A 142487-nucleotide genomic window follows, 5' to 3' on the forward strand; every position below is an offset into this window, starting at 1 on the left:
GGTGGTGTTGGTCAGAAAGAAGCAGCCTTGATTTTTAATGTCTGGAGTCACCAAAGGCATGGGGCAGGTTCAGTTCACATCTCAAAGGAGTCTCCAAAGGGTCTCCTTTATTTTGCACCACATAAATCTATGGGCTCCATTCAGCTCTGCGGGGAAAAGACCTGCATTTTAGGGACAATGTTGCAGTGCAGGCAAAAGCTGCAACCAAGCAGTGGATGGATGACCCAGCTACCCAGAAGGATAAACACCCATCTATCACCCAGTGGTTTGAAGATCTCACCGCCCTTTCTTACAATCACTCCAGTTTCATTGCTGCACACACACACACACACACACACACACACACACACACACACACAACTACCTTGAGCAGCAGGATATAAATACCATAAATAAATACCATGAAGGAAATTCCTTGTTCTTTTGCAAAGCTTACAGATGGGCCTTGGGCCAGTCACTGTCTTTCAACTTAACCTTGCTCACAGGACTATTGTAAGGACAGAAGATGGGGGCAGGACTGCACATACTGCCTTGAGTGTCGGTTGCAAGGGTGGTATAACAAATAATAGCAAACAAAAACTGCTATGTGGCCCTGTACGCACATTTTCCACAATCCTGCCCTAGGATAAAACACTCAAGCCCATAGCCAGGGTCTCCCCTGTGATCCGTGTCACTGCTCTTAATAGAGCCCCACATTATTGTCTCATCTCTCAGGTGCTGGATGACATCCGCCCCAGTTTTTGCACTCCTGCAAAAGCAGTGAAAACAAGAGGATGCTGGAATCTTTTACTACCCTGTAGGTTGCTGCCACTACAGCACGGCTGCGCACGGTTGTTACGATGAGGGAGGCGCTATGCCTCTCTCGTGCCCACGTAAAGCGGCGAACTCTGTGTGACTGCATCTCAAAGCATAATCTCTTCTCTGCAGCCGTGAGTTTCAGAGAGCTGCTTCTCTCCCAGCTTCCTAACTTTTCTCAGTTCACAGCTAGTGGCTGCGTCCTGTTCCTAACCCACCCACTTAAAATGTTGCTTTTTCTGGCAGGGCTGGGTGGGACTGTTTTGCCTGGCACATTCTTTAGGCAAGTCTAGCTGGTCAAACCAGTTGGGCCCTGTACTGCTTGCCTCCTGGACTAATCCTAGTGCAGGATCACAAGACACACACACACACACACACACACAGAGAGAGAGAGAGAGAGAGAGAGAGAGAGAGAGAGAGAGAGAGAGAGAGAGAGAAAGCTGCTATACATAGCTGCCTCTACTAACTCTCTGGCACTGGTGCAAGCCGACGTCCAGCACCCCTTACAAACTTTTCTATTTCCTTGCTGAAATACCTTACTTGGCAACCTAGGAATGCCAATTGTTGACTGTTGGTATTGAGCCCCTAACCCATACCACCCAAACTTGCTATCAATGTGGAGCTGAAATATGAATTGAGGTCCACACTGTAGCCACAGCAGACATTAAAAGCCCATGACTTTCGCCAGAGAATCTCGTGAACTGTGCTTTGTTAAGGGTGCTGGATATTGTAGCTCTGTGAGAGGTAAACTACAGTTCCCAGGGTTATTTTGGGGGAGCCATTTGCTTTAAATGTGTGGTGTGGATGTGACTCCAATGTGAAGTTAAACGCATCAGGGCATCCAAATGCAGGGTTCTATCTATCTATCATCTATCTATTACAAATAACATCAGTTGGAGAGCAACTCAGATCAATGGAACCGGAACAGGCATGGAGGAGGGCCTTTAACCCTTTAACACCTTCAGAAGACAGAGGGTGCCAAACACCCCCCCCCCCAAGTTATCTCTCCTCCTCCTGCCAGTGTCCGAACTCAGTGGCTCCCCTGCTGTGGTCTAAAGCAACACCCCTCTTCCAAAGTTGATACTTGCTTTGGGTTGCTTCCAGACAACCTCTTTAATGAGCATTCATCCTGATTTGTTTCAAGAGAGATTAGTAGGCAGCCTTGCATCATCAAGCAAGTGTTGCATCACACTTTCCAGGGCATTTTCCCTTCCGTTCTGCAAAAAAAGAAAGAAAAGTAAGTTGTTTGGGAGAAATGAGTTTTTTTCACAAGAGCCCCAAATCAGCTAGAATTGGGCAGCTTGCTGGGATGTGATGGGATACCATTTGAAAATAGTGACTGGAAGCCCCTTTTGGTGGTCTTGGTGGGGGCAAATCCTCCAATTCATTGATATTTGCTTTGGGGTGCTTCCAGATAGTCACTGTTTTTGGGCAGGATTCTATCCTATACTGGCAAATTCAGGTTTTGATATTACAGTTTATTTGGGACTCCTGCGCAACAAAGTTGCTTCCCCCATAGATCAGGCTTCTTTGCAATAAGGAAAACGACAAAAAAAAGTGCCATGGAAAGTGTGAGATCGCAGTTGTTTTGACAGAATGTCATCCACTCTCCCCACATACAGGATAAATAGCCAACTGGTCATCTAATCTCCCTGCAAACAAATCAGGGTGAATTCTCAATACACAGGTTGTCTCGAAGCACCCTTAGTGATACAGGTGGACCATCCTTCAAAGGATGGGTTTTCTTCAGGGTTGTGTTAGCAGGGAAGGAAAGGGTCAAATTTGCTTTTTCGTATGCCTACTCTGATCCAGGTAATTCTCATGCACACGGAGCTGATAAAATTTGCCTTTTAAACAAACCTTACTACTTACTAATTTATTATTTTTACACTGCCCACCTGACTGGGTTTCTCCAACCACTCTAGGCAGCTTCCAACAAAAGATTAAAAATACATTAAAACATCAATCATTAAAAACTTCCCTAAACAGGGCTGCCTCAGATGTCTTCTAAACATCAGATAGTTGTTTATTTCTTTGACAACCGATGGAAGATGGAAGGGCGTTCCACAGGGCAGGCGCCATTACCGAGAAGGCCCTCTGCCTGGTTCTCTGTAACTTCACTTCTCACAGGGAGGGAACTGCCAGAAGGCCATTGGCGCTGGACCTCAGTGTCTGGGCTGAACGATGGGGGTGGAGATGCTCCATCAGGTATACAGAACCGAGGCCGTTTAGGGCTTTAAAGGTCAACACCAACACTTTGAATTGTGCTTGGAAACGTACTGGGAGCCAATGTAGGTCTTTCAAGACCAGTGTCATGTGGTCTCGGTGGCCGCTCCCAGTCACCAGTCTGGCTGCCGCATTCCGGATTACTTGTAGTTTCCAGGTCACCTTCAAAGGTAGCCCCATGTAGAGTGCGTTGCAGTAGTCCAAGCGGGAGATAACTAGAGCATGCACCACTCTGGCGAGACAGTTCCCGGGCAGGTAGGGTCTCAGCCTGCGTACCAGGTGGTAGACAGCTGCCCTGGACACAGAATTGACCTGTGCCTCCATGGACTGCTGTGAGTCCAAAATGACTCCCAGGCTGCGCACCTCCTTCAGGGGCACAGTTACCCCATTCAGGACCAGGGGGTCCTCCACACCTGCCCGCCTCCTGTCCCCCACAAACAGTACTTCTGTCTTGTCAGGATTCAACCTCAATCTGTTAGCCACCATCCATCCTCCAACTGCCTCCAGACAGAGAGGTAGAGCTGGGTATCACCCACATACTTATGAACACCCAGCCCAAACCCCCTGATGATCTCTCCCAGTGGCTTCATGTAGCATGGGGGAGAGGACAGAACCCTGAGGCACCCCACAAGTGAGAGCCTAGGGGTCTGAACACTCATCCCCCAACACCACTTTCTTGACATGGCCTAGGAGGAAGGAGTGAAACCACTGTATAAACAGTGCCCCCAGCTCCCAACCCCTCTAGACGGTCCAGAAGGATGTTATGGTCGATGGTATCAAAGGCTGCTGTTGCAAAGACACATTTTAAGGCCAGTGGAGTTTAGCCCCGTCATGTCACATCTTGATTGTAGCATGGGATCAGACCTGGCCTACATGAATTCATAGGTATATGTATTATCCCCGAGCATGTGAAAAATGCTTTCCCTTCAACAGAGAGTAACGAGGACCAGCTCTCTCTTCACCCCTGCCGATACATATCTGAGATTGCAGGCAGTAGGTTTTTGAGGGCAGCTGTGGAGCCTCAGCATCACTCGCATTGGGAACTTAGCACAAAGAGTGTATCATCTGTAGCGAATTCTTTTTAAAGTGAGACAAAACAAATGTATACCTCATTTTTTTATTTGCAAGGTTTATTGCCACAAAAAAGAGACCAAGATGACATGAACAAAAGTTCAATGAAGCAACCATATTAAAAGCCCATTTGAAGCATTCTGAGGATTGGTATCGGTGGCGTCACGGTGCAAATGACATATTTAAAAGTTCAGAATTCAAATGATTCAGCCTCATATTCCTTTCAGTCAGCATTCCAGGTTTATGGAACAATGCAGATCTCAGCCTCAGAGGACAACAGACACCAGGACAAGACAGCCTGACTTTAGCAGCAGAGTTCTGGGTACCATAAAAGGGCAGGGAATTCTTAGTTATTTAGTTTAGGTTTTTACCATCTTGGGGGCTTCCTGCCTCTGGCACCAAAGCATCTATAGAAACACACAAATAGGGATATAGATATATCTGGCAGTGGGCAAGTTCACATAGAGCTGTTTGACACTTGAGGGATGCATTACCTGGTATGAAAACACCTGGGATGTGGTCCCATTCTTTTTCTCTTGCCTGTATCCCCACCAAACAGAAGGCCCCATCGCTGAAAGAAGTGAGGACTGGAACATCACAGTAGTGGCCTCATGGAATTCACTTCCTCCTGAGGTGAGGAAATACTCTTCACTGTTGTTCCTCAGAAAACAATGTAAGGCTCTATACCAGGCACCCCCAAACTGCGGCCCTCCAGATGTTTTGGCCTAAAGCTCCCATGATCCCTAGCTAACAGGACCAGTGGTCGGGAAAGATGGGAATTGTAGTCCAAAACATCTGGAGGGCTGAAGTTTGGGGGTGCCTGCTCTATACCTTTCAGGAGGCTTTTTAGCAAGCCAGCAATTTCCTGAGAGCTGAGGGGAACACTTTTCTACCTGAATTGAAATAAGCACATACATTCCACGCTTGTACCTGATAAAAGTTTGCTTTTTAAGAGGGAGAATGAACTACTCGTAGAGGAGAGCGCCCCTGTGAGTCTGTGTTAAGTCATTTTTTCTGAGCATGTTTTCTGATTGGAAGGCCCAGAGCAGTGTCTTACACAGAGACACAACAGGCAACTTCCTCTAATTTTGTTGCATCTGTCCACAAGGGAGTACGCAGGCACCCCCAAACTTCGGCCCTCCAGATGTTTTGGACTACAATTCCCATCTTCCCTGACCACTGGTCCTGTTAGCTAGGGATCATGGGAGTTGTAGGCCAAAACATCTGGAGGGTCGCAGTTTGGGGATGCCTGGAGTACACCTTCTGATGCAGAGGTGCGGCAAAAATTTATTGTTCCAGCCTTGACTCCTTTCCATGAGAAGCTGATTTAAAGGCAAGGCCAGAGCAGTAAATCATACAGAGAGACAGCAGGCAACCTCCCCTGTGAATGGGTATTTCAGGCTTATAAAAAGTCCCTCATTATTTAATCATTATCGCTGCGGCAGTTGTTTCATGGCACACAGTTTGTGAATTACTACACTGAGCCAGTAAGCCATGGTGGGTTGGAACTTGGTTGTTAAGCCAGGGAGTTTGTGCTTATTATCATCCTTCTGAAGTTTTATTTTGTGCTATAATTTTTAAGTAAGATTTTTCTTCACTGTAAGTCAGTATGAGCTGAAGTCGTAAAAATTCCTCATTAATAAGCCTTCATCGTCTCTCCATTACAGAAAGAGGTTCCCTACACCAGACACTCTTTGAACCAACCATTTTTCAGTATAGGCGGTTCACACAATCTGCGTTGTGCTGCTGAGTTGGTAACGACTGGTTTCTCAGTGCTTACTCAGTAACAAAGCAGTATAAATGCAGGTGACCCTCATGTCTGCCGGTCCATCACTGAATGATTCTGAGAGGTGTGAACGCACATGCTATTTGGATTTTTTTCCCTGAAGGAAGTGGATGTTTATTTTTATTTACAGTATTTGAATACGTATTTGTAAATTACCCATTCATATAAAATATCACAGGATGAGATGAGACCTAAAAAACAATATAAAAACATGTCAAGCACTTAAATAAAAGCTGGTTTGCAAATGAACACCCCTAGCGATGAGAGCAGGGCTGGAATTACTGGTGGTGGGGAAGTTGGACTTGAACTCCACAACGCCCACCCTTTGATTTCCCTTTAATTTTATCTGAATCAAACACTCCCGTAGTTTTATAGAAGTGTAGGTAAGGGGGCTATCACAAAAAATACCCCTCCACCTCTTTTGTAATTCGAACGCTGGATTACAGGCTATCTAGATATTTTGGCACTTGAGTTAGAAAACACAAATGGCACCACCCAGCCAGTGTGGAATAAATCCTTGGCCATGTGTCCAATAAGCCTAGTAGTAGGGGCGGCCCTGCCTCTCATTGTCAACATCCGATATCGGAGTTGGAATCTGGACCTTCACGTCTCTTCTCGGGAACACCAACCTAGAATTTGGAGAGAATTCCTCGCTCTTCTTTCTCTCTTCCTCGCACCCTTCCACCCCGCTTTTTTCTCTTCTTCTTGGACTCGCTTCTGGGACATTTTGTTCCTGGCCTGCAATGCAACAGAAGCCCGTCTCAGCTGGGCTCTGCTCTTTTCTCCTCCTCCTCCTCCTGCTCTTTAGCTCCAAAGGGGAGCACCCGAAGAAAAGAGAAGGCTTCTGGTTTCTACAGGACACACAATACATGGTTTGTGGTGGAACCTCCTCCCTGATGGATTTGAAAGGAAGCGGGGCATGCAAGCAGTCCTTAGTAGCTTGGGCTACATTTGGAAAAGAGGGAGCAGCCAAGGGCTATCTGGAGAACGGGGTGTGTGTGTAATAGACCCAGCCCTCGAGGTGGACTTCCTGGCAGTTGGCCAGTGTTGCAGGGACACGTGGTGGGGGGTGAGGAAGTGGAGGGTGGGATGCAGAGACATGGAGACGGAGGGGGCAGTGTTAAGGTGGGTGAAGCAGTTGGCACTGGCCTCTTCCACCCCCTTGGCTCAGGCTCAGAGAGGCTGGCAGGGGAAGCTGCAAAACAAGTCGAGGGGGGTCGGATCGGAGACAAGGAGCATCTCTAAAAATAGGACACTTGGCAGAGCGTGTGAGGCAAACAAGGATTGATTTAAAGAGACACCAGAGCAGGCACGGGGCGTGGGAGACACCAGCCCTTTAAAACGGGGCCCAAAACACACACAACCCCCCACGTGGGGCAATGGGCAGAGCTAATCCCTCCTCTGGTCTACATGGGCCCATCTGTTCCCAAGGCATAAAAAGGGGCATTTTTATTGGAGGAAGAGTGGGAGACAGCAAGATGCTTGAAACTCCCCTGGGCGCTTGGATGAAACAGGAGGAAGTTCCCTGGGAAGTTCCCTGGGATGGGAGAGTGTGACCTAGTGGGTAGTGCGTGCGTGTGTGTGTGTGTGTGTGGACTCCAGGGCTCTATTCCAAGCTTGGATTGGTAACGTTGCACTTAGCTATGCATAATGGTGGGTGGTTTGGCAGACAAGGGGTACACAGTGTAACACCAAGATACTGGACATGGATTAGATTTCGGCTCCTCTTAATCACTTTGCTGTGGGTGTATTCTTCCCCAACCCTTCCACTGTGTTCCTATAAAGTGAGGGTTGTATATCCACATAGGGCTGCGTGGTTTGAATATGGCAACAGGTGATAGTAAATTGTTCCAGATTAAATAACGGGCTTATTATTTTAGCACCTGCAGGCTGGAAAGTAAGAACCTATCGCAAGGGTGGGAAATCCTCCTTCTATCAAGCCCCATTGGGATGTATTTGAGTGTGAGGCATAATCAGAAGAGACCCATTGAACTTAATGGGCATGTCTAACTAGGGTTGTCCTTTTTTTTTTTACTCTTTTATCTTTTGTAAACCACTTTGACTCTTTTTACAGCCAAGCGGTGTATAAATTTTTATGAAATAAGTAAATAACTGAGCTCCATTAGCCTACAAGGTTTAGTGAAGAAAATGAAGGGCGGCAATGGGCAAATCTGCCAATTTTCATTTCTCGCAATTTTTCATTTTTGCAGTCTTTAAGTTCAGTGCTCCCACATCAGGTTAGTTTTTTTAAAAAGTCTTCATGAAAATTCACTAGCATTTTATTATCCTAATATAATAATTTCTTAATATACACAGAGTGGCTGGGGAAATGATAAAATTATTATTGTTGTTATTATGTTGGGATGCAATTTTGCCTATTATACACATTATTGCAGAGCAGTTTTCCCCAATCGAATGCATTTTTGATATGTTGTTTTCACTGATCTATTCATTTTTACGCACGCTTCATCTTAGTCTGTGCCTTTTTGGTATACATAACTAGCAGGCACTGCAAAACGTGGAGAAGTGTATGGCTATTCTTGTGTTCATGTGTTCTTTGGGAAAGAGAGAGAATGAGGTAGGAGGTCCTCCTTTAAATGTGAGCTACGATAAGTTGATTTTCTCCCTATTCCCAGCGCCTGGCACTCCTGAGCTTCATTTAAGCCTGGGCGAGTCCAACGCAAAGGAGAGCAGCGCTCCTACGCTTTTAACAGTTGCGAAGGAAAGAGGAGCTTTTGCCAGGGGGTGGGAATAAGATGCAGCAGCTGATGTCCCCTGTTCTGAACAAGCATTTACAAGATGCCCGTTAATTATTTGAAGAGTGAAACTGTCTGGGAGCCAGGACTCCGTGTCAAGTGATTTTAAGATCCCGTCCCAACCAACTACTCCTGAACACCTTTTAAGCACTCTTTAATAGTGAAAGAGGGGTAGAAAGCAGCTCTTTCAGGCTTTGGCAATTAACTCCTACATAGGTGGATCCTAATCCTTATTAATAACTGGAAGCACAGACCCAGCAGGTGGTAGCTGTTCTGGGTTAACTAACACAGAGTACAGGAATGTGCTTATTTATACACAATGCTTGCTCTCTTCGTGTTCCATCCACAACAGACATGCTTCCTTGAGTGAAAATATGTTGAAGAAGCGGAGTGCCCCAAGGGATATTCTAGATCCAAATATTTAAGAGAGCATAGTCACTTAGAAAGGGAGCCACTGGATAATGTCTTTCCTTATGCAGTGTAGGTAATGTGGAGGCCTTTCCCCTAACCCAGGTGTAGGCAAACTCGGCCCTCCAGATGTTTTGGGACTACAACTCCCATGACCCCTAGCTAACAGGACCAGTGGTCAGGGATGATGGGAATTGTAGTCCCAAAACATCTGGAGGGCCGAGATTGCCTATGCCTTATGAGATCCTCTGTATTTGCTGGGCATGGGAAGGATCTCTGAGGAATAATGCTTTTGGGGGTGATGAAGCAAATCTCTCTATGCCTTGAACAGCCAAGCCCTTAAGAGGTAGCAATTCAACAGATGTATACTTGAGGAAAACTTCACCTGTTGAGCTTCTGCTTTCGAACCTCTCTCAACAGGCACAGCAAGGCAAGGGCCAGCTCTCACGGAGGGAACAGTTAGCAGCTGCCCTTGCAAAGATCCTCCGTTCACGACTTCCTCCCACCCGTGTGAGGCTTTGGCTGGTCACCGAGCCAGGGCTCTGGGTAAAGGCGACTTTTCCCAGTGAAGAGAACAAAAGATCTGATGCCAAGCGCTATGAAGGGGTGTGTGTGTGCGCAGGAGAGCGAGCGAAAAGACTTCTCAATGCCCTATTGTGCACCAGGGATGGCCTGCCAAGGCGTGGGGCTGGCAGGCTCGACAAACAGCAGCCCCCTTATCCTATTCTTTTCAGCTTAGGCCTGGGCCCTGGGGCTTTCCAGCGACTTGTCAAGGGGTCCTCCGCTGAGGGAAGGCCTCTCATGTGGTGGCGGGGGGGGGGAGGGAACCTTTCGAAAGGCAGGGTGGATGAGGAAGGGAATCTGGATAGGCCTCGCTGTGGGGATGGTTTCCATGACAATTTGGGGAAGAGGGTGGTGGTGTATGAGTCCAAAAGGAACTGGCTTTGAGCCTGGAAACGTGTTGGCACCAAGTGGCAAGCAGCCAGGAACAGCACACCAGAGCCGGATCTATTCCACCCCTCTTGCACCCTCGGGCTGCCCCAGGATCAAAGCTGATTGGGGGGGGGGGGAAGCCTCTTGGAGTGCTCACCTTGCTCCAATTTGGGAATGGGCGGATGGCGTGGGGTGGAAAGGGTTTTTTTTTGTGTGTGTGTGTGTGTGTGTGTGTGTGCGCGCGCACGCACACAGTGGTTGCTTAGTTCCTCAACCAGCTTCCTCCTGTGCCTGCCAGACTTTTAAGCCCAGGTGGGAGCGTTTGCCAGAGGTGGATGAAATCCTCCCTCACTTGAAACGTCCGGTTTTGCACGAGGGAGGAATTAACTCCTGCTGCAGCGGCCCAACTTGGGGGTCATAGAGTCACTCACCACTAAGCCAGAGGGGCTTGCCAACTGTACCAATCTCATAAGCTGTCAGCCTCCTGCAAGATTCAGGTCGCAAGGTTACAGATATTGTTGTGCATTTATTTGCTTATTATCGGTGTCAGAGTTAAATCGTTTTAAAAGCGGGCACCTGACCATATGGAACAACCTGTTTATACGTAACGGGGGTTTGATGGAGGAGCAGGGCCCTGCAACGAAATGTTGCGGCGTATCCCTGATGTGTGTATGTTACCACACCCAGAAGCTGAGGGACTTGAAAAATAATAGTATACAAGATGGCATTCCTGCTCTAACTTGGAGTCTTACTTGAGGTACTTTTTTGGAAATATGCCCAGGTGAAATTGGTCTGTATGCAAGTCTATGGCGTCTCCATGTAACTGGTTGCTGGGGAGGATGTTTGAGGGTGCAATTGAAGTAACCCCTCCTCTAGCCTGAAAAATCACATTGCAGGGCTTATAAAAGCTACTACCGGTATATTTCAACATAGACTTCTAACGTCCAGCAGGGTTATAGTAGTGAACTACACTGCAGGGGTGTTGTGTTTATTGTCTTTTTTTGCTGTATTTCTTCCATCAAAGCAGCTTACATGTGGTTCTGAGGCATTGACTAGGCCCAGCTTCAGCTAGGTGGGAGCATTCTGTGTCTTCAGACCATATATTACTCTTGTCAGCCCAGTCTGTAATATGGGGCTAAAAGCAATTAATTACAATGCAGAGGTGTGGGGCTGGAGTATTGTTTATGTTGTTTCATTGACATGTGCTTTGTTTTTTGTTTGCTGTTATTGATATTAAATTTTTGTACCTTTTTTTTAGAACTTACGATTTATGTAGAAATTGTTCAGCTTGGTTTTGTCCTTTTCAATATTTTATCTATCGTTTATGACTACTTTTGTTACGTTTGTAATTATGATTTTTTTTATGTTGTAAGCCACCTTGAGCACGATTTTAAATATACAAATAAAAATGATGCATGTACTGTATGTAAGTTGCTCTCAGTTTTCCCATTTTACAAACATGAGAAATAAGGCTGAGAGTTTGGAACTTTTCAAAGGTCCTACTCCAGATTCAGTGGTAGAGCTAGGCCTTGGTTAGGCTCTTCCAGGCCAAACCAGCTACTCACTTAGCAATATTGTTTATGTGACCTTACCACATTCCCTAAGCTGCAAATGTATTGTATGTCTTATCTGTTCCTGTGTAGTATGTAATTTATACCAATAATGTGTGCTTGGAGAACCTCTGACAGCTAAGCAGTACTCAAGCAGTATAGCTTAACAAAAGATGCTTGTGGACCTTGGCTTTCAAATTCTAAAGCCTTGTTGTCCAATTCAAAGTTTTTGCAGACTCTGTGACATCACAGCAGGTAAGCAAATGGCATTAAGAGAGCAGGCAGAAAGAACATAAAGGTTGAGTCAGCCACTGACTATAAAAACACTGCCACTGACTATAAAAACACTGCTACTACAGGCTCTAAATATTGTGTGAAAGAGCCCAAATTTAAATTTCAATCACTGGTTCTCAGCTGGGGACTCCTGTGAACCAACTAGGAACTCACAACCTATCTGTATTCTCACAAAACTATTGTTTGCAGAATTTTTTTTTTTGGGGGGGGGGCAGAACTTTGATTGTTGAACAGCTTTAAACTGAAGTATATGGCTATGGCTTAATCATAGAATCACAGAATTGCAGAGTTGGAAGGGACCACGAGGGTCACCTACCTGCAATGCTAGAATCCAGTTGCCCAACATTGCTCATTTAAGAATTGTAGGGCGTGAGAAAACCAGAGCAAGAGAGAAAGCAAGTACAGGCTCCTCTTCCTAGCAATTAAACATGTCAAGATAGACAATGAGAGAAAATCCTTGCTCTAGTCTCGAGCATTAATTTGCTTTTGGCAAGGGGGTTCCTGCCTCTTTTCCTGTGGTTTTAATACCTGCCTGGCACTGAGAAGTTCAACAGATCCAGCTTTTTCTTAGGAAAAGAGCACTTGTTGGAATTCCTCACCACCACGCAGCTGGTAAATGCATAGAAATCTTCATCAGAATATGCACTTCATATTACAAACAACAACAAAATCTATGCAAAGCCATCTAGTTTCTGTCTGCCACAACTGTGTGGGCAAGGATCATGTAATAGATCTTGAGAAATGCAAGCTGTTTACATGGTTCCACTTGATGTACTTAAGCGCCAACTAAAGGAACACACGGTTTGGAAGCTGTTATAATGCAGCTCAGCTGGTTGGAAAGCCACATCCAAACAGTTAACGAATCAGCGTCTGGTTGGGAGGAGTTACCTGGTCCTGAATTCAGTGACCTTCAACATACCCACTGATGGATGAACTTCTGAAAGATTGGGAGGGATTTTCTCACCCACTTGAATGTGACATAAAACTGTAAACATTTAGAAGACAGGATTAGAATTCAAACCGACCTCACTTTGGGCAGTAAATCATAAAGGGAAATTTATGGAAGTCAAAAGTGAAGTATACTGCAATATGTGGACATATTTTTCAAAGCCAAAATGTTGTTTTGACTACTATCCCCATCACCCCTGGCCATTGGCAATGCTGGCAGGTGCTGATGGGAGTTGTAGTCTAACAACATTAGGAGGGCCACAAGTCTAGACTAAAGACCCAGCCAATGACATCTTCAGGTAAAACTAATAATGAATTAGTGATATAAGGCAGCAACATGTCCCTGTTGCGAAAGGGACAGGTTGCCATTAACAGCGCTGTGTGCAGGATATGGGATACAACTGAAATGACTAAGAAATAAAGCTCACTTCTCTCGCAGTACCTTAAAAACGAGCTAGTCTATTATGGTATAAGCTTTAGGAGATTCAAGCCCACTTCACCGGATGCATGAACTGAATTCTTAAACGGCAACTCCATTCCTGTTAGTGCAGTTGCAAGACCTTGATTTCTGGTGGGCATCAAGTAGCGGGGATGCTGTGCCACCACAGCAGTCCTGCCCGACTGGTATTCTGTGTCTGCCATCCTAATTCTGCTGAAGGCGACCTCGCCACCAGCTTTCAGGAAGCGCCATAGCCCAGTGGTGGAATACGTGCTCTGAACGCGAAAGGTCCCAGATTCAACCCCTGGCATCTCAGGTAGATCTGGAGCCCTGGGAAGCTGCTGCCAGTCAGTGTCAACAGCTAGATGGAGTGGCAGTCTGACTTCAGATAAGGCAGCTTCCTCGGCTGCACTCATGCCGGGCTGAGGCTCTTACTATTGGCCAGTGGCTGTGAAGGCTGGGCAACTAAAGGACGACGGCAAGGTAACACTATTAGGGGGCCACGCCAGAAAGAAAACATAAGCCTTTGGTAACTGTTTGCATACTTCCCTAAACAACTCGACTGCGTGCCTGTAATCATGCCTTTTCTACTGCTGCATTTTACTGGCATTGGCAAGGAGCCCAGGCATGTGATGATAATACCAATGTGTTGAAGCCAAGTTTATGTGTACTATGTAAATTAACCTTCCCAAAAAATGTTTCAAAGGAGACTATTCTTCAGCAGGTCCCTACCTGCTACACCTCAGTATATCTACACAGAAAACAAGAGCCAGGGAGGTGTGGTGCTTTGAGTGATGGACTGTGGCTCAGTGCTAGAGCATCTGCCCCAGGTTCAATCCCCAACACCCCCAGGCCCAGCAGGGAGAGACCTATGCCTGCAACCCTGGAGAGCTGCTCTCAGTCAGAGATAGATGGAGCAATGGTCTGGTTCAGCTTCCTGTGACCCTATGACCCCCCAGGTTCAAATCCTCACAAAGTTCACTGGGGGACCTTACGCCAACAAGCACAATCTCTCGTTGTAATCTACCTCACAGGGTCGCTCTGTAGATAAAATTGTGGGTGTGGGTAAGAACTCTGCATGCTCCTTGGAGGAAAGCCTGGCTATAAATGGAATAAGTAAATCTATATTTATTTGTGGGACACTGATGCTCTGAAAAGGGAAAACAGCAAAACAAGACCCCGTCCTTTTCCCAACTGACACAAACTTTCTGGCCCAGTTGCCTAATGATAATTCCCATGTGCCATTCGCAAGCATGAGTCAGCCATATTGGATGTAAAAGGCTCAGTGTATTTAAAAGCTGCTTGGCTGGTCAAAATTTGACTGGGTGGCAACTTTCAGGATGGACTACTCGGCATTGTCAAGGTTTAACTGGAACAAACTGGAATATGATGCTAAGTTTTGATTGCCATACTTAAAGGAGGACACAGATGACGTGGAGAGAGATCTAGGGTGCTTCCAAGCAGGAAACTTATATTACAAGAGCTAAGATCATAATGATTTTATTTTTTCTGGGTGCACACTTGGTATGTTAGAGCACTTTTGGACTCTTCAGCATTTTGGGGTGGGATTCAGTCACAGACCAGCAAACTCAGGCTGGCAGTTAAAGCTGACCTGGAACTCTTGTGAAAGAAACCCTCTTGCCTGAAAGATTGGGCAATGAGGAAAGTGACAGGAAAAATGCACTGGAAAGTGTGGGATAACACATTCTCTAATCTATCCTCAAACAAATCAGGATGAGTGCTCATTAAATAGCTAACATTGTCTAATCTGTCTACAAACAAATCATGATGAATGGTCATTCAACAGGTTGTCTGGAAGTAACCTTAGTTTCCACAAACACTTGATGTTTCCTCCCCCTAATCATGGATATTCATTGCTATTCCACTCACACACGTGGCCAAACCATGACAGAATGTTACCTGGGTGGTATCAATTCGTCCTTCTCATTTGCTCCTTCCCTGCCCTCTGCTACTTTTTCCCATGCTGAACATGTTCACATGTATTTATGTACCTAGGCTTGCACACACTATATATATCTTTATCTATATATAGCTATCACAGGAAGTGCACAAAAGCAAATGTTACCTACCCTAGTTGTCAAACTTCACTGTGGACAAGAAGGAGGCTGGTGGTATTGTGGAGAACAATATCCATTTCCTTTTTTTAAAAAAAACAACAACAACTGAGGTTTGCATAAGAAGAAGAGGAGTTTGGATTTGATATCCTGCTTTATCACTACCCGAAGGAGTCTCAAAGTGGCTAACATTCTCCTTTCCCTTCCTCTCCCACAACAAACACTCTGTGAGGTGAGTGGGGCTGAGAGACTTCAAAGAAATGTGACTAGCCCAAGGTCACCCAGCAGCTGCGTGTGGAGGAGCGGAGACGCAAACCCGGTTCCCCAGATTACGAGTCTACGGCTCTTAACCCCTATACCACGCTGGTTCAAGAGCGATATTTACATGAATTATAGAAGACTTGACCAACACACAAGACGTAACCGACTCTGCTCTTACATAAATAAAATATATTATTCACTATTCATATCAAATAACTTAGAGTTCAACAGTAATAACTCAAAGTTCAATGGAGTAGGCAGAAGACCCAGTAGATCAGTTCATTCACAAACCAGTTCCTTCACGAGGTCCATACATGTACTAGTGTCTATTCCACCTGTGTCTTTGTATGTTCATACAGTCCAAACAATCCACATGGGAGCTTGTTACAGTTCCACAGAATCCTTCCACAGAGTTTAGACAACGATTTCCAGAATATTGGCCTTGTTTCGCCGTCCTGGGCTTCATCAGTTGTACAAGTTCATATGTGATGTAATAAGATTGTGGATCTTATGGCATAGTAGTAGTTGTAATCAACAAACACACAAGCTGGTTACGTCTTGTGTGTTTGTTGAGTGTATTTCATGTAACCATAGGTTTGATGTTTTATACAAGACTTAACAGAATAAAAAATTCCTTCCAGCAGAACCTTAGAGACCAACTAAGTTTGTCATTGGTATGAGCTTTTGTGTGCATGCACACGTCTTCAGATATACGACTTGTGCAAGAGTGAGAGGTCTTGCATAAGACACCTGTATTTTTTTTTTAAAAGACTGATGTTGTGTTCATGTGATTCGTCTCTGAGGTAATCCCTCACGTGTGCTTGAGGTAACTTTCTACAATCCAAATTGTTGAAATTTGGACGTGGCTTCAACATGGTGCAGTCAATGTAGATTGACACATGTATACCATTTGGGCCACTGGAAACAAAATGTCTTGTGCTCAGAATCAAACCAAGGAGCAAACAGAAGTACAGCGGTGCCTCGCTAGACAAATTTAATTCGTTCCATGGGTCAATTCGTATAACGAAAAATTTGTCTAGCGAATCCCATAGGAATGCATTGATATATTTTTTTTGCCCATAGGAACGCATTAATTGAATTTCAATGCATTCCTATGGGAAACTGCGATTCGCTAGACAAATTTTTCGTAAAACGAATTCGTCTAGCGGGGCAACCTCCGCTCGAAAAATCTCGTTAAGCGAAAAATTCGTCTTACAGGGCATTCATCTAGCGAGGCACCACTGTAAGGGCTTGAGAGACAAACTGTCCTCCCCCCAAAGATATGTGTCAATGAGCTCCCACACCAGTGGTATCTTTGGATATATAACAGCTTATTTTTACTTATTGTATTTTCTGCATTAAAGGGAAACACAGATTAAATGCAAGCAAAGTGCATGCTAGCCATTTGATGATGACGTTGTGTGGATGCTGTGAAAAACATTTGTGCATGAGCGGCACGGATTCCACAATAAATCCCTATCTGGAAGCATCCCTGGTAAGGATGGTGCAGGGTTTGACACACACACAAAGTGGTTAAAAGGAACCAGGCATATTTTGCTTAAAGAGAAAAGAAAACGAAGCAGGGATAGGACGGCAGTTTTCAAGAATCCGAAAAGCAGGTTGTGTAGCTTTGCATGCCAAGAACGACTAAATCATGTGCCAAGGAAAACTAAGCTAGAAAGCGCATGCTGCATATTAAAGCTCAATTAAACGAAATGTAGGACATTTCCCCTCACCGATCATTCTTAGCACAGCCTTTGAAAAAAAAAGAGTCAACAAAAAGACGACTGTCATGAAGAGGGTATGTTTGCTGTAGCAGTGAATAGAGATAGAAAGTCCATTAAAGTGACAGGGGCATTGTGAAGCAGGTTGGGGGAGGGCAAGCAAGATGTCTTTTGAGCCGGGCCCTAGATTTTCTGCTCCTTCCCCCCTTTTTAAAACATCAAAAAACAAAAAAAACTTTACTGACAGGGGAGCTGGGCTCAGAGTGCTGTTGAGACCCCAGCAATGTCTGTGATGACCGACCTTGTTGCCCCTCAGACTGAAGGCAAAGTCCACCACCTGCATACTGTGGCCTGGCCAGGAGCCAAACAGATTCATGTGACTTGCAGGCCTGGTCTACGCACAGCTTTATAAAAGTAGACAAACTTGTCTTTTTTGTTTGTTTGAGAGGGGAAAACCTATTTTTGAAAACAGCAAATAAAAAGAGCAATGGTTTCTCAGGGTCACAGACAGAACAAGGACCAGCTGGTTCAACTGACAAGGAAGTGGATGTAGGTTCTCCATCGGTAGGAGAGAATAACAGAGGCCAACCAGAGAATATTGAGAAGCAAAGCAGCTAGTAAGCCTGATCTTTATTAAAGCTGTTGCAACAGGGTGCTCCCCTTACACGCAGGAGAGAGGAGGACGACCCAGAACCAAGGTGTGCCTGCCCTTATGTAGAATTTTCAAATTGCCCACCCTCAAACTCCAGACCAATCCCGGAAACATCATACATACAGCACAGAAGGCGTGTAGCCCAAGACCGCCCCCCCCAAACATCATACCTACATCACAGAAAAGGCGGTCTACAACAGAAATTTGAATGTTGTTTTCCTGTCTGCCAGGTTATCTTATAATGCCTTATCTAATCGCCTTTTCTGGTAGTCTGGCCATTCCTTTGAGATGGCAATTACTTAATTCCTGAGACAATGGGAAGGTTCCCTCACCCCCTCCCTCTGAGAGAAATATTTGGTCAGTTTGGGAGTTAAAATGGTTTCAGGACTGTCTTCCTGTGAGACATGTGATTTATATATTTATGTACGTGTTTGCTTGGTACATTTATGAACATTTATTTTATATATATATATATATATATATATATATATATATATATATATATATATATATCTGACCTTAAAATTCTTATAACATTATAAAACTAGAAAAATTAAGTTTTCAAAACAATAATTACCATGTGGTTAGGGTAGATCAACGTGTCAGTGTCCACTTATCCCCAGTGTAAATATGACATATCAGCAAAAGTCAGAAATTGAAAGATAATTATAGCATGTACACGAAAATCGATTTCAGACTTGAAATCAGCACTGAAAGAACATATAAGAACAGTTGAAAAATCTCATACAACAGAAAATGAAAAAAAATTGTTCCCCAGTGATTAGGCTGCAAGTTGGGTCACACTCACTTGGAAAGAGGTCCCATGGAACTGGGCGAGACTTGAGGCGCAGGCCTTGAAAACTGGGGTGGCTGAAGTCTGGGGGGGGGCATTATTGAATACATTTGGAGCAGGTAACTCTTGGTATTTAAGACAAGAGGCACCAGAGTCTTCCCAGCAATTCTCTAAACTGCTATGTAACATCCCTCTGCAAAAAAACTCATTGGCCCCTCTAGGAACTAGCAAAGCGGTCACTTCATGTGAAGAGCTTTGGGTAGGCCTTCAGCCTTCAACTGGTGTGCTGAGATCTGCTACAGGGCTGCAGTCTGGTGGGGGAGAGGCTGTAGCTCAATGGTAGACCATCTGCTTTGCATGCAGAAGGTCCCAAATTCAATCCCCAGCATCTCCAGGGAGAGGTAGGAGAATCCTGTCTGAAACCCAGGAGAGACACCAGGAGTGTAGCTAAGACTGAGCTAGACGGACCAATGGTCTGATTCAGCGCAAGACAGCTTTACTGTGTTTCTCGATACCAAAGTCAACAACATCACCCTATAAATATACAGTGGTGCCTCGCTAGACGAAATTAATTCGTTCCACGGGTCTTTTCTTATAGTGAAAAATTCATCTAGCGAATCCCATAGGAATGCACTGATTTTTTTTTTTACTTTTTTTGGCCATAGGAACGCATTAATTGAATTTCAATGCATTCCTATAGGAAACAGTGATTCACTAGACAAATTTTTCGTAAAACGCATTCGTCTAGCGAGGCAACCTCCGCTCGAAAAATCCTTTCGTTAAGCGGAAATTTCGTTAAGCAGGGCATTCGTTAAGCGAGGCACCACTGTATAGTTAAAAAAATACCATACAATATGTATGTTGTGGTTAAAGCTGGACTGAAGACTGCTGAAGGAAGTCCACCAGAATGCAGAACTGAAGAAACCACTGGGCAGCTTAGGATTTTCACGAGGCATCCTCACTAATAAAAAAATCCAGGCGTGTGTACTTGAGGAATGCCCAACTCCAGTTTTGCCCTGTGCCTTTCAGCCATGAGCCATAAATAAAGCCAAGGAAAATTACTCAGCCTTTGACACTGAACAGCTCAGATGAACAGCTAGGACTGTCCTCTATTGGAAAGGGTGCCTGGTCAAAGTCTGGTGTAAAGATACACAAACCATGTTGGGATCTTGAAGTTGCCAATCAACAATTAGCTCCTGAGTAGCAGAAACTGGGTCACCTGGTCAGCCATCTGTATTTCTATTTGAATTATAGTAATTATTTATAAATCTGCCTTCTTTATAAATCATCATGTGCCAATTTTATGCAAATATTTTCCTTTTATTACTTATGCATTTCCACTTTTCTGGAGAGGTACAAGTGGCCACCCTAATAGGTTGGCTGCATACAGCAGAGAACAGAATTCCCACACCTTATAAGAGTTGTGTAGAAGAGGGGATTTAAGCAGGAGTTGCTGGCATGACAAGCTACATTTGCTGAAATTCCCTCTCCTACCCTCTATAAAAGGTACAGGGGGACTGCCTTCTTCTGCATTTAACCACCTTAGGGTACAACTACATTAAGTGGGCTCACAAGTTACTGAAATTATCTTGTCCTCGGGTCAGGCATTTTATTTGATCTCCCAAACTCAAAGTCCTTTGACCAGCTTAAGTGAGCTTTGGCAAAGTTTGCCTCCTATCAGCTGTGTGGAGGAACTGCCCGTGAAATGTGGCACCCAACTGCAGTAGGAGTTTCTGGTAGAAATCCCATTCTGGTTGCCTTCACAGTTGTTCGGTTAGCAGAGGCTAATTGTGGAGGAATAGAAGAGGGAACACAAGGGGATATAGAATATATAGATCTTAAGGAACTTGGAGAAGGGTGCGAAGAATGGGGTGCAAGGAAAGCTAACACATAAACTTCCCATTCAACCTGCTGAGTACTGGACCAGGCTGGCTGTATGCACAAATGGTTGGGCTTGTTTTCCTCTTAAGTTCTGGTATCTCAACAGTTGGTTATGCAAAGTATTCCTGTTCATGCTCAGGACACTCTCTAACAGCTACATCTTTCTATCTTAATATACTTGTGATCCCCGTGTTCTCCAGGCACAGAGTGCCATCTGGTGGTCCAAGCAATGCTTGCCTGCTTGGCATACAATTTCTTCCAGCCTGATCAATTTGGTGGTCTCTGTGCGGACAGAGTTTGCTTGACGAAAAGCATAAGAGGAAGTTATACCTTCCAATATGACCCAGTTCCATTCCTTGGTAAGAGTAAAATTAGAACATAAGACCATCACAGGTTGATGGCGAGACTTTGCTCTGTCTGAATCCATCTCAATTTATAGACAGGGGTCATGCTACAGCTACAAACCAGCACCATTCTGCAAAACAGCTCCACTGAGCTGAAAAGATACAAAGTATCTGCTTATCTATAAATCACACTACAGGATTTGCCAATTGCTTGCAAATACTTTCAATCAGTTCCTTTCCCCTCATTGAAAACTTTGTCTGTTGACAGCAGAGATGGAACATAGGAATACCTGCATCACTGGGCAATTACCCTTTCCCCAATTTGCAAACTTAAAATTGAAAGGTTACAAAATGCAGATCAAAAACTCAAAACTCTGTATCAGTGCAATGTAATATGAAAACCAGCATAAAACGTTATAGGTGTCAAAAAGACCATAATGCGCATGGTAAGCAAGTCCCTTGGAGGACATTTCATAATTAGCGCATCACCACTGAAAAGGCTCTCTCTGTACTGGCCATCATCTGTCTTGCCTCATTAGGTGGGGTAACATGGAGAAAGGGTTCTCTGATGACCCTAAGGACTAGGCACATAGAGCTACAGAAGACAGTCCTTCAGTTAACCTGGCCCAAATCCATTTGGGGCTTTAATGGTTAATGACAGCACTTTAATTGGGCTTGGAAACTGACTGAGCTGGTTCACATGTAACACTAAGTCAAACTATGGCTGGCCATGAGGATTTCTGGGGTGATGGCGGCTGCTGCTCTGTCCTGCTGCTGTGGGCTAAGCAATGGTTTGGGCTTAGCAGGTCATTCAAACATGCTGCTGTGAATTAAGCCATGGTTTAGCTCAGTGGGTTGTTCAAACACGGCCCTAGACCAACCGCAAGCTGTTAATCTAAGTGATCTCAGTTTAATAGCTCGTGGTTTCTTTGAGGAAGAGAAACTTTGAGCTTGGGCCTGGACAACACACTAAGCCAAATCGGAACTCATAACAGTGCAGCAGCAGGAGGAGGAGCGCAGCAGCCACAATTTCCTCTCCAGGAACTCTCACATTCCCACTTACATGTTGAAGAGAATTGTCGCTTCCACAATGAAAGACTTTCAGCACCCACCTATACAACATTCATTCTCAACACATCCAACCCTCTCCTCTGCTGTGTACTTGGCCCTCTCCCCTTCTTAAGGCACACAAAACCTTTGATTGATTGATTAATTAATTAAATTAATGTAAGGCAGCTCAAGAGGGAAGGAAACTCCAGCGCTTTTCGCAGCGAGGCTATGGCAGCATCAGAAGCAAGCACACAGCTTGGGATTGATGGGAATATAGCTGGGTACACTAGGAGGGGGGAAAGAAGAAGAGTGAAGCAGAAACTTCAGTTTAAAAGGCACAAGGTTGCAGAGAGAAACTCAGATTTCAAAAACGTCCGGGCTCACGCCGCTTCCAAGCATTGCATTGCCGGCCTTTACACACTCAGCCAGCTGAGGCCCTGCAGACAAAACAAATAAGCAGAGTTAGCTAGGATCTATCAGTGCCGCTCATCACACTGCAGCCTGTGCACAAGTAGCTTTCCAACAGGGTTGCTCATTTCTCTCCATTCTATGCCCTCCCCGTGATGGAAAAATGGGGACATCGAGATGAAGAGTGTGTGCCATGATAGTGGGACCACTGCCTTCTGCATTAGCATTTGTTTGGAGAAAATATCTATGGCGGGAGCTAGGGAGTAGCAAGCTGTGATGCCCAGACTGGAGCTCTAGTGGTGGGGCAGGATTTTTTCCTTCTAGTGTGGATGCTAAATTCACAGGAAAGAGGATCGGGCTGGACCCAAGTAGGGATGAAATAGCCCTGCACATCAAATAAAAGTTTAAATGAAGCATTGGTTGGACTGGGGAACAGAAGTTCTGTCTCATCTTCAAGCTTCAGCCTCTCCATCATTCTTCCTCACACCATCCTAAGCCCGCTCGCATCCAGCTGCTCACAACAACTCACCTGTGGTTGCATGGAGCCAGCTGAGAGCTTTAGCTTCCAGTAACTCCCACTCATCCTTCTGTTCCATGGCATTGACATGGAGCCATAGGATGGCCAGCACTGTCGCCCATGCGTTCGGGGCCACCTGGTAGCGGGAATCAGGAGTCAAAGGAGAAAAACATTGGACCCTGGTCACTCACTGGTCCTGCACAGGCATGGCAATTCTTAAGCAAAATAAAACCATGGTTGAGTGTGACATGTTGTTATAATAATAATAATAAAATAATAATAATAATAATAATAATAATAATAATAATAATTTATTATTTATACCCCGCCCATCTGGCTGGGATTCCGCAGCCACTCTGGGCGGCTTCCAACAGAAAAATAAAACACAGTAATCTATTAAACATTAAAAGCCTCCCTGAACAGGGCTGCCTTCAGATGTCTTCTAAAAGTCTGGTAGTTGTTTTCCTCTTTGACATCTGTTGGGAGGGCGTTCCACAGGGCAGGCGCCACCACCGAGAAGGCCCTCTGCCTAGTTCCCTGCAACTTGGCTTCTCGCAACGAGGGAACCGCCAGAAGGCCCTCGGTGCTGGACCTCAGTGTCCGGGCAGAATGATGGAGGTGGAGACGCTCCTTCAGGAATAATAATAATAATAATAATAATAATAATAATAATAATAATAATAATTTATTATTTATACCCCGCCCATCTGGCCGGGTTCCCCCAGCCACTCTGGGCGGCTTCCAACAAAACAGAAATTCTAAAATACAGAAATCCATCAAACATTAAAATACAAAAATCTATCACACATTAAAAGCTTCCCTAAACAGGGCTGCCTTGAGATGACTTCTAAAGGTCTGGTAATTGTTGTTCTCTTTGACCTCTAGTGGGAGGGCATTCCACAGGGACCGAGGACATTTAGGGCTTTAAAGGTCAGCACCAACACTTTGAATTGTGCTCGGAAACGTACTGAGAGCCAATGTAGATCTTTCAAGACCGGTGTTATGTGGTCTCGGCGGCTGCTCCCAGTCACCAGTCTAGCTGCTGCATTCTGGATTAGTTGTAGTTTCCGAGTCACCTTCAAAGGTAGCCCCACGTAGAGCGCATTGCAGTAGTCCAAGCGGGAGATAACTAGAGCATGCACCAGTAGACAGTCTGCAGGCAAGTAGGGTCTCAGCCTGCGTACCAGATGGAGCTGATAGACAGCTGCCCTGGACACAGAATTGACCTGCGCCTCCATGGACAGCTGTGAGTCCAAAATGACTCCCAGGCTGCGCACCTGGTCCTTCAGGGGCACAGTTACCCCATTCAGAACCAGGGAATCCTCCACACCTGCCCACCTCCTATTCCCCACGAACAGTACTTTTGTCTTTTCAGGATTCAACCTCAATCTGTTAGCCGCCATCCATCCTCCAACCGCCATGTTGGAACTATGGTTACAATTTAGTGACAGCCAAGGATATGAAGCCATGGTTTGAAGCAGGTTTGAAAACCAGAGTTTACCTTACTGCTCATTCAAACATCATTTCTATGGAGGAAGCCATAGTTAAGGCAGTTTCTCCAACCTTTCTTACAAGATGAGAAATAAGCCTCTCCTGTATCTCATTCTACATGATCTCTACAGAGGGGCTTTTGCTTGGCAATCTAAACCCTATGGCTTCGTATGTATGTATTTATGTTTGTTTGTATGTATGTATGTATGTATGTATGTATGTATGTGTGGCAGAAAATTATGGTTAGTGCTACCACATTCCCTTGTTATGTGCCCCAAAATAATGAGTGGCCCTTTATATCCACAGGCATCCAGTCAGATTGCTGTTGCCACTCTGCTCCCAGTATATGCCACTGGTTCTGCCACAAAACCTACCTGGGCAGGTGATTTGCTTGAGATCTCAGCCTCACTCAGGCCTAGGATGCTGGCCAGGTCAGAATCAAGTGGCCAGGAGCCATCAGCATTCTGCAGAGATACCAGGTTCAAGAAAGGAGATTCCTTTTTCTTGGGGGTGGGCTCAACTTCCACTGCAAAAGAGCCATTAAAAATATGATCAACTTTAAGGCAGCTAGTTTCCAAGTGAGACAGCTGAATGCAATCTCCCTTGAACAGCTGACACTGAGGAATAAAGAACAAGGGAGCTCCATTACACTTGGTACCCTGTTTGCATGTTTTGTGAAACTCTCTGGCTGGAAGCAGAATGCTGGACCTTTCATCTGACACAGAAGTGTAGTTCATATATTCTAAGGGCTTGATGGGTTGACTACTTGGGCTTGCATGCTTGCAGGAACAAGTACAGTTGCAGTATATTATGTTCTTGTTATATCCAGTTTCTATCAAAAGATGGGAGGAGGTATTCTGCACCAGCTGAAGCTTCTCGGCTCCTGTACAAAAGGCAGCCCCACAGCGTGTAGAGAAGGCTCCTAACTCAAGGTTGCTGAGAAAAGCATGGATTCCTTCATTGCATTGGCAGGACAAGTGCACTCCTTTCCATTAGTGTACATAGGACAATAGGCATATTGTTTCTGAGAGCTCATCTACACCTTGTTCTCCTTGCTGCTTTCCTCTGGGGAAACCCATGGTTTAGTACTGAATCAGAACAAATGGAAACTGAGTCTTTCATGGATTGCTGTTTGTTCCGATTTACCACTAGAGAGTGGGTTTCCCAGGGAAAAGTGGCAGGCAAAGGCAGGGCCTTTGTAGAAAGCACAGGACAAACAGAAAACCACTCAGACTCATGTTTTCCAGGCACGGGGCAAGCAGAAGTGTGGATGAGCACTGACTCTCCCTCCTAACTGGACACCTTATCACCACCTGGCAGAGAAGCCCTCGTCCTGCATTTAAGAAAATTCACCAACATTGACACTTCCAATATGTGTTGACCGACTTTCAAGCGATTCCTGTCCAGATACTGATTTCGACGGCTGAATCCCAGCAATGTTCAGGAAATTCCAGACGTATGGCAACCCTAATGTAGCTTGTCTATTAGTTCAACATATGTTTCCAGTTTCCACTGTTTCCAGTATCTGCACTGCATCCATTACCTGAGGACGGACTGCAAACAGATCCCACACATGCAGACTCATAGAAGCAATCTGCAGAGTAAGCCATGGGAGGAACTGGCATACTGCACATCATAGCCATAGGTGCTGGTGCTGATCGTCTGCTTCGATTCATGCTCATTCCTTGCATCACAGCAGGTCCACCAGGTGCTGAAAAGGGCAATAGATCTAGCAGGAAGAGAAAAGACATAGTTCATGTGATTTTTTTTTGGTTGCTGCCTTCCAGGATATAGCAAGTTTATTTGTGTCCTCCAACGAGCTCAGGGATGTCTAGACCTTGACAGCAACTGCAATGAAAGCCCACCTCTCTTACAGTTCCAAAAGAATTGTCCAGACTTCACAACAAAAGATTTGTTGTCTATCTACTCCTATCAGATGGTTACAGCAGTCACAAAATTAAAAGACGCCTGCTTCTTGGGAGAAAAGCAATGACAAACCTAGACAGCATCTTAAAAAGCAGAGACATCACCTTGCCGACAAAGGTTCGTATAGTTAAAGCTATGGTTTTCCCAGTAGTGATGTATGGAAGTGAGAGCTGGACCATAAAGAAGGCTGATCGCTGAAGAATTGATGCTTTTGAATTTTGGTGCTGGAGGAGACTCTTGAGAGTCCCATGGACTGCAAGAAGATCAAACCTATCCATTCTGAAGGAAATCAGCCCTGAGTGCTCACTGGAAACACAGATCGTGAAGAGAAGACTCCCTGGAAAAGACCCTGATGTTGGGAAAGATGGAGGGCACAATGAGAAGGGGACAACAGAGGATGAGATGGTTGGACAGTGTTCTCGAAGCCACCAACGTGAGTCTGACCAAACTGCAGGAGGCAGTGGAAGACAGGAGTGCCTGGCGTGCTCTGGTCCATGGGGTCACAAAGAGTCGGACATGACTAAACAACAACTCCTATCTTTACTTTGGCCTAGGAGCACACTTCTCCATCTCTTGAACATCCACATCTTACTATATGCATTAAAATGTAAGGCTGTCATCATGCAGTCCCCATTAGAGAATTTTCAGTGCCTCATCACAATCCTGGATTTGCATGGAGTCAGGGTGGGGTAGGGGAGCAAAGGAGAAGACAGGATAAGCAACACCAGTGGCTATGGCACAGGGGAGAGAAGGCATGAATACTAACAGGGGGAAAGTGGTTCTAAATAACACCAGAGGTTTGAGTAAAGCAGGGATGGATAAAAACTATGTTATTTTAAACAATGGCAGAGGTTTGAGTAGCATGAAGGGGAGGAAGCTGCAGTTTAAAACAAGGTTTGAGTACAGTGAGAAGTGAAAGAAGGAAGAAGGGAAAGGCACCATCTGCTATTTCGTCTTGTTAAAACTTAAAAAATAAGACCCTCAGTGGTCCTCCATCCCTGCTTTACTCAAACATCTAAGGGAGGTATGAAGAGTGGTGGCCTTTTCAGTGGTGGCCTCCCTCATTTATTGAATGCTCTCCCCAGGGAGGCATAACATACACTATCACTAGCTGTTTGTAGGTGCCAGAGAAAAAACATTCTTATTCATTGAGGCCAATGGATCTTAATTTTAGTGAGGTGTGTGTTACGAGTTGGATGTGAATTTTTAGCTGTATTGTTCTTGTTTTTTAAAGTTGCTGTGAGTTTCATGTTTGGAGAAAAGCAGCTGATAAATAATGATAATAACGATGATCATTTTGCATGCAAAATGCCAAACTACTGATGACTTGAAAGGGAACTGATTTGAAACTGATCACAGTATTTGAAATGAGCTCCCTGAAGGCGCAATCAAATCCTGGTCATCTGGACAAGTTCTGCTAGATGGCACTAAATAGATGTGAGGGCATTTGACCAAACTCTCCCTTAGTGACCGGGGCTATCACACAGTACATCTCCTTGAACTCACATGGATGGGGAACATCTCGGCGGGTGAGGGGCCCTTGAAGTGGCGTGCCCAGCTCTGTGTTAATTCCCACATAGGCGGTCTGCGAACACACTACCCCTGAACTCAGGCTCGTCTCCAGTGCCAGACGTTGCTTTTCCTTTTCCTTCTCCCCAACCCCCTCCAGTTCCTGCAGGAGGGCCTGAGCCGCCAGACGGTGAACAGGGAGCCTGCAGAGAGGGAAAACAGGGAGCAGGGAGAGAAACCGTGGGACTACTTGGCATGCTGTAAACCCTTTAATATATTCTATAACCCAGCTTTGCCAATGGACAGGGAAGACTGGATTTGGATGGCCAACTCGCTTGTGAATCAGGAGAGCATTCCACAAACTGGGGGCCACAGAAGAAAAGGTCTGTTTTCGTGTTGCAACCTTCTGGACCTCTCATGGAGGAGGCACATAAAAAAGGGTGTCAGAAGATAATCTCAGAGTCCAGACCGCTTCATATGGAAAGAGGTGGTCCTTGAGGTATTGTGGTCCTGAGCTGTTTAAGGCTTTATAGGTCAAAATCAGCACTTTGAATTAGGCATGGAAAGTAAATTGGTAGCCAGTGCAGTCAGACCAGAATCAGTGTAATATGCTCAAATTGTCTTGCCCTGGTGAATTCTGCACTAGCTGATTTTTAAAACTTGAGTATGTTTGAAAGTAGGGCTGTGAAATTTTCTAGGTCTTCTTGTTTTATCTTTTGTAAACTGCTTGGAGGGTTGCTTTTTTTATATAGATTAAATTAAACAAGCAAACAAATAGTAAGATGAGAGCTTTCCAAATCAGCCTGGAATTACAGAAAGCACATTGTTTGTCAAAAGCTATGGGGTGGAGGGCAGAGGCAATACAATACGAGAAGTCCTACCTGTCAGTCTCCTGAGAACTAAGTGAGAACTTCATCGTTTCTTTGAATGTCTGGTCTTGGAACAGGTACTGAAGAACAACAGTCCCTTCTGTGGAGCCTGAAGACTTTAGCAGAAGAGAAAGCATCAGAATTGGAAAAGGGCAAGAAGCCTTCGGAACAATACATTCTGACATCAAAAGCCACAAATAAAGTCAAGTTTTGGTATTTAGGCTAGGAGAGGCATTATTCAGTAGTTAAGGTCTTGGTGGTGGTTACTTGCCTGGTTCTGCCCACGGATCTGGGCATAAATGAGGCAGCGCTGCCCCTGGAAGATGACCTGTGGGCCTGACCCCACAAGCTCAGCCTTCAGACCAGGAGGCAAGTCCCAGCTCAGAGAGATCCTGGTCACTGCTGGCTGCAGGGCCTTCTTCAAAGACTGCAGGGCCTACGGGAAAGCAAGAATTTTGCAATGACATTAAGAGAATATCAAAGTTCCTGTTCAACTGTCGATTAAAAATAGAATAAAGTTTCTATGTGAGATTGTTTTGAAACTGTGTGAGCAATGCTTGCAAAGAAGTCAGGAGAGGGACTGATGAAGATGCCATGATTTCCCCACAAGCCACTGAACATAGATTAGAAGCCCACTGGACCGACTCTGAGCAACGCAATGACCCTGCCACATAGGGGGCACTAAAAAAGATTGGAATGGATAAGGAGACGAGAGATGCTATGAGAAACCAATTTCTTTATTCCAGCAGAAACTATGGCATTGAGATGGTGCGATGGACAGGCCTTGGGTCTACTTGTGACCCAACGACCAGTCGGAGTTGGGGAGTAGATCAGCCAATTGGGAGAGAGAAAGAGTGGGATTTAAATTTGAAACTGACAATTAACAGGGCAAGGACTGTCAGAAATTGCTCAGGCAGGGATTGCCTGTGGGTTAGACAGGGACCTGGGTTTAGAGATTAGGGGCTTTCTGTCTGGGTGGGCAGACGGAGTTTCTGGCTCTCTGAGCAGGCTCACCATAGGGCTTATTTGTTAGAGGGAACAGGTTGCTTTCAGTAGCTTTCAGTTAAACTTAAGAAATTGAACCTTCTCTGCCCACAGACAATCTATGTGATGGGCGGAATATAAATAATAAAATTATTGTTGTTATTATGGGTAGGGGAAAACAATGGCCATCCTTGAAATAATTACTCTGTCCAGTGACAGATTGAAAGTGCTAAGGTAGTTATTAACCATCTTTGAAACAAAGTATTGTACCTTGCAAAGGAAACCACTAAGCTACAACAACCCCTTTGCATAGAAACAACTAGGCCCTTCTAGACTTGCCATTCTGTGGGTAGATTCAACAGCATACTGGCAGATTCAGGTAGCACAATTGTGGGTGATTTGTGTAACAAACCCACTTCCTCCTCAAATGATCGGACTTCTTGCAATAAGGAGAACAACAGGAAAACACACTGGAAAGCATGAACCTCCCCATTAACAAAGCAGAAGGAATGTTCAACCGAAAAGGAATCTGGAGGCAACCTATGTTGCTTTTGCACAATCTGTTTTCTAAATGTCTCATAAAGAAACTCCAGCTGTAATGCCGCTGGGCACTGCTAGCTGTGTAAGGTTTCAGACATGCAGTCTAGGAGGAGAGTAGAAGGCTGGGCAAATGATCAATCCAAGGATGCAGCCCTTATGACAACTTACGAATTTGGGCTTCATGGATGCTTTGCAGAAGTAAGCAGATGTGCTATTTTGGTGAGGAGGGATCTGGGATTCCATGCTCTGATGGCAGGGAGGGATCTAGCAGTGTCCCTACAGCTCAAAAGAGATTGGTAAGGACCAGCGGAAGAGGAATGCGGAGCTCCTGAGCCTCACCTTGGCCTGCATGCGCTCCTTGCCTGTGATGAATTCAGCACTGCCTCCGGCCGCACGGGCAATGCCTTTGATGAGGGCTGTGGAGGCCCCTTCACCAATGCCAAAGGAGAAGCACCTGTCAGGGAAAGAGGAGGTGAACCTAGGCCAGGTGCAGAGAGCTGCAAGAAGCTGGTTTCCCTCTCCCTTGCCTTACCTGTGGGAGCTGCTGTGACGTCGAACTTCAGCAATGACCTCATCTGTATTAAACACCTCTCCATCCGTGAACACAAAGAGCTAGAGAGGGAGGGAGGGAGGACAGAGAGGTATCAGAACCTATCCTAGTCCCCTTGTAAACAGGGAAAACCAGCCTCACTAACAGCGACCCCCTCCATAGTGCAGCTGACACCCCAGTAGGGCACAACATCGGTGCCAATCAGCTGCAAGGAAACTCTGCTTGCTATGGAACAATCGGGCTCCTGGTAGCTTCTATGTCACTACATCTTATATGATGTCAGATACGGGGCAGACGGGGATGATATTGGGGCTGAAATGGCCTTGGGAGCCAAATTGTGGCACATGCTGGGTGGAATGAGATGCTTCGGTTGAGGGTTCCTCACCCCTGCCATAAAGGAAACTCCTGAGATCAGGCAAAAGAAAGCTCATTGCAGTAACCCTATTCCCAGGCCAGCCCTGAATACAGGAGAACAATGCCAATAACTACAGAACTCGATACCTGGCGAGGATACCCTTCTCGGCATGGCTGGTTGTAAATGGCCTGCAGCGGCTGCAGAATCTCTGTACCCCCCAGATCGGCTTGCAGCTCCTTCACCCGTTGGAGGGACTTGGACATGGTCTCCTGGGTGTATTCTACACTCTGCCTGTAGAGAGTTTCAGAGAGTCAAGGAGGCAAAGGACCTATTTTCCTCCCAAGCTCAGCCAGTTCCCCATCAGGATGTTTTGTAAACTTCCCACAACACTCCACGTTTCCACCAGAACCAGCTGTTTAATTGCTCCCCTAAAACTCACCCACTCAGGTGGATACCCCTCCTCTCATCAGTCAGTACCCAGACTGCGCTAGGCCTTACCAAGGACAGAGAAAAGATATGTTTACTCTGCAGCTAACAAGGAGGAAGAGAAACAGCAGGACTTGGAAGGCACACATGGGGAAGAGGAAGATTTGAGGTAGCCAGAGAGGAGGACAGAATTTCTAGGGGTCCAGGATATGCTGCTTTGCAGATAAAGTTTAGAAAGCAGCTTGCGAAAACATCCCTTATGGTTGGGAGAATTTTTTTCAATTCCTTGGTTAAATCTCTTGGCGCGCGCGCGCGCGCACACACACACACACACACACACACACACACACACACAAATATGAATAATCATTCTCATTGACCTCAGAAGATCAAGGAGTGTATCTAACACCCTGTTTTATTCTTTACCAGTGCCAAACATATAAACAGGTAGAGAAGTCAGAAAGTAAAAGGTCTGTGACAGTACACTCACGGGTAGAATGAGTCATAGGTGGATCCAAAGCCATAGATGTTGAAGTAACATCCCAGAGGGAGACTCTTCAGCAGGAGAATCAGGGTCTCCTAAAATAAAAAACAAAAGATGAAGCTACCATGGATATCCCAACCTACCCTTTGCAAAGGGTTGGACTAGATGACCCTCAGGGTCCCTGCCAACTCTCCAATTCTTTTATATATATAATATATATAATCCTTATTTATAGTTTTCAGTTATATGAGTGTCTCCACAACTCATGAATTCCAAAATTTTAAACATTAAATCCCAGGAGACACTGTCAAATGCCAACTTTATAATTCTATGAATACAGGCCTTCCCACAAGGATCCATCCACCTCCAGGCTTCCATTACCCTGCCTTCTCCAAAGCACAGCACCGTCCCTCCCTATGCATCCAAACATGTGGGTACCTTGGCGCTCTGAATGCGCATAGGTGAATCAGGTGAATCAGAGCTATACTCGGTGTTGCACTCCATGCTGCCAGAGCGATCCAGTAGGAAGAGGAATTCTCCAGTTGCCTTCTGGCTTGGCTTTGGGGCAGGGATGCTGGGGTACAGAGTAAGCAGAAGAGCTGGGTCCCCCATCAGCGAGGCTGTGTTTCATTGGAAAACAGTAGATCCAATAGGCATTTGGTAATATCCTTTCTTTCTTAGTATAATTTTTATTTGCATTTTTAATACAGAAACAAAAACACACACATCCCATGTCCCCTTCCCTCCACCCACAAATTATACAACTTTCATACCAACCACAACATACAACTAAATACCTAGTAACTCCCCCTTCTACCCTTCTCCTGGTTTATTTTTAATCTTCAAATTTCTTCCTCTGTTAATTTCTATCAGCTCCTATTCTGCTGGATTTACTCAAGACCTGCAAGGTTATTTACTTCTTTATACTGGTTCTTAAAATATTCAATAAACATTTTCCAGTCCTTCTTATACTATTTATCATCCTTTTCTCTTATCCTATTCGTTATACCTGCAAATTCAGCATATGCAAGCATTTTAATCTGCCACTCTTCCCCAGTTCCCTCGTTCTCCGCCTTTGTGACAATAAGATTCTAGCTGCAGTGGTGGCATATTGCAATAAATTGTTTTGTTTTTTAGGGACTTCTGTTGTTACCATTCCCAAGAGGAATGTTTCAGGCTTTTTTAGGAAGGTTTTTTTGGATACCTGAAGGCAGCCCTGTTTAGGGAGGCTTTTAATGTTTAATAAATTATTGTATTATATTTTTCTGTTGGAAGCCGCCCAGAGTGGCTGGGGAAATAATACCTTATTTAATTCATTGGAAATTACTTCCCAGAATTCCCTGATTACTTTACAGGACCACCACATGTGGAAAAAATATCCCTCTACTTTACTGCATTTCCAACATTTGCCTTTTTCTTTTTTAAACATTTTCACTGGTTTGGCAGGTGTTTATCCCCCCCCCCCGCTTGACCTATACATATTTATTAATTTTTGTAGATTTTTATAGTTTATGTCATAAATTATTAACAAATATACAACAAATAGCTTTTCCCAGCTTTGACTTCCCTCCTCCCTCCAGCAGGTAAATTAATTCAATCTTCTCGCATATTATCCAATTTAACTTACAATCACAGATTTAGGATTTATCTCATAACCGCTAGTGTTTTCATTCCTTTATAATTATCCTTAGCATAATCTACAAATTTACTCCATTCTTTATGAAATTTCTCACACCTGGTTTGGCAGGTGTTAAGTACCATCTATGGGTCATTTTCATCATATTTCTTTTAATGCTTAACATGCCGCAAAATTCATATTTACTTTCCACAAATTCTCCCATAGCTGATAATTAATATTATGACTCACATCCTGTCCTTTCACCTCTCAGCACTCTTTTGAGTTTCTGCCCCCATGTCCTCCGTTGCTGTAAGCTTTGCTCACCTGGGGCAGCCCCAGGCTTCCCAGCCTCTAGGAGGGCACTGGGTTTGTGTACATCCTCGTAATATATCAGCAGCTCCACATCTCTGTCAAATTGGTGCCCTTCAGCCAAGGAGACCTTTGGGGTTGCAAAGAGAAGCAGAGTTTGAATGCTGGGCAGAGTTTAAACCACCCACTTCTAAAGAGCTCCCACATATATTTTATGTATGCAACACATTTTAAAATATTGTTACGGATCGAGATCTTTAATTCTAAAATAGTGTGTCATGAGAGATCACTGAGGTTACAATAATCGATTAAAGAACAGATGGTGGAATAAGTATTCGGTAGAGACAGCTGCCTGCTTTTACTCGTGCAGGGAAAGGTCTTGTTTCCTTTCCTTTCAAATCTTCCTCTCAATGTTGGTTTCAAACGGACCATTCAGAGTAAAAAAAAGAAAACTTTCCCATCCTAAGGGGAGTGCTGGGACTTGTTGTTTGTGGTGAGTTTGGCTCTTCAGGTCGACAGTGAAGGCCAGAACCCCCTAGACTAAAGAGGAAGACCAACTTGTGAGGAAGTGGGGAATACAGAAGGATGTATTCCTTCAAGGCAGAGCGCCTTCTTGGTGGTGGTGCCCGCCCTGTGGAACGCCCTCCCATCAGATGTCAAAGAGAAAAACAGCTACCAGATTTTTAGAAGACATCTGAAGGCAGCCCTGTTTAGGAAGGCTTTTAATGTTTAATAGATTATTTTATTTCATTTTTCTGTTGGAAGCCGCCCAGAGTGGCTGGGGAAACCCAGCCAGATGGGTGGGGTATAAATAATAAATTATTATTATTATTATTATTATTATTATTATTATTATTATTAAAGTTTGGGAGACAACATGTGAGTTGCAGACTCAAAAGTGACCAAGGCAGCCATTGTCAACTTCTCTTTGTACATTAGACACCAAAGCTAGGGATCTCACAATATATATGCAGGTATGTGTGCACAAAGATGTATCCATCACAAACTTAAGTAAGTAAGATTAAGTTTGTAAAGTAGAACTAGAAAAAAGTGATATATTAAGAATATTAAGGATGAGACAGCAAAGACACAATGTTAATAAGAACTCAAAGATTAAGGAATGGTGAGTATTGAGGGAGGGAAGTCACACGGGTGTATTGTTTTCTTTGTATGGTTATTATTTTTGTATTTTGCATTTTTGATTGATCAGTATATATATTTGGAAAATAAAAATAAAAAATATACAAAACATAGATGTATCCATCACAGTTCAAGGGCACAGTCCAGCCAGGCAAAAGCGCACAAAATGGGCACCAAACTGCAGTTCCCAGTCCACTTCCAAAGCTTGCAACATGGGTTGCGGGGGAAGATGCCTTCAGCTTGTGTTCTTAAGCCACAGGAATGCACTCAAGGATCAGGCCTTCTCTCCTCCTTCTATTTGCACTGTAATGCTTGTGTTCCATCCCTTGGTTACACTGCAGTGAAGTTTGCTTATGCATATAGCAAGTTAACACTTGCATCCACTGAGGTTATCACCCCAGGACACAGTAACGGTGGGTGGGGATTTCTGCTTAAAGAAAAGTGGCCAGACCTACTGAGTTGGGCTTGTCATGAAATGAGCAACAATGCAATTAGAAAAATAAAAAAACACTTTAAAGCATTAACAGCATCTAAAACCAGTTATATATCCCTGTAGCAAGCAACCCTAAAGGTTAATCGCAAGGAAGACTTGATGCACCTCAGCAGAGAGCACATTCCATAAATGGGGAACCACCACCCCAAACACTTTGTCATGGGTCAGGGCCAACCAGGCAGTACTCAGTGATGACATCATCAACAGGGCCGACAGCAGCGCCTGAGGTAGTCCATACTGGGCAAGATGCTATTTTAGGTACATGGGTCCAAAGCTGGGAATAACTTTGTATGCCAATACTGAGACTTTGAATTAGGCTCGGGGGCTCACTGGCAGCCAGTGACTTATATTATTAAAAGGTGCACTTATAGTATATATATTCAGATTATAGGTTCATCATGGGCTCATTCAGGATTTAAGGCAGGCATCCCCAAACTGTAGTCCAAAACATCTGGAGGGTCAAAGTTTGGGGTGCCTGATTTAAGGCCACACCAGACATTGTTTAAAAATAAAAGCAGCCACGCAAGGCCAAAGAAAGAGCCAGTGGTGCTGAAGGAAAGTCATATTCAGACAAACAAAACAACACTGTTTCCTGCCATATGGTGGTCTCAGTCAGAATTGCCCCCTGCCCACAGCTCCCATCTCACAAACTGCAAGCATGGGGAGGGAGATTCCAAACAGGGCTTGTAGTGGTTGCAAGAGTCAAATGCTCCCTTTCCCAAGCCATGGCCCCAATCCAGTTTACTCTTCCCTTTCCTGTTATTAGTTTACAAAAGAAAACCAGCCATGCGAGGCCACGTATGTACAATGGCACATCTATGTCAGCCATTAGACCTAACCACAGATTTTGTGTAAAAATTTCTAATGGAGAATGAAAGGGAACAAACGCATCCCTTTTCAGAAGCTGTTCCGTTCACTAGTGTACCTGGGCAATCGTACGGTCTTCTGCCCTGTAGCGCAAGGGCTCAAGGGTGCATTTGGACTCCACACGGTTGATGCCATAAGACGACTCCAGTGTGGCACTGAGGCCGAGGGTGTAAGGAAGCTTCCCCTTGGGCACTCGTGGTATGCTCTTGGTGACATTGCCCCCTTCTGAGCCTGCAGGTGAGAGAGCGAGAGTGATGGAACACAGTGGACAAGTTCTCATGAGGAATAAGGTGGGAAAACTACATTAGCTACCATTACACAATGTGCTGCTATAGCACACAAGGGAGGAAGTGGGTTAAGAGTGGCACTACACTTTGGCTTAGTAGCCAAAGAATGAAGATTCAGCAGCAGAATGAAGATTCAGTATCCAGAGAGTGTACTGTATAATTTCCGGCAGCCAATCTGAATGTTCTTCCCCATTTATTTATTTATTTATTTATTTATTTATTTATTCATTATTATTATTTTAAGAGGCTTGTACATGAAAGAGAAAGGTTGACCGATGAGAGCCCAGCTGGGGATGAAGTACCAATTTTACTATATGGTCAAAGACCTGGTAAAACAACTTAAAACACTGAAATCATGCAGCTTCTAAAACACACAGAGTTAAAATATATGATGACTTCTACAAACCAAGAAACAAGTAATTGTAAGAAAATACATTCATGGGTCTTTACAACAGGAAAGAGAAATCTAGCATGTTTCTGTCATCATTTTGTTTGCGTCAGCCAATAAGAAGGCAGAACCCAATTCAAAGGTCTTTGCTGGGTAATTTGGTAGGATGGGAGTAAAAAATAACTCGTCTCATCTTTATATGGGTTGCATACAAAGGAACACAAAATGTTATAAATCCACAGAGCTTAGGGAAAACAAAGCAGCATTGCAAGAGGCTTGTATGTGGGGCTAGTCGGTATGTTTGGGGGTTCAGGTGCTTACCCTGAGGTGCATAGCGGGGGTTGAGGACAGCAGGCAGGACAAAGCGGATGGCACCGTCAGGCTCTGGAGCCAAGGCCTGGACGTAGGAGAGCTTCAACGTGGCCTCCCCATCGGGAGGGAGGTTACCCAGGCTGCAGGTGAAAATGTCACTGGTGTTTGCTTCTCTTTCAAGCAGGAAAGCCTGCCGGCCTTCAGCCAAGGCATCCTCATATTCCTGCTCTGCCTGGATTGGGTGATGGAGAAGAGAACAACATCAGGGGTGAGGAAGGCAAGGACACAAGCAGGTGTGGTCCCAAAAAAGCATTCCCATTTTAAAAACAGCTGTCGACCAAAAGCTTCCATGCTTTGGCAACTTTACCTTGTGAAAGTAAATTATATGCACTGTAGTATCTACAATGTGACTTCAGAATTAGTACAATAGGTTAAAATCACAACCAAGCTGCAGCAGAAGAGGCCAGGAAGCCAGGGTCCCCACTACAAAAACTGGATCTTGTTAGGCACTCTTTCTTTTAAGCACAACATGTGAGCTTCTTGGCACAAATCCTGCTTGTAGGCACAGAGCCCTATCTAGGGAAGCCTCTGCCTCCCTTCTCAAACTGGCTACCCAATGCCAAAGGCCCTGATTCTCCTCAGACCTTCCATACCTGTTTCTTCTCTCGGATCTGGGCCTCAATCCGCGTCCCACCAATCAGGCCCTCAAAGGCGTATACGGCAGCTTCGTCATCCAGAGGGAAGACAAACACAACCTCCACTGGAGTCTTCTCCTCATTGTGGTAGCGGAGCTCAGACACCACGTCAGCCACAAAGCCTCGGACCACCACATCCACAGAGATGCTCTTCAAGGGCACTGGGGCTAGGAGAGAACAAGGAAGGCTCAATGTCTGGCCCTGTGTACACTTTGGAGAAACCCTCTCCAGTCATCTTGGCTCCCACTACCAGGCCGGTCAGTTATTTAGGATAACTGAACCTACACCATCACATACCCTAAACTAGAAAGCTGTATATTGGCAATTTAGACTTCTTGCCGTTTTGCACCTGCTTAGCTGAATAACTATAAGCAGGTAACTTACCAGGTTCCTCGGACTTTGTGACAAGGCCACAGATCATCATGACAGATGGCGGTGATGATCTTTGTGGAAGAATTGTTTTCCCAACAATTCACCGCAACTGTAGAAAACAAAGATTAGTTTTTGGCTAAAGCGACAGAGAGCTCAAGTAAGTGGGTGTAATTAAGAAAAAATGATTAATAAGCAGTGTAGATATGTTAGAATACAGGTCACCAAGGTTAAAGTGTGTGTGGGAGTTGAGTGTTTATCCCAAGGAACTAAAGATGGAAAGAGTTCAAGTGAGCGAAGGGGACCCTCTTATTATTTCAACTAGTATCGTGAAGCCCGTTAAATTAACGGGTGCTAGAACGGGAGGCGGAGCAGCGCCGGAGGAGCAGCGCCGGTGGCAGCCCAGGAGAGTCCTGGTTTGGGTGAGTCCGTGCAGGGAAAGAGGCCCCTCATGGGCTTTTCGGGGGGACGGGGACACTCAGACTCGCGATTGCACCGCCCGCTCCGCTCGCAATACCCTCCCCCCTCTTCCTCCGCCCCGCGCACACTCTGCCTCTTTCTCCGCTTTTCCTTAAGCGTCACAGGCTGGGAGAAAAGGGCTGTAAAAGACAAACTCGCTCTCCTGTCGTGCCCCGCGGTCGAGCGCAGAGAGGGCCAGGGAGGGTTGTCAGGAGGAGGTGTCGGCGGACCAAGATGGTGGCATTGGGCTCCGGGGCCATGGCAGCTGCGGGAGCCAGACCTGGCTCCTCCTCGTCGTCTTGCTGCTGGTCGCTGGGGGGGGGCTGTGTCCATTGTGCTTCCCCCGACATCGTCGCATCTCCTGCCGTGCGCACACATGCCCTCCCGCCTTTCCCAACCCACCCGGAGCAGAGCTCACCTCACGCCGGGTGGGGGAGGGGTTGGGATGCGGTGATGGGGTGGGGAACGGCGGCGGCGGGGACGCGAACGCACGCGCTCCATCGCGCGCTCGCGTCACAATCCCTCGCGGTCCCTTTCCCTCTTCCCCTCGCGCCGTTAGTCGGGAGGCGAGGCGTGGAACGGCGGTTTGGAGGGGAAGCCATTGAGGGAGGGAGAACCGCATTCCCCCCCCCCGGGCTCAAGGGCGCGAGTGAATGCGCGGGGACAGGGAGTGCGCGGGGATTGAGCTCTGTGTGCGTCCAGTCCCTGTGTCCGTGGGGCACATGCGCAGTGGCGCAAACCCAGGGACACAGGGACTGGACGCAGAGACACAGGGACTTTATTATATAGGATATGGCCATTTTTATACTGTAGCAGCAGAAAATACCTGGTATTGCTCAAAAATTGTACGGAAACTTAAAACATTATAATGCTGTTGGGTGAAAGAGAATGCTGTATACAATTCTGGGGGAAAATGGTAAAAATGTTTAGCTCTTTAGTGGTACACAAATAAGGAAAGGCTTTTCTTGTGAATTCATTAATTGGGAATAAGCACTATTGTTGATTCTTGCAAACTCTATCGTCATCTGTCCTAACACTAATCTTGTTTCTCAAGACTCTGAACTTTATGTAGCCAAAATGGGACCCTCTGTGCTCAAAAGGAAAGTTTCTTCAGATGCAAGGGAAGCTCAAGTTTTGCAGAAGTTCAAAACACCAAGCTTTTTAGAGGAGAGAATGCTTGGGGGAAGGACTCTCCCCTTCCACTCAATCAAAACTTGGGTGGCTAGCAATCCTGTAAAAGGATTCAGTTCCAACCAGCTAGCCAGGATCAGCATTCCACACACTATAACATTTTATGGCCAATTTCACTTACAGATTGCAGGCCACATTTTATGCAATTTGCACCTCAGTTCTCATTTAAAGGTAAAGGACCCCTGACAGTTAAGTCCAGTCGCGAACAACTCTGGGGTTGCTGCGCTCATCTCACTTTACTGGCCGTGGGAGCCGGCGTTTGTCCGCAGACAATTTTTCCGGGTCATGTGGCCAGCACGACTAAGCCGCTTCTGGCGAAACCAGAGCAGCACACGGAAATGCCGTTTACCTTCCCGCTGGAGTGGTACCTATTTATCTACTTGCACTTTGAAATGCTTTCGAACTGCTAGGTTGGCAGGAGCTGGGACCGAGCAACAGGAGCTCACCCCGTCACAAGGATTCGAACTGCCCCCTTCTGATTGGCAAGCCCTAGGCCAGTGATGGCGAACCTGTGACACGCAGAGCCCTCACTGCTGGCACACGCCCCATCGGCCCATTCGCGCTGTTGTTGTTTTTCCCATTTGTTCTCTCGCTCCTCCTCACGGTACAGCTTGTCTGCTGTTAAAACCCGGATCCTTTTTTGTTGGTGTTGCTGGTAGCCAGAGATTGGTTTTTAACCCTTTCTGTGCTGTTTTTTCTGGCGCTTTGGCAGACAATGATTGGGTGTAACAGCGTTTGTTTTTTAACCTGTTCTGTGCTGGGTTTTTTGGCACTTTGGCAGACTATGTCGGTGCTGCGTGTTAGTTCCAGAGAAGGTATTATTCGTCATTTATTTCTGTTCTCAACCCCCCCCCAAAGCAAAGCAACCCCCCCCCAAAACTCCCAAACTTTGGTCAGCAGCTCCCCCCAAAAAGCTCAACAACTCTGGGCACTTTGTGATAAATAAGGGTTTTTTGGTTAGGTTAGGTTAAATAATTAGTTTTTGGTTTATGAAATACAGTTATATATTACAATTATACCTTTTTGTTATTTAAACTATAAATATCGTGAAATTATGGTTTTTTTCTCGAAGTGACACACCACCCGAGTTATGCTTGGTTTTTTGGTGAATTTTGACACACCAAGCTCAAAAGGTTGCCCATCAGTGCCCTAGGCTCTGTGGTTTAGACCAAAGCACCACCCACGTTCTCATTTACCTCTCCTTAAACACGTGACTGCGAGTCTAGAGGGAAGGTTAAAGGACCTCAAGGGGTTACCGTGAGATTCTGTGTTTATTGAGATTTCTTGCCTGCTCCCTGGAGGGGCCAATTGTTTCCCCTACTAGCATTACACTGGTTTACAATCAGTGTTGGGAAACGCCTTCTAATTTCCACTGCACGAGGAAGTGTAGGGCTTGGGATCAGCTACGGAACAGTGCAAATCACTACTCCATAATGCAAAACCACAGACACACCTCATGATTACTGAGTCACCCTTGAGATCAATGACAGAATTAACTGTTCCATAGAAGAGCTGGTCAAAAGTGTTTGGGTTCCTGGGTGGAGCTGCAACAAACACTCCCCACCCTTAGTCAAGATGTGCTATTGCCCAGGCAAGGTACTATGGCACCCAAAGGAGAAAACCGGATAAGCAGAAATTGGTGTAGCTGCCGTCTCTCCCTGGCCATTTTTTTTAAAGCTAACAACTTGCTGTCTTTCTATAGCACACAAATCTAGCTGCCTGAGGTGCTGCCTCACTCTGCCTAATGGTAGGGCCACTCTGCAACTTTCCCCCCACCCACTGCAGGGCACAGATGTCTAACTCTGGTTGTACCATGGGAAAAAACATCCACAAGCCCAGGAGAGGAAGAAGAGGCCCCTGAAGAACTTCTGAAGTTCTTAAGTCTCACCCGACTACATCACAGTCCCAAAACATCTCTTCACTGCAGCAGCACCACCACAGAATGCACCTCTGAGCACATGCAGAGTGCCCGTTGGTGGAACCAACATCCTCAGGCTCTGGAATAAGGGCGCAAAGTTTTAGGATGAGATTACCAGGCTTCTAGGCAGAGTTGTCCACACACGCTACATTTAGAAAATAAAACGGGAGGGGAGAGATCAGACCTACCAACCATTTTCTCAATATTGCAGGAAGGGAAATTCTTAGTGGCAAAGGAAATCGCTGGCTGTAATAAAGCAAAAAGCCCCAAGAAGCAGTGAAGATATGACAGAATATTGATCGCCAAGGTTAAAGAGCGGGTGAGTGGTGAGTGTTTATTCAGAGGGAAGAAAGATGCAGGAAGGTGGGAAGCAAAAAGGGATTTGAGTCCCAAAACAGATCCAGACGTAAATACTAAGGTAACGGAAATCCAGATAATCTAGTCGGGGCTGATTTTTTGTTTACAAGAGAGAGAGAGAAAACGATGCTATGACGATGCGGTAGAGACGAGCCCACTCGTAAATCATTTGCAGTAAATCATTTTCTTACCTCAAAGCGCCCGCAGAGCTCAATCGACGTCCTTCTTCCTCGTCTCGCTCTGCAAACAGCGGAGCCAAAGCGAAAGTAAACCTTTCTGAGCAGGATGCAGAGGCACTTCCCGTTACTCCCGGCTCCGCCCCCAGCCAGGGAGTGTCCACAAATTCCTTACTAGATACTGGTGCGTCAATTTTTCCTTTGCATCTTTAGGCCATTTGCATCTTTTAAGATTAAAGTCATGGTGTCCTCTTGTTCTCTTTATTAACACTGTTGGAACACTTGATGACCCCACTGGCCATCTATTTTGTGTGACTCCCAGGAAACCAAATTTAATATGGGTCTAGCAGAGAAATACTCAACTAGTGTTTTCCCAGTCCTGCCATTCTTGAGATTATAAATTGAGCATGTGTAGGCAGTGCTGGTGGCCAAGCTACAAACACAATTGGTTCCGTAAGTCTGTACTTAACCTGAAGTGTACTTAACCTGAAGTGAACTTTCCCATTGAAAGTAATGGAAAGTGGATTAATCCGTTCCAGGTGGTCCGTGGAGTACTTAAACCGAAAATACTCAAACTGAGGTGTACTTAAACCGAGGTATGGCTGTATTTTGATTGCTAGGCAAGGCTAACTACTTTTTAAAAGATGTGACTATAATATTTAAAATTAAGTGCAATATATATATATATACACACACAACCTCCAATCAACTCTACAATCCATTTCACACACACACACACACACACACACACTAGCTGGCCCTGCCATGCGTTGCTGTGGCTTAGTCTGTGAAATGGGCCCTCAGAGTCTCCCTTCAGACCCCCCCCCTGTAGGCCCCCCTGTGGTTTAGTCTGTGGAATGGGCCCTCAGAGTCCCTGTAGGTCCTAAATGGGCCCTCAGAGTCCCCCTTCAGACTCCCCTGTAGGCCCCACTGTGGGTTAGTCTCTTAAATGGGCCCTCAAAGTCCCCCTTTAGACTCCCCTGTAGGCCCTAGCTGGCCCTGCCACACATTGCTGTGGCTTAGTCTGTGAAATGGGCCCTCAGAGTCTCCCTTCAGACCCCCCTGTAGGCCCCAAATGGGCCCTCAGAGTCCCCCTTCAGACTCCCCTGTAGGCCCTAAATGGGCCCTCTTCCCCCTTCAGACCCCCCTGTAGGCCCAACTGTGGTTTGGTCTGTGAAATGGGCCCTCAAAGTCCCTGTAGGTCCTAAATGGGCCCTCAGAGTCCCTCTTCAGACTCCCCTGTAGGCCCCACTTTGGTGTAGTCCGTGAAATGGGCCCTCAGGGTCCCACTTCAGACTCCCCTGTAGGCCCCACTTTGGCTTAGTCTGTGAAATGGGCCCTCAGAGTCCCCCTTCAGACTCCCCTGTAGGCCCCACTGGGCTGTTTCATGTTGGTGGAGAGATCTCTGGGGAGGGCAGGGATCATGGATCAGGCAAGATATGAGCGGAGGGCACGGATTGTGGATCGGGTAGGATGGTGAAAGCTGGGACCTAGGGGGGGATCTCTGGGGAGTGGGAGGATCTCTGGAATAGGTACCTCCGTGGCGGGAGGGGGTGCTTGGGGAGCGGGCTACTGTTGGGGTGGCCTGGTCCCTGGCAGAGGTCTGTTCTCTGGGCTGGGCTGTGTCTCAGGGTGGCAGGGTGGATGGAGAGTGGCCGTTATTTTGCCAGTGGGCAGGATTTAGGGTGTATGTTTGATTTTGTTTGGTGGGGTGGGTGGGATTTAGGGTGTATGTTGGATTTTGTTTGGTGGGGTGGATGGGGAGTGGGCGGGATTGGGTGTATGTTGGGTTTTGATTGGTGGGGTGGATGGGGAGTGGGCGGGATTTTGGCAGTATGTTGGATGTTGTTTGTTGGATGTCCACTGGAGGGGGCAATTTTTTTTTGTATACAAATCCAGGTTTCTACCTGTCCTAGGTTTGTGTTTGGACAATGTAAGTGGATAGAGACACTCTCACATGCGCTCCCGATGTTGTGGGCAAATTTGAGGACGATCGGGTAAGCAGTTGTGGAGAAAGGTTCGTTGGAACAAACATGCACCCTCTACATTTTTATATATATACAGTAGATTCAAATTTGAACAGGTGACACCGAAGAATTCTCTTAAAAGCAGTTTTATTTCTTGCTCCAGCAGGAAAGGATACAGCAAGCAATCAGTGAAGGCAATCAGAGGCTGAACCCTGATCCCCTATTACACAGATCATAAAGCCACAAAGATAGGTCAAACCTAGGTCAGACCAACGAGATACCTATTATGGTCTACCTGTCAGCCTAACCGCAAGGCATGCATTTCCTGTTTTGCACTTGTTTTTAAAGGTCATGATTAAAGACACTTTCAATTTTTTCCTTTACTCCGTTTGTGATTTGTACAGTCTCTGCCATGATGCTGAAATGCAAACTTAAGAGAGGAACAATGAGAAGAAATGATCAAGTATTCCAAAAGGACTGGAGTAAATTTATACAATACCTGAAGGATTATTGTATTCAATTAACATCACTAGCAGGGGTGTCTGAAGACTTGTAATGAGAAATTTTCTACCTTTCTATATTTATTTAAATTTTGAGCTATTTTGTAATGAGTGTAATTGGAATTGGAAAACGTACAAAATACAATGATACAAAGGTTAATTTTGAAAGCGGAAGGACGGAAGGAAGTCGATAGGCTCTAAAGAGCCAGGGAGGTAAAGTGGATAATAATGATGTGAATTTATATTATTAAATGGAATATATATATATATATATGTAGAGAGAGAGAGAGAGAGAGAGAGAGAGAGAATATACATGATTATGGTATCAGCCATACCCCACAGACGTATCTTCTTAGAATTGCTGCTCTGAAGGCAAAACAGTCCACTTTTTTCAAAGGTGTAGGGGGACCTGTCCCCTAAAAAATAGTTAATGGGATATGTAGTGTAGTGGGTCTTCAGTGATTTCAGCTCAGTGCAAATAAGAAACAGGAGGCGAGGATCTGGTACAACATCTCTTTACTTCAAAGAACAGGTAAGAGCCAGAACGCAGGGAATGGGGAAAACTCAGGTTTATATAGTAACAGAGAACTAGCAGGGGAAAGATACATTTTGGCGGGAACGAATGGCAAGGATTCCCTCCAGTGGAAACCAATCCGGCAGTGGATCCAAATCCTGAACTCTGAACCAGCAAATGATAGACATTCCCGCTGGAACTTGTACATTCAAATAAACTCTATATTACAGTACATACTTGGCTGTGCTATTACTTTAATACACAACAGGATACCCAATAGATCTCTCAACTGAAGAGTTTTAAATCTTTGAACAAGACTGCTCTTAAGTCCTTGTAGATTGAACAAACCAGTAGGCAGTAGGGTAAATCTTCAGGCACATTGGCAAGCTCTCTCTTCATAAGGAATCGGGTGATAGCATCCTTCAGCTTTGGCAGAGTGCATAGACTGGAACTGCAGAGCTGTAAAGGTTTTTTATCCATCTGAGCTTTTAAAGGTCTGGAACACTGAAGAGAAATGTGGCTTTCCACTAAAAGGCATATTCACTACCCACCTGTCCAATATTAACTCTCAAAATATTTGCTCCCCTTTTCTGCTGACAGCATGCATTTGGATGTAGGTGGATTATAAACCCTTGTTTTAATCTGCTGGAACAAACAGTATAGAGAACAGATTGTGTTCAAAATTTAGGTAAGTGATTTGGGTTTCGGGTAAAAGCAGAAAAGTGGTCAAACCTGGTTTGTAATAAAGTTTCATTTAAGTACTGAATGGTTGTTTATTTTGCAGTTTGTAATTCCTTTCAGTGGCTTTTTCAAAACCACACACAAGTGCTTTTTTTTTTTGGTACCCTCACTAGCACACCAGACCAAAATAAGGCATCTCTCTATAAGGCACTGCACTTCTTGCAGTGAAGACATGGAGGAATCAGAATGAACTGCACAGCTCAGGGACGGACAAGAGCCTTATGAGAAGGCAGCTAGCTATACTTTGGGCAGGAGAAGAAAAGAAGAGTGGAGCAGAAACTCCTGTTTTAAAAAGCACAAGGCTACAGAGCCAAACTCAGATCCCAAAAGCCTCTGGGCTCACGCTGCTGCCCAGCATCTCATTGCCAGCCTTCACGCACTCAGCCAGCTGAGGCCCTGCAGACAAACAAAGAGGCAGAATTAGGATCTACCAGCACCAAATATCACTTCTCAGCCTGCGCCCAACTCTTTTTCCAGGACCAATAACCAATCACGGCATCTATGTGCAATGGGGAGGAAGACAGAAGGCTGTTGTTCATTCCATCTTTTACTCATTTTTTAAAGTGAAGTCAACCCCTAAACGGTTCCAGCTGGTCATTATCAGAACAACAGTTTAGGAAATGGTTCCAGAGTTTGATTCCTCCCCTTTTCTCTCCCTGCCACTTTCCCCCTTGTGTTGTTGTTGTTTTAAGATTGCAAGTCTGCAGGTAAGCACTGTCTCGCTTTAGCTGACTGTATTTAAGTCACGTCGAAGAGTGACTTATATACAGTCACTCTTCACTGAAGAGTAGAGTACAAATGCTCTAAATAAATAAAAGCACAATAAGCATATTGTGCAATTCCCTTCCAAGAGAAGTTAGACCAGCTCCTTCTTTTGTTATCTTTATTCAGGCAGGCCTTTGAAAACTAAGGTGCAGGTGATGTGGAATAATGGGCTGGTTAGGACAAGCTGAACTTCCATGGTGGTTTCAAAGGCATTTTTAATGCTTTATAATTATTTTTGTTTCATTGCTCCGTGTTTCAAAGTGTTTTGAAATATAAACCACCTTCTATCCCAGTCTGGGAGAAAAATGGGGTATAAATACATCAAACAAACAAACAAGTTTTTCACCTGCAGTCACCAGGAGCCAGCTGAGAGCTTTAGTTTCCAGTAACTCCCATTCATCCCTCTGGCCTGTGGCTCTGGAGTGGAGCCAGAGAAGGGCCAGAACTGTCGCCCATGCATCTGGGGTGACCTGGCAATATGGAGCAGGAGTCAAAAGACAGACATGCACTGTGCCCTGCTCCCTCACTAGCTCTGTACAGAAATTACATTTGACAGTTCTTAAAGGAAAACAAAACAATGGCTGAGTGTGACCTTTCAGTACCTGGTTACAGTTTAGCCACAATCTGGGAAATTAACCAATGAATCAGATGAACCATCTGCTTTTGCAGCTCTCTCTCTCTCTCTCTCTCTCTCTCTCTCTCTCTCTCTCTCTCTCTCTCTCTCTCTCTCTCTCTCTCTCTCTCGTGTTGAAAGCACAAAACACGGCCATAGTGGAAAAATACCCACAGAAGGAACTCCGGTGCAAGAGAAGTTTTTAATTAATTGTTTCCAACAATCGCTTTAACAGAGCTTTTATTACAATGGACAATGCCATGGATCCTGCCACAGACCTTACCTGGGCAGGTGATTTGCTTGAGATCTCAGCCTCACTCAGGCCTAGGATTTCGGCCAGACCAGAATCAAGTGGCCAAGAGCCATTAGCATTTTGCAGAGACACCAAGCTCAAGAGAGGCGATTCCTTCTCCTTGGGAGTGGGCTCTGCAAGGGACAATAAAAATAAGATAAATTAAAACTGCTTGCAGCCTCCACACCACATTCAGAACTCTCTCATCTACACTATTAGCTAGAATTTCCAAAGCTCTCAATAGACAGACATGATATTACAAAGAGTGGTCCTCCCTAATATGCTCCACCGTATGCTCCACCTTGATCACCGAGATCCTCTGAAGAGGCATTTCTGGTGGTGGTTTCAGATGCCCCTGAGGTTTGGTCGGGCTTCCATAGAGACTGGGCCTTCAGCGTTGCATGCTCTTCCCCATAGGACTCCCTCCCAGTTTGGAAGGGAGCACCCCAGCCTTCTTTTCTTTCCCCCCAAAGATCTTTATCGAAACTTAACATATATACATAATAATCAAAATTACCAATAATTCCCTAACATAAAATATAACACCTAAATTACAACTACATAATTATATGCTTATAAAACTCACCACCCACCCTCTACTTCCCTCCACAGCAATTCGACTTTTTAAAAAATAATTCTTTATCTCTTTCCCCCTTGCATTCTATAGAATATTATTTTTTGTTAAATTCTGATTTTTCCTTCTTTCTTTATTGGTTTTGTTATTGCTTACATTTTTTATTCTAAGCCTTTTAGCATGTCGTTTTTAGAACAATATTTTGACATATAATCTCCGAAAAACTTCCACTCCATTCTAAACTTTTGATTTGATTGGTATCTTATAATTGAGGTTAATTTGGCCAATTCTATATACTGACTTAATTTGCAAATCCACTCTTCCTTTGTTGGTATGTCCTGAGATTTCCATTTAGTGGCAATCACTACCCTAGCAGCTGTTGTTGCATACAAAAAGATAAGCTTCAGGCTTTTTTTATCAAGGGGATTTTAAACATTTTCTTAAGTATTATTCCCCAAAAATTCTTTATTTCCTTGCAACCCCACCACATATGAATTGTTGTCCCAGGTTCGTTGTTACATTTCCAACAAAGGTTGGATTTTAATTTATAAATTTTGGCGAGTTTGACTGGTGTTAAATACCACCTGTAAAACATTTAAATAAAATTTTCCTTTATCGTATAACAGGCGGTAAAGCGAATATCCTCGTGCCAGAGTTTCTCCCATTGTTCTAAATATATAGTGTGGCCGATGTCTTGTGCCCATTTGACCATTGTTTCTTTTACCTCTTCATCCATCAAATCATAGTCCAATAATAGAGCGTAAATTTTTGATAATAATTTCCTATTCATTTATAATATAATGGTGCTAAATAGCAATTCTTCCTTAGTGAAACCTTTTCTTTGCTCTGCATTAAACACACTTTTAAATTGTATATATTGTCAATTATCCATCCCATATTGTTTTAATTCTTCATGTTTTTAATTTTAACTTTCCTTGGTCTTCTTCCAATATTTGTCTATATGTTGCCCAGTTCGGATTCATATTGAGTTTTTTTTAACTGCACGGGCTTCTAATGGAGAGATCCATAAAGGGATTTGTGGCTCTAATAGCTGTTTATATTTATATTTATATATTTATATTTATATTTATTCCAAACTTTAAACAAAGAATTTCTGAGTATATGATTTTTGAAGCCGTTATGTACCTTTACCTTCTCGTACACCATACCTATTGCCAAAATTTTCTAGATTTAAAATACTAGTGTTTTCCAATATAATCCATTACGTTAGCCACGCCAGACATTCTGCTTCATAGTATAATTTTAAATTTGGTAATGCCAGTCCTCCTCTTTTCCTTTTATCTGTCAAAAGTTTATACTTTATGCGTGGTTTTTTGGTTTGCCATATGAATTTTGTTAAATCTTTTCTCCATTTATCCAAACCATTTTCTTTGATTATTATTGGTCTTGTTTGGAACAAATATATCATTTTGGGTAAAACATTCATCTTAATTATAGATATTCTCCCCATTAATGTCAGCTTTAATTCTACTCCAGGTTTCTAAATCTCTTCTAATTTCCTTCCAGCCTTCTTTTTAGATATCTTCTGTTAACCATATTGTTCAGACAAGTCTTCACGTATGAATCTCTTTGTTTAAACAAACCAGTATCTAATGAAGTTTTATTGATGGTTTTTGTTATTGTTTATGGATATTTTAAACACTGATTTTATTATATTTAGTTATGTTGTAAACTGCCTTTATATATCTTATTACTGTGTGGATTATAATTTTGTTTAAAAATAAAATTGCCGAACCAGAAAACCAGAAAGACTACCATTATCCCTGTCCTTTAGGCATGTTATCTGGGGCTGATGGGGGTTGGAACCCATCAGGTCACAGAGTCCCCCTTCTTGTATTTTCATATTATTTGATTCTGGATTTCTGTCAGTTCCTGTAATGAGTTCTTCCAAAGTATTCCCCTCTCCCCCAAAATAGCTTAAAAACAATAAAGGCCCAAATCCATGTAGGAATTAGCTAGCTACTGTATATAGTTGTGTCAGCTGAATGAAATCTGCCCTGAAAAGCTGACGCAAGGAAACAAAAGAAAAGGGGGAGTGATCACAATTTAAACGCCGCTTGCCAGTTTTGCAGAAGGGAAAATGCTGGAACTTTGGTCTGACACAGAAGTGCAGTTCATATATTCTAAGGGCTTGATGGGTTAAATATTTGGGCCTGGTTTACTTGCAGGAACCAGTGCAATTGCAGTACATTATGTTCTTGTTATGTTTAGTTTCCATCAGGAGATGGGATGTGGCACTCTGCACCAGCCAAGGTTTTTCAGCCTCCCAGTGTGCCCATCAACCTTAAAGCTCAAGGTTACTGAGAAAAGTGATTGTAGGACAAGCTTATCCCTATCAATTTACACAGGACTGCAATTAAGGCAACGGGCTTGTAGTTCACTTGCTCTCCCACTCCTGGCAGCGAAGCCTGCTTCATGAATTCACCACACATGGTGAGTGAGGTTGTACTGCACTGGAACAAACATTTACGCTGTTCTGAGCCTATGCATGAGTAGCTTCTTACTAGGAGGCTTCCACCCGATCAGGATGGGAGCCCAGGCAGAAGCAGCACCTTAAACATGTTTATAGACATCCATGCTGAAAAGCACTGGCATCTGAGCAGGGCCGTCTTAAGCAAATGCGGCACTGGGGTGCAAAGATCCATCCGGCGTCCCCTCCCAGCTTGCCTAGAGTTATCAACCTTTTTTAAGGGGGGAACCCCAAAGTTGTTGACCTTTATTTAGGAAAGGTTCCCCAGAGTTCCTTTTTTACAAGGCGGCTCATGGTGTGAGCAGCGTGCGCTGGGTGGACCTCTCCATAGGCCTATGTCAATCCCAGGCGTGCAGGAGGGCGGAGTTGGTCGGCCGCCTCAATGCCTTGCTCGCCCCCGAACTTGCACCGCCGAGCTGCCTGCTGCAGCGCTCCAACGGGCAAGCTCTTCCCCGGACTCCAACTCTTGGGCCCCGGACTCTCGGCCTGGCGCCCCTGAGAGCCCGGCGCCCCACACCCCTGGCACCTATGATTAAGACGGCCCTGCATCTGAGGATGAGGTCAGCAGCATAGTCCTGTTCTCTGGTTTTCGTGTGAGCACTGGTACTAACATGGCACCTTCAAGAGGTTTAAAGTTCTGTTTTGAAGTGCAAGCTTCTAGACCTCGCAGGGTTCAAAAACCAATACCATACACCCTGAAAGCTGAATTGCTAGTACAGTGGTGCCTCGCTAGATGAATTTAATTCGTTCCACAGGTCTTTTCTTATAACGAAAAATTCGTCTAGCGAATCCCATAGGAATGCATTGAATTTTTTTGAATTTTGTTTTGCCCATAGGAACGCATTAATTGAATTTCAATGCATTCCTATGGGAAACCGCGATTCGCTAGACGAATTTTTCGTAAAACGAATTCGTCTAGCGAGGCAACCTCTGCTCGAAAAATCCTTTTGTTAAGCGGAAATTTCGTTAAGCAGGGCATTCGTTAAGCGAGGCACCACTGTACCTGCTACCTGATTGGAGATATAGAAGGGATTGAATAACACTGCATACTTTGGGGGGGGGGGACTTGTCTAGGATTCATGCCCACTTTGGTCTCTACTATTTCCCCCTCAATCAACTTCCCTTTCTGCCTTCATCTCCCAATCAGAAGAACTGACAAGTGCAACTCATATTAATTCCGATTTCTCTCTGTCATTTTTGCCAATTCAGTAGAGAATGGGATAAATAAGGTTATACTGAAAAGAACATTGTAATCATATGAAATCTTTGGCATGTTTTGAAAAACTCCTGCAAAGTTATACATATCATAGATATTTTGGATAAACTGAAGTTAGGTAATAAATAATATGCAGCTGATAAAGAAAACCTGGAACCCATGATGGAGAGATTGGAAGTCATGATAGGTGGAAGGAATTTCTTATGTACAATTTTTTTTCTTTTATGTATGTTATTTGTTTTGTTATATGTACTGTTGACTGGTGATATAAAAATCAATATATATATATTTTAAAAAAGACAAGTGCAACTCATGCCAAGCATGCAATCCAATATCCCATTCACATTATTTCAGTTACAGACTTACTGCAAATAAGACCTGTCCTATGTACAAAATGAATGCATTCAATGATAACTCTCTTGCCCTGATCTCGCTACTGTGATCCATGCGACAGTCACCTCCAGGCTTGAAGTATCTTAAGAAGTGTGCGTGCACATGAAACCTTATACCTAGAACAAGCTTAGTTGGTCTCAAAGTGCAAGTGGACATTATATATATATATATATATATATATATATATATATATATATATGTATGTATATCGACTGCGTCAGACCAACACGGCTACCTACCTGAATTTATATATTTGATGTTAGCTGCCCTGAGCCCGGTTTCGGCTGGGGAGGGCGGGATACAAATAAAAATTGTTATTATTATTATTATTATTATTATTATTATTATTATTATTATTAACTCTAACATGCAGAACACGAACAGATTCAAGATGGTGGCATAACTTTTATTACCTGAGGACTTAGCAGAGAGAGAATTTTGAATGGGAGGCGGCGGCGATGACTGCCTCAGGAAGTAACACATCTTTTTCTTTCGTGCAGCTCGGTTGCACAGTTTTGCTTTTAGAACATTGGCTTGATCTAGGGGGGAAAGACACAGAAATTTATTGTGATTTTGAATAAGCTATAGGTCCCAGGATTCTTTGGTGGCAAATGTGCTTTAGATATGTGGTGTTTATGTAGCCATTGACTCAAAGAGCTGCTGCCCTGCTGTCTTCTCCCTATTCTATGCCTGCCTAGGACTGCCGCACTCAAAACCTAGGCTGGACCTCCATTTTTTAAAGTAGTCTTTTTAAAGTGGCTTCCCCAACTGGTTTAACTCCAACTTCCATCTGCCCCAGCAATGGTCACATGTACAAGTTGTAGCCCAACAACATATGGAGAGCCAGAGTGAGTGATTTAGAAGGGAAGAGGTTTTTAAGTGGTTTATAAAAGTTTAGAAGAGTCTTCTAAATGGCTTCCTTCACAGAGATTAGGGCCAAGCCAGATGATTAAACGTTAAGGAAACAAGTATTGCAGATAAGGCCTATGTACAAAATGAATGCATTTGGCGTTTTAACTCTTCTATGCAGAACATGAACAGATTTGAGATGGTGGCAGTGTTTTTATTACCTGAGTACTTAGCAATGTTAATAGAATGCTGCATGGAAGGAGGAGAGGAAGAATTCATCCGGCTGAGAGACAACCCCAGGTTTAGTGGACGTAGAGATGCAGATTGTGCATAGCACAACGCCATTCCACCACGAACTAGACCAAGGAGGAAAAATCACACAAATCTAATGAGATTTTGAACAAGCTACAAGTCCCAGGATTCTTTGGAGTGAAATGTGCTTTAGACAAATGGTGTGTATGCAGCCATTGAGTCTACAGCAAAAGAACTGCTGCCTTCAGGGGTGCCAACTTGAATAAAATATTAGGGGGGGCCAGGTAAGCCCTACCCCACATAATCGATCATATGACATGGTGCACACAAACAATTTCAATGGCAACGCCTATCAACTTTGCAGGGGTCCAGACCCTTCAAATATTTTATTGGAGCAGGGTGAATCCCACCCAAAGCCCCTAGGTCTAGGAGTTGGCCCCTATGGCTGCCTTGCTATCTGCTCCCCATTCTACATCTGCCTGGGACTGCAGCACTCAAAGCCAAAGCTGGACCTCCATTTTTTTTAAAATAGTCCTTTCTTGGCCAGGGAGCAAGTGGCTTTCCCAATTTTTTGACTCCAGCATCCATCTGCCTCATGCAGCACTCATCACATTTACAAGTTGTAGCCCAACAACATCCAGAGGGCGAGAGGGAGGGAGGGAGGGAGGGGGAGAGGGAGGGAGGGAGGGGGAGAGGGAGAGGGAGAGGGAGAGGGAGAGGGAGAGAGAGAGAGATATTGAGATTTAGAAGGGAAGAGAGTTTTAAGTGGTTGATAAACACACCAGCAGGGCTTTAGAAGTCTTCTCAATGGCTTCCTTCACAGAGATTAGGGCCAAGCGATCTCTCAAGGAAGCACAAGCCACATCCTGGACGGGCGGCTCTAGGTGTAAGGTGGGTGGCGCGGGGCGCCAGCCTGGCAGGGGGGCGCCATGCTGCGCCCTGCGCCCGCCCACCAGCCGCACCAAAAAACGGGCCGGAGCGGGGGCGCCCGTCACGTTTGAGACGGCCCTGATCCTGGACCCAGATGATTACTCCCTCCTTCCTCCTCCTGCTCAAGATGTTAAATATTAAGGGCAGAAGTAATAGAAAACCCTTCTCCAAGCACCATCTTGGCTTTCTTGGGTTGCGACCATTGAAATTCATTGATACATAGAATCATAGAATCGTAGAGTTGGAAGAGACCACAGGGGCCATACAGTCCAACCCCCTGCCAAGCAGGGAACACCATCAAAGCATTCTTGACATATGGCTGTCAAGCCTCTGCTTAAAGACCTCCAAAGAAGGAGACTCCACCACACTTCTTGGCAGCAAATTCCACTGTCGAACAGTTCTTACTTCTGGAGCAGCAGAAAACAATCTTTCACCCTCCTCTATATGACATCCTTTTATATATTTGAACATGGCTATCATATCACCCCTTAACCTTCTCTTCTCCAGGCTAAACATACCCAGCTCCCTAAGCCGTTGCTCATAAGGCATTGTTTCCAAGCCTTTGACCATTTTGGTTGCCCTCTTCTGGACACGTTCCAGCTTGTCAGTATCCTTCTTGAACTGTGGTGCCCAGAACTGGACACAGTACTCCAGGTGACGTCTTACCAGAGCAGAATATAGTGGTACTATTACTTCCCTTGATCTAGACGCTATACTCCTATTGATGCAGCCCAGAATTGCATTGGCTTTTTTAGCTGCTGCATCACACTGTTGACTCATGTCAAGTTTGTGGTCTACCAGGACTCCTCAATCGTTTTCACATGTACTGCTCTCAAGCCAGGTGTCACCCATCCTGTATTTGTGCCTTTCATTTTTTTTTTTTGCCCAAGTGTAGTACTTTACATTTCTCCTTGTTAAAATTCATCTTGTTTGCTTTGGCCCAGTTGTCTAATCTGTTAAGGTCATTCTGAAGTGTGATTCTGTCCTCAGGGGTATTAGCCACCCCTCCCAATTTGGTGTCATCTGCAAACTTGCTCAGGATGCCCTCAAGCCCATCATCTAAGTCATTGATAAAGATGTTGAATAAGACTGGGCCCAAGACAGAACCCTGTGGCACCCCACCAGTCACTTCTCTCCAGGATGAAGAGGAGCCATTGATGAGCACCCTTTGGGTTTGGTCAGTCAGCCAGTTACAAATCCACTGAATGGTAGCATTGTCTAGCCTGCATTTTACCAGCTTCTTTACAAGAATATCATGGGGCACCTTGTCAAAGGCCTTGCTGAAATCAAGATAGGCTATATCCACAGCATTCCCTTTATCTATCAGGCTTGTAATTCTGTCAAAAAATGAGATCAGATTAGTCTGACATGACTTATTTTTCAGAAACCCATGCTGACTTTTAGTGATCACAGCATTCCTTTCTAGGTGCTCACAGACTGTTTGCTTAATGATCTGCTCTAGAATCTTTCCTGGTATTGATGTCAGGCTGACTGGGCAGTAATTGTTTGGGTCCTTTCTTTCCCCCTTTTTGAAAATAGGGACAACATTTGCCCTCCTCACATCTGCTGGGACTTCGCCTGTTCTCCAGGAATTCTTAAAAATTATTGCCAGTGGTTCTGAAAGCACCTCTGCCAGTTCTTTTAATACTCTTGGATGTAGTTCATCTGGCCCTGGAGACTTGAATACATCTAAATTAGCCAAGTATTCTTGTATTACCCCCTTACTTATTCTGGGATCATCATCTGAATCATCTGCTGAATCATCTGCTCCATATTTTTCAGGTTGGGCATTGTTTTCTTTTTTGGAGAAGACTGAGGTAAAGAAGGTATTGAGGAGTCCTGCCCTTTCTCTGTCCCCTACAAGGGAAATACATTGATATTGTGACCACGTATCACTCTGCTCTAGCACTTAAAGCATTATTTCACCTAGGTTCAAGAGGAGCAGATGACTGCATAGGTTGCAAGGTTTCTAGCTGGGGCAATCAGAATAAGGCCCACTATTTGACTGCTGATTCAGGACCCTAAAGTGTGTTTTTTATAACCGACTTTTATTTTGTTCTGTGTATATCACAATGCTTTTTGTTGCTATGGCTGACAACTGATGCAAATAAAGTTTCATTCATTCACCTAGGTTAAATGAAACTTGTCAGTTCTTGCAGTCTTAACAGTTTGTTATTAAACTTTGCTTCATGATTGGATTGCTGCCTTAGAAGATCTGGAAGACCTACTGCGACAGAATGAAAATGTAAGTTATATTCACTCTTGATATATAGCTTGATATAGGTAACTTCTCACCTCAAAACCCCTCGTCGTTTTCAACACCGAACTCTTAGCTCAGTTCCCCCCCCCAAGTAACACGATTGTTAAGGAGTACTTATCAAAGACCTTTTCAAGTTAGGCACTATTAGCAAAGCTAATGAGTTTAAGGTTATAATTGTTTGAACACAGCTGAGGAAATCATTTTAGGAGGCTTTTGATGCCTTAGGATTAAAGTTCAGCTCATATCACATCACCATGGCTTCTTCTCTTCTTCATTGGAAGAACTCAGAAAGATACTGTATGGATGAATTATTTTTTTAATAAAATGCTAGTTCTGACTCCTTAGAATTCTTGAAAACCATCTGAAATGTGCTTGTGCTCATTCAACTCCCACTATTCACTTCTGCATGTATATTATTTAAATATTGTTCAATATTAGTTTTTATAACAATCTTTTATCAAATATTTTGCCTTAAGTATTTCTTTTCAGTGTAAAGCCTGCCACAACCCACAATTAATCAGGCAGGTGCACTTCCCTAATGGAAGAGATAATATTGCTTCATTAGCTGGTATCTCTGATTTTTAGAAAACACCAAGTGATGGAACTTTCCTAAAAGAGCCAGAAATATGCCAACTGGATCTGAAAGTTCAAGCTGGAATGTTGCAGAAGTAAGCTAAGATTATTTAGACAGAAACAGATTTGAAAACACACACACACACACACACACGGAGTGGGATACTGGATGTCTCCAAACTATCTTCCCAAAGGCCCAATAAAACCAAGTCACCCAAAAAGTCTGTCCTAGATGCAACGACATTCAATCCAATGTCCCCTCAGTGACCACAGTCATCTCCAAACACATCTCTTTGAACTCACATGCAAGGGGGATGTTGCGGCGAGCAAGAGGCCCTTGAAGTGCTGTGCCCAGCTCTTTGTTCACTCCCACATAGGCCGTCTGTGAGCACACCACCCCAGAGCTCAGGCTCGTCTCCAGTGCCAGACGCTGCTTTTCCTTTTCCTTCTCTCCTGCGCCCTCCAGTTCCTTCAGGAGGGTCTGAGCCGCCAGTCGGTGAACAGGGAGCCTGCAGTTCGGGAAAAAGGGGGAGCGGGGAGATAAATGCAGGGACCACTTGGCATGATGTAAACCCCTTAATACAGTCGTACCTTGGAAGTTGAATGGAATCTGATGTTCGAAAACCAAAGTGCGGCTTCTGATGGGTTGCAGGAAGCCCCTTCAGCCAATCAGAAGCCACGGAAGCCCCGTCAGACATTCGGCTTCCAAAAGAACGTTCGAAAACCGGAACAGTCGTTTCCGGGTTTTGATCGTTCAGGAGTCAAAATGTTCGAGAACTAGGCTGTTCAAAAACCAAGGTATGGCTGTATACAAATCCAATCTTCCTTGACCACTGACAAATCTGGATTATGACTTAATGGCTTCAAAATGCTACCTGTAATTAGATAAATAATATCATGTTTGTCCAAGGCTGGGGGGAAAGACTTACAAAATGTGACAGTACTACCTGTCAGTCTCCTGAGAACTGAGTGAGAACGTCAACCTTTCTTTGAAAGTCTGGTCTTGGAACTGGTATTGAAGAACAGCCGCCGCTTCTGTGGAGCTTGAAGACTGCAGCAGAAGAGAAAGCATCAGAACTGGGAAAGGGTAAGAAGCCTTTTGCAAAAATACATTTTGGGATTATGAAACACCAAGACTGGCAGGTTTCGGTATCTAGGATAGGAGAGAGGGATTATTCTGTGGTTAAGGTCTTGGTGGTGGTTACTTGCCTGGTCCTGCCCACGGATCTGGGCATAAATGAGGCAGCGCTGCCCCTGGAAGATGACCTGTGGGCCTGACCCCACAAGCTCAGCCTTCAGACCAGGAGGCAAGTCCCAACTCAGAGAGATCCTGGTCACTGCTGGCTGCAGGGCCTTCTTCAAAGACTGCAGGGCCTACGGGAAAGCAAGAATTTTGCAATGACATTAAGAGAATATCAACGTTCCTGTTCAACTGTCGATTAAAAATAAGTTTCTATGTGAGATTGTTTTGAAACTGTGTGGGCAGTGCTTGCAAAGAAGTCAGGAGAGGGACTGATGAAGATGCCATCGTGATTTCCCCACAAGCCACTGAACATAGATTAGAAGCCCACTGGACCAACTCTGAGCAACACAATGACCCTGCCACATAGGGGGCACTAATAAAGAAGAATGGAATTGATAAGGAGACGAGAGATGCTATGAGAAACTGAGTCCCCACCCCACCCCGTCAAGCAGAAACATGCAAATATAGGTACTTCCAGACTCGCTACTTCCCAGGTAGGATTCCACAGGACACTGGAAGATTCAGATTGTGCAACCAAAGCTTCCTCCCCAAAAGGTAAGACTTTCCGCAGAATGGGAAGCAACTGGAAAATGCACCGGAAAGTGTGAAATAACCCTTGCTTGATGCAATGTCAACTAACATCCCTAATAAATAGAGGAGGAGGAATCCTCAATAAACCAAGCAATCATGGGAGGCAACCAATATTTCTTTCCAGCAAAGTGGTTTAAAATGTCCCATAAAGAAAGCTTAGCTATTGGGCACTACTACGGTAGCAATGCAAGGTTCCTCATGCAGTTCAGGAGAAGTGAGGAAGGGTGAGGCAAATGATCAATCCGAGGGTGCCGTCCTTATGTATTAAGGTTTCATGGATCTTTCCCAAAACTTAGTGGATGTGCTGCTTGGGAGAGCTGGGATTCCATGCTCCGATGGATTGTCAGAGGCAGGGGGCACCTGGCAGTTTACCCACAGCTCAGGAGAAACTGGTGGAGACCAGCAGAAGAGGGAGGCAAAACTCTTGAGCCTCACCTTGGCCTGCATGCGCTCCTTGCCTGTGATGAATTCAGCACTGCCTCCGGCCGCACGGGCAATGCCTTTGATGAGGGCTGTGGAGGCCCCTTCACCAATGCCAAAGGAGAAGCACCTGTCAGGGAAAGAGGAGGTGAACCTAGGCCAGGTGCGAGAAGCTACTTTCCCTCTCCCTTGCCTTACCTGTGGGAGCTGCTGTGACGTCGAACTTCAGCAATGACCTCATCTGTATTACACACCTCTCCATCCGTGAACACAAAGAGCTAGAGAGAGGGAGGGAGGGAGGACAGAGAGGTATCAGAACCTATCCTATTCCCCCTTTGAAGTCCATTTTCAGGGCCCAGCTGGATTCAAACCCCACTTATAAACAGGGGAGATGCCAATCCTAGTGATGCGGTGGTGCAATCGCATAAAGTGTGTGAGAGAGTGGAAGACTGACTCCTTAATTCCTCCATACCGTGCAAGCTAACTTAAATGGCAGGCGATTGACACATGGGGGGGGGGCTTACTTCTTTGACACCCGTTTGCAGGCAGGGATTGAATTCCCTGTCCATCTGCAAACAGACAAAGATGGCCCCAATACCTGCACCCCTTCCCACTTCCAAAGGGAGGTCCCAACCTAGGTATCTTCCATGGGGTTATACATTTTTCTATTTATTCAAAATAATTTTAGACTGCTCTGTATCCTCATGGATACCAGGGTGTTACGTAGAAAAAAGCACAATGCACATAACTTAAAACCTTCACAAAAAACACCATCTTCATTATTGTTCCACCACTCTTTGCAGGTCACTAAAAACCCTACTCTTGATACCTGGCGAGGATATCCTTCCCGGCACGGCTGGCTGTAAATGGCCTTCAGTGGCTGCAGAATCTCTGTGCCCCCCAAATCTGCCTCCAGCTCCTTCACCCGTTGGAGGGACTTGGACATGGTCTCCTGGGTGTATTCTACACTCTGCCTGTAGAGAGTTTCAGAGAGTCAAGGCGGCAAAGGACCTATTTTCCTCCCAAGCTCAGCCAGTTCCCCATCAGGCTGTTTTGTAAACCTCCCACAACATTCCACGTTTTCACCAGGACCACCCTTTTATTATTTGTTACATGGTCTAATTGCTCCCCTAAAACTCATCCACTCAGATTCAAACTCCTCCTCTTCTCATCACTCACAGTGCTCAGAATGTGCCAGGCCACATCAAGGATAGAAAAAGGCTATGTTTACTGTGCAGGTAACAAGGAGGGAAGGGTAACAGCAGAAGAAATGGGGAAGAGGAGGTGAGAAATGTTTAGGGGGTCCAGAATGTCCCTTGCAGGAGATGCTGGGAAGCTAGTTTGTGAAAATACTTCTGGCTTGGACAGATCTTCTAACTCCTTGGGTCAAATCTCTTGACACTTTTCAAAACCCTTCCATTTCATTGACCTATAAAAGCAAGGGTGAGGAACCTTTGGCCTTCCAGATGTTGATGAACTACAAGTCCCGACAGCCCTAGCAGGCAACGATCCAAGAGCCAGGGATTATGGAGCTGTTGTTCAGCAACATCTGAGGATCAAGAAGCGTGTTCAGATTCCTGTGTTAACCGTTGCCAGTGATACAACATAGGAGCAAATGGAGGAGCAGGGAAGTAACGAGTCTGACAACACTGGACATTCTTTTGACACTCACGGGTAGAATGAGTCATGGGTCGATCCAAATCCATAGATGTTGAAGTAACATCCCAGAGGGAGACTCTTCAGCAAGAAAATCAGGGTCTCCTGAAATGTGGGGTTGGGGAGGGTGGGAGAGAAAAGCAGGGGTCACCCTAGGTGCCCCAGCCCAACCTCTAGGGTTCATTTCAACATTATGGGCCCTGGCGCCTTCCGGGGAACTATTCATCTGCAGTCTTCCATTACCCTCCTTTCGACCACTCCATCCTATTCTTCCAAACACAGGGTACCTTGGCACTCTGAATCCGCCTTGGGGAATCAGGATTCGGATCAGTGCAGGAACGCATGCTTCCAGAGCGGTCCATCAGGAAGAGAAATTCTTCAGTCACCTTCTGGCCTGGTTTTGGGGCAGGGACACTGGGGTACAGGGTGAGCAGAAGTGCTGGGTCCCCCATCAGAGAGCCTGTGCAATGCAGGAGGAAAGGAGATCCATTAAGCATTTATACCCAAGGCAGCACCCCTTCACCTCCCAGTACCCTTTGCATTTCCTCCCCCATCTCCTCAGTTGCCCTAGGCTTTCCTCACCTGGGGCAGCCCCAGGCTTCCCAGCCTCTAGGAGGGCGCTGGGCTTGTGAATGTCCTCGTAATATATCAGCAGTTCCACGTCTCGGTCAAACTGGTGCCCTTCAGCCAAGGAGACCTTTGGGGTTAGAACGAGAAGCAGCAGAGCTTGAATGCGGAGCTCTGTTCCTAATCCTCCCAAAGATGTTTATGTGTGCAACACTTTCGAAAGCGTTGCTATGGAATTTGGCCACTTATTCCAAAACTATGCAAAATGGGAGAATTCTAGGTTGTTCCAATTGATTCAATAACAGGCAGCAGAATAAATGATCAACTGCAGGACCTCCCCTGCCAAATGCAGAACCTGAGATACTGGGAGAAGCTCTCTTGGGTCCCAGGCTTTGTACGCCAATAGAAGCACATTGAACTGGGTTCAATAGCTCGCAGTTGGTCATTATTATTAAAATGTGCCCTTAGAGTAAGCATATCCGGATTATAAGTGATCAAAAGGACAGGATCTGAGGCCAAATGAAACCCTACTGTTTGGCTTTACATGACTGGTTTTATTTTTAAACCAATAGCCAAATGTGACAAAGAGTTATGTTCAAGCTGCAGGGTAGCGAAAGATTTTTAAAAACCTTTTCCTCCCATAGTCCATCTTTTAGTGGGGTATCCTCCACACTTTGGAACTCCCTATGTATTGACATCAGGCAGGCTCCTTCGCCATACACTTTTGGGCACCTGCTAAAAACATTTCTGCATAGGCAAGCCTATCCAGGGATGTAGAGTACTGACATATGTTTTAATCAATTTTTAAATCCCTGGTTTTTATTATTCTTGAATGAAGAAGAAGAAGAAGAAGAAGAAGAAGAAGAAGAGTTTGGATTTGATATCCCGCTTTATCACTACCCGAAGGAGTCTCAAAGCGGCTAACAATCTCCTTCCCCCCCCCATAACAGACACCCTGTGAGGTGGGTGGGGCTGAGAGACTTCAGAGAAGTGTGACTAGCCCAAGGTCACCCAGCAGCTGCATGTGGAGGAGCGGAGACGCGAACCCGGTCCCCCAGATTACGAGTCTATCGCTCTGAACCACTACACCACACTGGCTCTGTTTTAAATAGCTGCTTTTAAACTCTGCTCTGTGTTAATTTTACCGTTTCCCTTTTGCAAACTGCTTTGAGTGTGTGTGTTTATTTTTATTTTACAATCAAGTGGCATATAAATTCTATGAAATAAAAACAAACAAACGGTGGTCTCAATAGAAATCCAGCCCCATAGGTGGCCTATTCATAGTCGGAGGGCAGCTGCCCTTGTTACTGGTAATGCCCAGCATGGGAGTGGGACTCTGGTAAAGGCAACAGAGTTAAAGCTCTCCTCTCCCACACCAAAGCCAAGATCCAGCTTGCCCCCCCTCCCCTTCACCTTATTTGTTCAACCAGCCAAGCAAGGCCAATATACCTCTGGGTATCGGGCGGTATATAAATTCAATAAATAATAATAATAACAAAATACCTGGTGGCTATTTACAGTGGAAGGACAGCTCCCATCTCGCAAACTGCAAGCATGGGGAGGGAGATTCCAAACAGGGCTGTAGGGGTTGCAAGAGTCAAATGCTCCCCTTCCCAAGCCATGGCCCCAATCCAGCTTACTCTTCCCTTTCCAGTTATTTGTTTACAAAAGAAAGCAAATAGCACGTCTACATCAGCCATTAGACCTAACCACAGATTCCCGGGCATGTGTGCAATTTCCAATGGAGAATGAAAGGGGACAAATACACCCCTTTTAAGAAGCTGTTCCGTTCACTAGTGTACCTGGGCAATCGTACGGTCTTCTGCCCTGTAGCGCAAGGGCTCAAGGGTGCACTTGGACTCCACACGGTTGATGCCATACGGTGACTCCAGTGTGGCACTGAGGCCGAGGGTGTAAGGAAGCTTCCCCTTGGGCACTCGTGGTATGCTCTTGGTGACATTTTCCCCTTCTGAACCTGTACATGAGAGCGAGAGAGTCACAGAACCACAGAATTGTAGAGTACCATGAGAATCATCTCATCCAACTTCCTGCAATGCAGGAATGCTCAGCTGTTCCATATGGGGATTGAAACTGCAACCTTGGCGTTATCAGCACCACGCTCTAACAAACTGAGCTATCCAGCACACCATGGTTATTGAACACAGTGGGCAAGCTCCCATGAGGAGGAAGACACTGTAACACAACCACATGTGGGAGGGAGAATTAGGCTGTTGGAGGCGAAGGCACCATGAAATAGTAATGTACAGCACGTCACCTCCAATCCCCAGGCGATTACCCAGGGTTTGAGTTTTCTGTTGGAAATGAGACACAGTGGAGACTGTCGTGTCTTTATGATATGTGGTTTTATCACATATATGCAGCCTGAGTCTGGTCGGAGGAGAATCCCAGTGCTCACATCCCAGGAGGGTCCTGTTTCTTCCATTGCTGCAGCCGCCAATTCAAAGAGAAATCAGCCTTGCTCTCAGGGTCTTTTCTAGAGGCTGCCTCACGTCAGCCCACGTGGCTTCAGCCCCTCTCCATCTCCCAGAAACCCTTGTCAAAAAATGCAACCAACCCCCCTTCCACTTACATCACCACTTCTAACAGACACACATACGGCACTTCTACAATCGAGTTAATGTAACAAAATACCTTCCTGGGCCTTTCCAGCAGAAAAGAGGAATCTAGCAACTGTTTCTTTTATTATTTTATTTGTGTCAGCCGGTAAGTAGGACAAACCCAATTCAAAGGAGTTTCCTGGGTAATTTGGTAGGATGGGAGTAGAAAATAACTCGTCTCATCTTTATATGGGTTGCATACAAAGGAACACATTAGTATTTCTAATGTTCTAAATCCACAGAGCTTAGGGAAAACAAAGCAGCATTGCAAGAGGCTCGTATGTGGGGCTAGTCGGTATGTTTGGGGGTCCAGGTGCTTACCCTGAGGTGCATAGCGGGGGTTGAGAACAGCAGGCAGGACAAAGCGGATGGCACCGTCAGGCTCCGGAGCCAAGGCCTGGACGTAGGAGAGCTTCAACGTGGCCTCCCCATCGGGAGGGAGGTTACCCAGGCTGCAGGTGAAAATGTCACTGGTGTTTGCTTCTCTTTCAAGCAGGAAAGCCTGCCGGCCTTCAGTCAAGGCATCCTCATATTCCTGCTCTGCCTGGATTGGGTTATGGAGAAGAGAACAGCATCAGGGGTGAAGAAGGCAAGGACACAAGCAGGTGTGGTCCCAAGAAAGCATTCCCATTTTAAAAACAGCTGTCGACCAATTGGTTACCTACCAGCGAAGCTTCCATGCTTTGGCAACTTAACATTGTGAAAGGAAATTATAAGCACTGTAGTATCTACACCAGGCATCTCCAAACTGCGGCCCTCCAGATGTTTTGGCCTACAACTCCCATGATCCCTAGCTAACAGGACCAGTGGTCAGGGATGATGGGAATTGTATTCCAAAACATCTGGAGGGCCGAAGTTTGGGGATGTCTGATCTACACTGTGACTTCAGAATTCATACATTAGGTTAAAATCACAACCAAGGTGCAGCAGAAGAGGCCAGGAAGCCAGGGTCCCCACTACAACAACTGGATGTTGTTAGGCTTGTTAGGCACTCTTTCTCAAATTTCCAACACCTTTATTGGCATATATATATAATATAAAAACAAAGACAAAACATACAACACATATAGGTCATTAGTATAAATAGTGACTCTACATCATACAGAAATAATGGAGAGCAGCAGGAGGAGGAAAAGGCACACAAGGGGTCCTCAGCTATCGTTGTTGAAGGCTAGATGTATTGATTTTAATTACATATATTCTGGACAAGTAGTGGGCCATAATTCTGGTAATTTCGGGGAAGTCATCCCTCAACAAGAGCTGGACCATTGTTTCCTTGTTGGAGAGGGTTCCAGGTCTCGTAAAGGATAAAGGGGGGCCAAAATAAATAAAAAATGGAAAGGGGACAGTCCAGAATCATGTGAGCCATAGAGTCTACCTCTTTCTGGCCACAAGGGCATAATCTATTCCAGTAAGGGATGCCTTTGAGTCTTCCGGATAACACGGAGGACGGGAAAGCATTTAGGCGGGCCAACATAAATACTCTGCGATAAAAAGGAGATACCAGGTCATATAAATAATTAGGTATCAATCCTTGGTGCGGCGGCAGCCCCAGGAAGGCAGGCGAGCATACTAGAGGTTGGACAGGATGAAGTTTCTGGAATTCAATATTAAGCAGTCTCTGCTTAATAAGAGTAAAGAGTCCTCATATGACAAGCGGGAGTCCACTGGAGGGCCTAGTTGCCTAAGTTTGTTGGAAATATTAGAGAACCATATAAAGCTGTGGCTATCTTTCAAAAGATAAGATCAGGCTATCTGGATCAGTATTAAAATGAATTTTTAGCCAATATTTAAAAGTAATGATCCAACCTCTTGTCTCAAGAAGGGGGGCACTCTTTCTTTTAACCACAACATGTAGCTTCTTGACACAAATCCTGCTTGTAGGCACAGAGCCCTATCTAGGGAAGCCTCTGCCTCTCTTCTCCAACTGGCTACCCAATGCCAAAGGCCCTGATTCTCCTCAGACCTTCCATACCTGTTTCTTCTCTCGGATCTGGGCCTCAATCCGCGTCCCACCAATCAGGCCCTCAAAGGCGTATACGGCAGCTTCGTCATCCAGAGGGAAGACAAACACAACCTCCACTGGAGTCTTCTCCTCATTGTGGTAGCGGAGCTCAGACACCACGTCAGCCACAAAGCCTCGGACCACCACATCCACAGAGATGCTCTTCAAGGGCACTAGGGCAAGGAGAGAACAAGGAAGGCTCAATGTCTGGCCCTGTGTACACTTTGGAGAAACCCTCTCCAGTCTTCTTGGCTCCCACTACCAGGCCGGTCTAAACAAGAAAGCTGTATATTGGAAATTTATAGCAGTTATGTGGGCTTTTTGCCATTTTGCACCCACTTAGCTGAATAACCATATGCAGGTAACTTACCAGGTTCCTGAGAGTTTGTGACAAGGCCACAGACAGTCATGGCTAACGACAATAGTCTTTGCGAAGGAATTGGTTTCCCAGCGATTCACCACAACTGCAGAAAACAGTGATTAATTTTTGACTAGAGGGGAACCACACATACAACAACCCTGTATTTTATTTTCCTTTTATTTCATGGAAATAGTGCTCCCTGCTTATTTGTACAAAATATTGTTCCCATTTAAAAGAATACTGTTTTCCCATTGTTAAGCAATTGCTCTTACAAAGATAACTGTTTGTCATTGTTTTCTGTCTCATCTCTGAATGCAGAAGAATGAGGGGATGCTAAAATGACAGATGGAAGGAGGGTGAGATTTGATGCCAGGTTTAACTAGACTTCTCTCAGCCATGTCTCTCTCTATACTCCCCACCCCAATTTCTGGCAGCCAATCTCGCTTGACATGCCTCTCATCCATTCATCAGCCACTTCATGCTCCCTGGTGCTCCTTCTGTATCCAGATCCCAGAAGTGAGCACCAGGGCAGGGGAGGAGAGAACAGATGAATTTATTTGTTTCTTCCATCTGAGAGATGAAGAGACCCTTGAAGAAGAAGGGCAAAGTGCCCCTACCTCCAGGTCCCCTAGGAGAAAGCTGCCTGTAACACTGCCCTCTTCAAGCTCTTAGCCAATGAATGAAGTCATAGCTATGATTGGCATTTGGAGTGGGGAGGGGGGAAGTGCAACCCCCTGAGAAAATAATAGAGAGACATGTTCAATGTCTGTAGAAGGGACATCCTGATTGTCTCTAAGCAGCAGTACAGTATTGGGAGCGGGTGAGAAGGAGATGCGCAAAGGAGATGCTGGGCTTGGGAAATGTTCTCCACAGTGAGATCAACATGAAAGAATTAACTCAGACATCCCCAAACTGCGGCCCTCCAGATGTTTTGGCCTACAACTCCCATGATCCCTAGCTAGCAGGACCAGTGGTCGGGGAAGATGGGAATCGCGTCCGAAACATCTGGAGGGCCGAAGTTTGGGGGTGCCTGAATTAACTGTTGCATAGCAGGTGCTTGAAGGGAGCTGCAAGGGAGCCACTTGAAGGGAGCTGCAAGGAGGACTCCCCTCCACACAAAGTCAAGGTGTGTTACTAGTCAATGTCCTGGGGCACCCAAGGGAGAAAACAGCGAGGCAGAGTGGTGCAATTTATTATTTTTTGCTATCTTTTTATGGCACATAAAACCATCTGCATGGGCTGCCTGCCTCTCTCTGCCTAATGGTAGGGGCACTCTGCAACCACCAACACTCACTTTTTCCTCCACCTGCTGCAGTTCTTGCCTGCTCTTTACCATAAGGTCCCTAGGGAAGCTAATTGTTCCCCCTAGCATTAGCACTGGGGTTCCAATGAGTGTTAGAAAATACCATCCATTTTCCATTGCACAAGGAAGTGTGAGGCTAGGGATCAACTACAGAACCATGCAAGTCACTACGCTTTAATGCAAAACTGCATTAACTGTTCTATAGCAGGGCTGAGCAAAGGCGTTTGGGTTCCTGGGTGGAGCTGCAATGAACAACCCTCACCCTTAGACAAGGTGTGCCCAAAGCCAGCCAAGGTATTGCAGCGCCCAAGGGAAAACACCACACAAGCAGAGATTGGTGCAGCTGTATTTCCTCCTCCATGGGCATATTTTGTCAAAGTTAACAACTTGCTGTCTTTCTATGGCACACAAAACCAGCCGCCTGGGGTGCCTGCCTCACTCTGCTTAACGGTAGGGCCACTCTGCAAGCACAACAGGAAACTCCTCTCCTGGAGTTCTTTCCGGTACCAAAACATCTCTTCAGTCTTCACAGAAGGAGCAACACAGAATGCACCTCTGAGTTTATGCAGAGTGCCCATTTTTCAGCAATGAAAATGTGCAACCAGCTTCACCATATCCTGGAAATGGGACGCAGAATTTTAGGACGAGATTACCAGGGAGAGTTGCACCCCACCACTTTTAGAAAATAAAACAGGAGAGGACATGGGCATAGCCAAGGGGGGCTGCTGTCCCCCAAATCAAATCAAATAAATAAATAAATATACTTAACTAACTGACCCATCACATCACAGATAACTCGGCTCTGTCCCTCCATCATAAAGCCTACCACCCCAACATAAATCCCCGCTACGCCCAGGAGAAGAGAGTTCAGACCTACCAACCACTTTCTCAAGATTGCAGGAAGGGAAATTTATAGTAGGAGAGGGAAATTGCCGGGTGTATTTAGGCAAAAAGGCCCAAGAAGTTGTGAAGATAAGATACAGATCGCCCAGGTGAAAGAGCGGGTGGGGAGCTGAGCTTCTATCCAGAAGGGCCAAAGATGCGGGGAGGAGGGAAGCAAAGGGGGATTTTGCTCCCAAACAGATCCAGACGCAAATGCTGAAGGTAACGGGGATCTCTAGTTGGGGCTGATTTTTTTGTTTAAGAGAGAGCGCGCGATGCTAAGAGGAGGCTGTAGAGAGGAGCCCACTCATTAATCATTTGCAGTACCAATCATTTTCTTACCTCAAAGCGCCCGCAAAACTCGACGTGCTTCCTCCCTCGCCTCGCTCTGCAAACAGCTGAGCTAAAGCGAAAGTACTGTAAACCTTTCTGAGCAGGATGCGGAGGCACTTCCAGTCACGCCCGCCCCCAGCCAGGGGGAGTCCACAAATTCCATACTGGACACTGGTGCCTCTATCTTTCCATTGCAACTTTAGGGCCACTTTGGGTACAGGTGGATATGAACTGAAATATTACAGATACACACACACACACACGAGAGAGAGAGAGAGAGAGAGTCCCACTTTAGCACTTTAACTCAAAGTTAGTAGTCCGATTTTAGTCACAATAAAGGGCTTAGCCACACTTTTCTTTTGCCCCCCTCTTTCCAGGCAGACGCTCCATGTCAGAGGGGCTCCCCCCCCCGAAAACCGGCTCTTTCAAGCTGAATCAGAGCAAAGGAAAAGAGCACTGGGACAAGGAGCTGTATGTAAATCACAGACCATACATGGAAAAAGCAGAAAAAAGGTAAACGTGGATAAGCCCAAAGATGTGAAACCTCTCACGTGGTTCCTTTTATGAGTGCTAAAAGCTCCAGGTTGTTAACTGAACCCTTTAAACCTATTTTTCTGCCTGCTGTATGGAAAAACACATGAATCGTATCTGACTTTTGAAAAGTTTGGAAGTAAACAAATTTTAACTTGCCAAAGTGTGTGGTCTGTTTCTATGCTAAGGGAAAGTGGGAAACTTTGGGAGAAAATTTGAAGTGGCTGTTTTAAAGGTCTAAAAGCCTATATTTTCACACTTAACTTTGCTGCATGTTTTGCAGTTTTAAATCTCTGCTGAGGCTCTCTCACCAAAGAGTGCATAGCCCAATCTGGATCTAGGCATCCAGGGAATTCTCTTTTAGTCTTTAAGGAAATTGACTAAAATACCAACATTATAAGGCATTGTTTGTTTTATTGCACTGAATTTTATAATATGTTTTGAAACGTTGCTAGCTACCTAGAATCCCAATTTGGGAGAAATGTGGAATATAAATATATTAAATTAACAAAATAAATAAGTCTCTCGCCTGCAGTTGCCTGGAGTCAGCTGAGAGCTCTAGCTTCCAGTAACTTCCACTCATCCCTCTGGCCTGTGGCCCTGGAGTGGAGCCCGAGAAGGGCCAGAACTGTCACCCACACAGCTGGCAATTTGGAGTGGGAGTCAAAGAGAGAGAGACATGTACAGTATTGAGCCCTGCTCCCCCACTGTCTGTGTACACTTGACAGTTCTTAAAGGAAAATAAAACAATGGTTGAATGTAACATTTCAATACCTGAACCATTGTTACAATTTACCACAATCTGGGAAATAAAGCCATGGTTTGATGCGGGTCTGCAGACCATTACGGCTCATTCCAGCATTATTTCCATAGAGGAAAATAAAAAAATCCTCCCAGTAGCACCTTAGAGACCAACTAAGTTTGTCATAGGTATGAGCTTTCGTGTGCATGCACACTTCTTCAGATACACTGAAACAGAAGTCACCAGACCCTTATGTATAGTCAGAGGGTGGGGAGGGGTATTACTCAGAAGGGTGGTGGGAATGGATGATTGGCTGATAGGAGTGGTAAACCTGTTGATGACTGTTAACGACTGTTAACGACTGCAATTGGTCTTGCAGGAAAAAGCAAGGGCTGAGGTGCTAAAGAAAGCTTTATCATGTACAGTATAATGAGATAAGAATCCAGTGTCCTTATTCAGACCAGGTCTCTCTGTGGTTTTAAGCTTGTTAATGAGTTGCGATTCAGCAACTTCTCTTTCCAGTCTGTTTCTGAATTTTTTCTGTAATAAAACAGCTACTTTGAGATCTTGTTCAGAATGTCCTGGGAGATTGAGTGTTCTCCTACTGGTTTCTCTGTCTTGTGATTCCTGATGTCAGATTTATGTCCATTTATCCTTTGGCGTAGGGTTTGGCCTGTTTGTCCAATATAGAGAGCTGAAGGGCACCACTGGCATTTGATGGCATACACAATGTTAGAAGATGAGCAATGCTACTGGAAGGATTTTTTTATTTTGTTTTGACTGCGTCAGACCAACATGGCTACCTACCTGTAACTAGTTCCATAGAGAAAGTTATAGTGAGGACAGTTTCTCCAGCTTTCCTGCTTATAAAATGAGAAGCAGGCCTCTACTGCACCCTGGATGCTAGGTGCTAACTCCCTGGGGCCCTGGGTGTCTGAGCACCAACAAAATTCCCCACAAATTTCAGGGCTAGGGCCTTGCATGGTGCATGGCACCCATGACACCAGGCACCCACAGTCACAAGCAGACACTCTTAACTGCATCTTATTCTGCATTTCCTGCACAGAGGACTTTGCCTGGCAGTCGAAACTCTGTGGTTTCATATGAGTGTATGGAATCTCAAACCTGGCTTAAGTCACAAAACCATTGTTTGAACTAGGCCAGTGATGGGCAACCTTTTGAGCTTGGTGTGTCAAAATTCGCCCAAAAACTGAGCATAACTCGGGTGGTGTGTCACTTTGAGGGGAAAAAAACCCATCATTTCACGATATTTATAGTTTAAATAACAAAAATGTATACTTGTTTCCCCTTTAATAATTTCCCCCTCCCCTTTTTCCTTTTTTTTAAAGTTTTTTTTTTTTAAAAAAAAAGGGGGAAAAAAATAAGGCAAAACCCAGAGGTCTTTCCCAGCGGGACTCTGGGCTCAGGCCTTCTTCCAATGGGTATGCCACTGGGGAGGTGGGCTCGGGTTGGGCCTGTGCCTCCTCGTGGCCCTCTTCAGCCCACCTCTCCTCTCACTTGGCTTTGCTTGCATGGCGGCGGGGCAACAGGGAAGGGGTTCAGCTTACTTGGGTGTCTCTTCTCTCTTCCCGGGATGGCGGCAAGGTGGAGGCAGCGAGGTCGGGGTTCCTCTCCCTTCTCCAAGGGCCCCCTCCTCTCCCATGAGGTGGGGGTGACGGGGACGGCAATGGAGCGAGCGGGCCCCTGTTCTCCTTTGCCTTGTTTTTCCTTCTTTTCTCCCTCCTTTCCGCGGGGGCGGCGGCAGTGGCAGCGGGGCCGGGGCTTCCTTTTTCCTCCTCTGGCCTCCGGAGTGCCTTGAGGCCATCCGTCAGGTTCACGGGGTGGGGGTGGGGTCCGGCAGCTCCCCAGTTGTTGCACTGGTGGCCCCCAGTGTCCGGACGGTGGTGGCGGCGGTTTTGGTGGCTCAGGAGCCCGTCCAGCAGCTCCTGCAGCACTGGTCACTTTCAGAAGCTCCGTGGCTCCGTGCCGACCGCCATCTTACCTCGCCGGAAGTCCACAAGGCCCCCAGAGATGCGTCGCCTGTGGTATTCCGCCACTGGCCGGAAGTGAGGTCTCGGCATGCGGCCGCGTGTCACCAAAAATGGCTATGCGTGTCAGAGCTGACATGCGTGCCATAGGTTCACCATCACTGAACTAGGCGGTGTGCTAGCACTAACCCCCCATCCCACCCCAGTGTCCAAAGTACAGTAGGTCAATAGACACCAAAGACCGACATTTCCATCCACCAACACAGAAAGAGAAATACAATGTCACTGATCATGCCAGAAACCATACCTGGGCAGGTGTTTTGCTTAATATTTCAGCCTCGTTCAGGCCTAGGATGCTGGCCAGGAGGACAGAATCAAGTGGCAAAGAGCCATTAGCATTTTGCATAGACACCAGGCTCAAGAGAGGAGATTCCTTCTCCTTGGGAGTGGGCTCTGCAAGGGACAATAACAATAAGATAAATTAAGACTGCTTGCAGCCTCCACACCACATTCAGAACTCTCCCATCTACACTATTAGCTAGAATTTCCAAAGCTCTCAATAGACAGGCATGATGATACAAAGAGTGGTCCTTCCTAATATGCTCCACCTTATGCTCCACCTTGATCACCGAGATCCTCTGAAGAGGCATTTCTGGTGATGGTTTCAGATGCCCCTGAGGTTTGGTCGGGCTTCCATAGAGACTGGGCCTTCAGCGTTGCATGCTCTGCACCATAGGACTCCTTCCCAGTTTGGAAGGTAGCACCCCAGCCTTCTTTTCTTTCCCCCCAGATACCTTTATTGAAACTTAACATATATACATATTAATCATAATTACCAATAATTCCCTAACATAAAATATAACACCTAAATTGCAACTACATAATTATACGCTTATAAAACCCACCACCCACCCTCTACTTCCCTCCACGGCAATTCGACTTTTTAAAAAATAATTCTTTATCTCTTTCCCCCTTGCATTCTATAGAAGATTATTTTTTGTTAAATTCTGGTTTTTCCTTCTTTCTTTATGGTTTTGTTCTGCAAGGGTTAGTAGAAATAAAATGAATTAAGACAGCTTGCAGCCTCCGCACTGCATCCAGAACCCAGCCTTCTAAATTATTTGCTAGCATTTTCTCTCTGGACCTTTTTTTTTGTTCTTAGCACTGTATCCTATCTGCTATTCTCTTTCCCGGTGGACTACCATATTTCTTGTTCAATCTTTTCAAAGCTCTCAATAGACAGGCATTGATCAGACTACAGCTCAGCAGTAGGCCCCACACCCTACCTGTCAGGTGATGACTGGTGCTCTGGGCCATTAAAGTTGGGAAGCAATAGTTACTAGTTAAGTTATGCAACTCATTATGACATGGCATGGTGACCATTGCTTTTTAGAAAACACAAAATGAACTACAATTAAGGTTGGCTAAAAGGCTGCATAGCTTAACGCATAAAGACAAATTGCCATGTATATACCCTTGTGTAACTTGGTTTTGCAATTCTGTCACTTGCTGCAGTGAGTTCCTCTTCCAAAGTATTACTTCTCCCCTCAATAAAACAGCTTTGAAAAAGGAATCAGCACAAATCCATGTAGGAACTACCGTAGCTAGCTATTTAATTGTGTCAGCTGAATGGAATCTGCCCTGAACAGCTGACGCAAGGAAACAAAGGAAAGGGGGGAGCGATTGCAATTTAAACTCTGCTTGCCAGTTTTTGCAAAAGTATCCCTGCTGGAGGGAAAATGCTGGAACTTGGGTCTGATTCAGATGTGCAGTTCATAAGGGCTTGATGGGCTGGAGTGGTTGCGTGTCGAGGTACCAAGACTTCCCACCAAATAACTCACACTTCACACAGAATTTAAGCTTAAGGTTTTTGGCATTAATTTTGGCCACAACTTTATTTAAATACAACTAATGTCAGTGGTTGCTTAGGCATTGGTTCCCCAGCCATGTGTCCTCCCTGCGACAGATCTGGCTCCCCTAGCGTACTGGGGAAGCCAGGATAGGTAAACACCCTCTGAGAGAGGCTGGGGCAGGGCCACCAAGCGCTTGACCTCTTCCCCAGATGATCCCTGAGGCTCATGCGCAGTCCTAGCCCCTACCAGGGGTACGGACAAACATGTTGAGCCTCAGGATTCCTTTAACGGAATACCCCTAAAGACAGCAGCAATTTTGAGGGGCAGGCTCAGCCAAATCCGTACCCCTTCACCATCCAATTAGAACCAATGCCTAACCGCAAGCTTACAAGTTGTGACATTTTGCTATGTAGTAGGCAAAAACCACAAGGCACCAGCCAATCAGCCAAGTGGCAAAATTCCTACTAGCCCCCCCCCTGCATCAATACAGACGACCCCATGACAGGCACAGCAACGTCATGCGCAAACAAAGAACCCCTAAATATAGGGCAGGCGGGCGGGCGGGAGATCCATTGCAAGCACCAAAAGTGAGACCGCAAGCTGCTTGCTCAGTATATATAGGCTGTTGCTGTCAATCAAATAATTGCAACATAACATTCTCCCCAGCAACAATACCCCAGTGGCCATCCAAACTGACCCGCCCAACAAACCAGGGAATGTCTTGTTAACCCTTCTGCAACCCATGCTCTCCTTAAGGGGAGAACCTGCTTTGCAGGAACCAGTGCAGTTGCACTGTTTCTTTTCCATCAGAAGATAGGATGTGGCACTCTGCACCAGCTGAGAAGCCCCAGCTCTTTACTAAGGCAGCGTCAGAGTGTGCACAACAGACTTAAAGCTGGGCGGTGCTTCCCTCATTTCTCTGATAGGGCAAGTGTATCTATCCATCAATTTGCACAGGGCTATCATTCCCTGCATCTCTCTCACTATTTGTCACCTTATTACCGCCTGACAGGCACCTTATTACCATCATGTGATTGGGTGCTCTTACACTGGGTGAGGCTGTGTCTCACTGGCTTGGACTGATGAAGCCTATACTGTATATCAGGCACCCCCAAACTGCGGCCCTCCAGATGTTTTGGCCTACAACTCCCATGATCCCTAGCTAAGAGGACCAGTGGTCAGGGATGATGGGAACTGTAGTCCAAAACATCTGGAGGGCCGAAGTTTGGGGATGGCTACTGTAGTACTCAAGACTGCAGAAGAGCTCCAGTTACATGGGAGACCACACATAAACAGCTGCAGGATGTATGGGAAGAAAGATTGACATTGAGATTTGCTGCCCCTGGTGGACCCTGCCAACCGAGGTAGTTGCCTCACCTAAAGCCTCATGGGCGAGCTGACCCTGGTGTAGGGCATTTTATTTTATTTTTTTACAAAATGAGACAAGTGACTGTCCTCTAGAAGCTTACGATCTGAAAGACAAGCCAGACAAGGGGAGTGGAGAATATATTTTTTTAAGAAGAAGGTAATAAAATTATGAGTTAATATAATTAGGGATTAGTTTCCTATTTAGGTGGGGCTTTGGATGGCTGCTGTGGAACAGTGGCAATCTAATTAATTAATTAATTATCTTTATTTCCCTCCAAGAAGCTCAGGGTAATCCCAATGGTTCTCTAACTCCTCATTTTATCCTCCCATCAACTCTGTGAGGTAGGTTAGGCTGAGAGACAGTAACTGCCCCGTGGTCACCCAGTGAGCTTCAGGGCTGAGTGGGTTGCAGTTCAACACCCTCACTGACACACCACAGTGGCTCAAAAAAAAAGGAAGTGTCAGAAGTGGGATTCGAACCCACGCCTCCATATGGAGACCAGAACACCCAATCCACTCACAGGAAGGCTTGTTCACTGCCTTGAGTCTGGCGCCTTAGACCACTCGGCCATCCTGACACTGCATTAATGCAAAACCACAAGCTTATCTCATGACTGCTGAATCACACTTGCCTGGGGAGAACAGTTCCTGTGTAGTGAGATCGGTATGAAAGTATTAACTGCTCCATATCAGGACAAGATCATGGTGTATTGTTATCTGAGTGGAGCAGGGAAGAGCCCTTCCCCTACAAGTCAAGGTGTATTATTAACCAAGGCCAGCCAAAGTATATTGTGGCACCCAAGGGAGAAAACAGCATGAGCAGAAATTGGTACAGCATCTCTCTGGCCATAAAAAACAAACACTGCAGTAATAACTAAACCTATTGCCTTTCTCTAATGCACAATATCAGCTGTCTGCGGTGTTGGCCTCCCTCGGCCAGATGATGGGGCCACAACTTTTGTCTCCACCAGCTGTAAGGTGCAGTGGACTAGCCTGGTCAGCTACCATAGACAAAACAGCCCGAAGTTCCGAAGACTGCACTTCCATCTTGATAAGTTCTTCATCTGATCTGACACAGTCCCTTATCATATTTTCACGCAAGCCACTACTCAGAGCATCTGTAGCATGCCTGTCCCTCAACACTGAGCATCTGCGGCCAGATTTTTCATGCCCTAGAACTGTGATTAATCAGCTCTGGGGAGGGCTGTCCACTCCTCCTTTTTTCAAAAATAAAACAAGCGAGGGGGAAAGCAGACCCACCAACTACTTTGTCCAGATTGCAGGAAGACGGATTCATCTTTAATGGCGGGAAAGGGATTTTTTTAATTCTTTAAAATTGCATTTATATCCCACCTATTTCTCAAAGGAGCTCAAGGTGTTGTGCATGGTTCTCCATCTCCTCGTTTAATCTCCACAAAAACCCTTTGAGGTAGGTTAGGCTTAGAGGCAGCGACAGGCCCAAGGTCACCCAGTGAGCTCCATGGCCGAGTGGAGAGTTGAACCCTGGGTCTCCCATGCTCCGACCACGATGCCACACTAATTTGGCCAAAAGGATCACAAAACAGTCCTCAATAGGACAGAATGCAGATTGCAATGGAGAAAAAATTATTGGGAAGGGGGCAGGATTGGGCTGTTTTATCCAGAGGGGCCAAAGTTGCAGGAAGAAAAGCAAAGAGGGATTTTTGTCCCAAATGGACTGCATTTTTGTTTAAATGAAAGGGTGTGTGTGTGTGTGTGTGTGTGTGTGTGTGTGTGTGTTTAGACAAGCCATTTCAGAAAGCAAATGCATGAAATCAATTCTCAACCTCAAAGCTTGGCTTCCCTCCTTCTTCACCCCCCCCCTCTCTCTGTAGCTGCTGAGCATCATTGAAAGAATGCTTTTCTAGATAGGAGCCATAAATAATGGCTCAGCCAGGGAGCATCAGCAAATGCTTTACCAGGCAGACACTGTTCAACACTTGGGATAGTGCATGTAGAAAGGTGAGATAAATTGAAATCCTGCATACCCGAGGTTCCCAATCCCTGCTGCAAAGCAACAGAGGGGGAAAAGAGTGTGTGTGTGTGGGGGGGAAGCGGGTTCTCCAAGGAGAGCGAGGGTTGAGGAAGGGTTAAAAGATGTCTCCAGGGTTGGGGGTGGTGTCGGTTGAGAGGGAGTGAGTGTGATAGGACCTTTCTGGGGTAAAAAGCTTGTAGCGAAGTTTGATTGACAGGAATTGTCCCTTATAACCTCAGCTCCACCAGTTAGTTTCACTTTTGCAAAGTGCTTCGGATCTCCCTCCCGCCCACCGCTTTCTAATGGTTTAGCCCAGGGGCCCCCAGACTACGGCCCGGGGGCCGGATGCGGCCCAATTGGCCTGCCAATCCGGCCCGCGAGGACCCCCGCCGCCCCCCGCCGCCCGCTCTTACGGCGCGCGGCGCGGCAGCGCTCTTCCGGGTCGGGAAAAAAGCGCCGAAAATCCTTTGTGCGCATGCGTATGGGCCTCTCCCGACCCGGAAGAGGTCATTTCTGGTGCACTTCCGGGTCGGGGGAGGCCCATACGCATGCGCACAACGGATTTTCGGCGCTTTTTCCACCCTGGAAGCGCGCCGCCACACAGGCGCGCGCTCCCCCGCCCTCCGGCCCGCCGCGCGATCGGCGCGGTGGGAACCGGCCCAAACGCCGGTAAGTCTGGGGACCCCTGGTTTAGCCTGACATTGTTTTGCCTTTCATGGGGGTCACTTGCTTTGCAAGGGCCCAGTAGGAATTTTGCCACTTGGCTGATTGGCTGTGCCATTGGTTTTTGCCTACTGCTTAGCAAATCATCACAACTTGTTAGGTTGGCGGTTAGGCATTGGTTAATAATTCTGGTTGGTGGAGGGGTATGGCATGGAGGTGCCTACCCCTCATTAAAATGCTGCTCCACATAGAAGTATTCCGTTAAAGGAATCTTGGGGCTCCGGGGCTCTGGTCCATACACCCCCGCAATGGGCGGGGCTGGGGCCATTACAGAGCACAAGCCTTGGGGAGCGTTTCTGGCCGAGGGGAGAGTGCCTGGACACAGCTACCTCCTCTCCCATGGGGTGTTTACTTGACTTTCCTATACAGTTAGGGAAGTTGGAGCTGATCTGTCCCAGGCGGGGGACAGATGGATTAACCAATGCCTAAGCCAACACTCACATTTAATCATATTTAAATAAAGTTGTGGCCAAATTAATGCCAAAAACCCAAACTACAATTCTCTGTGTAGTGTGAGTTATTTGGGGGTGGGTGGGTGTCTGGTAACCTCGTCACGCAACCATTCCTTCTCTTATTAGGTTTTTTTTCTTTGTTATTTAATGCGGAGGAACGTCTAGGTGGCAGAAAACTGATAGATGTTCTTATTTCCTATATTACTATGTTGTCACATCTACATACTTCTTCTTACTGCTGTTTGTTATAACCCACCATGGAGCCCTAGAACAAAGGGCAGGATATTTGTTTCAGAAATCAATAAATCAAATAGCCATTCAGTTCACAGGGACCCCTCCTCCCCACGTTCCCTGCCCCAATAGTCTTTCTGTGAGTGGATTAGATGGGAGAGTAAAAATGTTTAAAATTGGAAATTCTAATTCCAGAGTGGATCCCCCCACTGCATTATTCCAGGTGTGGAAAACCTCTGGCCCTCCAGATGTTGTTGAAGTACAACTTCCATCAGCCCCAGCAAACATGACTAATGGGCAAGGATGATGGGAGCTGTAGTTTTGCAACATCTGGAAGGCCAAAGGTGTCCCTCACTTTCCTTTATTCAATATCATCTTAATACAGTGGTACCTCGCAAGACGAATGCCTCTCACAACAAAAAACTCACAAGATGAAAGCGTCTTGCGATTTTTATGGTGACTCGCAAGACTAATTTTTCTATGGCTGTGCTTCACAAGATAATTTTTTTCTAAAGCCACAGCACCACCTAGTGGATATACAATGGAAATGCAGTGGTGCCTCGCAAGAAGACGTTTTCGCAATACGACACGACTCGTGCAATGAATTAATTTCGTCTTGCGAGGTACCACTGTACCTGAAAATAAATGACATGACATTGGTGGCAGAGGTGTGTTGGAATTCATTAGCAAAATTTGACACTGCAGACCTCAGTCTCAACTGAAACTAAAAGGTAAAGGTAAAGGACCCCTGGCAGTTAAGTCCAGTCGTGAACGACTCTGGGGTTGCAGTGCTCATCTCACTTCACTGGCTGAGGGAGCTGACGTTTGTCCACAGACAGTTTTTCCGGGTCATGTGGCCAGCATGACTAAGCCGCTTCTGGCGAAACCAGAGCAGCGCACGGAAACGCCGTTTACCTTCCCGCTGTAGGGATTCCTCCCTGTCCTCAGGTTGTATCCTTCACCATGCTTGCACTACTGCTTCCTCCAGCAGTGGTTTTGTCTGGCTGAAATGTGCTCTTGAACTGTGATAATACCCGTTGCTTGCCTGCCTGGGAGAGAAGTGTACAGTGTACGACTTTTGCATGGCATTTCCCCTCTAGCCCCCCACATCACAAATCTGTGGCCCACAGATGGCTGCCCATGAGGGGATGAGGCCCTTGGGTTGAGTTAGATTCCTTGCCTCTGTTCTAAGCAATGCATTATATCTGGAGAAAGGTGCTATTTTTATTGAGACTGGTGTTATAAGTATTCTAAGGTCTCAAATATAGAAAAAATATTCATAAATGCACACATACATAAACCATGTGTCTGAAACAGTACAGTGGTACCTCGGTTTTTGAGCATCTCGGAAGTAGAACATTTTGGTTTTTGAACACTGAAAACTTGGAAGCAATTGCTTCCGTTTTCGAACGTGAATGAAATCTTTATTACGGCCAAAGGCCCACAATATAATCTTATGCAACACAATGTACAAAAACACTGGGCAAGACAGGATAAAATAAAGCAAGAGTAAATAAAGTTTAAAAAGGACTTAAAAATTCAATACATATAAACAGATATAATTTGCAATAATTCCTTGGATAAAATAGATGGAACAGTACGTTTGTTTCGACAAGTTTCCGCTATAAATCGGGTAATAGAACAGATTTTCAGTAATCATGAAGTAAACCATTTTTCCTTTTGTATGAGAGAACTGTAACCAAATATCTTGCTACTAGCAGTGTTCTGCTAGGGTCGCTGTCTTGTAGCAGATATGTTAACTGAGACTCCAAGTTCTCAGTCAAACTTTCTGTTATTAAGGGAAGTAGAAATCTGGTCCGGGAGTCCGTGTGCAAGGGACAACAGAATAATATATGATGGAGAGATTCTATAGTTTTGTTATCACATGCACATAATGCTGAAATTTGTCCTTTAGTAAACCTATTGCCCATAACGTTGGATGGAAAAACGTTAAATCTTGCTTTAGTAAAAGCAAATCTGTGGGCCGCAACAGATAAAGATGACAAATAAGATGGAATCTGCGGTGTAAGCCGTATACCAAGATTCAGCGGTGAGCATGTACCACTTCCCATTATGACATTTTGTTGGAGATCAAACTCATCTAGTTTTTGCGTAAGTGTTCTTTTGGCCGAGGCGAGATCTAGTTTCAATAGGTCCGATGGAGACAGTCCATAGGACACGATTTTTGTATGTATCTTCTCTGCCCATGGGCTAGCGAATTTGTCTCGCCAGAGACATTGGATAAGATAGAGTTTTGAAAGTCTGTGTCGCAAGGACAACCAATAACAAAAAATACGCCTCCATAGGGCGTTTTCTAGAGAAGGGATTTTTAATTCTAAGCGAATGGCTGAATTGCTCACACACTGGGGCAGTTTTAATAGACGTCTCAGAAATTGATTTTGGACTATCTCCAAGGACATCAGGTTTACAGAGGCCCCCCATAACGGGGCAGCATAGGCCATTGTCGCGATCACTTTAGCATTATATACCTTTAAGGCTGATGGGACATGAAGAGCTCCGTCAGAAAAGAAAAAGCGCAACAGTGCGAACGAAAGAGCTTTGGCCTTATTTAGGGTATATGCGATATGTGCCTTCCAGCCCATGTTGTACTGGAAGTAGACACCCAGATATTGAAATTTGTGAACCTGTTCAATGGGTTTCCCCTCCAGTTCCCACTTATAGGTTTTCCGACTTCTTGAAAAAATTAAAACCTTTGATTTGGCTTGATTTATAGTAAGGAAATTTGATTTACAGTATGAAGCAAAAATTTTAAGGGCCCTCCTAAGTCCGACTCTCGAGAAAGAGAGAATCACGGCATCATCCGCGTATAACAGCAATGGACATCTATAATTTGCCAGGCGGGGGGCGTGGATGACTAGTTGGGATTCGGCTAAGGGTGCCCTCATGTCACTGATAAATAAATTAAACAGGAAAGGGGCTAAAATACACCCCTGTCTGACTCCTCTATTGATAGATACAGGATTTGTAAGGTCACCAGCAGGAGTGATCCTCACCCTGGCAGCCGACCCTTCATGGAGTTGAATCATCAGCCACAGTAGCCTTCCATCTATGCCCCAGCGTGCCAGTTTTTCCCATAATAACCTTCTAGGTATACTATCAAACGCGGCCTTTAGATCTATGAAGGCCGCACAAAGCTGGCCTCGCGTTGGGAATGAATATTTCCGAGCTAAATGATACAGAACTATTGCATGGTCCGTAGTTGAATGATTTGGTCTAAATCCAGCTTGTTCAGGGCCAATCAGCTGGTTTTCATCGGACCATTGAACAAGTCTGGTTAAAAGAAAACGTGCATATATTTTCCCAATAATTGACAAAAGACTGATATTTCTGTAGTTCCCCGGATCGTCTGGGGAACCTTTTTTATAGATTGGGACTATGATGGCATCACCGTTTTCGAACGTGCCTCAGAAGTTGAAAGGCTTCTGCTGTGTGTTTTTCAATTTTTCCAATTGAACTTGCAGCCAGCCCTTTGTGCCTCGGTTTTTGAACGTTTTAGAAGTTGAACAGTCTTCCAGAATGGATTATGTTGGAGAACCGAGGTACCACTATACAGGAGAGCAATTCTGAAGCCATTTTGACTCACCCAATGACCTCAAAATATTCCTCTGCGGTAAGGGAGGCAAATGGGGAAAGCCTTCCCATTGTCTTTTCATTTACAAATCCTGTCTTAAGGGCATATTTGTGTATGAATAGGGTGAGCCTGTGACCTGGATTCAGGAACTAAAAGAATGGCCAGGCTGCCCAGGCAATGCAATCAGTGACCATTATTAGGTATCCTGGCAGACAGGATTTCTGCTGTAGACTACCTCCTATGATGTATGTATGATGATTTTGGGGTGGTCTTTGGCTAAGGAGGTTGCACAATGTCAAAAGCCTTTAAAGGTTCCTGCACACTTTTGTTCTAGGTCAGGCATCCCCAAACTGTGGCCCTCCAAATGTTTTGGCCTACAACTCCCATGATCCCTAGCTAACAGGACCAGTGGTCAGGAAAGATGGGAATTGTAGTCCAAAACATCTGGAGGGCCGAAGTTTGGGGGTGCCTGTTCTAGGTCTCTCCCTCCTTGGAAGGAGGGGAGGGATCTCTGTTGCAACAGAAGAATAAAGATCTGCCTTGCTTTCCACTGGATCCTGCCTCCATCCATTCTTCTCTGACCGATCATGGCCTTAGGGGACTCAAGAGTCCCATGGAGAGTTGGGCGGCAAAAGCCAAACCTCAATTTTTACATCAATGGAAACAACGAGACTGATTGTTTAATGCTTCTCTCTTAGACAATGGTCACAAATTTTGCACAAATGCATGTCGAGAGTTTCTGGAAGCGTGCTAAGTGGTGACTCACATGCCTTTACAGTGTGTAGCTGACAGCAGGGATACCAACATCTCAGTTACGCTGCTGTTTACCAGAGGAATTCCAGGGAAACCGGCTTTTCCAGTGTCTGGGTTCTCGCTTGCTCCCGTGGGAGGCAAATGGGGGCTGGGGTGTGGACTAGAAGCCTAGAGGAAGCTGAGTTTTCACTGTAGGACAAACTGGAGGAACTGCAATCTTAAGAAAAAGAAAAAAGAATTGCTGTGGAGCTAAATAATTGAGCCATTTGAGAGGCAAACCAAGGCCTAGAACCTGTGACCCAGCAGCCAGGATTCAAATTTTAGAGCAGAGGTGGGCAGAAAATAGATTTGGAACTACAGGTAGATATCTGGGTAATATGTAGTAGATGAACCATCATTTACTCGTTCCATTCATTTTGACAGGTCTGCTCTGAGTAGGGCTGGGCAATAACTGGTTTTCAGTATCACGATATATCACCAGCAAAACATGGAGATATGTCAATATATCACAATATTCTTGTTTGCCTCACAAATTTTCTTTTGGATTCAGGTCAGGGCTTGTGGTGGACAGCAGAGCCAGACCAGAGTCTGGTGATGCAGTCTCTCAGAAACTCCACCAGAGTGATGGACCATCTCTCTCTGATTGCCTATAAAGTCAGCTAGTCACAGAGGTGGGGAGCAACAGCACTTTGGGGGAGAGTATAAAAGGAGCAGTTTCTAAGGGAGTTGGTTAGATAGGGCTTGATTTAAGAGGAGAGATAGGGAGTAGGCTGGGATCTGACTGAGGGAGAACCGGTCCTGAGTTAAGCATCCATGCTGAGAGGAGACTATCCTTAGCAAGAGGACAGAGCTTGGATAGGGAGACCGTGTTGAGGGTCTGTGAAAGATTTATAGACAGGAGTGTTCTGGGAGGGCTGTGACTGAAGCCGGACAGGTAGATCCTGTGAGAATGCAGGCTACCTGGCTCTCAGTAGCTACGGTAGGTGATCTCGCTTCCCAGGCAGAACCATCCAGATTGCGCCCCCTAGCCACGAACAAATTAGCTCTTCTTTCTGCCTCTCCTCCACCCCATCCCCACCCATTCAATTCACCCACTATTTAAAACCATTTCATATGAGGCAATAATTGATATTTATATTTATGGACATATTTTAAAGCTGATTTTGCCCCCCCCCCAATTGCCTGAGCCTCTGGAGGGGGACCACTTCGCCACCCCCTAGCTACGGCCCTGAGTATAGCCAGGATGGGAGAGTTCTTCTAGGTCCAGGAGACTCCCATCTCAGTAACAAGGGGTGAGGTGATGATCCCCTTAGAGAGCTTAGAGAGTGAGTAACTGAGGAACAGTGCCCCTCACTTATGAACCAAGGTACAGTATTAGTCTGTGAAGGAAGCTGTATGGCAGGGATCCCCCAACCTAAGGCCCGGGGGCCAGATGCGGCCCAATCACCTTCTAAATCAGGCCCGTGGATGGTCCGGGAATCAGCATGTTTTTACATGAGTAGAATGTGTCCTTTTATTTAAAATGCATCTCTGGGATATTTGTGGGGCCTGCCTGGTGTTTTTACATGAGTAGAATGTGTTCTTTTATTTAAAATACATCTCTGGGTTATTTGTGGGGCATAGGAATTGGTTCATATCCCCCCCCCAAAAAAAATACAGTCTGGCCGCCCACAAGTTCTGAGGGACAGTGGACCGGTCGCCTGCTGAAAAAGTTTGCTGACCCCTGCTGTATGGTGTTAAAAGTATTTAACAGCCATAACTATGTAACAGAAACTGAAGCATAACAACTGATTTTAAACAACATTGTGTTTAAGCCTGAGACATATTATAGCTAGTTAAAGTAAATTAGTTAACTTCCACCTGAAAGAACACATTTCTTGACCCACTTTGTTTCACAAACTTCTTTTTGTTTAATAAAACTTTGCTTGCTTGTTTGATCATTTTCTGCCTGAGACTCTAATCACAAAGTTTTCCCTCACACAAATTTGTAAAACTTTGTATTCATTGGGGTGAGTCTGCCACATTATTAACTGTTGATAATCGGTTGGATCTGCTACAGGGCTATTCAACACAGTTTGATGCATTATATTCAGCATTAAATTATGTTTCTAATGATGTATAATTTTATGTCATTATTCAAAAATAGACTGATGTTAAAACCTATCAAACCTTAGAAATACAACTTTTCCTAAAAGTTTCTACAACTTTGGCCCATGCCATTTATTTGATGTCTAATTTTGAATTATTATTATTATTATTATTATTATTATTATTATTATTATTAAAATATGTATTCCACCCTTCATCCAAAGACCACAACATAAAAATATAAAATAAGAACAGAAATACATAATAAAACAAAAACCCTTTAGGCCCCCCCCCATCACATTTAAAAGGGCATAGAACGTAAACTCAGGGGCTGCATAGCTAGAATGGATTTTATCATATTAAAAGTAGTTTTCACTTAACTATTGCAGCTGTTATATAAGGGATTACTATTATGATGGGATTGTAATGGAAATAAGATTTTGGAACGCAGGAACAAAGTAAATAATCAAACCATCAATTTAATAATAATAATAATAATAATATAGTTATATCCCTATATCCCACCCATCTGGCTCGGTTTCCCCATCCACTCTGGGCAGCTCCCAACCGAATATTAAAAACACAACACAGCATTAAACATTAAAAACTTCCCTAAAGTACACAAGGGGCCACCTAAATTATATAATTTAGTGGTATTTGAATGATTTGTATTATGATTTGTATTATAATTTGCCATTGTTATCATGAGGCTATTATTGGATTCTTGTAATTGAAAACTAATAAAAAATATTAACCAAAAAAAGTAGTTTTCACATAAGCATGAATGTTTCCTTATAATGAATGATACTATTGTTTATTTTATTTTCCTGGAACTTTTGATATCAACTTGGAAAGAAATTAATAAAATTTGTTAAAATGACACAACATAACATAAACTCCCTCAGGTACCTGGTTCCCATGCCATAGAAGGGCTTTTCAAGCTGAGTACTTAGAATTGTGCTTGGAAAGAAAATTAAGTCTGTGTATTTCTTGAAGGGGAAATTTCATGTGCAGATTTCTCTCTCACCCCCCCCCCCCCTTAAAGACAAACTGTGCCAGTGGAAGTTTTCTGTCCCATGTGCAACTGTAAGCAGAGGTGAACCCAGTTCTCCTTTGCTTCTTGCAATCCTATGCACACCTTTTTCAGATTTCTCGAAATCCACCTGCGTCTTTTCCATTTCCAGAGAGATGGATATTGGGATTGCTGTGGTTAGGATAGCTTGTCTTCCTGCTGAGTAGGCAGCTGGGCTGGCCCTACCGAGTAGCTGTGGGTGGAGTGTGGAGGACAATACCTAACAGGTCAGGTTCACCTCTTTGGCAGCTTCCCTGGTACCTGGGATGCCAAGAGCCTGCTCCTTTTCTCTCTCCCGTGTACCAATCCTGTCAAAGGGGCACGTGGCCTCAGCATCCCAGCCCAGCAAACTTTTTTCTGCTCTCGCTTCTCTGGTTGGCATCAGAACTAGATGACCCAGGGCAGCTGCTCTTGGACCATGCAGAGTCTTTGCTGCTCCCAGCTTCTGCTGCTGCTGCTTCTGCTGCTGAGAGGTGAGTGGTGGCCGGGAGGGATGTGTTTGTACATGTCACAGGTGGGAAGAGTCCTTGGTCTTTTGCCTGAAGATGATTGCCTGCTTGCCTGGACCTTCAGTTCCTGCCTTTGGAAGGAAAAAGCCTTGGTTCTATGAGAGGGGAATGTGTGTGAGAGAGAGAGTCTAATGGGGAGGTGGAGTGATTGGGGAGCAAGGATGCTTTGAGAGGACAATGGGTCACAAGAAGGGATCCCCCCCCCAGTGGAATAGACCAGGGCAGTCTGGGAGCTGGAAAGTCTAAATTATATTCTCAGTTCTAAATGTTGTTGTTGTTGTTGTTGTTGTTGTTGTTGTTGTTGTTGTTGTTGTTGTTATCATTAATATTATTTCTTACTTGCCTTTCACTGTACGGTCCCAGGGAGGGTGGAAGCAATTTAAAATTCATTACGAAAAACAGTTTAAAACAAGTGATCCTTTGGGGGCTACTGTGCCTTTTTATCTACTACACACCTGGCAAAAGTTCAACAGGTGTAGCTTTTCTTCAGGTAAGGAGGCACCATGATGCAGAAGATTTCATCTGTATGATTTCTGTCTGCCATGTGGTTTGGAAACCAGGCGCCGAGCCAGAATACAGGGAGCAATACTAAATCTGGGAGGTGTGTGTGTGCGCGCACACACACGGGTGTACCCTAGGGTTTGGAATCAGGAGGGATCTTGATTTTCTCCCTCATAGCCATTAAATGCGCAACATTTTGGATTTTCCTTCTATCGTATGATATTCTGGTAACAAACATTCAGCTGGACAGAAACAGTTTGTACCTCTGCAGGTCCTGGGGGAGTTTTGGGTTACCTTTCTGCTCGCATTTCTGTAATGGAATGCTGTGGAGATTGAAGTTGCTGGTTATCTCACCTTTGAAACAGATCCATTGCAGTGCTGAACAAGAAATCTCATTTAGGCACTCCTCTGTAGCTTTTATTAGCCTGGACATGCTATGCCCCAGACACAGCCACATTTTCTCCACTGGGCCAGGATTGACATTCCCATGTGCTCATTATAGAAATGTGCTTGGTGAGTCAACGCAAAGCCTGACTGTTTGAGCTCTGTCTTCTTATGCCCGTAGTCTCTTTCTCTGCTCTTCTGACTGCATATTTTCTCTTCTTCTTTTTACAGGTGCTGAAAACACTGCAGCTCAAAAAGGTGAGAAAACACACCTGGAAAAAAATAGACCTAATAATAGGATGGTAACTGGCTTGGGTTGGGAGGGGATAGAAAAGTTAGGGGGCACGTAGCAAGTGATGTACAACTTAAAACAGTCACACGGTCTATCCCTATTGACCTTTGGCTCCAGTTCCTTTGCCTTCTTCTGTTTCCCCTCTGTTGAATTATATATTGTAAGCTCCTTGGGGCAAGGACTTGCCTTTCTGTAAAACACCATGTGTACAGATCTCTTTCTCTCGACACACACACTTCATTTAAGGTGGTGGGGCAGGTTACATCAAGAGAAGAACAAATTATAAATAAAATATAGCAGGGGTGTCCAACTCCCAAGAGTCTGCGATCTACTCACAGAATTAAGAACTGGCAGTGATCTACCCCCCTTTTTTTGGGGGGGGGGTCAGATCAAAGTAGTTGAGCTTTTTTTTAAGCAAGAAAAGCCCTTTTTTGGGTGCAAGTCAAAAGCAGGAGGAAGGCCTGTTTTTTTAGGGATACAGGGCAAAAATGTTGAGCTTTTTTTAGGGGAGCCAAAGTTGTTCAGCTTCTTTGGGGGGAGCCACTGATCTACCAGTGGTCTACCACAGACAACCATTGATCTACCGGTAGATCACGATCTACCTGTTGGACGTGCCTGAAATATAGCATATAAAGATACTTAATATAATGTTTTATTCAGTGCCTTTTCCCTAGAAAAATAGGTGCTGGTACTCACTATGAAGTTGTTACAGTAAGTGTCACACTTTTTAACAACAAAAAATAGGTGCCAGTACTGTGTACCCTTGAGTACCCCCTGGAAAAAAGCACTGGTTTTATTCTTCTTTCCCCATCACCTCCTTCCCTGCTTTATGTAATGACTCTTGCCTGATGAAGAGTTCTGGAAAACTTTATCTAGTATCAACAGGGATATTCCTAACTACCCGAGTATCCTCCTTAATTTCTCTCTCTCTCTCTCTCTCTCTCTCTCTCTCTCTCTCTCTCTCTCTCTCTCTCTCTCTCTCTCCTCTCTCTCTCTCTCTCTCTGCTTTTTAAAAGGGAAGATTATGGTGGGTACAGTCAATGGCAACTAGCATCCCAGCTCCACCAGTGAGCATAGTTGCATGTGCTTCATTCTAATGGGAAGAAGACAGGCTGAAACTCTGCTCTGGGTTCCTCCACCCACATACAATTGGTTTTGCTCCATGGAGGCCCATCTCTCTCTCTCTCTCTCTCTCTCTCTCTCTCTCTCTCTCTCTCTCTCTCTCTCTCTCTCACACACACACACACACACACACACACACACACACACCTCCCATAAACAGAAGGGGAATCAGGAGGGGCCGTTTGTGGATGTTGTGTAGCTTATGGGTGCATTAAGTCAACATGTCTGAGAGCACATAATACCTATTGGGAGAAGTACAATATGTTTCCCCCATGAGCTCCTAATCACCTGTATTTTCCTATGAAATTCCCTTATTTACATATCTGACACTGTGTGTGTCCTAATATTTACCACACATCTCCATCAAACGATTCAATCTACACCTATTCGCCCACATACCTTCCATGTCTCTCTCTCTTCCCACAACAACCATGATTTTGTTTTGTGTTTTTCATAATTTGTTTTGTGTTAATTACTTGCAGTCAGAAACCACCCTGCCCTTTAGACTTTGGACAGGTGCCAACATGTGTAAAAATTTAAGACATGAAAGACTTGTACCAAACAACCAGAGAAAATTGCCTTATTAAAACACCTTCCATAAGATGCTCAGGCTCTGTTTACAGTGAGTCCCCAGCGGAAGAGGATTCCAAACAGACAAAATTGCCTTATTAAAACATCTTGTGGAGGATGCAGACAAAATTGCCTTATTAAAACATCTTCTGGAGGATGCTTGGGCTCTGGTTATGGTGAGTCCCTAGCGGAAGAGAATTCCATAGCTATGGAACAGCGACTAAAAACATCTGCCTACATGACTATGTGGTTCCTACCTGGTGCAGAGAGGCAACGTTTAAAAATGTTTTTGTGGTGGGAAAGTAAACAGTGTTTCTGTGTGCTCTGGTTTCTGTCATGGTGTTCTGTTGTGGGTCAGAAGCAGTTTAGTCATGCTGGCCACATGAGCAGGAAAGCTGTCTGTGGACAAACGCCGGCTCCCTCGGCCTGAAAGTGAGATGAGCGCTGCACCCCATAGTCGCCTTTGACTGGACTTAACCGTCCAGGGGTCCTTTACCTTTACCTTTACCTAGTCACTGTAAACAAATTGCTGGAGGAAGAAACCATTATTGCCTTCAAATCCTGCTGGACCGGGCTGGATGGGACTTAGGACTGCTCCAGTGGGGCCTTTGACTGGACTTAACCATCCAGGGGTCCTTTACCTTTACTTTTACCTCATACTCATACTTCTACAACATTTTTCATCTATATATAAAATTCTTCCTGTTCATTGATTTCCTCATTTTTTTCCCATACAAGCACATTAATTTTCCTCTGGGTTTGTCTAGCTTTCTCTTTCCCTCTTCCTTGCACTCTTCCTCTATCTGTTCCTCTTTCCGCTCATCCAGTATCTATCTAATTACAGATATCACTTTGTTGTTGTTTAGTCGTTTAGTCGTGTCCGACTCTTCGTGACCCCATGGCATGCCAGGCACTCCTGTCTTGCACCGCCTCCCGCAGTTTGGTCAAACTCATGTTCGTAGCTTCGAGAACACTGTCCAACCATCTCATCCTCTGTCGTCCCCTTCTCCTAGTGCCCTCAATCTTTCCCAACATCAGGGTCTTTTCCAAGGATTCTTCTCTTCTCATGAGGTGGCCAAAGTATTGGAGCCTCAGCTTCACGATCTGTCCTTCCAGGGAGCACTCAGGGCTGATTTCCTTAAGAATGGATAGGTTTGATCTTCTAGCAGTCCATGGGACTCTCAAGAGTCTCCTCCAGCACCATAATTCAAAAGCATCAATTCTTCAGCGATCAGCCTTCTTTATGGTCCAGCTCTCACTTCCATACATCACTACTGGGAAAACCATAGCTTTAACTATACGGACCTTTGTCGGCAAGGTGATGTCTCTGCTTTTTAAGATGCTGTCTAGGTTTGTCATTGCTTTTCTCCCAAGAAGCAGGCGTCTTTTAATTTCGTGACTGCTGTCACCATCTGCAGTGATCAAGGAGCCCAAGAAAGTAAAACCTCTCACTGCCTCCATTTCTTCCCCTTCTATTTGCCAGGAGGTGATGGGACCAGTGGCCATGATCTTGGTTTTTTTGATGTTGAGCTTCAGACCATATTTTGCGCTCTCCTCTTTCACCCTCATTAAAAAGTTTTTTAATTCCTCCTCACTTTCTGCCATCAAGGTTGTGTCATCTGCATATCTGAGGTTGTTGATATTTCTTCCGGCAATCTTAATTCCGGCTTGGGATTCATCTAGTCCAGCCTTTCGCCTGATGAATTCTGCATATAAGTTAAATAAGCAGGGAGACAATATACAACCTTGTCGTACTCCTTTCCCAATTTTGAACCAATCAGTTGTTCCATATCCAGTTCTAACTGTAGCTTCTTGTCCCACATAGAGATTTCTCAGGAGACAGATGAGGTGATCAGGCACTCCCATTTCTTTAAGAACTTGCCATAGTTTGCTGTGGTCGACGCAATCAAAGGCATTTGCATAGTCAATGAAGCAGAAGTAGACGTTTTTCTGGAACTCTCTAGCTTTCTCCATAATCCAGCGCATGTTTGCTATTTGGTCTCTGGTTCCTCTGCCCTTTCGAAATCCAGCTTGCACTTCTGGGAGTTCTCGGTCCACATACTGCCTAAGCCTGCCTTGTAGAATTTTAAGCATAACCTTGCTAGCGTGTGAAATGAGCGCAATTGTGCGGTAGTTGGAGCATTCTTTGGCACTGCCCTTCTTTGGAATTGGGATGTAGACTGATCTAATGTAGACTCATATCTAGTTGAAGATATTCCTACTCATATCTGTCTAATTGTGCTATATACACATTATGATTGATTTGGCTTTGCCAACAGTTTCATTATCTGGAGGTCTGCAAGGTTATTCTGATTAATTTTTGGAATATATGTGTATATATATATATATAAAAAATGCATTCTATCTTATCATCCTCTCATCAATGGCACCAGTGCAGTTAGCTAATTTTTAGTCTGATGCCACTGTGATCAGAGAGAGACCTCACCTGCTTAGGGGTGGGGCTGGGCTTCTGCTCCAAAGTCCAGGTCTTGACTGCTCCAAAGTCTTGACATAGTGAAGTGGGACTGGGCTGCTCACCCAGAGGTCCTGCCCTGATGCCATCACTGATTGGGGATCAATAATTCTGTGCCAATCGGCAATGCCCCCCTCCTTTACTTTGCTTGGTTTGCAGTTCCCTAGAAACACCTGATCTTGTTGTGTGTATGTGTGAGCAGGGGTTTAATGCATTCAACAACAGAAGAAGCCTTGCTGCAGACCTACCTTTTAAGATTTAAAGGCACCAACAGGGAGCCCCATTTGCAAAGAAACAACCAGGAGCTCACTTAAAATTGCCAATTGCTCTTTAGTAGCAGCATGCTTACCTGTCCCACACCCAAGGTAAAGTATGACAGCAGGTGTGGGGCAGGTGGGTGTTTGTGGGGAATGACCTGATGGGCCAAAGGGGGACCTGTGCTATTCTCATGTCCTGGAGGTTCCCCAATGCTGCTTGAAAGATGACAATAATATTTCATGGCAACATTGTGTGGCTTGCATGTGATATGGAGTGGCAATGAACACACTTACCTGGCGGGGTTCATTAACCATACCTCTGCTCCTCCATCTGTTTTTCCTGCAGCCTGTGGCCGACCCATAGTACACTCCCCTCGGATCGTTGGGGGGCAGAAGGCTGAGGAAGGTGAATGGCCATGGCAGGTCAGCATACGAGAAAACAGGCTACATGTGTGTGGTGGAAGCCTCATCTCACCCCAGTGGGTAGTGACAGCTGCTCATTGTTTTGAAGGGTAAGTAGAAAATATATTTTGTCTTCTACGAAGGGATGGGGAAGCAATTTGATTCAGTCTGCCTTTAAAGTGACCCCAGTGCAGAACTAGGTGGAGGGAGAGACAGAATCAGGGTCAGGGTCAGTGGCCCAACCGCATGTTGCCAAATACCAAAACAGCACAATAATTTGTAAACTGGGATTTCCAAACTGAAACCAGTAGGACTTACTTTCTTATGTCCCATGGATTTGAATGGCTTTACTCTAGGCCAGACCAAAGCTGGATCCAACCTGCAATCTTTCGTAAACCGGAAATATGGTTTCTGGTAAGAAACAGTTTCTGGGATTGGTTATGAGGATCTCTTTTAACCAGTGCTCAGTAAAAAAAAGAATTGAGGTGCCAGTACTCGTATCTTGAAAAATATATATGCTGATTTCTATGGCAGCAAAAAAGAGGTGGCAGTGCAGCACTGATGTTAATTACTGAGTCAGTAAACAGCATCAAGTGCAAATTGTTGTTATATAGTACGTCAACAAAGTACAGAGTTATCTCTACCATGCTGCCAAACCGGATCAACTTTTTCTTGATTGTTTGGTGTTTAAATGATTTTTAGGCTTATGCTTTATATGTTGTGGTGTAGTGGTTCAAGCAGTTGCTAAGCTAAGCAGTCCAAATATCAATTTAGCTAAGAACTTGATGGATAAGCTAGTGATTCCCTCAGCCTTGGCCTCTTGTCTACCTCAAAGGGTTGTTTTAAGCATTACTGGGAGAATGTATGTGAAGCACTTTTATAAAGCATTTTGCAAATGCTAAGTAATAATAATAATAATAATAATAATAATAATAATAATAATAATTTATTTGTACCCTGCCCATCTGGCTGGGTTCCCCCAGCCACTCTGGGCGGTTTCCAACAAAGATTTAAAATACATTAACATGTCACACATTAAAAACTTCCAAGGTACGACTGTAGTAGGTTTAAGGAACTGGAGGGATGAAGGATAAGAAGAGACTGGGTGATGAAGGGCCTGTTCAAGACGCAAGCACAAGGAGGATCAGGACTCTCAAAAATATTGGAAGAAGGTGCAGAAGTTATTTTTGTTCCGACAGAGCAATCCCTATAAGACGACTGGACTTTGTGGTTTTATTTATCCAGGGTAGTATTTAGATCCTGCTTCTCAGGGTGGGGGAAAGCCTTCATGAAACAGCTTCCAATATAGTTGAGATTATGCTTTTTTAAGTACTTCGAAAACATGCACTCATTTAATATACATTACTGCTGAATCCAGGTGGTGCTGTGGTTAAACCACTGAGCCTAGGGCTTGCTGATCAGAAGGTCGGCGGTTCGAATCCCTGTGACGGGGTGAGCTCCCGTTGCTTGGTCCCAGCTCCTGCCAACCTAGCAGTTCGAAAGCACGTCAAAATGCAAGTAGATAAATAGGAACCGCTACAGCGGGAAGGTAAACGGCGTTTCCATGTGCTGCTCTGGTTTGCCAGAAGCAGCTTTGTCATGCTGGCCACATGACCTGGAAGCTATACGCCGGCTCCCTCGGCCAATAATGCGAGATGAGCACGCAACCCCAGAGTCGGTCACGACTGGACCTAATGGTCAGGGGTCCCTTTACCTTTACCTTACTGCTGAATCACCATACTCATAAGGACCATATAGCATAAGGACCCACCTTATTTTTGTGATTGTAAGTTGTTTCAAACTGTTTATAATGTTGTGTTCTAATGTTGTCACCCACCCTGAGACCATAGGGTGCAGGGTGGGCAATATATAAACAAACAAATAAGCAATTGTTCCATTTTCAGCCAAATCTCTACACATTTATTTGCAAGTAAATCTCACTGAAATCATTGGGACTTGGTTCTGAGTCAACTTGACTGGGATCAAGCAGGCATAAATGTTTTCCAGCATACAAAGTGTTTTACTATTATTAATCCATCCTAGCCTCACAACCACATGTGAGATGGATTCGGCTGAACAGTAGTGTCTTTCCAAAGGCTTAACTAAGTAACCTCTTAACTGAGGAAGGCATCAGGCTCAACCTTCTCCCTGCAGATGGCACTGATTTTTTTCTTGACTCCTTCCACAGGTCGCTGAATCCATTTCGGTACCGAATTCACCTGGGAGAATATGAACTCCCCAAGCCAGCACACACTATGGTCCCAGCTGCTGTCAGCCAGATCATAGTGCACCCGTATTATGCTGGCGATGGGCTCAGCGCTGACATTGCACTGGTACGGCTGGAGGAGCCGGTAAATTTCTCTCGGACCATTTTGCCCATCTGCCTGCCCAATGCTTCAGACTCCGATTCTTTCCCTGTGGGGATGTCCTGCTGGGTCACTGGCTGGGGTGACCTCTACCCAGAAGGTAAGCATGAATCTGCTGATTCTGGGGTGTACTTATAGGAGATGGTGTTGCTTCGGGGGTTGGCTGGTGGTGGAGGATTATGGGATGGAACAGAGCGGTGAGTGCAGGAGGATGTGTTAGGAACTAGTTTTGAAATAGGAAACTGGATGAACAAATTGTAATAGTCTCAATTGTAAAAATCATAACCAAGAAGGTGGAACTAGGGGCCAGGACACCTATTCTTTTTGGCAGTTGGATATTGACAAATGGCTTTTTGTAAGGGGGAGAGGCAATTTCACATACTGTATAGGGAACAAGTGCAGATGACAATGACCTTTTGCGCGGCCGCGGGCGGCCCCCTGGAATCCCCAGGACAACACTCAGCAGTTCAGAGACTGCCACCACCTTCCCGGGCTGGATACCTGTGGTCTCCGCCCACACAGCCAGTCGACCAATCCAGCTCGGGGAGGTGTTGCCCGGGGGGGGGGATTGGCCAGGTAGGAGGAGGTAACCATACAGTGCTCATAGCAGAAGGAGAGATATACCTTGGAAGCAGCCGACGACATTAACAAATGTTGTCCTCCAGGGTTGGATCTATACTCATGGTTTTTTAACATCAAGGAAGGGTTAAGGAATTGTTTTGATAATGTAGATGGGCACAGGATGTCCTACTTTTTACGTTCATAATGCATTATTGCCTCATCTTTTTTTATTGATTACTCTTTAATCGTTTTATGCTGCTGTATCAGTGATAGATCTGCTGTATGTGCAGGTAACAAAGGACACGAAGGGAGGGAGGGAGAATTAAAATGTGACACCAGAGGGTGGAGCAGAGCAACCACCAGCAGGGAAAGAAACAGCGTTTTGGAAAATGGTGTGGCCGGGTATTACTTACATTTGACCAAAAAAGAGGGAAGAAATGTTTTAATTAACAAGGATGCCCTGTGACGTTGTAGAACGACAAATCTAATATTGTTCTAATAGGAGGAAATAACATTAAACAGGTCAGTGCAGATACAGTCCAGGTATCCCTGTCCGGCTCTCAGGACCCTCCCCAGCCACATGCCTTCTGGAGTCACAGCCTTCACCTGCCCTGCATTGCACCTTCCTTTAGTGTTATTGCCTGGCTGGAATATGTTCTCGGACTTTGTTAATGCTTCTTACTTGCCTGAGTGGAGGATAGAGAGGGATGGGTCAGTTTGAAGAAACTAGCCTGCCATACAAAGGGAAAATTCAGTTTTGCACCCTCTGCCCACTTTTGCATGTGTTCCCACTCACCATCTTGGAGGTGGCCTCAAAGGGAATGTGGCCCTTGGGGGGAACAAGAATCCCCACCTTGGGGTTCGGGGAGTCCTTCTGGTCAAACTATTACTGTATATGTACAGAATCATTTAAGAACTCCTTGGGGAAGTGATGTCTTACTTGGATTGTATCCAAAGGTGATCAGATGGACAGAGCTGTGCTCCAAATCAGGTAAGGAAGGACATCAGCAACAGAGCTAATATGGAAGTGTTGTTGAGTATATGCCCAACATCTCACTTTTCTCCTACCAGCCCCCTTCCTCACTCGGATCTTGCAGGAGCTGGAGGTGCCAATCCTAGACGTTGACAAGTGTGACCAAATGTACCACAATGACTCCAGTTCTGACACTGACACTGTGCCAAAGGGCTACAAGCTGATCTATGATGACATGATCTGCGCTGGGTACCCAGAAGGAAAGAAGGACTCCTGCCAGGTAAGATTTGTGGAACAGGCAATGGATCAAGGGCAGAAGATCCCATATTTGTGTATTCTGATGGTGGGGTGGGTGGGTTTGTGTGTTAAAGAATGCTGTTAGTATGTGTTATGTTTGCTCTCAGATCACCCCTCATTAAGCCAGTCCTTATTTATTTAAAGAATTGAGACCTCATCCTTTAGCCAAGTAGTAAGACAGTCCCTGCTCTCAGGATTAGAATCCAAAAGGCATAACACACAAGGAAGAAGGAATGGGGAGGGTGGAGGGGAAAACTTTCCTCTATCAGATCTGGGAAGAGAGCAGAAAGACAAAGGGCCAAGAGGACAGGGCTGCTCAGTTCTTCTTTCAGATAGGCAACTTGATGGCAGTTGGAATACTCTATTTCTGGCCAGGCTGACATTGCATTTCTTTTTAATCCCATTTATTACATGTGTAACTAATCCCTTCTTCCAGGAAGTTCATGCAGGCCTTGCCCCCTTTGTCAGTTTCATCTGCACAAGACACCTGCCAGTTCAGGGGAGGGAGGAGAGGGAGGTGACTAGCCCAGGGTCAGCCAGGTACATAGCTGCCAAGTTTTCCCTTTTCTCGCGAGGAAGCCTATTCAGCATAAGGGAAAATCCCTTAAAAAAAGGGATAACTTGGCAGCTATGGCCAGGTAGCTGCAATGCTGAGCAGATCTTTGAACTTGAGTTGCCCTAGATAAATTCCAGCACACTAGCTCCACTGCAACACATTGGCTTCTATGCTTCAAATGACACCATTATTAATAATTTCCACCCCTCCTTTTCATTTTTTAAGATTAGTATGCACTCATCCATCTTTGTTGTGGTAGGTTTTCATTAGTAAGCTGCGAGACAGGCTGGAGCTGCAGTAATTAAGAAGCAGTAGGTTTTCTGTGCTGCCCTTGCAGGCCCAAGCACAGAAAAGTAGGGAGGGGACAAGTAGTCAACAGCCAAAAGCCAGATGTTGAGATAAATTAATGCCACAACTTTTTATTGGTTACAGATAAATATGTTTGGCATAAACATGAGGCAAGGACCTGTTAACTGAGCAGCTCAAGTGCTGGTCAATGTGCCATCCATTTGACAGCGAGGGGTTGCCCTCAGGTGCTGTGGAGGATGTATCCTGTAACTAATGTTGAAGTAAGATTCAACTGCAAGTCCAGTTGGTTTCTGTACATGGAATGGGCACAAGGTGTCGTCTTGTCCTTCACCTCAGGTTAAAAATGTAGTTAGAACTGTAGAGCTGTAAGAGACCTCAAGGGTCATCAAGTCCCACCTCCTGCATTGCAGAAATCTCAACTAAAGCATCCATGACAGATGCCCATCCAATCTCTACTGAGAAACCTCTAATGAAGGAGGGTTCACAACCTCCCTAGCAAATCTATTCCATTGTCAAACAGCTCTTACTGTCAGAAAGTTCTCCAGAACAAGAGAAAACAAACTTGCTCCCTCTTCCATGTGACAGCCCTTTAGATCAGGCACCCCCAAACTGTGGCCCTCCAGATGTTTTGGCCTACAACTCCCATGATCCCTAGCTAACAGGACCAGTGGTTGGGGAAGATGGGAATTGTAGTCCAAAACATCTGGAGGGCCGCAGTTTGGGGATGCCTGCTTTAGATATTTGAAAATGGCTATCATATCTCCTCTCAGTCTCCTCTTCCCCAGGCTAAACATACTCAGCTCCTAACAATGGGTTATTTTCTGATTGATTAAGATGGTCTGAAACTGGAACGTTTTATGGAGCTGGTTGATACATCTGGGAGATCCGGAGTCCAGGGGAAGGGGGGTAGAATTAGATAAATGTGGTTAAAGGTTATTATGATAGAAGAAATAATATTTGAATGTATGGAATTTTGGGGGGGGGGTATAAATTGTGAGGATAAAGGAAGAATCAGAGATGGATGGGAAAATAAAGTTAGATTTGGATTAATTAATGAATTATAGGTTGAGGATCGTTGATGTCTTTTTTTCTTTGAGTAGATTAGAATTGGTTGGCAAATAATGGAAAAATTGTGTCAGAATGATTTAAGATGATAAAGGAAAATTGCTTAATTTAGATTTAATAAATGGACCCAGTGTGGGGGGAATCGAGGAAGTCCACAGTGTCAAGTTAATGTAATGACTTGATATGTTTTTTCTCCCCCCCCTTTTTTGATGATGTTTTATTTTTGCTTTTTTGCTTTTGTGTTGAAAATTAATAAATATTATTTGAAAAAATAAACATACTCAACTCCTTTACCATTCCTCATAAGGCTCCTCATATGTGCAGCCCTGCCTTAACATATTTGAATGCTCAATTTTCTTCGCTTGAGTGTCCCCATTTCCTAACGGCTTTCTCCTTCCAGGGTGACTCTGGGGGGCCTCTGTCCTGCAAGCTGAACGACACTTGGTTCCTGGCTGGAGTGGTGAGCTTTGGGTTGGGTTGTTCGCAGCCCAACCGCCCTGGAGTCCACACCCGGGTCACCTCCTACGTGGACTGGATTCAACGCACCATGGCAAAGAACACCCCCTCCAGTGGTGCTGCCCGCCTCTCAAGTGCCACCCCTGCTCTCCTCTTGACTCTCCTTCTCCTGGGCCCTTTTGCCCTGCTGAGGCACTGCTGTTCTGCTACCAGCTGGAAGTGCAATTAAAAATGGAGGTTCCACACGGCACTTAATATCATATTATATTCTCCTACTTAAACATTGCATTACCTGTGCCCAAAGGCAAGCCCGTAAGGATGCTCACTCACCCCCATTCAGCACCTGTTCTTACACACTTAATATTGCAGCCTGGTATTGCTTTATCTAAATAATCAAACTATCTGCCCCAGTCCTCTCCCATGCAAAACCCGCTCTTTTAACGATAGATCAGAACAAATGGCAATTTGGGTTAAACCTGAATTGCTGTTTGCTCCAATTAAGTACTAAAGAGTGGCTTTACCCAGGAGGAAGCAGTGGGGCAAAAGGAAGTGTTGATAAGCCCTGAGATGGGAAACATGTAAAAGATACACATCACCTATTTTAACATAATTATACTCAGTGCTATTTTTCTAGAAAAAGAGGTGCCAGAACTCACCATGAACACCTCCCTTGTTTTCTTATAATGGCGCCCACCTGAGAGGTGCCAAAACTGAGTTCCGTCTGAAAAAAAAGCCCTGAGTAAAACTGCCGGGAGAGTTCTACATATCTAGACTTAAGGGCTGGATATAAATTTCATAATAAAATAAATGTACCCCATTTCCCCCTTGCCACTATAGTCATGAAAATAGGAAAAATGGGAAGGGTTTGCACCCTAAAATAAGCTTTCGGGCAGCACAAATGAACACAAAGCTTTGGTGTCTGTTTGTATGGGAATACATGATGTAGTAGTAGTAGTAGTAGTAGTCAATGATGATGATAATAGCAAGTAATACATTTCCACACAACAGACACTCCAGCATTGTGATTAGCCCTATGCATCTTCTCCAGCTCCTCCAATGATGTCCCTTATGTCAATCCATGCAGGCATAGCTATGAATGAATAAGAAGTGTGGAGATTTGAGCCCTTAAATGAGCTTTGGGCCACTAAACAGGTTTGCAAATTTGTAAGAGGGCTGGAAAATACACTCACCTACATGGGACCTGCAACGAAGCAAAAAAGGAACGAGGAGTGACGGAGAAGGGCTGACTCTTCACTTCTTGTTATACAACAGCAGCTGTGCCTGAGTCTATAAAAGGGCTCCTGAAAGTGTCATCTTCCTTTTAGAAAAAAATGTATGTTTATTAATTGTTGAGAATACAACTGTAAAAAGCCAATGAGATGTACAAATAAATATATATAGCAAGTGATACGTTTCCACACAACATTGTGGATTAACCCTATGCTTCTTCTCCAGCTCCCCCAATAATGTCCCTTATGTCAATCCATGCCAGCATAGCTATGAATGAATAAGAAGCGGGGAGATTTGAGCCCCGTTTATCCAGAAGGACCTGAGTCAAGATGCAATGGAGGAGAGTGTGCAAGGCAACATCCTGCCCCAGACAGGTTCAGGAGGCAACAGAAGAAGTTAAGTTAGACTGTCTATGACATTAGTGTCTCACATCGAATATAACAGATCTGCACAAAGGACTCTATGAACAGAATGCAGAGATGCTGTATGTACTTTTGGAACACAAGGAAATCTTTAATCAAAACAAATAAACAAAAAACAAGGCACTTTAGGAATCTGGAGGGAATGAGGATACAAATGGGCTCAATTTCTGCTCAAGCGAGAAACAAAGGTGGTAGGTTTGAGAATGCGAAAGAGAGGAACTCAGCCAGGACGTTATCTTATGAAAGGATGTCCTTACTTGCAAGATAAGCTCCTTTCTCTTCTCTACGTTGAGCCAAGCTGAACTAATCGGAACAGAGTCTACTCTGCAGTCATTTTCATTAGTTCGGAGGAGACTCAAGGAATTCCACAATGCTGCCCAGTGTCAGCTGATGATCTGAGAATGGCTTCTGAATCAGATAAATTGGTTTACAGCACCCCCTTGTGCTCAGAATGATTTCGGCACATTTTGAAAAGTTGCTAATCTAGGGATTGTCAACACCTGCGTTTCTTCAGTATCTAGAAAGAACGAGTCCAAGAGGTTTTCCGACTGTGCCGTGCTTTCATTTTTCCCACCACTGAGTCAGGAAAAGTGTTAGGGCTTAGCCACACTTACCTTTTGCTCCTCTGCGCAGATGGGGGCCACCTCCTCCCCCTCTTCAAGGCCCACTGAGTGCATTCCTTTGAGATCACCAGGGTGCCTTCTTGTCAAAGGGACATGCCGGGGTGAAGGCCCCCTCATCCGATCTCCCCTTGGAGAGATTGGATGAGGGGCAATGGATTTTGCTATGTTGTAATATTAAAGCTTTCTGCCTCCACCCATTGCCACCCCTTATATGTGTATGTGTAAATAAATCCACATCTTTATTGCTTTATTTATTGCATCTACAGTCGTATCTTGGAAGTTGAACTGAATCCATTCTGGAAGTTAGTTCGACTTCCAAAATGTTCAGAAACCAAAGCGTGGCTTCTGACTAGCTACAAGAAGCTCCTGCAGCCAATCGGAAGCCCTGTAAGCCCTGTTGGATGTTCAGCTTCCAAAAGAATGTTCGAAAACCGGAACATTCACTTCCGCGTTTCAATCGTCCGGGAGCCGATTTGTTCAGGAGCCAAGGCGTTCGACTTCCAAGGTATATCTTATTTATACCTATTGGGGCAAGGCCCTGCACACCTCCTGGGTGTGAAAACTCCAAAGATAATGAAGGGGTAATGTTTTCTAGTAGCAAGTGCTTGTATTTTAGAAAAAAGAAGAAAGGCTCATCTACTCACACCTGTGCACTTCTTTGCTGAATCACTATTCTGCACCAACTTAGCATGAATCATAGTGTGATCATAGGGCTGGCTCTGTTGTTATGGAGGCCTCAAATGTGATGTTAAGATATTAGAAATATGAATATCCCGACTTACGGTCTGCCGCGCCGGAGAAAGAAGACGGAGAAAGAAGACAGCATCGCGGAGGGGGGGGGGGGGAATTCCGCGGGGCGCGCGGATTCCCCATGAGAACCTCGGGTAGAGTGTCCCGAGGGCTTAAAGTCCGGCAGGTTCCGTTTTTGGCGATTCCTCTGCTGCCCGGAGACCCAGTAGAGTCTCCGAGAGCCAGCAGAGTGGAGTCGCGGGAGCCATTTTGGACGACATCGTTGCCTCCGTAATTGCGAAGCCCCGAGTCTTCTACCGAGCAGCGGCAGATTCTCCCAAGAAAAGAAAGGATTTCTACAAAGTAAGTTAAATCTTCATTTGGACTTGTGGATTCTAAAATTAATCAATTGGAAAAAATAGGAGAGATCTAAAAACGGGAGTCGATCTCTTCCTAATGGTCAATTAAGAGGCGCATTTAAACATCCCAAAGCCGAAAAAGACATTTTGTTCTTAGTACCTGAAAGAAACAAAGACTTTGTATCCCTTTACAAATCCCGGTGCTGCTACCTCCCGAGGAACAGTAACTGTATAAAGGGAAGAATTTATTTGACAGCTGTCAAAGCTGTCAAAATTGCGAAAAGACAAGGAAATCTATAAAAATTCATTGAAAGTTTAATCGGCTGCAAGATTATACTAAAAGAGAAGTATTTGGAATTAAGAGATGACCTATTGTTGAAAATTAAAGACAATGGAAAAGAACAGGCAAGATGGAGGAAAGCTTGAGTAAATGGAAATTTCCAGTGTGCTCTGCCTCCTAATCTTCTGCCAGTCTGTGGTTAGAAGGAATGAAAACAATGTATTCACCAAGCTTCCAAGAGACAGTTCTGAATTATTTAGAGATTTTGGAGGACATTCACAGGACACTGCAACACTCCAGCTTAACATGTTCAGAGACTTTGGTTCAAGATCAGGACTCAGAGGACAATGTGGAAAGTTTACCTGAGAGTAATGAACAAGAAGTGGACTTTGCAAAAACTGAGGTGGATTATAAAAAATGTGACCTGGAGGAAGAACAACAAGGACTTGAAAAGGAAAAAGACAGCTGCCAAAAACAACAAAATGATTTAAAGACTGAAGAAAAGAAGGCTCTTGGAAGGGCTAAAAATTGGGCATGGGTGATTGAGGGAAAGGAAAGGCAGGGGGAGGGGGGAACAGAGGCCTGGATTTGGAAATGGGAAAGAATGGGTGTGGGGTGAAAATTTTTAGTTAAAAAGTATTTTGGTGATTGATTAACGGTTTCTGAAATCTTGGCTTGATAAAGGACTGCTGATTCAAGGGGGGGAAAGGACAGCGGGAGGAGAAAGGAGGGTGAATAGATATAAAAATTTAGTTTCTGGAGAGGGGTAGAAGAATGGCTTTGGAAATAATTTTTGGATTTGTATTATCATGTTGTGTTCAGATAAGTGTCTGGATGGAGGGCCGCCTTCCCCCCTCTCTTTGCTCAGAAGCACCTGGTGGCAGAGGGTGCTCTGGGGGAGAGAGGGGGTGGTGGAGGGAAGCCCAGACACCAAAATGGAACCTTTGAAGTGCTGCGCCTCGCAGGTTCCTCTTGTGGCAGGAGGGGACTTGTGGGGGGGGGCGGCATGAAGAAGGAGGAGGAATAAGTTAATATTATAAGGATAAGATCTGGAACTGGAATAGAAAACCCGCCATAATTAATTAGAGAAGTTAGGAAAACCAGGAAGATGAGATCTGAGGAAGTCATAATTATAATGTGAAGAAAATAAGAATGGGGAATTTTTAAATTTTTAAATTTTTATTTCTTTTTTCTTTTTTCTTTTTATTTTTGTTTGTATTTTTTATGTGTATTGTGTTTAAAGGAGCAGCTGAGGGGAAACCAACCCACAGAACCCCTCCGTCCTTGTCCTCTCAGTGGCGGGGGGGGGGGATGAGGGGGGAGGGGGAGGTCAAACCCAGCCTTATAATGGACCCCTTTGATTCTCAACACCGGCGGGACAGATTTGAAGGGACAGAATTTATATTGTATGTCTTGTTTGTTTAAAAATTCAATAAAAATTATTTTTTAAAAAAGAAAAAAGAAATATGAATATCCCCAGAGGATTCCTCGCATAATTGTTATAAGACAGCGTGGTATCTTCCCTGTACTGGTCCCAGGTATGGTGGAGGTATGGACCAGGGAGAAATTCATTTGAATGTGCCCACTTCACACTTCCTGAACCAATACATGAACTGCAACACTGCTATCCTTCAAAGTTGGCACTTCTCTGAATTTTGCAATGCAGTTCTCCAACAACAACAAAATATCAAAAAGTGCATTTTAGGGGAGTGTGTGCATATAGAGTGCATATAATACAGTGCATATAATTGTCAGCATTTCACTCCTCCATTGCTGGATATGTGATTGTTACTATAATAATAATATAATAATAAAATTTTATTTATACCCCACCCTTCCTGTCCAGAAGCTGGCCTCAGGGCGGCTAACAATAAATATAAAACATTGATTAAAAATGACTTAGAAACTGCTTAAAAACAACATAAAATACAACATAAATGTAGCATTGCAAGGGCTAACTGGCCAGGTTAGTCCTGCTAAGGCCAGCAAGGAGACCAGGGAAGTATTTAAATGTGGGGACCCAGAAAGGTTTCTTCACAGAAAAAGGGAAGGGAAAAAGGAATGGAGGATCAGGCTAAATTGAAGGCCAGGCGGAATAACTCTGTTTTACAGGTCCTGTGGAAGGAGAGCAAGTCCTGCAGGGCCCTAGTCTCATGGGATGTTGAAACTGAACTTGAGTGGAAAAAGAAGAAACTGAGAGAAACTGAAATTGACAGATTTATACATCCACAGTGTGTGTGAGCATTCTCAGCAAGCCCTTATTCTTCGCCTTTGATATGGGACCCCACAACAGTTTTCTAAACATGTAGTAGGCCAGATAGTTGGGTTCACACACTTATATTGGGAAGGGAGTTTCCCAGTGCCCTCTACCTTTCCCAAAGCCCCGTCCCCAAATGTGCTATAGCCATATCAGCATGATGTAGGGAGTAACCTCTGAACATCCTAGTGCAAATCCAAAATTAGTTTAATTAAAAAAAAATATTTTACTCAGGAGAACAGAGCAGAAGACAAAAGGAGCCAGGCATGTAAGAAAATAAGAGTTCCCTGAAACTTTAGTTACATGTTCTGGTTTTCTTCTTATAAAGAACAACAGCCTTTCTGGACAATTAGTTTGTGGCAAGGTTGAAGACAGGTGGTTGTAATAATGGTTGGTCCTTCTCAGAGGAGACACAATGAAATTAATGGAAATGACTTACTTGGGTCTACTGATCTCAGTGAGTCTACTCGTAGTAAGACTTAGTTGGATACACCCAGGGAGACTTACAGCATCCCCTAAAAGGCAGTTTGAATTTTGGGAGATAGGGATTATTTTAAAGGTTTAAGAAATGGATGAAAGTTGCTTACCCTGTGCCCACCTCAAAAGCTCTTTTCCTGCACAACAGTTTCGTGAGGGGGAATAGAAGAAATACAAGAAAGGGGGAGAGAAGAACAAAAACAGAGAGAAAGAGTGAAACAGAAAAAGAAGATGGATATATGTGATTGAAGAAAGCTTAAAAGTAGCTCATGCAATTGTTGTGGATTCAAGGTGATCCAGAGCAGGGGGGTCAGGTGCAAAAGAGGACAGGGCTTCTGCACCTGCATGTTTGACACTTATTTATTAATTATTTCAAATTCTAACTCACCCTTCCTCCCCAAAGAGAGCCCAGGGTAACTCACAACAATAAAAATGTTGTGTATCTACGGTCAGATTCATAAAATTATCGGTCACAAGCCTGGATAATTTTTTAATTTTTTTTACATTTCCTGAATGCAGGTTAAAAGGGGGAATGTCTGATTTCCTCGCGTTCTTTCAAACGTCTTCTGAAAACTGTGTTGTAGTGTATTCTTAGAAGATGGACTCGTTTGTTTGTTTTTAATCATGTTTAGCTGTGTGGCCTCTGTAGCCTAAAATTCCCTGCTTTCTCTCCATTAATAGCAAATATTTTTGTATCTCACTTTTCATTCAAAATCCATGCACATGAAATATGCATTGATGCAATTGTGTGAATTTTAGGCTCCTGACTTAATGGCCCAGGGTTGTTGTGAGAATAAAATACAATAAAAATAAAATGTGAACATCTGCAGAGGGAACTATGTTCCTTAAAGCTTGCCTCCCCCAATAAATCTTGAGTTCTATGATCGGTGGAGGAGGCCCTTTGATAACTTCAAAATTTATCCCACCTTGCTTTGCTGGGGTGGGGTGGGGGGTGGGGGCTCCTCATTCTGTTGGGTGCCTTGGCAGAAAGGCAATACATAAATACAGCAAGTAAGTAAATTAATAAAATAAAATAAACGTTGCCACCAAGTCTTGCCCTGAAGGCACTACGGAGGATGTTTGCATTTTAGTCCAACAACAAACCTATGAGGGATACCCTAGTTTGAGAGATAAGGACTGGTCCAAAGTTTAGTGTTTAGTGTCAGGAATAACGTAAACCTGGACACAGCAGAGTACACGAAGGTTTTTTGGAAGCTTCTGGCTGTAGAGCAATGACTAGACGTCTGGGCGCAGGAATAGACAACTTCACCAGGATAACTATATACAGTATTTATTGGACAAACAGTATCAAGTTACTATGTACAAACTTCATAAAATAAATGAAATCAAATATATCCCTCCCTCTCTGTCTCTCTCTCTCACAACCACCTGTTACAGAAACAGTCTTTCCCACACCACACCACACAGAGCTTATCGTTTAGGAACTTCTTACCCAATGAGAAGGTCGTTACTAAAGCTCTTGTCAGAGAGAGATCAGGCCTTGTCTTTCAGCCAATAGTTAATTGTCAGAAGTGGATAGCTGACTTTCGGCACGTAAGCACTTTGAAATCTCTAACAAAAGTCACCCAAGAAACTTTATGGATAGAAGGGAATTTCATTATTCTTTTATTTCTAATACTCTGTTTATTGGATTACAAATAAAATAAATAAAATGAACAACAAAAGTACAATTAAAGAACACACAAAGCACCTATCACAAAGCATCACAAATGCTATAAGGGGCAGAAAAAACGATTAAATGGCCCACCAAGACCCTCAGTAATTTTCAAGTGGTGCCGGGGGGGGGGGGGCCTTGGGAACCACAGAAATAGGACAAACAAGAACAATGAAAAGTAGCTGAATTTTTTGGTGACAAGAGGCTGAAAGATAGAGAGCAAAGAGACAGAAATAATCCAGGTTAGTCAGACACCCAAGTGAACATTTCTAAGGCCGAATGATGTCCCTCCCCTAATTTATCATTATGGAGAATTTATTATAGAAAATAGTACTCTTAAGCTATCAGGAACTATGGCAAGTTCTTAAAGAAATGGGAGTTCCTGATCACCTCATCTGTCTCCTGAGAAATCTCTATGTGGGACAAGAAGCTACAGTTAGAACTGGATATGGAACAACTGATTGGTTCAAAATTGGGAAAGAAGTACGACAAAGTTGTATATTGTCTCCCTGCTTATTTAACTTATATGCAGAATTCATCATGCGAAAGGCTGGACTAGATGAATCCCAAGCCGGATTTAAGATTGCCGGAAGAAATATCAACAACCTCAGATATGCAGATGACACAACCTTGATGGCAGAAAGTGAGGAGGAATTAAAGAACCTTTTAATGAGGGTGAAAGAGGAGAGCACAAAATATGGTCTGAAGCTCAACATCAAAAAAACCAAGATTATGGCCACTGGTCCCATCACCTCCTGGCAAATAGAAGGGGAAGAAATGGAGGCAGTGAGAGATTTTACTTTCTTGGGCTCCTTGATCACTGCAGATGGTGACAGCAGTCACGAAATTAAAAGACGCTTGCTTATTGGGAGAAAAGCAATGACAAACCTAGACAGCATCTTAAAAAGCAGAGACACCTTGCCTACAAAGGTCCGTATAGTTAAAGCTATGGTTTTCCCAGTAGTGATGTATGGAAGTGAGAGCTGGACCATAAAGAAGGCTGATCGCCGAAGAATTGATGCTTTTGAATTATGGTGCTGGAGGAGACTCTTGAGAGTCCCATGGACTGCAAGAAGATCAAACCTATCAATTCTTAAGGAAATCAGCCCTGAGTGCTCACTGGAAGGACAGATCGTGAAGCTGAGGCTCCAATACTTTGGCCACCTCATGAGAAGAGAAGAATCCTTGGAAAAGACCCTGATGTTGGGAAAGATTGAGGGCACTAGGAGAAGGGGATGACAGAGGACGAGATGGTTGGACAGTGTTCTCGAAGCTACAAACATGAGTTTGACCAAACTGCGGGAGGCAGTGCAAGACAGGAGTGCCTGGCGTGCTCTGGTCCATGGGGTCATGAAGAGTCAGACACGACTAAACGACTAAACAACAACAACAACAAGCTATCAGGAGGAGTGTTACCTGCTTTGCAGCTGTGTTTCTGCTGTCCACAGTTCTTGCTAGGCTGCTGTATTTCCCTTGCCGGGGTCCAAATAGGGGACTCTTAACACCCTTTAGCTTTAGCATGGGAAGCAGTACTCTCCCAAATTCCTGTTGCTGATGTGGGGAGTGTCAGAGAGCAGTTGGCTGCTAACTAACTTTGCCACCAACCCAACCCAAGATCAGCATCAACTGTAGCAGTGGTAGGATTCCAGTGGGATTAATATGTTCACTCCGCTGGGTAAACAGCAGAGAAAGAAGTACATTTTAAATCAAGAGCATCAGAAGAGCCCCACTGGATCAGTCCTAAGTCCCTTCCAGCCCAGTCCAGCAGGATTTGAAGGCAATAATGGTTTCTTCCTCCAGCAACTGGATCTTTTTTCTTTCTTTTTAAGAGAAATTTTTATTAATTTTGTACCAACAATCATAAGAACAAGAAAATACAATATAATATAAAAAACAAATGCATTACATAAAACAAAAACAAAACAAATCATCATTTCTCTTTTTAATCTATTTCATAATCCATTATTATGTGGACTTCCCCAAGTCCCCCCTATCTGAATTTCATTTCAACTCATCTTAAGCAGTTTCATATATCATAATCTTAATCATTTTCTACAATTCAACCATTATTCTAAAATTTCTCACATTTTAACCATTATACATATTTCACCTTAACTTTTATAGTAACATATTAAAAAATCATTACCATTCAAATTGTGCTGCCAAACAATTTCATTCTCAAACCATTTCATTGCTTTCTCTAACAATCCCTCACTAGCAATTTGCCATTCTTGACTGCCACGAAACCCTGAATTGCTGTTTCAGTCCACCATGTCCTCTATCTTGGTTAGCCACTACTAGTTCAGACCCCATTGCTGAATACGTAAAGTTGAATGTTCTGCCCCAAACGTGCGTTATTTTATATTTATTTTGCCATTTCATTGCACATTTGTTCAGTTTGCAGGGACTGTTTTGGATAGGGCTGTGTACCAGATTTGACTGCAGCCCAAACTGAATCAGGCCAATTTGGGGGGTTCTGGACTTTAGCCACGTTAGGTTGAGACAAACATCACCCCTGTTGGCCATGCTTCCTGAAGCTGATGGAAAATAGAGTTCAGCAGCATCAGAGGGCCACAAATTATGTATCCCTGTTTTCCGGGATCATCAATATCCATAAGCTTGCCAACAATCACACACACACACTTCACTAAGAGCAGGGCCTACTCTGAACCACATCATGCAGGTACAGAGCTCAGCATACCCTAGAGGGCAGCCCCTTCTGCTTCCTCTCTACAGGTGAGAGGAGACTACCGGTAGCAGTACCTCCTATTCACTAAGAAACCACTGTGGAGTCGGCATGGGGGAGGGATGTGGAGAAGGAGACAGATCCACCCTCCATAGAGCACAGCACAGCAGTTGCTGCCATGGTGGCTTCTGTGGCAGCAGCAGGCAATCCTTTCCCTGGAGGCCAAATCTGCTGCCCCTGAAGATCCTGCTGCTTGAGGCAGTCACCTTACTTTGCCTCGTGGGTGTGTGTGGGCCGGCCCTGTGCAACTGACAGTGTGTGATTGTTCCTAGCTTTCTCTTTTGCGTGTGTAGACCCTTAAACCACCAAATTTTTGGTTTGGTTTTTGGCAGAATTTAGGCCACAACTTTATTGATTACAATCAAGTGATTGGTTGCAAAGGCTCTGGGTCAACTAGCTCCCTGCACCCTTGCAGGAAGCGCTGACCCAGGGCACACCATAGGTCAGCCTTGGGTGAACACCCGGCGCAGTGGAGAGCGGGGTCAAACCAGTCCACCAGCCAGATGCCCCCTGGACTCAGGCTCAGGGCACAACCCCTCTCAGAGTTGACAAACCAAAGAGCCCCTGAATTCCTTTAACGGAATACCCATGGCATAGGGATGGCTAGAGCGTTCTGCCACCCTTATCATCCAAAACGTTTGGAAACCAAAGCGTGGCTTCTGACTGGCTACAGGAAGCTCCTGCAGCCAATTGGAAGCCGTGGAAGCCCTGTTGGATGTTCAGCTTCCAAAAAGAATGTTCGAAAACTGGAACACTCACTTCCGCGTTTCCATCGTCCGGGAGCCAATTTGTTCAGCAGCCTAGGGCTTGCTGATCAGAAGGTCGGCGGTTCGAATCCCTGTGACGGGATGAGCTCCCGTTGCTTGGTCCCAGCTCCTGCCAACCTAGCAGTTCGAAAGCATGTCAAAATGCAAGTAGATAAATGGGAACCGCTACAGCGGGAAGGTAAACGGCGTTTCCATGTGCTGCTCCGGTTTGCCAGAAGCGGCTTTGTCATGCTGGCCACATGACCTGGAAGCTATACGCCGGCTCCCTCGGCCAATAATGCGAGATGAGCGCGCAACCCCAGAGTCGGTCACGACTGGACCTAATGGTCAGGGGCCCCTTTACCTTTAAGGTGTTCAGCTTCCAATATATATCTTATTTATACCTATTGGGGCAAGACTGGGAAACCTGTTGCCCTGCAGATGCTGCTGTACTGGAAAAGTAAAAGAAGAAGGCTATAACTGAGAAGCTGAGATGAGTGGAAAATGTAAAAATGAACTTAAGAGTTTCTGCACACATCCTGGGTGTGAAAACTCCAGAGATAATGAAGGGGTCATGACCGAAAAGATTATATAACAAGTATCTGCCAGTTTTACACAGACTGAAAGATATTCAGCTGATCTCCATGCCTACTTTAAACTGCCATCTGCTGTTAAAGATCCTATGGAGGGCAGCCTTCACCTCCCTGTTCCTCAGAGTGTAGATGAGAGGGTTGCAAAGGGGAATGATGACCGTGTAGAAAAGAGAGAGGAACTTGTCGATCTTCACAGAGTCAGGGGTCTTGGGGAGGAAGTACACAAGTGTTGCAGAGCCATAGAAGAGACAGACAACTGTTACGTGAGATGAACAGGTGGAAAAAGCCTTCTGGCGTCCTGTGGCTGATGGCATGCGCAGTATAGCCCTGGTGATGTACACATAGGAAGCCAGGATGACTACAAATGGTCCCACAACAAAGACCACATCCTCAATATAGCTTGTCAACTCATTGGCGTAGAGATCCGCACATGCCAGACTGAGTACTGGTGGGATGTCACAGAAGAAGTGGTCCATCTCACTGGGACCACAGAAAGGTAGGGAGAAGATGAGTCCGATTTGCACCAGTTGCATTGGGAGACTGAGGGCAAATGAGCCAATCACCAGCCCCACCCGGACTTTATGGCTCATGATTGTCATGTAGCGGAGAGGCAGGCAAATGGCAAGATAGCGGTCATAGGCCATGGCCGCCAGTAGGAAGCACTCAGTCCCACCCAGAAAAAGCAGGAAAAACATCTGTGAGGCACAGGCTGGAATAGAAATGGAGCGCTGCCCAGTGGCCAGGCTGGCCATCATCTTGGGAAGAGTGACAGAAGTGTAACACAACTCTAGCCCCGATAAGCTTCTCAGAAAAAAGTACATTGGAGTTTGAAGGGAAGGGTCCCATGTTGTCACTGCCATGATCAGACCGTTGCCTAGTAGGATAGTCAGATAGACAGTCAGGAAGGTGAAGAAGAGGAGAGCCGGGTACTTATGGTATCCCAGCAAGACAAACTCAGTCACAGCGCTCTGGTTCCCCCAGTGTCTGGCCAGGTCCGCATCCATCTACAGAAGAACAGAGGCAAGATATGTATGCTGGGAGGCTGCCGTATTCTGAAATGAGATGAGGATCTCACTCTCTCCAGGCTGTCTTTCATGCAAACACAGACAAATACATATGCTTGCCTAGAGTATGCTACTAGCTGAATCTGACATGCCCTGGTCTCCTTATCCTTCTCTTTACCCTGATGTGTCAAAAGTCAATATAAAAAGGCTTTAGGATTGCCTGAGACTTACCACTTGGATGCAAACTCTATCCTAAAATATACCAAAAACAACTTACAGTATAGCTGCTGCCACTTACTGAATTAATAGAGCAGTAGGATCTTAATATTTTTGATGTGGCAGGAGGATCATGGCCAAGTACTGAGACCTCACTCTGCCCAATCTGCCTTTCATTTTTGAGGTGGTAAGAATATGGGAGGTTCAACCTTCCATAAACTCCAGTGTCCACAATTTAATGGCCGGACGAAACTTCTGGCTTCAGGACGTTTTCTAGTAGTAAGTGCTTGTCTTTTAGAAAAAAGAAGAAAGGCACATCTACTCACACCTGCACACTTCTTTGCTGACAGCTCAATTTAAATGAAAGAATTATGCCAGGGATGGGATGGAAAGAAACCACTCTCACATGGTTAATTACTTCAGCTGATCTCAGTTTCCCCCATTCCAATGCACTTGGTTTTCTCCCATAAGAATGAAAGATTCACAGGACAGTTGCATTTGTCACTGGCAAAGATGACCTCTAGATTCAGTGACCTAGCTCTAGCTCTAGGTGTTCTTAAATTGGGATGATTGATGATGGATTGTGGGAAGAATCCTAAGATGGGGTCACTATATTTCTAACAAGAAAGGGGGTGAGTGATGCTCATACCGAATGTTTCAGCTGGCAATGCAACACAACCAGCCCTTTAAAAAACTACCCTGTTTTTTCTTTATTGAAATCAGGAAAGGGGACCCTGTGGCTAGAGATGGGTAAAACTGCCAAATTTTGTTTCTCACGGTTTCATTTTCCCAATCTTAAATTCACTTCTTATCTATCTATCTATCTATCTATCTATCTATCTATCTATCACCTATCAATCTCATGAAAATTCATCAGCATTTTAAGGGGAATTTTCACCAAACATGCACATTTTGTATTCAATTTCCCCTGATATACACTTCTTCAAAGCTATTAGGTGTAATGGAATACAATTTTGTATGCTTGTTTCACTAATATATGATTATTATGTACACTTTACCCCAGTATATAGATTTTTGTACGTATTACTTTGGTAGAGGACTGCCTTGCAAAATTTGGAAAAGTGTGAATATTGAAGGATAACTGTTTTGGCTCATGTATTTTTTGGGAAAGTGAGAAGCATGTACGTTTGCCCATGAATACAAAATGAATTGAATTCTGTCTCCCACCCCCACCACCCCCATTCCTTCAGATTTTGTTGGGCTCTAGCTCACATCAGCCCCAGCCAGCATGACCAATGGTCAGAAATGTTGGGAACTAGTGTCCAGCAATGTATGGAGAGCCACACGTTCTCCATCCCTAGGTTAGATTCCAGAAGACAGGACTTCTCTGATAACATACAGAGTTGGTTCATGCAATGAAAATGATTGGCAATAGGTTCGTAAAGATAAGAGGCAGCTCATCTTCACTTAAAATGAACTTACCTTGCTGGCAAAGTTTTAACTGATGAAATTGAGTGACAGGCTGAAGTTGCCAGAATGCCTTGAATCCCACCCACAAAACAGTGAAAGAGTCCTAAATTCCCAAACTCCCTAGAAGCAATCACCTCACCTTACCTCCTCACAATGCAAGGATGATTTGGATCCTGAAGAGCTGAATACATTCAAAAGTGATCTTATGTCAACGAGCAACATAAATTGTTTCAGGTAATCATTCCTTGGTGCTCTGGCTGCTTCACCTTTCTTGCAAAGCTCTCCTCCGCATTTCAACATGTAACTCAACTAAACTTCAGCTCCACCATCTACTATCTTGGCTACATTTTCTATTTCCACATCCATTATACTTACCAACCTGATTTGCGTTCTCTTCCCTAGAGGTGTGTTCCCTAACTAACACTACTGAATTGGCATTAGGGAAGGAAGAACATTTACCTGCTGTGCAGCTGAGGTGCCGCTGTGCTAAGCACTGGGTTAGTTTCTCCTGCAAGAACCAGGGTAGGAAACCTCTACCTGTGTCCTTGCCTAGCAACCACACTTTCCCAAGGTATATGTAGAGTTGCCATTCATGTGCAGGATGGAAGAGGAAGGTGGCTGTGGGGAGTCCCATAGGAGCAAATGTGCTAATCACGCTAAATATTGGAAATACAGCTTGTGTTGAGAACATGTAGGGATGTAAAAATCCTAGGTGTTTGGTCCCATGGTCCACAGGCAGAATCACTATTCTGCACCAACTTAGCATGAATCATAGTGTGATCATAGGGCTGGCTCTGTTGTTATGGAGACTGGATGTCCCACCCAGGCCTCAAATGTGATGTTAAGATATTAGAAATGTGAATATCCCCAGAGGATTCCTGGCAGAATTGTTATAAGGCAGCGTGGCGTGTGCCCTGTACTGGTCCCAGTGGTATGGACCAGGGAGAAATTCATTTGAATGTGCCCATTTCACACTTCCTGAACCAATACATGAACTGCAACACTGCTATCCTTCAACGTTGGCACTTCTCTGAATTTTGCAATGCAGTTCTCCAACAACAACAAAATATCAAAAAGTGCATTTTAGGGGAGTGTGTGCATATAGAGTGCATATAATACAGTGCATATAATTGTCAGCATTTCACTCCTCCGTTGCTGGATATGTGATTGTTACATCACATGTCTGTGTTTACTTTCCAGGCTTGGAAAGTGTGAGAACGGAAGTCAGTCTTATCTCTTCCGCTCTATTGTACTTTTGTCTTTTCTCTCTCTCTCTCTTGGAGAAGAAAGGAGAGAGTCGCCATGATTGCTTTGTCCTGTATATATTGCTTAATAAATACTTAGAATGCACACACCAAAGCTCCACTTCGTTTCTGCTATACTCTGCTGAGTGAGCATGCACATAGTCTTCTGATATGTTTCACTGGTGCATGCCGGGATTGAAGATTTATGGACATCCCAGGCTGTGCTGCATTAGGAAGACATCCGGAGAGGTTTGTCTCATCCCGGGGGCTGTGTTACCCCCAGGCGTGTTCTGATGCACAAAAATGCACATTAGAGGAAATTGCTTGAAATATGTGTGAATTGGACAAAACCTCTTACAAAAATCTATATATTAGAAATAAGATGAAAAATGTGTATGGATTTTCAATGGAATTTCTAAACAAAGACATTGCCAACTGATTTTGAAATTGAACTTGATTGGAAAAAGAAGAAACTGAGAGAAACTGAAATTGACAAATATATACATCCACAGTGTGTGTGAGCATTCTCAGCAAGCCCTTATTCTTTGCCTTTGATATAATAATAATAATAATAATAATAATAATAATAATAATAATAATAATTTATTATTTATACCCCGCCCATCTGGCCGGGTTCCCCCAGCCACTCTGGGCGGCTTCCAAAAAAACAGAAATTCTAAAATACAGAAATCCATCAGACATTAAAAGCTTCCCTAAACAGGAAACCCCACAACAGTTTTCTAAACATGTAGTAGGCCAGATAGTTGGGTTCACACACTTATATTGGGAAGGGAGTTTCCCAGTGCCCTCTACCTTTCCCAAAGCCCCGTCCCCAAATGTGCTATAGCCATATCAGCATGATGTAGGGAGGAACCTCTGAACATCCTAGTGCAAATCCAAAATTAGTTTAATCAAAAAATCATTTATTCAGGGGAGCAGAGCAGAAGACAAAAAGAGCCAGGCATGTAAGTAAATAAGAGTTCCCTGAAACTTTAGTTATACATTCTGGTTTTCTTCCTATAAAGAACAACACCCTTTTGGGACAATTAGTTTGTGGCAAGGTTCAAGACAGGTGGTTGTAATAATGGTTAGTCCTTCTCAGAGGAGACACAATGAAATTAATGGAAATGACTTACTTGGGTCTACTGATCTCAATGAGTCTACTCGTAGTAGGACTTAGTTGGATACACCCAGGGAGACTTACAGCATCCCCTAAAAGGCAATCTGAGTTTTGGGAGATAGGGATTATTTTAAAGGTTTAAGAAATGGATGAAAGTTGCTTACCCTGTGCCCACCTCAAAAGCACTTTTCCTGCACAACAGTTTAGTGAGGGCAACCTTCACCTCCCTGTTCCTGAGAGTGTAGATGAGGGGATTGCAAAGGGGGATGATGACCGTGTAGAATAGAGAGAGGAACTTGTCAACTTTCAGGGACTCCCCTGTCTGCGGGTGCAAGTACACAAGCATCCCTGAGCCATAGAAGAGGCTGACCACAATCAGGTGGGACGAGCAAGTAGAGAAGGCCTTCTGGCGTCCTGTGCCTGATGGCATGCGCAGGATGGTTCTGGTGATGCGGGCATAGGAGGCCACTATGAGGAAAAAGGGGAGCACCACCACGAGGATGTTCTCTGCATACACAGCCAACTCGTTGGCATACAGGTCGGCACATGCCAGGCGAAGTATGGGTGGTATGTCGCAGAAGAAGTGGTCGATCTCATTGGGCCCACAAAACGGCAAGGAGAAGACAAACCCAATTTGCAACAAGTGCACCACGAGGCTGATGGCAAAGGAACTGACCACCATCCCCACCCGCACCTTATGGCTCATGATGGTCATGTAGTGGAGAGGCAGGCAGATGGCAAGATAGCGGTCGTAGGCCATGGCCACTAGCAGGAGGCATTCTGTGACACCCAGGAAGAGCATAAAGAACATTTGTGCAGCGCAGGCTACCAGTGAGATAGAGAGGTCCCCTAAGATAAGATTGGCCATCATTTTTGGAAGGGTGACTGAAGTGTAGCAGATCTCTAACCCTGAGAGGCTGCGCAAGAAGAAATACATGGGGGTATGAAGAGCAGGGTCCCGCGTTGTCACCACCACAATAAGTCCATTGCCCAGTAATATGGCCAGGTAGATGGTCAGGAAGGCAGAAAAAAGGAGGACAGGGTGTCCTTGGTATCCCAGCAAGATGAATTCCTTCACTGTGCTTTGGTTCTTCCAGCGTCTGGCCTGCTCAGCATCCATCTGCAGAGGCAAGTGAGGCATTTGTGAGTCTCAGGTCCAGTTTCTGGATGTGGATCAGGGCGACAGTGCTGGGTTGACAAAGGGTAAAAGTGCCCGTATCCTCCCCCTAGACACTGGATAGAGATCCTCTGTCCTTTGCAATGACAATTTGTTGAGGAGGGGAGAAATAATCCAACAACCAAGGGCAAAACAACCCATTTACCCAAGAGTAAATGGTAAAGTCGACCAGAGGCAGACTTTGGTAATCTTTCATAACATGGTGCCCTTTGCAAGGCCAAAATCTGGTGCCCAAAAAATGGATCTTCTCAATTATGGATCTTCTCAATTTTGCACCCTCTTAGTTCTGTGCCCTGTGTGTGTGTGTGTGTGTGTGTGTGTGTGGGGGGAACGACTGCCCAAATCACCCTAAAACCGACACTGTAGGTGTGATTGAACCCAATGGAGCTTACTCCTGAGTAGACATGTACGATTGCACTGTGAGTGTGTGGCAGGGGAATAGAAGAAATGCAAAAAAGTGGGAGAGAAGAACAAAAACAGGGAGGAAGAGTGAAACAGAAAAAGAAGATGGATATATGTGATTGAAGAAGGATTAAAAGTAGCTCATGCAATTGTTGTGGATTAGGGTTCAAGGTGATCCAGAGCAGGGTGGTCAGGTGCAAAAGAGGACAGGGCTTCTGCAACTGCATATTTGACACTTATTTATTAATTATTTCAAATTCTAACTCACCCTTCCTCCCCAAAGAGAGCCCAGGGTAACTCACAACAATAAAAATGTTGTGTAACAGAATTCAAAGCAGCATTGTAATCTACGGTCAGCTACACAAAATATTTGGTCACAAGCCTGGATAATTTTTTAATTTTTTTTTACGTTTCCTGAATGCAGGTTAAAAGGGGGAAATGTCTGATTTCCTTGCGCTCTTTTAAACGTCTTCTGAAAACTGTATTGTAGTGTATTCTTAGAAGACGGACTGGTTTGTTTGTTTTTAATCATGTTTAGCTGCGTGGACTCCGTAGCCTAAAATTCCCTGCTTTCTCTCTCCATTAATAGCAAATATTTTTGTATCTCACCTTTCATTCAAAATTCATGCACATGAAATATGCATTGGTGCAATTGTGTGAATTTTAGGCTCCTGACTCAATGGCCCAGGGTTGCTGTGAGAATAAAATAAAATAAAAATAAAATGAGAACGTCTGCAGAGGGAACTATGTTCCTTAAAGCTTGCCTCCTCCAATAAATCTTGAGTTCTATGATCAGTGGAGGAGGCCCTTTGATTACTTCAAAATTTATCCCACCTTGCTTTGCTGGGGTGGGGGTGGGGGCTCCTCATTCTGTTGGGTGCCTTGGCAGAAAGGCAATACATAAATACAGCAAGTAAGTAAATTAATAAAATAAAATAAACGTTGCCACCAAGTCTTGCCCTGAAGGCACTACGGAGGATGTTTGCATTTTAGTCCAACAACAAACCTATGAGGTATACCCTAGTTTGAGAGATAAGGACTGGTCCAAAGTCACCCAAGAAACTTTATGGATAGAAGGGAATTTCAACCCATGTCCTTTTGCTACCAACTTAACCTTGTAGTCCTTGTATTACACAGGCTTCATGAATCTGCTTTTCTCTCCTGCATGAACAAGGAAGTAAAACTGTGGTACGGGGACTTCCATTGCTCTGCAAGTTTCTGTCAGGCAGTCTGTGGTGCGCCCACATTAAAAATTCATATTTATTTTTCATTGTGTTTTAACACAATGTGTTTATTGTGTTTAACACAATACTGTGTTTACTGGATTACAAATAAATTAAATAAAATGAACAACAAAAGTGATTAAAGATCACACAAAGCATCTAGCACAAAGCATCACAAATGCTATAAGGGGCAGAAAAAACACACAATTAAATGGCCCACCAAGACCATTCAAGTGGTGCCGGGGGGGGGGGAAGAGTTTGGGAACCACAGAAATATGATGAACAAGAACATTGAAAAGTACCTGAATATTTGGTAACAAGAGGCTGAAAGATAGAGAGCAAACAGACAATCAGACACCCAAGCGAACATTTCTACAGCTGAATGATGTCCCTCCCCTAATTTATCATTATGGAGAATTTATTATAGAATTATGGTACTCTTAAGCTATCAGGAGGAGAGTTACCTTCTTTGCAGGTGCGTTTCTGCTGTCCGCAGCTCTTGCCAAGCTGCAGTATTTCCCTTGCTGGGGTCCGAGTAGGGGACTCTTAACACCCTTTAGCTTTAGCATGGGAAGCAGTGCTCTCCCAAATTCCTGTTGCTGATGTGGGGAGTGTCAGAGAGCAGTTGGCTGCTAACTAACTTTGCCACCAACCCAACCCAAGATCAGCATCAACTGTAGCAGTGGTAGGATTCCAGTGGGATTAATATGTTCACTCCGCTGGGTAAACAGCAGGGAAAGAAGTACATTTTAAATCAAGAGCATCAGAAGAGCCCCACTGGATCAGTCCTAAGTCCCTTCCAGCCCAGTCCAGCAGGATTTGAAAGCAATAATGGTTTCTTCCTCCAGCAACTGGTTCACAGTGACTAGGTAAAGGTAAGGTAAAGGACACCTGGACGGTTATGTCCAGTCAAAGGCGACTATGGGGTTGCGGCACTCATCTCGCTTTTCAGACCAAAGGAGCTGGTGTTTGTCCACAGACAGCTTTCCAGGTCATGTGGCCAGCAGGACTAAACCGCTTCTGCTGCAACGGAACACCGAGACGGAAACCAGAGGGCATGGAAATGCCATTTACCTTCCCGCCACTGTGGTACCTATTTATCTACTTGCACTGGCATGCTTTCGATCTGCTAGGTTGGCAGGAGCTGGGACAGAGCCACTGGGGCTCACCCTGTTGTGGGGAGTCAAACCACCAACCTTCTGATCGGCAAGCCCAAGAGGCTCAGTGCTTAGACCACAGCGTTGCAGTGTTATATGTTCAATAGCCACTGAAAACCCTACCATCCATGAACAGATATAACTGCTTGTTAAAGCCAGCTAAGCTAATAGCCACCTCAACATCCTGTGGCAGGGAGTTCCATAGATATATTATGCAATGTGTGAAAGAGTGCTTTCTTTTGCCTGCCTTGTATCTGCTGCCAAACAATTTCATTCTCAAACCATTTCATTGCTTTCCCTAACAATCCTTCACAAGCAATTTGCCATTCTTGTCTGCCACGAAACCCTGAATTGATGTTTCAGTCCACCATGCCCTCTATCTTGGTTAGCCACTACTAGTTTGGACCCCATTGCTGAATACGTAAAGTTGAATGTTCTGCCCCAAATGTGCATTATTTTATATTTATTTTGCCATTTCATTGCGCATTTGTTCAGTTTGCAGGGACTGTTTTGGATAGGGCTGTGTACCAGATTTGAGTGCAGCCCAAACTGATTCAGGCCAGTTTGGGGGGGGGTTCTGGACTTTAGCCACGTTATGTTGAGACAAACATCACCCCTGTTGGCCATGCTTCCTGAAGCTGATGGAAAATAGAGTTCAGCAGCACCAGAGGGCCACAAATTAGGTACCCCTGGTTTCTGGGATCATCACAGAGCCAGTGTGGTGTAGTGGTTAAGAGCGGTAGACTTGTAATCTGGGGAACCGGGTTCGCTTCCCCGCTCCTCCACATGCAGCTGCTGGGTGACCTTGGGCTAGTCACACTTCTTTGAAGTCTCTCAGCCCCACTCACCTCACAGAGTGTTTGTTGTGGGGGAGGAAGGGAAAGAAGAATGTTAGCCGCTTTGAGACTCCTTAGGGTAGTGATAAAGCGGGATATCAAATCCAAACTCTTCTTCTTCTTCTTCTTCTTCTTCTTCTTCTTCTTCTTCTTCTTCTTCTTCTTCTTCTTCTTCTTCTTCTTCTTCTTCTTCTTCTTCTTTAATATCCATAAGCTTGCCAACAATCACACACACACACACACACACACACACACACACACACACACACCGTGTTTCTCATATTATAAGACATGTCTTATATTTATTTTTTCCTCAAAAAACACACTATGGCTTATTTTCAAGGGATGTATTATTATTTTCCTCCTCCTCCTGCCGCGGCCGGCATAGCTGCTGCGCCTATCACTATGTCTTATTTTCAGGGTATGGCTTATATTCCTTGAATGCTTAAAAATCCTGCTATGGCTTATTTTATGGGTATGTCTTAAAATATGAGAAACAGGGCACACACACACACACACACACACACACACACACACACACACTCTTCACTAAGAGCGGGGCCTACTCTAAACCACATCAGGCAGGTACAGAGCTCAGCATACCCTAGAGGGCAGTCCCTTCTGCTTCCTCCCTACAGGTGAGAGGAGACCAGCAGTACCTCCTATTCACTAAGAAACCACTGTGGAGTCGGCATGGGGGAGGGATGTGGAGAAGGAGACAGATCCACCCTCCATAGAGCACAGCACAGCAGTTGCTGCCATGGTGGCTTCTGTGGCAGCAGCAGGCAATCCATTCCCTGGAGGCCAAATCTGCTGCCCCTGAAGATCCTGCTGCTTGAGGCAGTCACCTTATCTTGCCTCATGGGTGTGTGTGGGCCGGTCCTGTGCAACTGATATATGTGATTGTTCCTAGCTTTCTCTTTTATGTGTGGATGTTCTCTAGATTTTCAGCAGTCTATATTTTTAGCCTTCCAAAGACCTGATAAACCTTATGAGCGATAAAATGACTAATAACCCGCCCCAAGTTTTACAGTTCTGAGGGCACATTTTTCATTTTTACAATAAAAAAATACACTGAACAATACGGAAGCAGACATTACAAATTCATATTTTTAATCATAGATTTCTTTATTTCAGTTTCCATTTCAGGAGCAGACAGGCAATTACAAATCTCTTTTCACTTCACAGAGGTCAAGGCTTATTACACACCTGCATTGTTCATTTCTTAAAACCAATATATACCCTGTTTCTCATATTTTAAGACATACCCATAAAATAAGCCATAGCAGGATTTTTAAGCATTCAAGGAATATAAGCCATACCCCGAAAATAAGACATAGTGATAGGCGCAGCAGCAATGCCGGCCGCAGCAGGAGGAGGAGGAGGGAAAAAATAAGACATCCCTTGAAAATAAGCCATAGTGTGTTTTTTTGAGGAAAAAATAAATATAAGACGTGTCTTATAATATGAGAAACACGGTATATAAAAACAAATGAAAGAAACCCCCTTTTAAATTAAATATATATTTGTCCACAAATATATATCTAAAATTGTTCTGTTGAAAATTCACAATGCTACCTCATCTAAATCTCATAATCTGTAGTAATTTATTCAAATTAACTTGCTTACAAAAATACAAACTTTCAAAATATGAACAAACAATGGGTTTATCAGGATAAATTCACACTAACAGAATTTTCACAAGGATTCCTTAATTTTTCTTGGGGGGGGGGAATTGCTGCAGAAATTTAAGATAGGAAAAATGAGAACCTGAGAGAACTGAAATAAACAGATGTATCATCCCTACTCTATGAATTTACCATTTCTCTCTCTCTGTCTCAGCTTCTACTCCTCCATGCCAATCTTTTACAAGGGGGAAATAATACTCAGTTACTTTGTAGGGTTGTTGTAGACTAATGCATATGAAATCCTTTGAACAAGTAAAGAAATGCCAAATATTAGTATGGGTGAGATTTTGATGGTGGATTCAGTGGAGGCCCATGCCAACCTATTTCCTTCCTAATAGCTTCCTAATGGCTGCCTTCACTTCCCTGTTCCTCAGGGTGTAAATAAGAGGGTTGCAGAGGGGAATGATTACTGTGTAGAGCAGGGAAAGCAACTTGTCCACTTTCATAGAGTCGGGTGTCTTGGGCCTCAGGTACACGACTGTTGCAGAGCCGTAAAAGAGAATGACCACAGTAAGGTGGGACGAGCAAGTGGAGAAGGCCTTCTGGCGTCCTATGGCTGATGGCAAGTGCAGGATAGTTCTGCTGATGTGTATATAGGAGGCCAATATGAGGAAAAAGGGGACTATAACAAAGAGGATGTTCTCTGCATACACAGCCAACTCGTTGGCATACAGATCAGCACATGCCAGGCTGAGTATTGGTGGTATGTCGCAGAAGAAGTGGTCAATCTCATTGGGCCCACAAAAGGGCAAGGAGAAGATGAGCCCAATTTGCAACATCTGCACAGGGAGGCTGATGGCAAAGGAGCCGACCAGCATCCCCACCCGCATCTTCTGGCTCATGATGGTCATGTAGCGGAGAGGCAGGCAGATGGCAAGATAGCGGTCGTAGGCCATGACTGCTAGCAAGAAGCACTCGGTTGCACCAAGGAAGAGCAGGAAGAACATCTGTGAGGCACAGGCTAGTAGAGAGATGGAAAGGTTCCCTGAGATTAGATTGGCCATCATTTTAGGAAGGGTGACTGAGGTGTAGCACATCTCCAGTCCTGAGAGACTGCGCAGGAAGAAGTACATGGGGGTACGTAAGGCAGGGTCCAGTGTTGTAACCATCACAATAAGACCGTTGCCCAGTAATATTGCCATGTATATGGCCAGGAAGGCAATAAAGAGGACAGCAGGATATTCCTGGTATCCCAACAAGATGAACTCATTCACTGTGCTCTGGTTCTCCCAGTGCTTGGCCTGTCCAGCATCCATCTGTGGAGAAACAGAGGTAACGGGATGAATCATGGAACTACCGGTATAGATACTGATATAGCAGCCACAGGATAAAGTGAATGTTTAATTCCTCCAAATGTTGGTCTCAATAATAAACTAAATGTAATGAAAACTTCCTGCCTCAACCTAATAGCATGCAGATCATAATTTATACATCTTTTGTAAATCAGGTTGTTAATATTTCCTTGATTTGGGACTTAAAGAGCACTTTCTGCAAATGTGCTTTTTGGCAGCATGTCATTGCTTCATTGTATATGATGCATTTTATTTGTGCACTAATTTGAGTTGTGTGTTTTTTTAAATAAAGCAATATGAACACACACACACACACACACACACACACACACACACACACACAGTACATCTAGCACCGTGAAGGAAAATTGCCATCCATAAAGTGTCTGAAGTGCCTCTTAAGGGCCAACAATTGACACAACAGTATTCCTCATTGATTAACATGTGCATGTATGATTTTGAGCATGCCCACCTGGGTGAAACATGGAACTCCAAGATGGAGTTCAAAATATGACCTGACCACTAGGACATTATATAGGAGAGATACAGCTAACTCCTAACTGGGGTGCTTGCAAATTTCTCCTCCGATTTAAGATTACAGTAGTAACACTGTGGGTGCATAGGTTGCTATAATTTCATTTGCACCTTTCTCCTCTTGCCCCCATTACCAACAGATATAATATTTTTAAAAAGCCATCTTGACATGCTTACATGCTTGACAGTATCAAGAATCGTTTTGTACTGTTTTGCATGTGTGCACTGATAAAACCCTGAACAAAGACCAAACCAAGATAATATTTTGTACAGGGCTTTAGTAATATGCATGTATCAGCAGAACAGTGGCAGCTCACAAAAAGAAAACAGGACATTAAAAAAGTATTTCCCTAATGTGCAGTAAAATAGCACACAGAAATAATATTGATATATTGATACAAGTTTTAAAAAAGAACCTTGATACGTTCACATCAAGTTTGTTTTTGCTGTATTTTATCAATTGCTGTATGTACATTGGAAAAAGAGAGAGCGAAAGAGTTGCACATGAACTGAAGGACCTGAAATCAAACTGTACATACTGTTAAGAATTGGGAGAAACCTGTTATACTAGCACACAAACTCCCCTTCGCATTGAGGTTTCGTATTATGCCCCTGGAATTTAATCTGCAATCACAGGATGATACCAGTCTGAGGAAATCTCTAGGTATCTGACTACAGTGGTACCTCGACTTCCAAATGCCTCGACTACCGAAGGTTTCGACTTACGAAGTCGGCAAACCCAGAAGTATTTTCGCCGTGCGTGCAGTCTGCGCCTGCGCAGAAGCGGCACGCGTGGTCTGCTCATGGGCAAAGTGCAAAATTGTGCTTTGCGCATGCGCAAAATGGACGCTTCGACATCCGAAGGTTTCGATTTACGAAGAGCATCGCGGAACAGATCGCCTTCGTGAGTCGAGGTACCACTGTATTTGGAACATGCTGCAACAACAGGAACACACCTCCCATTAAGGCCAGCTTTAGAAATAATAACTCAGTATGAAGCTTTGGATCTACTTCCTCGGAACTCAAGAGGACAACAAATATGGACCCTTGGCTGCCCAAGAATGCCAGCTGCTGGCTTGGGATGGGAGTGGAATTTGACATTTCAGTGCTAAAACCTCTTACTTTGTGAAACAATATGCAAACCAAAATGGACTCCGCCTTTGAATTTCGTTGTTCTCTGAATTTTGTGAGGCCAGTTCCCAACCAAAATATGTTTTGGACAATGCATATACAGTGGTACCTGGGGTTACAGACGCTTCAGGTTACAGACACTTCAGGTTACAGCCTCTGCAAATTCAGAAATAGTACCTCGTGTTAAGAACTTTACCTCAGGATGAGAACAGAAATCACGCAGGCCCCATTAGCTAAAGTGGTACCTCAGGTTAAAAATGGTTTCAGGTTAAGAACGGACCTCCAGAACGAATGAAGTTCTTAACCCGAAGTACCACTGTATGTGTGGAAAGTGTGCATGAATGGTAAAGCACACATACTAATGAAAATAACCTGGAAATCGGCATTATATTACCAAAATTTGCTTGCAGGAATGTGAATATTGGGAGAAACGTACACTCAGACTATTTTAATGGCTGTCCAGGGTTTCAGACAGAAATCTTTCTTAGCCCTGGCTGGTGATGGCAAGGATCAATCCCAGGGACCTTTTGCGTGTAAAACGTATCCTCTGTCAATCAAATATGATCTTTCTCCTAAACAAAAATCTTACTCATTCTTACTCAGTACCCCTGATGAATTCTATCCAGGTAGATCTGAGCCATTTGTTATCCCTTCCCCTTCCCGTATATATACAGGTTAATTTAGTTTGCTGGGGAAATCAAGAGTCGTGTCCTGCCTTACAGGCAGACAATCAATTTATTGAGAAACAGAGCATTTTTATAATGTATTGGAATAAACACGTTGCTCATCTACATATCTTGCTGTGAGGTTCCATAGGAGAATATTAAATCTCTAAAGCCCCTTAGCAGATATAGCAATACTAAGCTCTTTTGATTTATTGTTGAAAATAGTATAATAGTGTTGATGGTACATGCATTCAGAGTTTCTGTGCCTTTAGTATGCTAATCTGAAATTTTAAAATTCAAACTCAAATAGAATGTGATTTCTCACCTGCCAGATGGAGTCCCCTCCAAAGAAAACCAAACTAACATGGAGATAAAGAGGGAGGGGGGGGGAAAGCTGAATCAGCTCTGAGTGGAGATTTGAACATAGCTCTCTTAGGTCCTAGTCCAACACTCTAACCACTACAATACCCTGGCTTTCTGAACCTGCAGATATGTGCAGTTCCTGTTTTTTTAAAAAAGAGCCCCCTCTCCTGGACTCTGACTCCCAGCGTTCCTGAACTTTGGCCCTGCTGGCTGTGGCTGATGGCAGTTGGAATCCACAACATTTGGAGGAGGAGACCAGATTACGGAAGACTGCCTTAGCAGAATGCCATAGCAATGGAAGCCTTCTTTCTACCTTCTTTTCAGCTGAGCTGCTCCTTAGCACAACTCCATATGCGATGCTCTGCTTCTATGGCCAACGTCACAGTGGGAAATGCTACCATCTATCCCAGCAAGGGTTGTTTTCCAAGCTCTCAGTGTAATATTTACCATAATTTATCAGCATGGAGAAGACAGCTTTCTAACATCTCCAAAGGGCATTGTTAGCCAGCTCAGCATTTCCCAGTCAGCACCAGTTTTGGTCCCAGTGGAGAAAATGCACTCACTGAATCTTTTTTGTTAATTAAGAACATTCAGTGAATTAGTTTTCAGGGGAGCGGGGTGAGTTGTCAACTCTTTTGAATTCTCTGTTAACAGTTTGAATGCCAATGAAATCCAATAAAAGTTACATATGAATTAATTGCTCATTTGACTGAACACTCCTACATACACTAACCATTTCCCCATTCTCATAGTGAATTAGAGGTTGGAGGTTAGTGTTCTAGCCTGCTTTTCCATGAAGACACCTAGTTTTCTATGTGTTTTTATATCTTGATTTTTAAAAAAGCAGGTTTTCCAACTGTACAAATTCCCCAGCACACACACCACACTAAAAAGGGGAGAAAGACCCCCAAATGAGCATAAAGTTTGCTTTGCTCCTTGCTTAGCACTCTGTATCTTTGCTATCTTACACTCTTGGTTAGTGTTAAGAGGTAAAAATCAGCCAGATCCCCCTCTTGCCCCCTCCCCCTGCAAAAGAGGAACAATACCGTACCATTTAACCACAGAAGGACTGAGTTTACTGCGTAAAAGGGCTTTGGGGGAGCGAGTGTGGTGTAGTGGTTAAGAGTGGTAGACTCGTAATCTGGTGAACCGGGTTCGCGTTTCCGCTCCTCCGCATGTAGCTGCTGGGTGACCTTGGGCTAGTCACACTTCCTTGAAGTCTCTCAGCCTCACTTCACAGAGTGTTTGTTGTGGGGGAGGAAGGGAAAGGAGAATGTTAGCTGTTTTGAGACTCCTTTGGGTAGTGATAAAGCGGGATATCAAATCCAAACTCTTTCTTCTTCTTTGGAGGTGCTGCAGTTAGTTAGTTTACTTGTGCAAATGGTACCACAATGGAAAATGTCTGGTTCTCTCTTCAGGACATCAAAACACTTCCTGGGGAGTAGGATTGAAAGGGAAGGCTCGACGCTGAACAGTAGCTTCAGGGTTGGGGGGGGGGTGTCTAGTAGACAATTCACCTCCAAGCAGAGACAATAGCTGCCAAAAGGACATGGGCAGTACGGAGTGCCCACTCCCACTTTGCTAAGCTATTTGGCCATGCGTAGTAAAAAAAACCACTGTTATGTGGTCGGTTAGGAGCAGCGGGTAAGCACCACAATGCCATCCTCAGCTCTCCCACCACCTCCCACGTCACCAGTAACCTGTGGATGGCCACAGGACACGCTGCCCCAGGAGGCACTGGTGTTGGAAAGCTAGGATTGCAGCTCTGCAAACTGGCAAGCAGTTTCTGGTATGTGGTCATGTGAATCTATATGATGCCTAGTTCACAAACAGCATTCAGTGTCTAAAATGATATGTAGAAAGGCTGAATTGAAACAGCTGGCCACAGCAGGAAACTGACTACAAGCCCATGAACAACAAATTGTTATACTTAAACTGATGAGTATTGTGTTTTTACATGCAGGGGAAAGTCCTTTTGGGGGTTCTGTCAGAGGTGTCAAAAAACCTTGGTCAGCCTTGGGTACTGTGCATCCTGACTTTGCAGAGGTGGGGGGTGGGGTGGGGTACCATTTGCTGTTCTACCTCGAGCATCAAAATGTATTGGGATGGCCCTGACTACAGCACAAGTCAGTTTCACGTTCATGTACTTTCTCAAATGCATGCAGTGTTAGTTCTTGATTGATTGTCTTACTTTAGGGTTGCCCTATGTCCGGATTTCCCTGAACATATTCGAAATACTGTAGTCGGCAGCAGTGTCCAGTCAGAAATCAGGAAAATGCCTGGGAAAATCCGGACATATAGCAGCCCATGTTGGCAGTGCTGTTTCCCCATAAAAATAGCTCAAAAACAGCATCATTTAAAGTGATTTCCCGCATAAAGCTGAAAAACATTGCCAAAAAAGCTCAACAACTTTTCACTGTTTGAAATATGGAACCCCATTTTATTTCTTCTCACTTCTTTGACCATGAAGGTTTTCCATGATGATCCACAGGATCTGCAGCCTTTGGAAATTGTCCCCCAAAACTATAAACAAATGGAGACTAGAGGTGCATACATATTCGTCGATTATTTTCTTCTTATTAGCTGCTCTCTGTTGTTCAGCTCTGGCCTCAGCACAATGATGTAGCATTTTGGGGTAAAAATGCAACCCAGTAACCCAGCACTGGAGCATAAGATGGAGAAGATCTCCACAGCCACCATGTATTTTCCTTTGGTGCTCAGGTAGGTTGGAACAAAGGACAACCACACACTGCAAAACACCAACATGCTGAAAGTGATGAACTTGGCTTCATTGAAGCTGTCAGGTAACTTCCTGGCTAAGAAAGCCACAGTGAGGCTGACAACTGCAAGGAAGCCCATATAGCCCAGGACACAGTAAAACATGGACTCTGATCCCTCATTACATTCCGCTAAGATTGTCCCACTCAGTGAATGCAGGTCTGTATCTGGAAATGGAGGAGAAGTACCTAGCCAAATCATACAAATGCCAGCTTGAATAAAAGAGCCAGAAAAGACAACTGAGTTTGTCAGCCTTTTCCCTACCCATTTCCTCAAGCTGGCTCCTGGTTTAGCTGCCATGAATGCCAGAACCACAGTGATGGTTTTTGCCAACACAGATGAAAGAGCCACAGAAAAGATGATGCCAAAAGCCATTTGCCGGAGAAGGCAGGTCACGTGTCCAGGCTGTCCAATGAAGAGCAAGGAGCAGAGGAAGCAAAGGAGGAGGGAGATGAGGAGGATGTAGGTGAGGGTTCGGTTGTTGGCTTTGACTATGGGAGTGTCCCTGTGCTTAATAAAAGTTCCAAGCACTAAAGATGTGACCAAAGACAAAGAAGCAGCCAAGATAGCTAAGATGATCCCTAATGTTTCTTCATAAGACAGGTAGCTTAGAACTTTGGGAATGCATTGATTTTGGTCAACATTCGGATGCTGATCTTCTGGACAATTTTCACAGACATCTACATCTGAAAACAGGAAGACAAATATTTCAAGACTTTGTTTAACATCATCAAAATGAAAAACTGAAGAAGCAGCTGCTATATGACGTATAACCAATACAAACTAGATGAAAATGTAGATTGTATATCTTTGACAGTGCTGTTGCCTTCGAAATGTTGTGTTATTGTTGTTGTTTTTTTAAAAAAATAATCTTTACAGATTTTTTTTTATAAAAATGAATGTTATAATTTGAAGCATCTTTCATTAGCATTCTGATTTATTTAGCACAGACGATCTGCCTGGCTCTTTACAGAGCCCTGAGAGAAAGAAGGGTTCTTGCACTGACAAATTTCCAGTATAAAATTCAAGATGGGGGAGGGGGAATGTAGATGACGGAGAGGGTAGGCACAAAAAAATGTATAGCCAGCTGATTACACAAATTTGGGGTTACTTTCACATTTAGCAGGCATCCCCAAACTGCGGCCCTCCAGATGTTTTGGCCTACAACTCCCATGATCCCTAGCTAACAGGACCAGTGGTCAGGCATGATGGGAATTGTAGTCCAAAGCATCTTGAGGGCCGAAGTTTGGGGATGCCTGTTCTAGGTGCTGGTCCAGGACAAGGTTCTAGGTTTTCATTTTGATGCTATCGTCATTATCACATTATGCAGCTACAGTCTCCACAGCGAGTTAGTGGATTCCACTTATCATTGGTTCTGCATCCACCTTGAGTGCAAATTTCAGGCATAAGAGCCTGATCCAGATCAGGAAAGCAGCAGGAAGCAAAAAGTTAAAGCCCCCCCCCCTACAACAGGGTTGCAATTTGTACTCTATTCCCAGAAACACATTGGCAATTTGTGGAACAAAAAACCTGCACTCAAAGACAAATTGTTTAATTACTAATAGCCTTGAAACCACTGAGAATCAGAAAGAATCAGAATATTAGGTTAGGCCATTTTTGTTTTTAACCAATGTGCATTATTTCTCCTACCCTTCTGGCCAGAAATCATCCCTTCTGGACAAGGAACACAATCATAGCAGCAAAATTTCTCTCCCTCCTTCTCTTTCCTTCTGTAACCAGGATAGCAGTTCTCGTTGCACACAGAAAGTGGCAGTACCTGTCCATAAACGAAATGGTAATTAGCATCAAGAAAGCAAATCTTGAGGAGGTGTTTGTTTCATTGGGATCTAAGAACCTCACTGCTTTAATTAGTCCAATACCAACATTATTAAGTTAATGCATCTCATGTTCTTTTACTTCTTTTACAAACAAGTGAAGGAACTATGGTTTCACAACTGTTCCTCAGCAGAAATCAAGCCTCAAGAAGAAGACTGAATGGGCTAAAACTGAACTTTTGGCAATTAGTCGGTCGATTCATGTTTGCAGCTGTTTCTTACATGGTCAAAGTTCCTATGCCAGACAATCTGGTCATCATTAATTATTAGTTCTTTGCCTGCAGGAGCGTGAGGTTCCAGTCGTCCAACTTTTACTCTAACAAAAGAGCTATTTGGGAAAGTCACCCAGTTGGTAACATCAAAACCAGCAACTAATTCTCTATTTTCGTCAAACTGTATATTGTCTCCAGCACTGTTGTTGAACAAAATGCTTCTCAAAAAGTGATTAATCTAGGATGAACAAGAAAACAAAGGAAGAACTTGTTGAAATCTTTACAGTGAAGTTTATATAAAGTCCTGGCTTAATTTTTATTTTGCTAGAAAACTGGCTTGAGATGGAAGTATGAACAACAGCAAATACACACACATATTTATTGGTTTCTTTTAATTTACATTCATAGAATTAAATTATAACATCTCAGTTCTCCTATGGCTAAACTTGATTCATTCGTATTCCTTTTATACTTGATTTCCCTCCCCTTCTTACTTGGGTCCTCAGTTTTCCTTATTTGAATGGCTCTCTTAACACATCTACTGGGACGCGGGTGGTGCTGTGGGTTAAACCACAGAGCCTAGGGCTTGCTGATCAGAAGGTCAGCGGTTCGAATCCCTGCGACGGGGCGAGCTCCCGTTGTTCAGTCCCCGCTCCTGCCAACCTAGCATTTCGAAAGCACGTCAAAAGTGCATGTAGATAAATAGGAACCGCTACAGAGTGGAGGTAAACGGTATTTCCGTGTGCTGCTCTGGTTTGCCAGAAGCAGCTTTGTCATGCTGGCAAAGCTGTACGCCGGCTCCCTTGGCCAATAATGCGAGATGAGCGCCGCAACCCCCAGAGTCGGTCACGACTGGATCTAATGGTCAGGGGTTCCTTTACCTTTACCTTAACACATCTATGAGTTTGTTTTCCTCTTTTTCCACTATATTTTAGTATTTTTTCTTACAGAAGTTATTCTAAACCAGTCAAAATTTCAATTTATCCATGATAATCTTTCAAATATTGTTTGAATATGCCCAGTCAACTTGTCCATCTCCGCATACTCCATTAATTTGATCAACCAATCTTTTTTGTGGGTAAACATTCCCTTTTCCAGTTCTGTGCAATCATAACTCTTGCTGCAGTGGTGGCGTACATAAATACTTTCTTTAAATCTTTTGGAATCTCATTTTCCACAATCCCCAATAGGAATGCTTCTGGGTTTTTTGAGAATGAGATTTTAAACATCATTTTTATTTCATTATAAATTAGATCCCCAAACTCCCTCATCTTTCTGCATGTCCACCAAATGTGATATGTTGTACCCACCGCTTCATTGCATTTCCAACATTTATCTGAGGTGTTTTTTTAAAAAAAATACTGTACATTAAGGCAAGTCTGCTTGGTGTTAGATACCATCTATAGAAAACCTTCATATAGTTTTCCTTAATTGTATAACAAGAACAACAGCAATTTGATCATTAAACTGACATTAGTTAAACACATTCATTTGGAAAATGTGTTAGCATGATTTTGGAGGATTTATTTTCTGCAGAGTTTGAGATCAGAGTTCCGTCCTTGCCTAGATAATATTTTGCCCTACTTCTTTTTAAAGTACAAATGTGTGTTCAGTTACCTCCCATGACTGTACCTTCTGAAACATCAGCCTATGTCCTTTTTTTAAGCTCCCTTTTTTGGATCTGGATACATATGTGGCATGCAATGCATGTGCCACAGCATAGACAGAATTGTAGACATTGTAGCTATGGCCAATCATGTTCATTTCAAACAAAACTGCAGGGATGCTCTCCAGCTTCTCTTCCTCAGTGCAGGTTTGACTGTACTCATCAGAATGTTCCAATCTACAGCCAAATGCTTGCTCCCAGAAATCCTGGATGAACCCATCTTCTTTAGACCAGGAAGGTCTTACCATTTGAAGAAATGTTTGGAATCCTGGTGGCTCAATGGAGTGAACTGTGAAGGATAAAGCACCATGGAAGGGGGTTGTATCCCAGATCCTTTGAGCGGATAAAGACGCAAATTCCCACTGAGATGTAACAACCCATACTTTACCGAGAGGTGGAAAGTCAGACATTTCTGCTGTAAACAGCAGCATTCTCAAAACTTGCATAGCTGGAGGTTCCCCATATACAAGACAGACATTGACTTTCCTGTCCGTGAGGACTGGATACTGATCTAGCAGAGTTACCAGTGCGTCTAACATTTCGTGAATGTAAGTTCGCTTTGGAGTTCTTAATATGAAAGCATAGCAGATGCCATTCTGGGAAAGCATGGGCACCACTGTCTGCAAAAAGCTCTCTCCATTGTCATCATCCACAGCAATGAGTCCAATCCAGGTCCATGCAAAATGCTCAAGTAAGTGGGCAATCCCTTGGTACTGGTAGGCTTCATTTGGCACCATCTGGTTCAAGAAAGGGAATAGCGTTTTGTCACCTTGGGCTGGAGAAAATGATCCATAAGTTAGCTGAAAGAAATAGGTTAGAATCTTTCAGTTGGGTTACAAGAACATGTTTCCTTATTCATTTTCAACCATCTATGCTCTGCTTTGCTACCTAGAAGATGATAAAAACTGGCCTCTTTTTTAAATGAAGATTTGTTTATTTAAAGTACTCATATGCTGCCTTTCAGGGAAAAGCTCTCCCAACACAATTGATAAAACATAAAACTGCAAAAATCCAGTTTGTATCAGGAGCAAACCAGCCGTAAATCACATGAAAGAAGTGGAGTTAACTCTTTATTATGAGAAAAAACAGGATCTGCACAGTACAGCTACTCTTCTTTGGTAGGTCTTGCCCCTGTGAGACCTTCAGTCATGGAGAATGAAGGTCCCTGCTTTCCCAACACAGCTACCTTCGCTTTTTATGTGTCTTGAAGAATACAAAATTCAGCCATTCAGGTCAGAATCTACAACTACAGATGGATAATTTTCTATTCCTTGAAGATCAACCTTGCATTTTTAGGGTTACATTCACTTCAACCACCAGCTAGGACCTCTGCTTTGGGAAGCCAGTCCAGAGCTTTGATGCCATAAGAGAAAAGGAGCTTTGCCTCAGGTCCATCTGCCTTTCATCCTGCAATGAGGAGGCCTGAAACAGAGTCTCTAGTGAATTGTTCAAACAAGATCATGGAAGAAGGTGGTCCTTAAGGCTTCATGAAAATTTGTAAAATCCCAGGAAACAAAACTGATCCTTTTAACACCCATAGATCCATGGCCACAGGGTGGAAGAGCAGTTTCCCAGCACCACCTTCTGTGACTGCTGCATCAGAAAAAACTGAGAGATCCAGGAGATCAGATAAGGTCTCATCCCCTCTGTCATAATTCTGGTGTAGATCATCTACAAGAGTGATCAGGGTCATTTCAGTCACAATTCCAGGGAAATGGATAAACATTTTAAGAATTAGTTTTATCATTGGATGACTGGATTATGTGCCACAGATTAGAAATATCCATAGCCTTTGCATATGGCCTACCTGTGGAGTCTTGTAGGTGGTATAGATGGTAGCCATATTGGCAGTGGTTTCAGAAACAAGCCCTCCAATTGCAGCAATTAAATGGTTCTGAGTATCACACTTGAAGTTGGGAACAAACCTATGTGGTGTGGAAAGCAGGCTGAGGGTGGCTTTAAAGGTTGTCTTTGCAACGTAGTAGCTGTTGAGGACATGGAAGCCCAAAGTGACATTTGGTAGGAGGTTGGGATTCTCATTGATCTCTTTTATGGCAAATGCCAAGGCCAGGATGTGCTGGTATTTCTTTGGCACTGAACTGCAATGAGAATTACTAGTGGTTTAGCCAAACAATGTTTAAAAATGTATTTGCAGGCTTTTGTAGAACAGTAGAGTTGTGAACCTTTGATGTGCCTGCTTTAACTGTGCTTTTTATAGCTTTTTGTTCTGCGGCAGCTAGCATCTAATAATGCCGTGGAAATAGCTACTTGTTATTTTCTATCTGTTTGAGGGCACTTAACTTACTACAAGAGCAGGCTAGACACACAAACACACACACCACCTAATTTCACAACTCCTTTTTTAATGAACTGAACTTAATGAATAAATGGAAGAGATGGAGGAGACAGAGATAGAGGAAGGAGTTGAGAGAAGTATTGTAGAGGTGTAAAAGACCCTGGAAATAATTTAACTCAGCCTACTGCCCATTGCACATAATATATTTGATTACAGTATCAGACAGCCTTTACCGTTAGGAGGTTTCGACTGGTATTTAGCCAAAAGTTTGCTTCTCTACAAATTTGAGCCTGCCTTTGAGCTACAGAGAATAAGGTTGCTTCATCTCCTGCATAAAAGCTTTTCAGATACTTGAAGTCAGCTGTCATGCTTCTCTATAATCTTCTGGCCAGAGGTGCCAACTTCAATAAAATATGAACGGGGTGGGGTGTGGGATGGGGAGACAGGTAATTGATCACATGATGCAGTGCACACACCATTTGAATTTTTTCAGTTATTTCCCCCCCCTAGTTATTTTTGGGTTGGTTCCTATGCTTCAGGCTAAAAATACCCAGCTCTTTCAAGTGTTCCCAGCAAAACAGATGCTGGTTAGGAAAGGTCAGGGAGCCTTGTGTGGCTCAGAGTGGAGAGGAGGTGAGGCAAGTGAGAGGGGTCCATTGGGGGGCAGTGTTCCAGGGACAGCTGGGGGGGGGAGGAATGTGTAGAGAGGCAGGTCTCTAGTGTTGGTGCAGTGTTTTGTTTTACTGTTAGGCCTATGCATAAACCTCTCACCGTCCTGTTTGCCCTCCTCTGGACCATAGCTGCCAAGTTATCCCTTTTTTACAGGGATTTCCCCTTATGCTGAATAGGCTTCCTCGCGAGAAAAGGGAAAACTTGGCAGCTATGCTCTGGACACACTCCATTTCGTCAATGTTCTTAAAGTACAAGAACGGTGCATCAAAGAGTAATTAAAGACAGGCTCTTCTGCATCAGCCCCTTAAAAATGCACAGGGTCTGTAAGAGAAATTCTTCATAAAATGTGCCAGATGGTAAAGGAAAAAAGCAGGACAAATAAAATAAAATGGCAGAACAAACTAAATGTCCCCTGGAACACTACTTTTTACCCTGAAGACTAGACCAAGTGTTTCTCAAGTACCATAGTACTTAAATGGTTTTCTGCTCAGTTATTTTATCTTATTTTATATTCAGTGATTTTAAGCTTAAATGATTTTCTGCTCTCAGTTATCACGAGCGGGACATTTTTGCAGAAGGAAAACGAAGGGAGAAAGTATTTCCTTACATCGGTTTGTCAATCATAATCTGTCTTGGCTGTTCCTTGAAAGAGGGAGTCTCATAAAAGAAGAAGATGTGAGCAGCAATGTCACCGATTACAAGGTCTCCTGGGTGATAAAATTCATGAGGAATAGGGATTGGGTCGGTGTATATGCTGCAATTAATAGAATGTGCATTGTATATACTATGACACAGTAGAAAAAGCAGCAACACTAATGGCAGCGCCGTCTGGAAGGCAAAACATCCCCTCCATATGTGAAGCCCCATGTTTCCATCTATGAAATATTATCTGTCCTGCATCAGTTTTGTCAGGTTATAGAAGGAAACACTGGCCAGTTAAGACTCTCTTCTGTCTGCCATAGTGCCCTTGTTTCCATTTTGTTACCTCTTGTCAGTCAGTGCCTCAACACAGTGTATTCTCTTCATTTTTTCCACATTTTCCACTCAGGATGATTGGGCGTTCAGGCCCAGTGTAGGTTCCTTTTGAAACAATTCTCACTGATAGCTTTGTACCTACAGTTGTAATCAAATTTGCTTAAGTCACAGGTATGTATTTCTGTGTTCTAGACCATGGGGGTATCAACTTGAAAAAACAAGCCTAAAATATAAAGGGGAAAGAACCACACAAAATGCTGTCTGCCCCTGGATTTGGTTCTTAACATCAGGTGTTGCTTTTTTTAAATAGCATCCTTCAGGTGTGGATAATGTTGGCCTTGCGAATAATTTACTGACATCAGGTGGTCGATACGAGAACAGTAATTTTGACAATGATAGGGTACATAATCAAATCTCCAGAGTTCTGGCCTTTGCTGTAGGATTCCTTCTCCACCTTCTGAAATTTTCTTCATTCAAATAGCATTTGGCTTGTCAGGTACAGGCTGCCTCTGGTCAATTCAAGGGACAATATTGACCAGAGGAAGCTTGTACCTGACAGGCCAAATGCTATTTGGGCAGCCCAGGTTGACAGGGACTGATGGGAATTGCAGTCACCTGGAGGGCCGCAGGTAGGGGAAACAACTTGGGCCCCAGGTTATGGGTGGCCAGTGTGTGTGACATCACATTACGACATGACCTCATGACGTCACCCCTGCCCCCTGGCCTTGGAACCTGACTTTTGGTGCCACCGGAAGTCAGGTTATGAGACCCTGTGAGTCTTCAGAAGTTGTGGGGGGCCCCTGCAGTGTGGGTGCTGAGCATCCAGAACAAAAAAATTGTGGGTGAAGCCCCTATAGTTGGTGCCCCTGGCCACAAGATCCCTCACCTCTGCTTTAGAGCAACACTGGGAAATATTATAATGGCAATAGACACAAACAACTTGGTGCTGCTTAGAACATTGCTGCCTGGGCTGAGGGAAAATGACTAAAACATCCCAAAGCAGTGGCAAGGTAAGGTGCTTGAAGAATGAGTGGGAAAGGTGGAGTCAGTGTCATTCCCCTTCCTTAGGTGCCCCCCTTGATAGATTTCCTCCAGGCCTGGCTCTAGGTGCACTCCCGATGGTGTGGGGTGCCAGGGGGGGGGGCGCTGCGCGGCGAAGCCTCGCAGAAGCCATGCTGCGCGCTTTGAGGGCGGGGGCGCCGGAGCCTCAGTGGCAGGGCGCCTGACCTGCTCGAGACAGCCCTGATTTCCTCCATCCCCTGTTATTCTCAAATGGGCCAGCAATTATTTAATAAACAAGTGCACACAGGCCCAGCCCCCTGGCACTGACACCTGTTCCGGTATCTGAGTTTGCAAGCCACCATTTCAATGTCACACAATGCCCCTGACATAGTGTCACTGCAGGTATACGTGAGCACTTGGCTGGCGGTCCCCTCAAAGCTGGCCTTGTGTGCACATATTGTTTGACCCCCTCCATTTTCTCCACACCATTCAGCTCTGCCCTGATTGCTTCTATGGCTGCCGTCAGTTACCAGCTGTGATGCTTGCCAGTGGATGTTATTAAACAAAAGTGTGTGAGAGGCAGCAGTTGTGCCCAAGGAACCAGAGAGTTGCAGGACTACCACTCTTTTCCTTCCTGAACATGTTGGCTGGGGCTAATGCAAGCCATAGTCCAGTAACATCTGGTCAGCCACAGTTTAGCTACTTCTGCTGTAAATTTCGGGGGGGGGGGGGAGATGTACAGCTCCACCTTGCCCTCCAATCCCCCCCCCCCCAAGTAGGGTTGCCAGACTCAATATAGGACAGGACTTCTGTGCCTTTAATTGCCCTGCTCTCTTTTGAGTCTAGAAACCTTAAAGAGCTGGTTTCTCTTTAAGGTTTCCAGACTCAAAAGAGAGCAGGGCAAATTAAAGGCACAGAAGTCCTGTCCTATATTGAGTCTGGCAACCCTACCCCCAAAGGATAGAAATCAACAAAGGAAACAGAAGGAGGAGGAACGGGTAAGCATAATGGCTTAAATCAGGCATCCCCAAACTGCGGCCCTCCAGATGTTTTGGCCTACAACTCCCATGATCCCTAGCTAACAGGACCAGTGGTCAGGGATGATGGGGATTGTAGTCCAAAACATCTGGAGGGCCAAAGTCTCTAGGGATGCCTGGCTTAAATGATAGTGGCAATCTGTCCATCTCAGTGACTGCTTTTAATCACTACCCTCTATGTACCCCATGAGCTGGTGTGCTGATATGTTAAGAGATTCAGAAGTGTTACCAGAGGCGTGTGTGTGTGTGTGTGTGTGTGTGAGAGAGAGAGAGAGAGAGAGAGAGAGAGAGAGAGATTGCAAACATAGCAATCCTATGTTGTGTTGTGGGATAAGGTGGAGGGATCTTAAGTCAACAACCCTGGAAAATCAGGGTCAAAATCACCACTCAAGCCAAATAACAAAGTCATGGACCAATAAATGACTAAATGAAAAAAATTGTGATAAGGTACATGTAAAATGGAGGACTTAATATAATGCAGGGATCCCCAACCTTTGGCCCTCCAGATGTTTTGGACTACAATTCCCATCATCCCTGACCACTGGTCTCCCATGTAACTGGAGCTCTTCTGCAGTCTTGATTGCATGGAAGCCTGTGGGTAAGCAGCTATTAATATACAGTAGCCATCCCCAAACTTCGGCCCTCCAGATGTTTTGGACTACAGTTCCCATCATCCCTGACCACTGGTCCTCTTAGCTAGGGATCATGGGAGTTGTAGGCCAAAACATCTGGAGGGCCGCAGTTTGGGGGTGCCTGATATAATGCAATACAACTATATATGTCAACCAATGCATGATTTGTTTGTTTTTAAAAGTTCACTGACTGAGAAAGAAAACATGCAGGAAATATTCTACATCAAATTTTTAGGTCTTTATGTGTATAGGCACTTATCTAAGATTTTATTCTTTAAGCTGTTGTTGTACACTGTTTTACATGTATATTTTACTCTTGTGAAAGCTGTCCCAGTTGTGAGCTTTTCGAGCTGGTCTTTGAGCGTAATAAATTATGATGATACATCAAAGTGTGACACAGCCTAAGGAGTTTAACTTGACCTGGTGGAGATATGATTAAGAATTACAAGCGTCCCCTGACCGACCGCTGGGGTCAGTAACACCTGCTGGAGGTGCAAGGAAGAAGTAGGTACCTTCCTACACATCTGGTGGTGTTGCAAAGAAATTAAGAAGTTCTGGGATGAGATATACCAAGAATTAAAAAAAATAGTGAGATACTCCTTTAAAAAAGAGCCGGAAATTTTCCTCTTGAGTATGTTGAAGGAAGACATAAAACCAAAAGACAGATGCGTGCTAATGCATGCAACAACAGCGGGTAGACTCCTAGTCGCCAAAAATTGGAAGAGCAAAAAAATACCAAATAAAGAAGAGTGGTTGACCAAATTAATAAATTATCAAAATTTAGCAATCAAAGTTGGAATATCTAAAGGTTTAAGCGAAGAAAAAGCAGGAGAAGAGTGGAAACCGCTCAAGATTTATCTACAAAAACAAGTGGAAAAGGCACAACTAATAGCGGACTTATGAGGGTCACAATATTAAGAAAACAAATTAAATTAGAGAGAGGTATGCGGTCTATTAGTGAAACCTAAATCAGAATATAGGAGTGGTTGGAAGTCACGATATGGTGGAGGGGGGAGAGGGTGGGGGGATAGTAGATTTTAACAATGCGTAATGCTACAGTGGTCGAAATATATATGCTCTTTTTTTGTTTTTTGTTTTCTCTCTTCTTCCTTTTTTTCTTTTCTTTTTCTTTTCCTTTTCTTCCCCTCTTTCTTTATCTCTCTTCTTTCTTTCCTTTTTCCCCTTCTTCTTTTTTAAATTGCATTTGTTATGTTATGTTAAGATATATTAAGTTATGTTATGTTATACTATGTTAAAAAATTGTTATGTTTGTTAGGTTTTCTTAAGTTAGAATTCATTTTCCCCCCCTTTTTTACTCCTTTTTTTTTCATTTGAAGTAATTTTTGGGTTGACATTATTATTTTTTGTTTTGTGTAGTTATGTTTGTTATATCTGCTATCTATACTTTTTTCTTTTTACATGTTGAATTTTAAAGATTTTCAATAAAGATTATTTTAATTAAAAAAAAAGAATTACAAGCGTCAGAAATATACCCCATGAGCATGCACAGAGTGCACTTGCCTCCCCTATGTTTGTACTTAACAAGGTGATTCCACAACAGTAACTTCTGCCTGCAATGTAAACTTTTTTTTTATCTCCAGTGAACCACATGATACATGGAAACACTGTAATTCTTTAACCAAAATGCCAAGGGAGAAAACTTATTAAATACTATTAAGGATACCACATTGCGCTCCCTTCGCTTCTACAAAAAATGGGGCATTTAGTGCACTTAGATTGTGGAAGTCTT

The 142487-nt window shown here is 44.4% G+C and overlaps 7 protein-coding genes and 1 non-coding gene across 15 annotated transcripts; 1 reads left to right on the plus strand and 7 right to left on the minus strand.

Annotated features, from left to right (window-relative positions):
* Positions 1 to 17864: 17864 nt before the first annotated feature.
* LOC118094502 (von Willebrand factor A domain-containing protein 5A) lies at positions 17865 to 42751 on the minus strand. 2 transcript variants are annotated; one of them, XM_035135010.2, is made up of 18 exons: positions 42640 to 42751; positions 38539 to 38635; positions 38113 to 38321; positions 37469 to 37691; positions 36531 to 36703; positions 33988 to 34102; positions 32484 to 32665; positions 32052 to 32140; positions 31282 to 31426; positions 30763 to 30842; positions 30570 to 30684; positions 28978 to 29142; positions 28719 to 28822; positions 27835 to 28040; positions 25946 to 26131; positions 24777 to 24928; positions 22924 to 23047; positions 17865 to 22423 (listed from the first exon to the last, which is right to left on the minus strand). In XM_035135010.2, the coding sequence occupies exons 2-18, from the start codon at positions 38576 to 38578 to the stop codon at positions 22344 to 22346; spliced, it is 2388 nt and encodes a 795-aa protein (XP_034990901.1). In that variant the 5' UTR covers positions 38579 to 38635; positions 42640 to 42751; the 3' UTR covers positions 17865 to 22343. The 2 variants fall into 2 exon arrangements, with proteins under 2 accessions (XP_034990901.1, XP_034990900.1); XM_035135009.2 differs by having other exon boundaries at positions 33913 to 34102.
* A 2637-nt stretch (positions 42752 to 45388) lies between these two features.
* LOC118094501 (von Willebrand factor A domain-containing protein 5A-like) lies at positions 45389 to 69639 on the minus strand. 7 transcript variants are annotated; one of them, XM_060281561.1, is made up of 20 exons: positions 69543 to 69638; positions 67025 to 67118; positions 66625 to 66827; positions 64971 to 65193; positions 63834 to 64006; positions 62047 to 62161; positions 61752 to 61924; positions 61481 to 61569; positions 60638 to 60782; positions 60007 to 60086; positions 59824 to 59938; positions 58764 to 58928; positions 58502 to 58605; positions 57858 to 58063; positions 56447 to 56578; positions 53761 to 53895; positions 53104 to 53229; positions 48008 to 48150; positions 47458 to 47581; positions 45389 to 46742 (listed from the first exon to the last, which is right to left on the minus strand). In XM_060281561.1, exons 2-20 carry the CDS (start codon positions 67062 to 67064, stop codon positions 46663 to 46665), a joined length of 2571 nt encoding a protein of 856 aa, XP_060137544.1. In that variant the 5' UTR covers positions 67065 to 67118; positions 69543 to 69638; the 3' UTR covers positions 45389 to 46662. The 7 variants fall into 7 exon arrangements, 6 of the variants coding, with proteins under 6 accessions (XP_060137544.1, XP_034990891.2, XP_034990892.2 ...); XM_035135000.2 differs by lacking the exon at positions 56447 to 56578; XM_035135001.2 differs by lacking the exon at positions 53761 to 53895.
* Positions 69640 to 76474: 6835 nt separating this feature from the next.
* Positions 76475 to 76593, minus strand: TRNAL-CAA (transfer RNA leucine (anticodon CAA)). The gene is made up of 2 exons: positions 76556 to 76593; positions 76475 to 76520 (listed from the first exon to the last, which is right to left on the minus strand). It is a non-coding gene; the product is annotated as a tRNA-Leu (tRNA).
* Positions 76594 to 87337: 10744 nt separating this feature from the next.
* Positions 87338 to 100241, plus strand: LOC118094654 (serine protease 27-like). Its single transcript, XM_035135219.2, has 6 exons — positions 87338 to 87392; positions 88545 to 88571; positions 93374 to 93539; positions 95618 to 95895; positions 97428 to 97609; positions 99957 to 100241. The coding sequence occupies exons 1-6, from the start codon at positions 87338 to 87340 to the stop codon at positions 100239 to 100241; spliced, it is 993 nt and encodes a 330-aa protein (XP_034991110.2).
* An 11946-nt stretch (positions 100242 to 112187) lies between these two features.
* LOC118094652 (olfactory receptor 10AG1-like) lies at positions 112188 to 113153 on the minus strand. Its single transcript, XM_035135205.1, has one exon. The coding sequence runs from the start codon at positions 113151 to 113153 to the stop codon at positions 112188 to 112190; it is 966 nt and encodes a 321-aa protein (XP_034991096.1).
* Positions 113154 to 117324: 4171 nt separating this feature from the next.
* On the minus strand, positions 117325 to 118284 carry LOC118094651 (olfactory receptor 10AG1-like). Its single transcript, XM_035135204.1, has one exon. It carries the CDS (start codon positions 118282 to 118284, stop codon positions 117325 to 117327), a length of 960 nt encoding a protein of 319 aa, XP_034991095.1.
* A 5652-nt stretch (positions 118285 to 123936) lies between these two features.
* Positions 123937 to 124903, minus strand: LOC118094154 (olfactory receptor 10A7-like). The gene has a single exon (XM_035134206.2). It carries the CDS (start codon positions 124901 to 124903, stop codon positions 123968 to 123970), a length of 936 nt encoding a protein of 311 aa, XP_034990097.1. The 3' UTR covers positions 123937 to 123967.
* Positions 124904 to 130197: 5294 nt separating this feature from the next.
* On the minus strand, positions 130198 to 135966 carry LOC132592945 (vomeronasal type-2 receptor 26-like). The gene is made up of 4 exons (XM_060281194.1): positions 135931 to 135966; positions 134648 to 134860; positions 132061 to 132229; positions 130198 to 131096 (listed from the first exon to the last, which is right to left on the minus strand). Exons 1-4 carry the CDS (start codon positions 135964 to 135966, stop codon positions 130198 to 130200), a joined length of 1317 nt encoding a protein of 438 aa, XP_060137177.1.
* Positions 135967 to 142487: the final 6521 nt, after the last annotated feature.

Source organism: Zootoca vivipara, chromosome 13 (genome assembly GCF_963506605.1).
Source record: "Zootoca vivipara chromosome 13, rZooViv1.1, whole genome shotgun sequence".
In the NCBI taxonomy this organism is placed as follows: Eukaryota; Metazoa; Chordata; class Lepidosauria; order Squamata; family Lacertidae; genus Zootoca; species Zootoca vivipara.

What these genes read in the sequence shown, in the direction of transcription:
- LOC118094154 (XM_035134206.2), bottom strand. Translation starts at nt 124,903, where the DNA reads ATGGATGCTGGACAGGCCAAGCACTGGGAGAACCAGAGCACAGTGAAT.
- LOC118094654 (XM_035135219.2), top strand. Translation starts at nt 87,338, where the DNA reads ATGCAGAGTCTTTGCTGCTCCCAGCTTCTGCTGCTGCTGCTTCTGCTG. An exon ending in GCTGCTTCTGCTGCTGAGAG is followed by an intron (nt 87,393 to 88,544) that starts GTGAGTGGTGGC and finishes TTCTTTTTACAG; the next exon opens with GTGCTGAAAACACTGCAGCT. An exon ending in GAAAGAAGGACTCCTGCCAG is followed by an intron (nt 97,610 to 99,956) that starts GTAAGATTTGTG and finishes TTCTCCTTCCAG; the next exon opens with GGTGACTCTGGGGGGCCTCT.
- LOC118094502 (XM_035135009.2), bottom strand. Translation starts at nt 38,578, where the DNA reads ATGATGATCTGTGGCCTTGTCACAAAGTCCGAGGAACCTG. An exon ending in AAGACCGTACGATTGCCCAG is followed by an intron (nt 34,103 to 36,530) that starts GTACACTAGTGA and finishes GCAACCCCAAAG; the next exon opens with GTCTCCTTGGCTGAAGGGCA. An exon ending in AGGAGCGCATGCAGGCCAAG is followed by an intron (nt 29,143 to 30,569) that starts GTGAGGCTCAGG and finishes GCTTTCCCGTAG; the next exon opens with GCCCTGCAGTCTTTGAAGAA.
- LOC118094651 (XM_035135204.1), bottom strand. Translation starts at nt 118,284, where the DNA reads ATGGATGCTGAGCAGGCCAGACGCTGGAAGAACCAAAGCACAGTGAAG.
- LOC118094501 (XM_060281561.1), bottom strand. Translation starts at nt 67,064, where the DNA reads ATGACTGTCTGTGGCCTTGTCACAAACTCTCAGGAACCTG. An exon ending in GGCGGATTCAGAGTGCCAAG is followed by an intron (nt 61,570 to 61,751) that starts GTACCCTGTGTT and finishes CCCACATTTCAG; the next exon opens with GAGACCCTGATTTTCTTGCT. An exon ending in ACCCATGACTCATTCTACCC is followed by an intron (nt 60,783 to 61,480) that starts GTGAGTGTCAAA and finishes AACTCTCTACAG; the next exon opens with GCAGAGTGTAGAATACACCC.
- LOC132592945 (XM_060281194.1), bottom strand. Translation starts at nt 135,966, where the DNA reads ATGGCTACCATCTATACCACCTACAAGACTCCACAG. An exon ending in ACGAAATGTTAGACGCACTG is followed by an intron (nt 132,230 to 134,647) that starts GTAACTCTGCTA and finishes CACCTCCTCAAG; the next exon opens with ATTTGCTTTCTTGATGCTAA. An exon ending in GATGATTTCTGGCCAGAAGG is followed by an intron (nt 131,097 to 132,060) that starts GTAGGAGAAATA and finishes TCCTGTTTTCAG; the next exon opens with ATGTAGATGTCTGTGAAAAT.
- LOC118094652 (XM_035135205.1), bottom strand. Translation starts at nt 113,153, where the DNA reads ATGGATGCGGACCTGGCCAGACACTGGGGGAACCAGAGCGCTGTGACT.